Source organism: Canis lupus, chromosome 4 (assembly GCF_048164855.1).
Source record: "Canis lupus baileyi chromosome 4, mCanLup2.hap1, whole genome shotgun sequence".
Classification (NCBI taxonomy): domain Eukaryota; kingdom Metazoa; phylum Chordata; class Mammalia; order Carnivora; family Canidae; genus Canis; species Canis lupus.
Window position 1 is genome coordinate 66,147,572 of NC_132841.1, and position 144,179 is coordinate 66,291,750.

At 37.0% G+C, this 144,179-nt stretch overlaps 1 protein-coding gene, 2 long non-coding RNA genes and 1 pseudogene across 8 annotated transcripts; 2 read left to right on the top strand and 2 right to left on the bottom strand.

The window, feature by feature from the left end:
* Positions 1 to 7,545: 7,545 nt before the first annotated feature.
* On the top strand, positions 7,546 to 50,956 carry LOC140632551 (uncharacterized). 2 transcript variants are annotated; one of them, XR_012030155.1, is made up of 6 exons: positions 7,546 to 8,115; positions 19,911 to 20,027; positions 43,885 to 43,957; positions 47,785 to 47,905; positions 48,409 to 48,528; positions 48,988 to 50,956. It is a non-coding gene; the product is annotated as an uncharacterized lncRNA (long non-coding RNA). The 2 variants fall into 2 exon arrangements; XR_012030154.1 differs by lacking the exon at positions 47,785 to 47,905.
* LOC140632550 (uncharacterized) lies at positions 46,429 to 98,108 on the bottom strand. 5 transcript variants are annotated; one of them, XR_012030149.1, is made up of 6 exons: positions 97,939 to 98,108; positions 97,408 to 97,582; positions 79,307 to 79,396; positions 70,159 to 70,465; positions 53,076 to 53,318; positions 46,429 to 51,961 (listed from the first exon to the last, which is right to left on the bottom strand). It is a non-coding gene; the product is annotated as an uncharacterized lncRNA (long non-coding RNA). The 5 variants fall into 5 exon arrangements; XR_012030152.1 differs by lacking the exon at positions 97,408 to 97,582 and having other exon boundaries at positions 97,939 to 98,106; XR_012030151.1 differs by lacking the exons at positions 97,408 to 97,582; positions 97,939 to 98,108 and adding an exon at positions 86,199 to 88,376.
* LOC140632549 (non-histone chromosomal protein HMG-14 pseudogene) lies at positions 54,142 to 55,182 on the top strand (annotated as a pseudogene).
* Positions 98,109 to 128,085: 29,977 nt separating the features above from the next.
* MRPS30 (mitochondrial ribosomal protein S30) lies at positions 128,086 to 135,127 on the bottom strand. Its single transcript, XM_072824666.1, has 5 exons — positions 134,516 to 135,127; positions 133,003 to 133,148; positions 131,983 to 132,088; positions 130,439 to 130,615; positions 128,086 to 128,451 (listed from the first exon to the last, which is right to left on the bottom strand). The coding sequence occupies exons 1-5, from the start codon at positions 135,093 to 135,095 to the stop codon at positions 128,180 to 128,182; spliced, it is 1,281 nt and encodes a 426-aa protein (XP_072680767.1). The 5' UTR covers positions 135,096 to 135,127; the 3' UTR covers positions 128,086 to 128,179.
* Between the last annotated feature and the right edge of the window lie 9,052 nt (positions 135,128 to 144,179).

The following is a 144,179-nucleotide window of genomic DNA, read 5'->3' on the forward strand; positions in this document are numbered from 1 at the left end:
AAGGATGTTCATTTTCCCGACTTATGGTAATATGGTAGAGGAGAGAATTGACAGGGCTGCCTCTGGTGCCACGTCATCCCAGCCCACATCCAGACCAGAGAAAGAGTAGGAAAGGCACTGGCTAGCTGGCAGCTTTAGTGGGAATGTGTGGTTTTGCCATCAAATAGGAGGTATTACTGGATGGATTTGGAGCGTTAAGTAGACAAAACGGTGATCACTTCTTATGAAAATTAGGAAGAGATTTCCCAAATCCACAACAAATGTCCCCAGATATTTAGGATCTTGATGTCAGCAGTGAATATGCCTCAAGTCCCATTCCACAGGTAGTGGTAACCCTGTTCCTCCCAAGGTCTCCAGGGATTCAGAGGATAGAGGTAAAGAAGCAGTGCTTCAGAGGAGGAAGAGGCATCTGTTCCAGTCAACTCCGGCTCTGAACTCATGCTCCTATGAACTAGTGAAAGTTTTATGATCTCATCATCCTATGTGTGTACCTCACTTCTCAAATAATAGAACTCTACCAATTTTCTGTTTTACCAAGAAACAATTCCAGACATGTGTGTATGGCAGACTGTACTAGAAGACAAAAGGTTTATATTTGCAGTTATACACAAAACTTAAGCATGGTTGTTAGCTATATGGATGCATGAACATCTCTAGACTATTGTCTTGTACAGAAGCATCTAGCTCGTCATTCATTGTCCCCTTCTCCTCTTGGACCCTCCTCTAGGGCCTAGCTCTTTACACACAATGGTCATTCAAGATATGTTTCCCAATAAAGCCAGTTCTCTCCATAGGCGAAACACTGGATAAGTCATTTCAAAGTTGCATGAAATTTGAGGTTTGTGGAAATATTTTTATTTTTTTTATTATTAGAGAGAGTAGGGGTGAGGGACAGAGGGAGCAGGAGAGTCTCAAACAGGGCATCAGCACAATGTGGGGCTTGATGTCACAACCCTGAGATCATGACCTGAGCAGAAACCAAGTGTCAGGGCACCTGAGTGGCTCAGTGGTTGAGCATCTGCCTTTGGCTCAGGTCACTATCCCGGGGTCCTCAGATGGAGTCCCACATTGGGTTCCCTGCGGGGTCCTTGCTTCTCCCTCTGCCTGTGTGTCTGCCTCTCTTTCTGTGTCTCCCGTGAATAAATAAATAAAATCTTAAAAAAAAAAAAGATACCAAGTATTAGACACTCAACTAGCAGCGTCACCCAGATGCCCCTTGTGGAAATATTTTTAAGGTATTTTTCAAACTACAGCTGCAAAGTTTTAGACTGCACAAATATCTTTTGTAATTTGATAAATGCTGAAAATCTATTTCAACAGAGGCTTAAAGAGAATTCATTCAATCTAGAAATTCTTTATAATTGCCATTGGGACACAGAGAACAGGATGACAACTTCCTTACATCAATTCTGTAAAGGCAATCATCAAGGGGTGTTAAAAAACCAAAGCATAGGAAGAAAACATCATTTTTAACAAGAAACATTCCAGTGCAGATAAACCACTCCAAGACATAACAAATAAGTGATAATTTATCACCAACTTCATTATCAACAAATATTCACTAAACCTGTGGTGTGCAAATGCTTTGTACAAGGTTCTTTAGTTTCTGGCAGTCTAAAATCCCTGAAGACCCTAAAAGGGAGGAAAGATTTATAAATATCTTAGAAACAGAAAGAGGTTATTATTGATTCAGAAATTTAACATTTAGCACTTTAAGTAGGCCACAACTATTTCTGGCATAGACATAGTGTGATATGCAATTTTTTAATGAATAAAAATATAAAAAGCAGTAAGTTTCCTAAAGTTATTTACATAACAAGCATTAGCCAATGTCTATACATTGTTTATATTCTACTGTTCACAACAATTTATTTTGTATTTTTGGTTTTAGTTGATTTTACTTCATATTATTATCCTTCAGTGAAGAAAAACCATTTAGACAGATTAGATTAGTCAAACTTACATGTAATTTTGTCTATTCTAACAATAAAATCAGAGCAATCATTTTTAGGTTACCAGTCATTGATAGAAATGTATTAATTAATCACTCTTGTACAAATACAAGTATTTGTACATTTTTCAATATTTTTTTTATTTTTATTTTTTTATTTTTCAGTATTTGTACAATATTTTACTCACTGTAAAGTTAGTTGAACATAGGCATAATACTATCCTTGGTTAATGGTTGAAAACAGTTCAGCATTTAGGTCTCAGAATGAATTACTTTTTTGAAGTGGTAGTCATAGAGCAAAACTGGGAAGTAGTAGGAAAAAACGGAATTATAGCTGGTTAAACCTAAATTAATCACATTTTTATCAAATATTCTCTCCATGTTATATGATAAAGAACCCATCTAACTTGCTATTGACTTGAAAATTTAGTTGAAGTAATATTGAAAAAGAAAGATCACTACATTCGGAGTTAGCTCTCACTTCTAGTTCTTGTGTCTATTCATGCAGCCAGTACTAGTTTAATTGAATAAATTTCCTTAATTTCTTTGCTCCTTAGTTTTTCATCCAGAAAATGAGGGGTTGAATTGCATGAATGTTGTGTGGCTCTGCTTAGGGAAATTCCTCTTCAAAGAGACAAAAATTGATGTGAGATCTTTAACTTTTAAATGTTGTAAGTAATTTGGACTTGCTGCCTCCTACATCTGGTTACTTATTTTGTTTCTTTTGTTTGGCTTTGTCCTTGGACTTCACCCTGATCCTACTGAGATTCGAATTTTTATGTGAGGCCAGGAAGGTAATGATAGCTCCTCTCCCAAATTTTATGTTGGCAACAAGCTAAGCCCTGTTATTCAGTCATCAGAGCTCCCACATCTCTTCTGTCCTTCAGTGTAGTTACAGGTTTGCAGCTTTTCGCTTTCTCTCTCTCCTAGCTATGTCAGCTCACATTAGCACTAGCAGGTCCAGAGACAGTATAATCCGTAAGTCTCCTACTTCTCTACTTCTATTTTTCTTTTCTTCCTTTTTTTTTTTTTTAAGGTGGAGAGGTATGTTCCACAGTCCTAGAATATCTAATGCAAAATAAGAATGGAGATGACAAAATAAACACTTCACTGTTCTTGTTGACATTATACCTGTAAATCAGTCCAATCTTCAATTCTCTAAGACTCTAATGGTCAGTAGAGGTAACAAAGATTATTTCATCTCTATTCAAAGAGAGCACCCATTTTGCTTTATTTTGGATTTTTATCATGTTCTTTCTGACTTTGGATTCTTGCTTTTCTGAATTTAACACTCAGTTTTGTCTATGATTTAGAATTGGTCTCTTTCCTTTTATTGTCCTTGAACTCTTTTGAGCCTTTCTTTCTAAAATGTAAAGCCCTACACCACTATAGATAATCTTGCACAGATTAGGACTATACACCATCACACAGCACAAACACACCCAAGTGACATCCACACTGAGTCTCTCTACTCTCCAAACAAATATGTAGCTATATCTGAATGGCAGCATAGGGTCCAAGTGTAAAGACAAACACATGAAAAGTTTCTCAACACTACTAGCCATCATGGATATGAAAATAAAAACCACAATGAGATACCACCTCATACTCACTAGGACGGCTCTCATGAAAAGGCAGAGTAACAAGAATTGGTAAGATTCTGGAGAAATTGGAACTTTCACACACTGCAGGTGTATAAGGTGGTGCAACAACTTTAGAAAACACTGGGTAGTTCCTCAAAAAAGTAAAAACAGAGTTGCTATATCGTCCATTAATTCTACTCCTAGAGAAATGAAAATATATGTCAACACAAAAATGTGTATACATATGCTGATAAAAGTGTTTTTCATAACAGCCCCAAAAGGAAACACCCAAATGTCCATCAATTGGTGAATGTATAAATAAAATGTGATATATATGTACCATGACATATTACTTGCCAATAAAAAGGAAGTACTGATACATGCTCCAACATGGATGAACCACACGCTAAGTGAAAGAAACCAGTCCCCACAGACCACATATTGAGTGATTCCACTTTATATGACATGTCCAGAACAGACAAGGCAAGAGGAAATTTAGATTAATGGTTGCCTAGGGTTGGAAGGGAGTGGTTTAGAGGGAAATATAGAGTGACTGCTAGCAAGTACAAGGTTTCTTTTTGGAGTGATGCAAATGTCCTAAAATTGATGGTGGTGATGATCACCTAACTCCATGAGTATCCTGATATCCACTGAGTTGTATACTGTAATGGTTACATTGCATGGGATGTGAATTACAGCTCAATAAAGCTGTTATATATAAAAATAAAAGTGAAGACAAGTGAAAAGCTGAAAAACAAATTCTTAGTAATTCCTTTTTTGTCTTACTTGGACTTGGAGATATCGATAAAATTTATTTATTTATTTATTTATTTATTTATTTATTTATTTATTTTATTTATTTTTTTTTGTATATCGGTAAAATTTAAACCGGCACTCTTAATGCTCAATGTTTATGTGAAATGAACCTCAGATTCTTGGCGAATTCCACCAAGATGAGAGAGAATGAAATGATCCCTTACCTAATTATTGCATTGCAGAAAGGGCAACACTCACTGAAGCCTGACAGTAAAAAGTGAAATGATCCAACATGCTGTTTTTTCACAATTGCATGGAAGGAAAACAGACAACGGCTTATTTGCTCCAGACCCAGGATTGTTAGTTTAAGCACAACAAAGAAATATAATGTTCTGGCTATGTCATAAATGCAAGTAGGAAATTTGAAATTTGTACTTTAGAAAATACTGACAAGAATGCACAAAGTGAGATTATGCCTCCCAAGATTGGCTAATGAGCAATCGATGAATGATTGCTTACCAAAGGGAGAACTTATTCACACCCTGAGGTTTGTGGAGTGTTCCAAAATACCTCAGTATATCTGACAACCTCAATCAAAGCTTTTGAGGCTTACAAAAATTTACTGAATTTTTAGAACAAAATGCAAGCTAAGAGAAACTGTTATTTTTAGACTCTAAGTACCACCACAACTTAAAATCCCTATATGATTGTTTTTGCTTTATATTCCTATAGTAATCAATGACATAGATACTTTGCAATGGCTGAAATGTTTTTCATACATTTTTCATGATTTTAGCTTTGATATTTACGCTATGTGAATCAACTTTCCTATGTGCAAAATATATAATAATACATCCCAAGTTCATCATCAGGAAAGTAACAGAGATTGGTCAAGAAAGTTTGCAAATCATCAGGATGCCCGGATGGCTCAGTCAGTTTAGTGTCTGACTCCTAATTTCAGCTCAGGTCATGATCTCAGGATCATGAAATCAAGCCCCGCATTGGGCTCTGAGCTCAGCACGGTCTGCTTGTCCCTTTCCCTCTGCTCCTCCCCCTACTTTCTCTCTCTCTCTCTCTCTTTATCTATCTCTCAGGTAAATAAGTTAAGAAAATCTTTTAAAAAGTAAAATGTTTGCAAAACATTTAAAAATATCCAAGTATTTGGAAACACAAGCTAGGTTATAATAGTCAAATAAGTACCACCTAAGCCAATGATCTATATATAGGAATACCTATTATTATATTTTAACTTGATATACTATTAAAGTGATAAACTATTTATTAAAATGATAAATTTATTTGCCAAAAATAGCTAAAACCAAACAAATGAAAAAAATCATTGGCCATTTAGGGAATGTTAGCTGATATATAATTATAATCAATAAGCCTCAATATTACACAGTTATATTTTTATGTTAATGTGTGGTTTTATTCCTTGATAAGGAACTGGTATGAGTACCTGGAACCAGTCTCTCTTCCAGGCTGATGTACATAGTTCTTTCCCATATTTTGCCGATCTCCTTTTTGTCTCATGCCCAGTGGTGCCTCAACCTCATTATCTGTTTTTGATGGATTTGTCTTCAGTTGAAACTCATTATTATTTGTAGAAAATTATCAGTCTTCATAATTGATTTTTGTGGTTTATTTTTTCAATAAGCTCTGCAAATATTGGCAGTCACTTATACTTGCTGTTCCCAAGAAAACAATAGTGCAGGTTATAGCAATGTCCCTTTGGTCAAAAGATTCCCTTTCTAGGGGTATGAGGGTGGCTCTGGTGGTTAAGCATCTGCCTTTGACCCAGGGTCCTAGGGTCAAGCCCTGCATTAGACTTCCTGCTGAGCAGGAAGTCAATTTCCGCTCTTGCTCTCCCTCTGCCTCTCCCCACCACTTGTTCTCTCTCTCTCTCAAATAAATAAATAAAATATTTTAATTTAAAAAAGTATTCCCTTTCTAGACTGATGGCAAATGTTCCTATTGCCCAGTACCATGACACTACCTGTGCTAAGTTTTCAATATTCCCTTAGCAGCAACAACAGCTGACTATTTTAAGATACTTTGATTTCACTTGCAGAAGCTAAATTAATAACAAAACCCATGGTAATTTCCTGGGTTTAGTGACTCCACCTTTGCACTCAATTTCAAATTGGCCATACTGTTATGAAAGCCATAAATATACTAAAATTTCTGGGATCTAATGGCATCTCTGTTGAGATCTTCAAATTGAGAGAGAGGTAGAGTTCTGATGAAATGCAAAACATTTATTTAGAACCTACCAGGGAGCCTGGGCAAGCCATGAAGAAGCCTTCTTGGGTGTAAAGTTTTCAGCTGTTGAGAATTATATATTTCCTAATGCTTGATATCCACATTTCTGTACATTCCCAGGGCACACTGCCTTCCCAACATAGACTGTGATATTCAGGCACCTTTCATAGCATGGTTCTCCCCTGCCTCTGGGATTTAAAGCCAGTTGTATAACAATCAATGATTATAACCCATGGTTGCTAAAAAAACCACTGCTAATGACATTAATAAACATGAAAACGGCATAATAATCATCACATCGGCCATGTGTGCACTTGTGCCAAAGTTAAGCATTTATATACACTATCTCAATTATCTTCAGAAAAATTATCTTAAGAAGATATTATTATCAGTCTTATAGTTAAGAAAAATTAAATTTAGTAAAGTATAGGGCCCAAGATGACACAGCTAAAGGTAACATTAGCAGGCTTTGAGTCCATTTGAATCTAAGATCTACCATATACTTAACACTTTCTCCATCGAATCACATTAGAGGTATAGTGTGTATGTAGTGCATATATGTGTGTGTGTACATTAAATGGCTGTGACTAACAATTTACCAGGCAATGCTAAGAATAATTACTTATAAGAAAATATCTTTATTTTTAAGCTATGTTGCTTTCTTTTTTAAAGATTTTATTTATTTACTCATGAGAGACAGAGAGAGAGAGAGAAAAAGAGGCAGAGACACAGGCAGAAGGAGAAGCAGGCTCCATGCAGGGAGCCAGACGTGGGACTCCATCCTGGGACTCCAGGATCCTGCCCCGGGTGGAAGGCGGCACTAAACTGCTGAGCCACCCAGGGATCCCCAGCAATGTTGCTTAATAAGGTATTCAAGATAAAAGACTTTCTGATAACTGATATGTATCTCTTTGAGCAACAAATGATCTCTCTCTATAAGTTCTCTATAACTTCAGTAAATGTAAAAGAATTTTAATAGTCCATTACAGAGAGAGCAATGGTTTTAGACATTGTGGGAAAAGAATTGATAGGTTCAAGCTGTATAGAATAACTTCAAGCAGGATTACAAAAGGCCATGCCAGTTACTCTCGCTCTTCCATCATTTACCGCTTTTTCATAAACTAAAGTATTGGAAACGCAGCTGTGCCCTCTCTAGAGGTTTGTAACCTGGCTCTCTGCAAGTATATTTTTGATTTACCGGTTGAAGCTTTTATCTCCTTTGTGATTTCTTTAAACTACAACATATTCATCTTCAAACGAAAAGGAGGGTACCTGAGCAGACAGACAGTTATCAAGGAATAGTCGACTTCAAGTCTTTGATATTTGACATTGAATAGAACTCAGAGTTTAAACATTATAGGATGAAACTTTTTTGAGAAGAAAATGGTGAAATCTTATATGTCTTGGCTTGACTGGAACAAATACTTTGTGACTTTTTTTTGCCAAAGAGCACTCTGTCTTAAAGAGTTAAAAAAGAGTTAAAACGATGAGGAAACAAGATGGGAGTTCAGTATTACTAGGAAGTGATCCTTGTATGAGAAACTTTTGCTCTCCTGTTGACAGGTAGGATTTTACAAGAGCTTCCAATATAATCTTCCCAATTAATTATTCATGGAAAACAGGAAGACTTAAGTGTGTAGCGCATGACTGAACTTTGCAGTCACTTTGGATTCTGGTGGCATGTTCCACATTGACAAAGATATTCTTGCAGTTATTCAGGGTCTCATTTTCACTTACAATAAAGAAAGTACCTAATGATTCTTATTGTCTCTGAAAACGGAGTGGTGAATAGAAGTGTTGCAGATTTTTTCCTGTGAGTACGAGAGTATTTCTTTTAATTTTACTTTCATAAGACAACTTTCCCCTATTTTAATTACCAAATATCCATGAGTGTTATATTTCCAGTGAAAGAGGACAGTACTGTGAGTGATACTCATAAAATAATAAAACAAATTCCACGACCCAGTGCCAATCGTGTAATTATCTTACAGTTTTAAGGGAAATTTCTTAAACTTCTGTTTGCAATTATTTCAGAATGAGAGATAAGTAAAATAAACCAATGTCAGCCTAAGTAAGGAAAACCTTTTAAATGGTATTGTTATGATAATGCTATCATGATGAGAAAAGAAACAAGTTATACTATGCAGATTTTGACTTAAAACACATGCAGATAGAAAATAAATTTGTGTCAAGTCTAGCCACAAAATAATTTTAAACCTTGGGCAGCCCAGTGGCTCAGGGGTTTAGCATGCCTTCTGCCCAGGGCCTGACCCTGGAGACCCGGGATCAAGTCCCACATGGGGCTCCCTGCATGGAGCCTGCTTCTCCCTCTGGCTGTGTCTCTGCCTCTCTCTCTGTCTTTCATGAATAAATAAATAAAATCTTTTAAAAAAATAGTAAAATAAATAATTTTAATCCTTGAGTATTAGTTAAAATTTTTCCCCTTGTAAGATAAAGCAATTGAGCTAATATTAATTACTTGCACTCATCTCTGTGTCTTAAGAGAAAAGGAGCTTATGAGAAATATGTTCATATCTCCCACATAACAGTCTTGAAGGGAAGAGGTCAACAGGGTGCCTATTGCACTCTTATGTATTGAAACAAGATGGAAGAAACACTAAGAGAAAACTGATACCCTAGTGTAGTTTGGAACAGATACTGTGTATAACTTCCTTATTTCCTTAGTACTCAGAGATGGGAACTCAATTCTACTGGCTTTATCTCTGGAAAAAAGCACCAAATGGGGGCCAACTAAAGCCAAAGTGGGCTATTCAGATTACTTCCTTCATCAGTTACATGCATCCCAAGGGAGTTTCTAAGATTTTACTTGGGGATCATGGATGAAAGAATGCTAGTGTGAGGAGAATGGACAGGCATTTCACATTATTTCCTTTTATTTAAAAAGAATGTTATATCCATAAAACATAAAATAGGTGTAGAAACACACACACACACACACACACAGATCTCAGGGGATTGATTCTAAAAACCATGTAGACAGGCTAAGAAGTCATTTTGATGAGATGGTTCCCTCCCCTCAAATTTTTATAGCTAATATCATTAGTGAACAACTATCTTATCATTAGTCCACAAAAATACATAAAATAACCCTTCAGTTTTCAGAAATTCAGAGCTCTGTCCTCATTTTGCATCTATATAGTTTATCAAATCTCAAATATTTCTATGGCTTTTTTTAAACAGTCTTTAGCATCAAAGATTCATTTCCTCTTCAGTAAGCGGCAATAAAGTGATGATAAGGATCCCAAAACCAAGTGTTGGATTCTATTTCTCTTGATTAGCCAGCACAAGAGCAGAAGGAATTGTGCTTTCATTGGCTGATGAAAACTATAAGTGAGTGTAAAGATAGCTATTAAATACAGAGTCTATACTATGCTGATTGCTCTACATAGCATTTCTTCTAAATCCCCACCAAATATTATGATGATTAAAGTGAAAACTCTAGAGCTAGACTAACCCTGTGTTAATTCTGGTTTCATCCTATCAAAAATTGTGTGGCACTGAACAGGTTGCTTAACTTTCTTTGACTTAGTTTCCCCCTCTGCTAATGTACGAGTAGTATCCATCTACTGCATAGTGTTATTATGAGATCCTTAATTGGTATTTGCAAAATCAGTATCTGGCATATAGTAATACACAGAGCACAAAACCCTACAAGGCTGGAAATGCTTTCCCTATCTCACACGAAGAAACCAAGCCCTTAGAGAGGCTTACCAATCTTCTTAAATTGCATGGTTTAATCCAGGGCCTGGATTTGGTAGCAGCACTGGAAATAGAGATTTCTGTGACAGACATTGCCAAGTCCGACTTATTAGTTGTACTTGATATTCTTAGAATTTACAGGACTTAGCAACTATTTAAACTTGGGGAGTAAACCACTTCTGAATACTTCTGCACTCAACAAGAAACCTAAAACAGAAGTTCCATCTGTTATTTTTCGTTGAACTAACATGACAAGTCACTGGCCACTTTCATGACAGCTTTTATGACCAAACACTCCTGAAAAGCTTGGATTTATTTAGGTCACCATACCTCCAGCTTCAACACTCATTTGTTTTTCACTCGGTTCTTTTTACAGAATGCAACATAATTAAGGAGCGTAACTATAAACATGAGGTGGTTCACAAAGATCAGTGTGTTCTGTTCACGTCACTTGCGGGGAAAATTTTGTGTGAATTCCCCCTCCGCCCCTGAAATCACAATTGAAGCAAACATTCTTAAAAGTGAATGCTTCTGTGAAGTTAAAAAGCAATTGAAAAAGGGCTTCCCAGCAGCGTGTTCTGCAATTTGGGGAGAAGTGAATATCTTTTTACAAAATCACTTAGTGAGTCCCTTTTGTAAGCCTACACATTTTCTTCTGTTGAGGCTTGGTGTATAAGAGAAAGGTGGTGTGTTGAAGAGTTTGCCTGCTTTTGTTTACTCCTCATTTACATGGTGTAGTAACAGAACCAGCCAAAGGAATTTCAATTAATTCAAAGGCGTCTAATAATAAAGCTGTTGTTGTATAGAAGAAACTAGGCATTATGGCTGCAACTAAATGCCTTGAGCATCAAGAATATTTCAGGTTTCTGGAGAAAGCCAAAGCATCACAAGGGCTTCATTCTGCCCTGTGCCTTCACCCACAGCCCCCACTGATCTTAATGGCTCCCAGACACAGGAATCCAAGCTTTTATCCTATGTAGGGGAGGAGTAGCTGAGTAGCTTTCTGATGGGTCTCTGTGTGGCATGCATCAGAAGGAGGAGAAAGGGGATGATGACTCAGAACATGACCTACCAAAACCCCAATTTTATATAAGTTCTGTATTTTTTACAAAGCATTTCTTAAGCACACGCAGGTGGCCTAATTTATCAAGCAGCTTTGCCTTCTATTGCTAAGTCATCCTATGAATGGGAATGGCACCCAGTGGACTAAGGAGTGACTTAAATGAAGTTTAACCTGCATAATTTCCTGGAGTCTCAATAATTTAAACCACCAGAAGCTTCTCTGCCTCAAATCCTCATTTACTTTGTTCAATGGGTCTAAGCGAGCTGGAGGTGGAGCAGAGCACTAGAATACAAGGCACAGGGTCAGTATTGGAGGAGACATGGAGATATCGCTGATTGAATCTTTGATTGAATACACAAATTTTCCTAAGGATCAATCCATGGCAACCCTTTCCATGGGGGATTTCCAATACATGGCATTTGAGCATAAAAATGATGAAACAGTAAAACGCTGGAAACAGTAGCAATGGTACATTGATTGGTATGCCACTTTCATTACTTTTTTTAGATTATAAAGAAATATATATTGATTATAAAAAAATCTGGAAATTAGAAAAAGCCATTAAGAGTAAAACAGAAATCCAATTCCTTAGAAATTATTTATTGTCTTATTACAAATATAACATATATTCCTATATAAAAATAACTTTGAAGCTAGAGAAAATAATGAAAAAAGTTATTCATGATCCTCATATTAAGGACTAGGCAGTCACTCGACTATTCTATCAGCCGATGTGATTAATTTTGTTACATTAAAGACATGGAAAACTTAATAGTTAATTTTCATAAAACCAACTTAAACTATTGGATTTAATTAAGCCCAGCCTAATGCATATCAAGGTAAGATGATCATGCAATCATGAATCATTCTCTTTGTGGAGTCAGTCAAAATTAAGAAACACAGTTCAGTATCATAAATAAGTTAAAAAAAATTATCCTCTAGAGCTCTCAACACTCAATATCCATACTAACATTTTCCAGAGAACTTTTATATGCTGGTTAATTCTCCACACCCAGCAGCAGTTGATCAAACACCTCTTGAATTTGAAACAGCAAAATTATGTTCATTTTTTAAACTCTTAATATGCAATTTCAATTTAGAAACTGGCCAATTGTACTCCCAACCTCAATCCGATGCCATCTGCCTTTTTAGCCCATCTGTCTTCTTAAACGTTGAGAAATCACAAGGATCAACTTTCCTTTCTTCAGAATGGCGGGGAAGGAAAAAAGAAATCGATTGTAAATAACTCTGTGTATATGTGTGATGGGAAAAAGAAAAACTGTGAATGCTTTCCTACTCATTTATTGTTCACCTGTCATATGACCAAAATTTGGAGTTTTGTAGGATTCTATTTGCAATGTCCCATTTGAACTATAAAGTTGAGGCAGATTGTTTTTTAATATTATTATGGCCTAGATACATGAAATATCCATTGAGCCACATTAAAACATTGTAAAATAGTTGAATATAGGGATGTGTGTATGTGTGCATGTGTGTGTGTGTGTGTATGTCTGTGTAAGTTTTGGGTTAATGTGTCACTGCACATATGAGTAAATAAATAGTTATCAGTACGAGGTTAAAGAAGGAAGTTTAAATAAAATAAATGAACAAATTGACCAAAGTTCATCAAGAGCAGAGATATCCAGGACATTTCTTTGTATTTATTAGAAACCTGCCTATAAGCAGAAGACCTTTTTATAAGAAAGTCTGCATGCCTTATCCTTTAGTACTTTCTGTGACGACAAAAGTATCTATATATGTGAGTGGCTACTGAGCACTTGAAATGTGGCAGTTGTGACTAGGGAGTTGCATTTTTTAAATAAAATCTTATTAAATGTATCTAACCTCACATAACTGGTAGCAAACTATTGAACAGTACAGGATTCTATATCATATAACCCATCAGAAAGTTGTCACTTATATATGGTCTGTATGGATGCACACCATCTGCAGATACACTGTACTTCCTAAGTCTTTGTGAGAACACGGGCATACTAGCGGTGGGACAATGCACTTCAATGAATTCTATGGATGAAAAAAAAATTTTAAAGATTTTATTTACTTATTTGAGAGAGAGAAAGAGAGACAGCATGAGAGGGAAGGAGCGATTCCCGATTTGGGGGCTCAATCTCAGGACCCTGAGATCACGACCTGAGGTGAAGGCAGGCACTTAACCAACTGAGCCACCCAGTCTCCCCTTTTTGGGTGAAATTCACTATCCTGATAGTTATTCACAGAGAAAGTTCATCTGGAGTGTTCAGAATTTCACCTGCTGAAGATGGGAAAATAGAGAATGAGTCATCAAGAGATGTTGCAGATTACCAAGGATCGTTTAAGGCAAAATAAATTGTTCCTGTTTTTATTTTCTCTTTCAACTGAGTGCAAAAATCACATAAGGCATATACACAAAAGAAACAAGAGTCATACGCAATCAGAACCCAAGTTTGCCAAAATGATTCCAATTTCAGATAGGCTTTTATGTTATGATTGTTTCCAACAGGATAATGGCAACATCAAAGTCATTGCTGAGCCATGTGACAAGGGAGCTACAAATCCTGAACTTGAAGCCTAGACATTTGTCAGAAACTAAATTCTGGCTTTATCCTAATATCATTCACTCTCATCTTGGCCTTGGGCAAGGTGCTTCTCGTTGTAATAATCAGTTCACATTCCTAAACATGGAAATATAATGGCAAATGGTGATATGAATATTCATTGCTCAAATACGTATAATTATAATAATACCAGTAACAGTGATGAAAATAAGAATATGCTACCCTTGCAAATTATTTTGAAGTTTACAAAGTACTTACAAATGCTATTCTTATTGATTTGGAGTTAAGATAGTAAACAAATGCCTAAAAAGATGGCTGTTGTTGTTTCTGGGGAATTGTTGTTGTTGTTGTTGTTCTCAATATGCTACCAAAGAATATACCATTGTAATCTCAAGCTCCTTAGGAGATGTGTTTTGATGCTTCACAGCTGCCATCCTCCCCCTTTCTACTCCTACTCCTTCTCTCCCTCCTCCTGCTCCTCATCATTATCATCACCTTCATTTACATAACAATGTCCCTAAAGACTAGAGTCAAAGTATCAGTATTTTTTTCATGTCTTCCTGAAAGTCAGTGGTATTTTATGCAAGAATAAAGATACCTTTCAATCTAAAAGTGTCATTTGCCCTCTCCTAAAATCTACTCTTACAAAGCCTTTTATTGATTAGGTTAAAAATTAACTTCCAAAACCCATAAAACTGTAAGAAAAATCAATGGGAACTTTGGGTTGCTAATTAGCATCCAAAAACCAGAGTAATATTAAAATCAAACTAAAGCATATTTCATAAAACAATGTCCATATCCCCAGATAACTTTTATATTAAAAGTCCTGCCTTTGAAAATCATGAGAATTCTGACCTCTAAAAATATACTCAGCAAAAGTATATGATCTTGCTACAATTTTTAAATTAGAAACCATATTCAGCACAGTTTGATTTGATGTTCAAGGATATGATCAAAAAGGGAATCTTAAAGCTTCGTCCTTATGATGAAGAAAGCAAAGTCAAATATGTGTACATTATTTGTGCTCAAAATAGTCTAAAATGGAGTCCAGATCATTTCAGGCTGATCTTCTGCAAATTTTTGTTAACATTTATTAGACTTTTTAAAAAGTTATATTGCCCCTTAACATAAAGGAGGAAGGACTATAAAGTCAATTACAAATCCAGAAACATGCCATTTGATTCTAAAAACAGAACAGCCATGAAAGCATCTGATATCAGTGCTTTCTTACTGGCTTCTGAGAATTTCTTCCCTTAAAACACGTTACTGTTGTACATGATCTCTTCTGATTTGGATTCAGAATTTTACCAGTGTAGTTTTAAATGAGCAGATAGTCCATTTAGATTCAGTTCTAGAATGTCAACAGGTGACCTTAGTCAAGTTGTTTTGTACTAAGCATGCACAGTTCTGCATACATTTCAAATCTTATAGGACAGAGTGGAGATAGCAATATTTTTATTTCGTAGGCTCAAATATGTATAAAATTTATAAATGAATGCATTTGTCCTGGTTCTTTGCTTCCAAGACCTCAGGTGCATACTCTACTTAGTATTAAAGATGCATTATTTTTTCAATTTATTAATAAGAGCTAAATGTTGACTTTGCACAGCACTCAATTCCTGAAAGCAGGAGACATAAGAAACAATTTTTAGGTGGGTCAAAATAACTTCAGTTTCAAAGCTATTACACAATCATAATGCCATTATTACTGTGTACCCAATGAGGCTATATTATGGACAGATATTTATGAACATAGAAAAACCTTAATGAAATATTTATAAGTGTAAATTCTTCCAAACATACATTATTGGTGCTAATAGGGTTTATATTTTTATAAAGAAAAATCAAACATGAAATTAAGTGTCTGTAGAGGCATACATAGAAACTATAACAATAGTGATTCATTTGTGGAATTGTAATTGGCTTTATTTCTCCAAATACTTTTTGAAGTTTGGGATATTAAGCAGAAACTACTTTCTAACTGGAAAATATATTAATTTATGTGCACATGTATGTATGTGCAAGTTCTCTTTCTTCAAAGAAATTTTTCTCTGAAATCCACCTCCCTGGAGATTTTGCAGTGAACAAATATTTAGCCATAAATACCATTAATGGCCTCATTTTTATTATATTATAAGCTTTACTGCTAAAGGATGAACTCCATTTCTTAATTCTTATTCACACAAAAACTGACTTCAAGGTTGCTACAGACATCAAAGTTGAGAGAGCAAGGACCTTATTCTGCAATTAAGGTTCTGTAGCACAATAAAATTGCCGTGGATAAAGCTATTGCCTTTTAAATGCTTAAAGATGATTTAATGTCGGCCATAACCTATGCAAGAGCACTGCTCAAAGAGGAGGTTTATCCAATGATGGCTGAGATGAAAGAGTTTTACTGTTTGTTTACTTCTTCAAGGAAAACAAAATACCATTGAGAGAATGTATTAGGCAATTTAACAATTGACAGTTGGAAAATTAGGCAATTTAACAGTATGAATCACCCACTCCTTCTGGAGAACATTTTATCCTCCTGTATTTCATGAAATACTAAGAGCTAGTTTAGGTAGCAAAGTTGGTGATAATCATGATTATCTGTAGCACTCAACTCAATTCAATTTATTTCAGCAAATACTCATGAAAAACGACTTTGTTTTCCTGGGCTTTGAGCCTCATCTTGTACAGTGCCTGCACTGGATACAGAATTCCCATGTAAAATCTGGATCTAGCACTTCGTAACTCTGAGACACTGGGATAAATTACATTCTCTCTCTCTCTCTCTCTCTCTCTCTCCCCCCCCCCCCAGTTTCCTCAAGAGATTATAACCCTACTTTATAGGGTTAAATAAGCTAGAAACATGAGGGCCCAACTGCATTTCCCCAAACAAAATTAGAAAATGTCACCATCTCAAATGCAAATGGTATAACCCATGTGGAAAGGTAATTAATAGATGAGCTTATAAAGTATCTCAAGTTAATTTTTTTAAAAGCTCCTATATTTAATCAAGGAAGCCAGGGTATTTATCATCCTGTACTATGATATGTCTGAGATAATATTTGTATATATATTTGATAAAGAAAATTATATAACAAAATTATGTCATTGTAATCTATAATCAGTATATGGATCAGTATTGAACTGAAAGTGTTAAATCTTTCTTCAATGACCTGTTAAGAATTATTTGAGTAAATTCTATAATTCTCTGCCAGTTTTAGGTTTTAAATTCCAATCCACTCTAATCCAATTTAAAATGTCAAGCTCCTATCCAATTTGTTACTCAGGTTCTCTCCCACCAACAGTACTTGTGCATGGGTCCGAAAGGTACAGAGCGCATGGTCAGCCCTCCCATAACCTCCTTCCTTCCGTCTTCTGGGCCTATGTGCTCCACAATTGTGAAGACCAGGATTCATGTTTAGAGCAAAGGGGGAAAAAACATTTTACTTAACCAGGCTACTATAGTTCTCTTGTGCTTTCTGTGGCTTCTCTGACTAAACTCCACTGACTATGCCTTTGAGAGAAACAGTGCCAGAGACCCCCTCATGGGACACACACTTGAGGGGTGTGTATAACTTATTTGTGCAGCACCAATTTGGTCTCCATCCTTGATACATTGAGGATGTTCCAGTGTTGGACAGAAACTGCTTATTTCTGTACCTCATTATATCCCCCTAACTCCAGTTTCTCCCCTGCTAGGTCTACTTAGGGGGCCAAAGCATCAAGCTTGCTGCATAAAAGAGAGCCCATCCCAGAAATGAGTCACCAGACCCATAACTTATTTCATATACCTCCAAACTCTTCTATTGATTCTTTTGGAGCTATTTCCCCATTTGGCTTGATAAGAAAAGAGGAAAGAAAGTCAAAACGTCCTTCGTTGGGTGGAAAACTCAGAATTCCTCAAATGCATTTAATTTTTTTAAGGGTTGGGAAGAGAAATAAGGATTCAGGAAGTTGTTGAGGGTAGCCAAGCTGATGTGGATATTTTTTCATTAGCCCAGTTAGCTCTGGGCTCTGACCACCACTGTTTTTAGTTCCTTCTTGAATAAGCCTATGGTGGATAGAATAATGGTCTCCCAAAGATGTTTATGTCCTAATCTCTGGGACCTATAAATATGATGTATTGCATGGCAAAAGGGAATTAAGGCAGGAAATAAATTAAGGTTACTAATCAACTGGACTTAAGATAGAACTATTATCCTGCTAGATCATCCCAGTAGATCCAGTATAATTACAAGGGTCATTAAATATGGACAAGGGAAGCAGAAGGACCAGTGTCAGAGTGATGCAGTGTGATGTGATAGAGTTGGCCAGCCATTGTTGGCTTTGAAAGTGGAAAGGGACCATATGCATGAGGGAATGCAGGCAGCCTTCAGAAGCTGGAAGAGGCAAGGAAACAGATCATCTCTTAGAGCCTCCACTAGGAATGCAGCCCTAGAGACACCTTTATTTTAGCCTAATGAGACCCATTTCAAATTCTGACCTCTAGAACTGTAAGATAATAAATTTGTGTTGTTTTTAAGATACTAAGCTTGTAGTAATTTGTTTCACCAGCAATAGGAAGCTAATATAGAGTCTTAGTAATTAATTTTTTTACCCTCTCCCAAAAATTCCTCTCTCCTGCTTCATAACTAGGAAAGACCCACACTATGATTATCTAATGCAAATGTTTTGCTTTATTTTGAAAACACAGCCTGGTTGTATAACATGGTAATCCAGCTGCCCATTTGGATTCAACACACTTTGCTCTAAGACCATGATTGTAAAGACTTTTTTCCATTTTTTTTTCTTTAAGAGACATTATTTGGAAAGAATTTGTTAAGTCATGATCAGAGAACTATTCATTTCTTTGGCACTGAAATGGGGGGGTTGACACTAAGAAAGATTTTTCTGCCAGGCCAAGAAACTTGAAATTAATTCAGTAGCCAAACAGCAGTCATTAGATATTTTTGAGCAGAAATTAAATTTATGAAAAAGTGTTCTGGCAGTAGTGAATAAAATGGACGGAAGAAGGATAGACAAAAGAGAAACACCTAGATACATACTGTCATCATATACAGGCAAGTGTTGATAACTATCTGAAACAAAAATATGGCTCTGACAACAAAAAGGAAGAGATTAATTAAAAGTAAATTGTGTCAAAAAATTTTAGCAATTAACTGTATATGAAAGGACAGACAGGGGGATGCCTGAGAGGCTCAGTGGTTGAGCATTCCCTGCAGGGAGACTGCTTCTCCCTCTGCCTCTCTCTGTGTATCTCCCATGAATAAATAAATAAAATATTTAAAAAATAAAAGGACAGACATGAAAATGTTAAAAAGGCAAACCCTAATTTTCATAACTGACCGAGAAGACAGCAGGTATGAAACTGCTATGGAAAAATCATTTGTAGAAAGATTATGATGATGTTGAAATAAAATCTGTAGGCTCAAAACAGAGTTGCTCTCTGCCTGGGGTACTATTCAACAACAAACGAAAGCTTCAATAACTTTCATGTCCCTACAAACACTTTGCTTAACTAGAAATGCAGTATTTACAGCCAACCAATCCCAAAAGCCAAGCCAACTCTTATTCCCTTGTTTCCTTTTCATTTTCTGTTCTTTTTCCTTTCTTGTTCCTTATTCCCTATCCTACAAATGCTTCCCTCCTTCTGCCCCATTTTGCAGTTCTCTGGACGCTTGGGAATTGAGACTGCTATTTCATAAAGTGTTAAATAAAGTTTATATCACCTCAATTGTCCTCTTTAATCATTTTTAACAACAATAAAACCATTAATACTTTGCTAGACATTTCACAGCTAAAAAACTCTGGGAATTTATACCAGGGGAAATAAACTTTAGACATTATAATGTATTCCCAGGATATAAAGTCCTTCTACTCCCACTAATTCATTCCATTGAAACTTCTGCCTGCTTCTTTTGAAAGATATTCTAAGAGAAATACAAATTAATTACTTGTCCTAATCCTTTAAGACTACTATAACAAAAACAGCCTGGGCAGCTCAAACAAAAAACACTTCCTTTTCACAGTTCTGGAGTCTGGGAAATCCAAGATTGAGATTGTAGCAGATTTGCTGTCTGGTGAAGGCCAACTTCCTGATTCACAAGATGACCATCTTCCCACTGTGTCCTCACATACTGGGAGGGGTAAGGAAGCTCTCTGGGGTCTCGTACAAGGGCACTAATCCTCAATTTTCTCCATGTTAATTGGTACTTATTTTTATAGTATTTCTGCAGAGAGTATGTATCAGTTTAGATTCTATTCTATAAACAGAAACCCTCCAGTTACTTGAAGTGGGAAGAGCTTTACTACAGAAAATTGGTACCCGTAGAATTGTTTGAAGGGCTGGAGCAAAGGTGGGGAGCGTCTAATTAAGGCCTATACCACAGAAGGCCACAAAAGAGATTGCCAGAGTAACTACTACTTCTGCCACATTCCAGAAGGTTTAGAAACCCAAAGGATGCCAAAGGAAGGTTTAGGTTCAAGAACACAATTCTATACAACATGCAGAGGATCAAGAAACCAAGATGGAGAAGCTAGTGCACCACTACTGTAATGCCTCAACACCAAAGCTGGTGATTAGGCATGGAATTCTGCTACAGAACACAAAAACAAAGCAATTATTTCTCCACCCCACTGATGACAGCAGGAATCAGCCAGCAGTAGAAGGAGAAGGATGATTGTCTCATTTCTGTCTTCTAAATCTCACACAGAGCATTTAATAGGCAGAATATTATTTATACCTAGAACACTAATGACAAGAAAATAAAGTAGTTAGCTTTCTGGGCCATACAACACAAGAAGATTTCCAAGAAAAGGGTAAAAAATAAATATTGGGTGTCAATTAATCATATCCAACACAGGGTTTCATTTTAAATACTTTTTTTTAATTTCCCAAGTTGTTTCTATTTCTCATAAATTTTTGAATGTAAATGAGATATGAAATCTTATTAAGGCATAGTCTTTGCTAATTACATAAAACTTATTCTAACACTCAAAGTTCTTAAATTCTCTATTAACCAGAATCTTGGCATTTCACCACAAAAATAATAACTGATCTGGGCAGCCCAGGTGGCTCAGTGGTTTAGCACCACCTTTGGCTCAGGGTGTGTCCTGGAGACCCGGGATGGAGTCCCCGATCAGGCTCCCTGTATGGAGCCTACTTCTCCCTCTGGCTGTGTCTCTGTCTCTCTCTCTGTGTCTCTCATGAATAAATAAATAAAATCTAATAATAATAATAATAATAATAATAATAATAATAATAACTGATCCTCATTTTGATGATCCTAAAGCATGGTACTCCTTTTAAATGATGGAACTGTCTGTACACCAATGTGAAAAGTTTATTTCCTTATGTTTTCTGAGGCTTTCCATTTTATAGAAAGGATTTTGATTCAAATGGATTGTTTTATAATACAAAAAGAAATGATGACATTTCCTATATAGAGAGCCCTACATTGGGCTTCCTGCTCAGTGGGGAGTCAGCTTCTCCTTCCCCCCTCACCCCATGCATGAGCTTTTACTCTTTCTCTCAAATAAATAAATAAAATCTTTAAAAAAAGGAAAGAAAACCAAATTTTCCTTTATAAAAATACACCTTAGTAGAAAAATACAGAGATCAATGCCACCTCATCTTATTCCTTTTGCAGGTAGTCCACTCAAACCACATTGGGCCAGGCAGAAAGCTGAGGCACAGACCTGAATTCAACTCCTTTATATTTCCATGTTCTTGGAAAATAGGGCCCAATGGGAAATGCACAAAGACACCCATTCTGATTTATCTTTACTGTAGTTTTATAAGTTTTTGTTTACCAATTCCTTCAACATTTCCAGTCATGAAGTCAAAATCTACAGAGTGAAATTATATTTCCTTGACTTCTTTATTATAGATCCTGAGGTGAACTATTTAGCATCCCCAAGAAGTATTAGGTGATACTATCTCAGGCTCAGTTACCTTCCTCCAACAGTAATTTAAGTTCAAAATAATGGCTAGGGAGTGCCCTTTGTAAGGACATGAGTGATAAAATGTGAATCCTTTTTCAAAAGAGTAATTTTGGAGGTAGAAAAAAAGTGTCAAAAAGTGTGATTTATATTTCAGCATTTTTTTTTCTTAAGATTCTACCTATTTATTTGAGAGTGAGGTAGAAAGAGGATGAGCAAGGAGGAGAGGGAGAAGCAGACTGAGATGGGATTCCCTATTCCCTACTGGGGGCTATATTCCAGGACCCCAGGTTCATGACTTCAGCCGAAGGCAAATGCTTAACCAACTAAGCCACCCAGCTGCTCCATTTCAGCACATTTTATACTTAATTCCATCACATCCTCTACCCTATCCTCAATTATACAAAAAAAAAAAAAAAAAAAAAAATGCCTAAAGTATGACCATCAAAGTAAAGACAAAGAGGAATTATATCATAATTTATGGGAAAATCTGTCCAAGCAAACAGACCAAACATTGTTGCAATTAAGCACAAATTTTGATTTTTGAAGTTCATTGCTATTCAAACTGAAAATTAAGTGGCACCTGCACGGTTCAGTTGTTGATCATCTGCCTTCGGCTCAGGTCATGATCTCAGGGTCCTGGGATCAAGTCATTTTGGGCTCCCTGCTCAGCAGGAATTCTCCTTCTCCCTCTGCCTACCCCCACCCCCCACTCATGCTCTCTATCTTTCAAATAAATAAAGAAAACACTTTTTAAAAACTGAAAACTAATGTGGTAGATCATTTAAATCTTTTATTTAAAAAAGCATAAAAATAGGTGAAATTTTTTCTATTAAATTATAATAGACTGTGTTATACATGGTTTTATGAAAGATAAATAGTCCACTGACTATCTTTATAGTGAATGTAGTTAAAAGAGCAAAACATTTATTTCCAAGAGATTAATATTGATGTATTATGCCATAAATGTATAAAGAAATTCTATGGGTATAAAATAAAGTTTAATAAAAAGAGATTATAGACAGCCTTAAAAATAAGTGGAGGTTAATCTTTTCCTCACTCTCCTCTCCAATATTCAGTTAATCATCAACTCTTTATAATTTCATCTTATAAGTTTCCCTCAAATCCAGATAATTTAACCGGGAATGTGCCACGACCCCCAAAACCAGGCTACCATTTCAACCACTCACATGAGTAAAATGAATGTCTAGTACTCAGCTAGTTTTCTCAGGTGGCTCACTAATCAAAATTGTACATTTGACTGGCTGAACATATACGACATGCCTGCACCTTACCTGCAAGGGACATTAGAAATTGAAGCTTTTGAATTCTATCTTGGAGAAATAAAACTCACAATGCAGGATGTGAGAATGCTCCAAAGTTGTCAAGTATCCACTTCCAAGGCTTTGCATGATAGTACCTTTCCTTATTGCCAGTTTCATTCAAGCTCTCCTTTCTCATATGTTTTTGATGCAGCCATGAGGGATTTCTTTCATTTCCTCAAATGTTCCCGATTCTATCCTGACTCATGCCTTCGTGCACTCACAATGGTGATGGATAATGAAGACAATGAAGATGCTATAACTTGTCTTGAGCACTATACACAGGTACTCCTTTAAGGGCCAAATGGTTATGAATTCACTGGTGCAGACTCCACCGATTTCTTTTTTCTAAGTAGTGTGTTTTACTTGTACTTAGAAAGAAATAACAACTGTTTAAAACTACTTCTTGGGACACCTGGGTGGCTCAGTGGGTTAGCATTTGCCTTTGGCCCAGGGCATGATTCTGGAGTCTCAGGATCGAGTCCCACATCAGGCTTCCTGCATGGAGCCTGCTTCTCCCTCTGCTTATGTCTCTGCCTCTGTGTGTCTGTGTGTCTCTCATGAATAAATAAATAAAATATTTAAAATAAATAAATAAATAAATCTACTTCTTTAGTTATTTCTGAAGAATAGGACCATAACTTTGTTCAAATATTCAAGGTGACTGTCAAGCATTCCGCTTTAGTGACACACTGCTTTCTTTGGCCTTGTATACCTATGTACTCTAAATAACTTCTCTTGATTGAACTGAAGACAATTTGTATTTTTGGTTGTTTTTGTTCACATGAAGAATCTAAAGCACTCTTTATCCAGCTTGCTCAACTGGAATATAACTCAAATGTTAAATATCAACATTTTCAGAAGTTCCGTGACCTTTTAACTCTTTCTGATGTACTTTGGAAATGGTTATTTCCAATATCTTATCCTTGGCTATGCATGGATTCATTCTTTGTTAAAAAATAAAGTTGTGCAGCGCAGCCTCCGGAGCACAGAGCGCCGGGACACAGCCCAGGATCCGGCCTCCCCCGGGACAGGCAGAGGCCGGGAGGGCCCAGGACAGCGAGGACGCTCCTGCCCCAGCTGAGCAGATCAGCGGCCCCGCCCCGGAGCCTCCAGGCCCTGCAGACGGAGTTCCTGCCGGAGCTGAATCCAGGTTTCCAGAGCTGCCCCGCCACTGGGGCTGTTCCTCCTGCGGCCTCACGGGGTAAACAACCCCCACCGAGCCCTGCACCAGGCAGGGGCACAGCAGCTCCCCCAACTGCTAACACCTGAAAATCAGCACAGCAGGCCCCTCCCCCAGAAGACCAGCTAGACTGACTGACAAGTTCCAGGGGAAGCCAAGGGACTTAAAGTACACAGAATCAGAAGATACTCCCCCATGGTTCTTTTTTTGTTTTTTTTTTTTTTTTGTTGTTTTGTTTTTAATGCTTTTTGATTTGTTTCCTTCCCCCACCCCTTTTTTTCCTCCTTTCTTTTTCTTTCTCTTTTTCTTTTTTTTTTTTTCGTTTTTTTTCTTCCCTTTTTTTTCTCTTTCTCTTTTCTTTCCTTCTTTCTCTCCTCTCTTTTTCTCTTTTTCCCAATACAACTTGCTTTTGGCCACTCTGCACTGAGCAAAATGACTAGAAGGAAAACCTCACCTCAAAAGAAAGAATCAGAAACAGTCCTCTCTCCCACAGAGTTACAAAATCTGGATTACAATTCAATGTCAGAAAGCCAATTCAGAAGCACTATTATACAGCTACTGGTGGCTCTAGAAAAAAGTATAAAGGACTCAAGAGACTTCATGACTGCAGAATTTAGAGCTAATCAGGCAGAAATTAAAAATCAATTGAATGAGATGCAATCCAAACTAGAAGTCCTAATGACGAGGGTTAATGAGGTGGAAGAACGAGTGAGTGACATAGAAGACAAGTTGATAGCAAAGAGGGAAACTGAGGAAAAAAGAGACAAACAATTAAAAGACCATGAAGATAGATTAAGGGAAATAAACAACAGCCTGAGAAAGAAAAACCTACGTTTAATTGGGGTTCCCGAGGGCGCCGAAAGGGACAGAGGGCCAGAATATGTATTTGAACAAATTCTAGCTGAAAACTTTCCTAATCTGGGAAGGGAAACAGGCATTCAGATCCAGGAAATAGAGAGATCCCCCCCTAAAATCAATAAAAACCGTTCAACACCTCGACATTTAATAGTGAAGCTTGCAAATTCCAAAGATAAAGAGAAGATCCTTAAAGCAGCAAGAGACAAGAAATCCCTGACTTTTATGGGGAGGAGTATTAGGGTAACAGCAGACCTCTCCACAGAGACCTGGCAGGCCAGAAAGGGCTGGCAGGATATATTCAGGGTCCTAAATGAGAAGAACATGCAACCAAGAATACTTTATCCAGCAAGGCTCTCATTCAAAATGGAAGGAGAGATAAAGAGCTTCCAAGACAGGCAGCAACTAAAAGAATATGTGACCTCCAAACCAGCTCTGCAAGAAATTTTAAGGGGACTCTTAAAATTCCCCTTTAAGAAGAAGTTCAGTGGAACAGTCCACAAAAACAAGGACTGAATAGATATCATGATGACACTAAACTCATATCTCTCAATAGTAACTCTGAATGTGAACGGGCTTAATGACCCCATCAAAAGGCGCAGGGTTTCAGACTGGATAAAAAAGCAGGACCCATCTATTTGCTGTCTACAAGAGACTCATTTTGAAGGACACCTACAGCCTGAAAATAAAAGGTTGGAGAACCATTTACCATTCGAATGGTCCTCAAAAGAAAGCAGGGGTAGCCATCCTTATATCAGATAAACTAAAATTTACCCCAAAGACTGTAGTGAGAGATGGAGAGGGACACTATATCATACTTAAAGGATCTATTCAACAAGAGGACTTAACAATCCTCAATATATATGCCCCGAATGTGGGAGCTGCCAAATATATCAATCAATTATTAACCAAAGTGAAGAAATACTTAGATAATAATACACTTATACTTGGTGACTTCAATCTAGCTCTTTCTATACTCGATAGGTCTTCTAAGCACAACATCTCCAAAGAAACGAGAGCTTTAAATGATACACTGGACCAGATGGATTTCACAGATATCTACAGAACTTTACATCCAAACTCAACTGAATACACATTCTTCTCAAGTGCACATGGAACTTTCTCCAGAATAGACCACATATTGGGTCACAAATCGGGTCTGAACCGATACCAAAAGATTGGGATTGTCCCCTGCATATTCTCAGACCATAATGCCTTGAAATTAGAACTAAATCACAACAAGAAGTTTGGAAGGACCTCAAACACGTGGAGGTTAAGGACCATCCTGCTAAAAGATAAAAGGGTCAACCAGGAAATTAAGGAAGAATTAAAAAGATTCATGGAAACTAATGAGAATGAAGATACAACCGTTCAAAATCTTTGGGATGCAGCAAAAGCAGTCCTAAGGGGGAAATACATCACAATACAAGCATCCATTCAAAAACTGGAAAGAACTCAAATACAAAAGCTAACCTTACACATAAAGGAACTAGAGAAAAAACAGCAAATAGATCCTACACCCAAGAGAAGAAGGGAGTTAATAAAGATTCGAGCAGAACTCAACGAAATCGAGACCAGAAGAACTGTGGAACAGATCAACAGAACCAGGAGTTGGTTCTTTGAAAGAATTAATAAGATAGATAAACCATTAGCCAGCCTTATTAAAAAGAAGAGAGAGAAGACTCAAATTAATAAAATCATGAATGAGAAAGGAGAGATCACTACCAACACCAAGGAAATACAAACGATTTTAAAAACATATTATGAACAGCTATATGCCAATAAATTAGGCAATCTAGAAGAAATGGACGCATTCCTGGAAAGCCACAAACTACCAAAACTGGAACAGGAAGAAATAGAAAACCTGAACAGGCCAATAACCAGGGAGGAAATTGAAGCAGTCATCAAAAACCTCCCAAGACACAAGAGTCCAGGGCCAGATGGCTTCCCAGGGGAATTCTATCAAACGTTTAAAGAAGAAACCATACCTATTCTCCTAAAGCTGTTTGGAAAGATAGAAAGAGATGGAGTACTTCCAAATTCCTTCTATGAGGCCAGCATCACCTTAATTCCAAAACCAGACAAAGACCCCACCAAAAAGGAGAATTACAGACCAATATCCCTGATGAACATGGATGCAAAAATTCTCAACAAGATACTGGCCAATAGGATCCAACAGTACATTAAGAAAATTATTCACCATGACCAAGTAGGATTTATCCCTGGGACACAAGGCTGGTTCAACACCCGTAAAACAATCAATGTGATTCATCATATCAGCAAGAGAAAAACCAAGAACCATATGATCCTCTCATTGGATGCAGAGAAAGCATTTGACAAAATACAGCATCCATTCCTGATCAAAACTCTTCAGAGTGTAGGGATAGAGGGAACATTCCTCGACATCTTAAAAGCCATCTATGAAAAGCCCACAGCAAATATCATTCTCAATGGGGAAGCACTGGGAGCCTTTCCCCTAAGATCAGGAACAAGACAGGGATGTCCACTCTCACCACTGCTGTTCAACATAGTACTGGAAGTCCTAGCCTCAGCAATCAGACAACAAAAAGACATTAAAGGTATTCAAATTGGCAAAGAAGAAGTCAAACTCTCCCTCTTCGCTGATGACATGATACTCTACATAGAAAACCCAAAAGTCTTCACCCCAAGATTGCTAGAACTCATACAGCAATTCGGTAGCGTGGCAGGATACAAAATCAATGCCCAGAAGTCAGTGGCATTTCTATACACTAACAATGAGACTGAAGAAAAAGAAATTAAGGAGTCAATCCCATTTACAATTGCACCCAAAAGCATAAGATACCTAGGAATAAACCTAACCAAAGATGTAAAGGATCTATACCCTCAAAACTATAGAACACTTCTGAAAGAAATTGAGGAAGACACAAAGAGATGGAAAAATATTCCATGCTCATGGATTGGCAGAATTAATATTGTGAAAATGTCAATGTTACCCAGGGCAATATACACGTTTAATGCAATCCCTATCAAAATACCATGGACTTTCTTCAGAGAGTTAGAACAAATTATTTTAAGATTTGTGTGGAATCAGAAAAGACCCCGAATAGCCAGGGGAATTTTAAAAAAGAAAACCATATCTGGGGGCATCACAATGCCAGATTTCAGGTTGTACTACAAAGCTGTGGTCATCAAGACAGTGTGGTACTGGCACAAAAACAGACACATAGATCAGTGGAACAGAATAGAGAATCCAGAAGTGGACCCTGAACTTTATGGGCAACTAATATTCGATAAAGGAGGAAAGACTATCCATTGGAAGAAAGACAGTCTCTTCAATAAATGGTGCTGGGAAAATTGGACATCCACATGCAGAAGAATGAAACTAGACCACTCTCTTTCACCATACAAAGATAAACTCAAAATGGATGAAAGATCTAAATGTGAGACAAGATTCCATCAAAATCCTAGAGAAGAACACAGGCAACACCCTTTTTGAACTCGGCCATAGTAACTTCTTGCAAGATACATCCACGAAGGCAAAAGAAACAAAAGCAAAAATGAACTATTGGGACTTCATCAAGATAAGAAGCTTTTGCACAGCAAAGGATACAGTCAACAAAACTCAAAGACAACCTACAGAATGGGAGAAGATATTTGCAAATGACATATCAGATAAAGGGCTAGTTTCCAAGATCTATAAAGAACTTATTAAACTCAACACCAAAGAAACAAACAATCCAATCATGAAATGGGCAAAAGACATGAACAGAAATCTCACAGAGGAAGATATAGACATGGCCAACATGCATATGAGAAAATGCTCTGCATCACTTGCCATCAGGGAAATACAAATCAAAACCACAATGAGATACCACCTCACACCAGTGAGAATGGGGAAAATTAACAAGGCAGGAAACAACAAATGTTGGAGAGAATGCGGAGAAAAAGGAACCCTCATACACTGTTGGTGGGAATGTGAACTGGTGCAGCCACTCTGGAAAATTGTGTGGAGGTTCCTCAAACAGTTAAAAATATACCTGCCCTACGACCCAGCAATTGCACTGCTGGGGATTTACCCCAAAGATACAAATGCAGTGAAACGCTGGGACACCTGCACCCCGATGTTTATAGCAGCAATGGCCACGATAGCCAAACTGTGGAAGGAGCCTCGGTGTCCAACGAAAGATGAATGGATAAAGAAGATGTGGTTTATGTATACAATGGAATATTACTCAGCTATTAGAAATGACAAATGCCCACCATTTGCTTCAACGTGGATGGAACTGGAGGGTATTATGCTGAGTGAAGTAAGTCAGTCAGAGAAGGACAAACATTATATGTTCTCATTCATTTGGGGAATATAAATAATAGTGAAAGGGAATATAAGGGAAGGGAGAAGAAATGTGTGGGAAATATCAGAAAGGGAGACAGAACGTAAAGACTGCTAACTCTGGGAAACGAACTAGGGGTGGTAGAAGGGGAGGAGGGCGGGGGGTGGGAGTGAACGGGTGACGGGCACTGGGGGTTATTCTGTATGTTAGTAAATTAAACACCAATAAAAAATAAATTAAAAAAAAATAAAGTTGTGCATGCCTGAGAAATTTCGAAAACTAGTGTTACTCAACAACTTTGAAACTTTTAAAATTGTTGTCCTATTAAAGGATTATAAGGGCTTGAAACCCATGAAGCCTGCAAAAATAGTTCTAAGAAAATCTGGAGTCACCAACTAACACCATTGCCAAGTAACAGCACAAAGAGAGTAAGACCAATTAAGTACACCACTCCAAAGTGGCCTGGGGTGTGGGAAGAAGGATGGTAGTAGCAAAAATTCCATGAAATTTGGAAACAATTTGCCTGAAGGAAGCCTATTAGCACTAATTGGTTTGAAATGCAAAATATTCTCTAGATTTAATACTTTTGTTGTTTTTTTTTTAACTTCTTACCTGCCTTCTCAATTCTTCAAGTAAATGCATGCCATAGGCTTTGAACTTGATTTTAAAGAGATATAAAATCTTGAGTGAGATGTCATAAAAAATTATACTGAACAAGGTATCTACTAGCAATATGTCTTTATCTGCCATTTTCCAATTCTTTAAGTTGTGGCTATATTTCAAATCAAAGTAGTGTTAAGTCAATGAGGCATAGAGAAATTTCCAATCTTGTCAATTATGATATATTTTAAATATCCAGCTATTAGTATCATATATGTGATTTTATTTATAACCCATGTTAGATAGTTCTGGCACTGGAATTAAGATTTTAGGTGTTTCCATGCCAAATGTAGAAGCCTGACTTAAATTCCATAAACAATCAGTTGCATTCTTAGTTCTGAAACTTTTAAATATGAATTAAAGGAGAAAATATTTTTCAAAACATAACAATCCTCTCTGATGCCTGAGTGGCTCAGTCGGTTAAGCATCTGCCTTTGGCTCAGGTCATGATCTCAGGACCCTGGGATGGAGCCTGAGCCCGAATAGGTGTTTCCTGTTTAGCAGGGAGTCTGCTTCTCCCTCTGCCTCTCCTCTCCCCACCTTGTGCACTCTCTCTCTCTCTCTCTAAAATAAATAAATAAAACCTCAAAAAAAAAAAAAAGTTCTCTAACCATTGTTTGTTAGATTGAGAATTACATACAATAAATTGATCTATTCTAAACTTTTTGACTGCTTAACATTTCTTAAAATTAAAGGACAAGCTAATCACAAGGATCCTAACACCTCCCAGAAATTGCTTCAGCCCATGAAAATATAAAATTAAATCACTTAAAATTGTAATTTAAGAGTCAAGGAAAGAGGCTCAATGACAAGGCATGGGTTTAAAGCTGGCATGCTGTATATTCGGTCTCCTCCCCTTCTACTTTATTTTATGGTTCTGGAGATTAGCTGGGTGACTGCCAATAGTCAAGACTAAACACAATTTTCAGCCAGCCGCTTAGGGTAAAAGACTGGAAATGGAATATGTATAAAGACTGTGAGGGCAGTGGGTTTAGCAAGAGAATTGCTGAGATCATTATGTCTGAAATCTGAATGGTTGAATGTGTGATGCAGGCAATTTCCAAGCATGCTAATTTCACTTCCATTTTAATTTGTTTGGACAGGGTATTCAATATATAAGCAATTAGTTTTCCAACGCATGCCACGATCTAAAAAAGACAGTTAGATAATTTTATCTTTCTTTTACTTTTTTTTTTTCCATTTAGGCAGATTTATTTTTAGCCAATATGGACATTTGTGACATTTCCTGTTATTAACAATATCAATTTCTTTGATGAAGGAAGCTTTTCAAAAATGAATAGCTTATACTTGTTAAGTTCCAATTATTATTCTTTGGAAGAAAAGCTAATAATAAACTATTTGGAAACTATGATGTTGTTCAATAGTATTTTACATCAAGAATATATTCTAACTTTTTTAAAGTTGAAATGTGATAATTTTCTGATTTTTAAAAAATGTGATATATATATAGTTTATATATATTACACAAGAATATCAGATATTTATTCAAACTACTATGTGGAAACCCACAGAACTTTGATATACGAGATACAAAACTAATGTCCATTTGAGAGTTAAAGAAACAGTAGCATGCCTTGATATAGTGATCATTTGCCTATCTCAGGAACTAGATATAATTAGAAGATTTGAAGCAAAAGAGAAGTACAATCCCATTTCCCATACACACAAATAATGAATAAGTTGTTTAGATGGATAGAAGGGGCTCCAAATCTGTGTTTAAAAAGAAATTAAAAAAAAAAAAAAGAAATTATATGGGACACCTGGGTGGCTCAGTGGTTGAGCATCTTCCTCAGGCTCAGATCGTGATCCAGGGATCCTGGGATCAAGCCCCACTTGGGCTCCCCGCAGGGAGCTTGCCTCTCCCCTGTCTATGTCTCTGCCTCTCTTTCTGTGTCTCTCATGAATAAATAAATAAAATCTTTAAAAAAAGATTATTATAAGATTATTATTATTAAAAGATTATTATAAAAAAAAGAAATTATAACCAAGATTAAACTTGACATCTAATCAATAGAGATAACTTAACCAAATAGCTTTGGTAACATTTTTCAAGTCACCTCTAGTAAGATCTTGAATAAGTCATTAGCTTTTTCCACGCGTAGCATTTGTCCCATGTTGAAACTATTCCAGCCAGTGAAGGCACAAGTGGTAAAGACACGCTTTGATTATATCACCAATGACTCCCTATTAAAATAGAATGAATGATCCTCTCTTGGAACAAAGCTCAGAAACCTTTCATTGCTCGCTTTGCCCTTGTATGCATGTGAGTGTTACTTTTCTTCTAATAAGCAGTGGAAAAGTATTGTTTATACAGTCCTTCCTTTCTTGCTATTATCATACGCATCTACTTCAAGTGGTTTGTTCAATGACCTGTATCTTGCACACATGTATGCAGGAAATATAAGTGGATGAACAAACCAGTTTCACTCATATGTGGAATATAAGAAATAGTGAAAGAGACCATAAGGGAAAAGAGGGAAACTGAGTGGGAAAAAAATAGAGAGGGAGACAAACCATGAGAGACTCCTAACTCTGGGAAACAAACAGAGGGTTACAAAGGGGAGGAGAGCAGGGGATGGGATAACTGGGTGACAGGCATTAAGGAGGGCACATGATGGGATGAGCACTGGGTGTTATACTATATGTTGGGAAATTGAATTTAAATGAAATATTTAAAAAAGGATTAACTATAACATCTGATTTAAAAAAAGAAAATACTCTATATAAAATACATAAGAAACACATAAAAGATAGATATTGCCAACAGGCCATAGGCCCAATTTACCTTCATTATACAAATGACAGAAATGAGTCCTCAGAAAATTAAACACAAACACTGAAGTGGTAAAACCGAGAGTATAATTCTGAATTCCCCATTTCCAGACTGTTCAGTTCTCTAAATCTCTGTCTCTCCACTCCATTGTTTTAGTTGCCATGGGACTGAGTCTAACACATTTCTCATTAATCAAAGCTTAAAACTATTTTAGTACATTGTTTTCTTTTCATAATTAATCTGTGTTTTTCATGAGCTATATCTTGTTAGGGAAATATAATTAAACCAAAATCTTCTCCCAACCCAGAAAAGTTATCCACAAAGGTAGAAGAAAGAGAAAACAGTTCTATTATTGAATAAACATTAAACTAAAATGCAAATACACATCGCAAGCATCTGCTCAGAGATCTCACTGCCAAAAAGAAATTTTATCTTTTTATATAAGCAAGCAGATACAACCCATGTAGATGTTCTGAGATAACCAATAACTAGTCCTCAAGTATTGACTTCGTCATTGGTCACACATTCAACCTAAATTCATCTAGTAATGAGGGTGACCATCTGTTAGCTCATTGGCTTTACGCAAAGGAAAAATGAAGTCACCCTATCTTTATAACAAGAGATAGTTTTGCTTTTCAAGAGTGAGGTTGCCACTGAAGTTAGGCTCCCACTTTCCCGCAGACACTGGGAGATGATTGCATTTCAAGGAGCTGGTTCCCAAGTCATTGAGGAAGACATTCTTGGGTCAAAAATCTGGCAAGAGGCTTACTTAGTTAAAAATATATATATATAGGGATGCCTGGGTGGCTCAGCGTTTGAGCATCTATCTGCCTTTGGCTCAGGTCATGATCCCAGGTTCATGGGGTGGAGTCCGACCTCAGGCTCCCTGCATGGAGCTTGCTTCTCCCTCTGCCTGTATCTCTGCCTCTGTGTGTGTGTGTCTCTCATGAATAAGTAAATAAAATCTTTTTAAAAATTACGTACATTTCAAAGAGACATATAAACAACTTACAAGTTATCATCTAAAATATGTGCTCTAAGAAAATGGGTGGGGGTCTCTCCTTATTTTCACCAGGGAAAATTAGGCCTCTTATTTTTAATTTGTATCTGCCCTTACCAAATGTATAGAATGGTGTTACAATTCCAGGTTGAATTGAATTACTGTGATATCTATATTGATTTAGCTCTTTTAAAATATGTATTTTTGCAGATAACTTACGGTTTTATGACTTTTTTGATTTTTGTAACTGGAAAAAATTAATTCTCTCACTAAGAGGTGCATGTGTATTTTTATTTTTGCAACAGAGCTAGAAAAACAAGTATTGAAGTATCTAATTTTTATGTAAATTAAATATAGGGAAGCCAATGTGCTTTTGAAATCATATTCCTATTTCCAAGAAGGAGATATTTTCCTTACAGTCTAAACACTCAGATTCATTTTATAAAGTATTATCAAATTGTTCTCAATCACTAGTTTTAGCTCTTATTTAATTTGCTTGTCTCCATAGCACACTTTAGCATTTTCCAATGACTGTTTCTTTTAAATTATTACTTGATTGAGTGGTCTAGACTTACCTTATTTTCCTTCGATCTATTAGGTTGAATTCTCAATACTTCTTGTTAACGTTCATGTGTGCGTGTGTGTGTGTTTTAGTTTGTTGATCTCTTTCCATTTTAAGATAGGGAGAGGTAAGTGGTTTAGAAAATAAAATCTTCATTATTTTATCCACATTCTAGTCTCTGTTATAAGTTTTTTTTTTAATAAACATTTTTGGGGATGCCTGGGTGACGCAGTGGTTTGGCGCCTGCCTTTGGCCCAGGGCGTGATCCTGGAGACCTGGGATCGAATCCCACATCGGGCTCCCGGTGCATGGAGCCTGCTTCTCCCTCTGCCTGTGTCTCTGCCTCTCTCTCTCTCTCTCTGTGACTATCATAAATAAATACAAATTAAAGAAAAAAAAAACATTTTTGTTAGGTTGTTTTTTGGGTTTTTTTTTTATATATATATATATATATAAACTGAGTGCCATGGCCAATAATTCCTTCCATCTCTGTAAACTCCTGCCACTTGTTCCATTAAGAGCTGGAGTCTATTTCCTTCCTTTTGAATCCAGGCTGATGTTCTGGCTTGCTTTGACCAACAGAATACAGTGGAAGTGATTCTGTGCCAATTCTTTGCCTCAGTATCATAAGAACTGTCAATGTCTCCTTTTCACTCTCTAGGAAGCCAGTGCTATGTAAAGTTTGACAGTCTGAAGAGAAAAGACCTTGTGAATAAGATGTGGTATAGAAAGAGAGGTCACACAAAGAAAAACAACACCCTACATAATTGATCCCAGGAAATGCCATCAAAGGAGAGCAGTCCAGTCATTTTAGATAACACACAACCATTTGAGCCTCCCAAGATGAGATTCTACACATACAATAAAGGTTACTTTTTGGGACACCTGGGTGGCTCAGAAGTTAAACATCTGCCTTTGGGTTGGGGCCTGATCCTAGAGACCCAGGATCAAGCCCCATGTCAGGCTCCGAGCCTGCTTCTCCCTTTTCCTGTTTCTCTGCCTCTCTCTCTCTCTCTCTCTCTGTCTGTCTCTCATGAATAAATAAAATCTTTTAAAAATATAAAGAAATAAAAATAAAGGCCACTCTTCAATCCTTTAACTCCAGTGGAGTTATCTTTACTAATACCATGTGAAGCAGAGAAGCCATCCCCACTAAGCCCTGCATGAGTTCCTGGCCCACAGAATCACATTAACTATTATTTATCTGAATAAACTACTTCCAGCAATTACATTTGTCGATTAGATAATTTCCTGTTTATATATTGTACATACCTTATTTCAGAATTCCTAATAAAACTGAGGAAGAGATACTATTATCTTAGTCATCATACAGCTAAGAAAAATGAACATAAAGAGGTGAAATTATTTGCAGAGACACAGTAAGTCAGAGAACAGAGATTCATTTAATCTCAAGCAGTATAACCCAAAGCTGGTGAACTTAACCACTGTGTTCTTTCTAATAAAATTATTTAGTTTTAAATATCTTCCTAAGCACTGAGTTTCTTCTATTATGTAACCATCCTGGCCATATTTGCCAAATAAAGTATTTATTCATTCATTCAACAAACATTTTTGGACCAATTTTGCACAAGGCACCAAGTGATATGAAGCAAAAGAGAATAAATCCCTGCCTTATGAAATTTTTATTCTAGTGAAGATAAGCAGCAAATAAAAAAAGTATATAGTATGCCAGACAGTATTAAGTGCTATGGAGCTAGGTAAAGCAAGATAGTGAAGATAGGAATATAGGGGATAAAGATGAAAACTCAATTATAAGTAGGAAGGTCAGGAAGGTAGGCCTTTTTACTACAGTTATCTTTGAAAAGTGACCAAAAAAAATTAGAGAGTTTTGTAAATATCTAGGGGAATAATATCCTGGTCAAAGGAAGCAATATATAGAGAGATGCTAAGCTAGAATCATACTTGGAGGAAAAGAGGGAAGTTCCAAGAGATCAGAACAGAGTAATGAAAACATTAGGAGATATGGTGTGCAGAGTTCTATCATGGCTCCCAGAGTCCCAGCCCCTGGTGTCAACATCTACTACAGTCCCCCCTCCTTGGTATGGGGTGAGACATGTGACTTGCTTCTACCAAAAGAATATAGCACAGGCAATGACAGGCTACTTTCTTGATTTCATTACATTATGTGGCAAAGGCAATGAGATGTCCCTTCCATGATTAGGTGGTATAATATGAGAATCTATCAGAGGAGATCCGAGTGAGAGACTCCTCTTGCTGGCTTTGAAAAACTAAGCTATCATGTTGTGAGAGGACCACATGAAAGGGAACTGTGGACAGCCTCCAGAAGCTGAGAACGGCTCCCAGCCAACAGCCAGTAAGAAAACAGGGTACTCAGTCCTAGAACCACAGGGAGCTGAATTCTGGCACTAATCCAAGGGGATTTGGAAATGGATTTTTTTTTTCCCCAAAGAAGGCTCCAGAAGAGAATGTCGCCTGTCTGACACTCCAACTGCAGACTTGTAGGAGCCTGAGCAGGGGACCTAGTTAAGCTGTGCTCAGACTTCTGACCCACAAAAACTGACGTATTACATGTGCAGTTTTCAGCTAATAAGTTTTTAATTTGTTATGTAACAATAGAAAACTAGAGATGCCTGGGTGGCTCAGCGGTTGAGCATCTCCCTTTGGCTCAGGTCATAATCCCGAAGTCCCGGGATAGAATCCTGTTATCAGGCTCCCTGTGGGAGCCTGCTTCTCCCTCTGCCTGTGTCTCTGCCTCCCTCTGTGTGTGTGTGTGTGTCTCTCGTGAATAAATAAATAAATTTAAAACAAAACAATAGAAAACTAATACAGGAGAAAAGGAGATTCTAGGAAAGAATATGATAGGGTGAGAGCAGCAGCCAGCTCCTTTTAGATTTGTAATCAGAGTAAGATCTCTGTGATGAAATTGTTCTGTACCTTGACTGTGATATCTTAGGAAAATATCTATGAGAATATCAATGCCAAGTGCCCGGTTATGACATCGTGCTAGAATTATGTGGCATGTTACCATTGGGGGGATTGAGTGATGTGTATATGAAACTTCTCATGTTACTTCTTATACCTGCCTGTGAATCTACAGGTTTCTCAAAAGTTTTTAAAATGATAAATGTTTTCAATGGGAAAGGGGGAGAATAAGTGAGAATTTGATGAAGAAGGTTGTCAGAGGGAATATTATCCCAAGTGCAACGAGAAACCATAAAGGCATTTTTTTAGCAAGAGAGTGACCTATTCTGATATTTGTTTTGTGAAAGATCTTAGATTTAATTAGTCTCCTCTCCACTATTATTTTCTCCTGTAATGACCCTGAAGATTATTTTCCTTGATAAATTGTAATAGCTACCTAACAATCAACAATTTTAACTTGTCCTAAATCATTCCATATTTTCCTTATTCTTCCAATTGAAATATAAATCTCAAATTCCCATTTCTGGCTTTACTTCTGACACCATAATATCTTCCATTAATGTTCCTGGAATCCCTTGGGAACCAAGTCAAGACTGGTTCTGACTTCCTGTGTATCAAGAGAGGTAGGTTTGAGATGTTTAGAACATTGTTAAAGAGTCAAATTGAACAAAGCTCATCTCCCATGTCTGTCTCCAGTTTTCACTATCACTGAATATCTTAGTAATGATCCTATCACAGCTCGTAAAAGAAGTATTTTGAGAAGGCAGAAAAATTCTTGGGAGTACAACCTTTGCCCTTCCTTTACAGATGTGTATTTGAAAGTCCCCTTCTATCCTTTCCCTATGAACTTATGCCTCTTAACACACTCAGCTTGACATCTTTAATTTGGGCCATTCCATTCCTTGCATTGGGAGACTGAAAATTATTTTTTTAATCTATGAATTCTACATATGGACCAAAACAAGGCTTAGGAAAAATACTGGAAGCTAAAGGAATTTGATTTTAACATCAGGTAATGCCTCTGTTTAATAGAGAAAGAAAGAGCAGGATACAAGCAAGCAGTGGAGCAGATATATTAACCAGAGCAGTTTTGACTTTATACTCAAAATAGCCCTACCCATTTCCAATTGAAGCCAAACTCAACAGTCAGTAGCAAATTTTGCAAACCTCAGCTCATTATGGATGTTGACCTTCCTGCACTATTCTTACCAATCCATACTACTTTTCTATATTTAGAGTTATTTGTCATCCTTTTGGTTATTTGTCTTCCTTTTTATTTTTTTGCATGTATTTTTTTTACAATCTGAACAGATAATAAAGTTCTCTGCATAGTTATGATATTTTCTTCCATTATGAGTCTTCTTTTCTTCCTCATTAAAATAATTTGAGATTTGCATTGCCAGAGTTATATCATCAGCATTTTTTTGTGACCTTTCTGAGCTTTCTTCTGAGTTTTTCATGTCTGAAATTCTTGAAGTCTTCTTTCTTAAAGTCTAGAGTGCCTGACTAATGAGTAGCTCTCCCAAGGTATTCCAAATTCTAAGATGTCATGGTCAATTTTTCTAAAATCACCTGCCACAGGCACTTTATGAACTAAGTTCTCCATGCTGATCAAAATTAGGGCAAAAATATTAGTTCTTGTAATCACTTTTTTTACCCTGCAGGCCATAGAAAATGTTATTAAGACCAGGCATGAATTTGTTAGTTGTTTTGCTTATGTAGAATAGACTTTTAGAAGATGAACAGATTGTTGAAGTTTCTGGGTCACTTCTATAGTTTCCATCAGAACAGTCTTGTTTTTTTTTTTTTTTTTAAATTTTTTTATTTATTTATGATAGTCATACAGAGAGAGAGAGAGAGAGAGGGGCAGAGACACAGGCAGAGGGAGAAGCAGGCTCCATGCACCGGGAGCCCGATGTGGGATTTGATCCCGGGTCTCCAGGATCGCGCCCTGGGCCAAAGGCAGGCGCTAAACCGCTGCGCCACCCAGGGATCCCCAGAACAGTCTTGTGATTGTGAACATCACCGGCTGATTTCCTCTAACTGGACAGATAGCCATAAGTTTTTGCCACATCCAAATTACATTTGCATTCTTTCTTTTTATCTCACTCAAATACACTACCCAACCTCCATCCATATTAAGGTTTATAGATTTCTCTGCACTGTGTATAATTTCATAGTATAAAGTGATACATACCTTCACTTCTGATTTCGTAATTTTTAAGTTTGAGGCACTAGTTAAATGCATATAACCTAGAATAGTACTAGCACATGGCAGGTCCTCATAAAATATCTGTTAAAGGAATAAGCACATTATAAGAATAATTGTTTTCATCATTAGGAATTCTCTTGCATCTGTCCTGCAGCTTACCACTGCGTTTCATGTTATCAATCAGCACAGATATGCTTCTGTGACTATTTTTGAAGACTGAATTAATGTAGGAGATGGAATGACTAAAGATTCAAAGTCCCAGTAGAGATGCTGCTGGTGTCCAGGCTCAGACTCACTATTTGCACAAAGCTTTTGAAGTAGTTGAAGGAGAAAGGACACGCTCAATAGGTGGTACACAGAAAGGTGGTGCACAGAAACACCATAGCATATGGCAATGGGTAGAATAAAGGGTCATAAGAATGAGAGTCCTTGGGGATCCCTGGGTGGCGCAGTGGTTTGGCGCCTGCCTTTGGCCCAGGGCGCGATCCTGGAGACCCGGGATCGAGTCCCACGTTGGGCTCCTGGTGCATGGAGCCTGCTTCTCCCTCTGCCTATGTCTCTGCCTCTCTTTCTCTCTCTGTGTGACTATCATAAATAAATAAAAATTAAAAAAAAAAAAGAAGAATGAGAGTCCTTCACCTTTCTGTGTGTTTCACTACAAGGTAGATGGGATGATAATCCTGCCAGATATAAAAGAAGGTTGGTGAAGTAGATTTGATACAGAATGAAAAGAATAGGAATTCATTTTTTTTTAAATCATATTGCATTTCAGGTATCAAAAGGACATCTGACCAAAATATTAAAATCTGGAGATTACGAAATGCCTCCTTTAGGTACAGGGTTCTCAAATGATTCAACAATGAATAGTTTCCTTCACTTTAGAGACAGAATTCAGACTCCATTTGATGAATATATTATCATGAATGGCAATAGCAAAGAGATGAAAGAAATCTTCTGTAACAGCTTTTAACATTTCTAAAACATTTGACATCTTAAATTTTTTTAAAAGATTTAATGTATTAATCTGAGAGAGAGCACAAGCAGGGGTGGGGCAGAAAGGGAAGGAGAGGGAGAAGCAGACTCCCTGCTCCATCCCAAGAGCTGAAGTCAGATGCTTAACAGACTGAACCACCCAGTTGCCCCAGATGTTTGACAATTTTAGACTTTGGTTTTGCAGAAATGAAAGTATATGTTTCAAAGTGACCCTCAAAATATTTTTTTCTGGTCATGGAAATTAAACATACAGATGATATATTCCTTGCTACAGAAATAAAGTTGTACAAAGATCATAAGTAGTTGAATTAAAACTTTCTAGGGGTAATTTCTATGGATTCTAAGACATCAAAGACTAAGAAATAGGAAGATGCATGTGGACAAAAACTTATTTCTCTACAAAAATCACTCGTCATTCATTAGATACTTTTTCTGAAGTTAATTATTAGATCTAATAAAATTCTGCCATTGTGTTTGTTCCTATATTATCTATAATATCATTTGATACCTTCTATAAAAATTCCTTGTGAAAAGTAAATGCCTGGGGGCACCTGGGTAGCTCAGTAGTTGAGCAACTGCCTTAGGCTCAGGGTGTGATCCTGGAGTCCGGGGGTCAAGTCCCACATTGGGCTTTTGCAGAGAACCTGCTTCTTCCTCAGCCTGTGTCTCTGCCCCTCTCTGTCTCTCATGAATAAATGAATAAAATCTTATAAAAAAATAAAATTAAATGCCTAGAAAAAATGACTTTTCTTGAGAATATGGTATTTTTTCTAATGAATAATCACATTGTCCTTTTAACCTTAACCACTGCAAACCTCAGAGCTAAATGTATTACTCAAGTTGAGTAAATTTTCAGAATTCTATGGTGTATCTGCATTCCTGATTTTTCATTCTAATTTATATTTTCACAGACACTTCAATGTATTTATTCTTTATACATTTGTTTTTTGTGGAATATTCTATACTATCTCGAATCCATTCTGAAACAAGGTAAAATATAATGAAAAAAAGAAAGAGGGAAGAAAAAGTGAAGCGATAAGCATTACCCAAGCAAATTGTGGATAATTTAAGACAATCAAATAGGTGGCCTACATGGCTATGAGAGAAGGTTCAATATTACTATAATTAAACTACAAAAAAATTCAAATTTCCAACTGTTTATATCACTTTGTTCAAGGTACCCAGGAACTAAAACTACACTTAAAATAAGTAATCAAAAGAAACCACCAGCACTGGTAATAATATATTTTTACAAGTCAGAAAAAAAAATATGAATGCACTAATATAAAAGTAATATTCTAGAATGAGTAACTGCATTTTTAACATCAAGGAATAAAACGCATTGAAAGTCTACCACCTTGTTACGTTTCTTTGGAATTCTCTTTTGCAGTTTAGTAACTACTGCATTGGGAGTTTTAAAACTCTGTATATTCAAATAAAAAAATTTATTTCAGAAATCAACCCCAAGTTAAGTTTATTCCAAGTCAACTCCAAAAAAAGGCATCTATCACTTCAATAAAAGACAAGTCTATGGAAAGAAAATAAACCTAAATCCAAACATGTCTCCCCAAATCAACCAATTACTGTAAAGGTAGAAAAAAAAAAAAAGATGTAGCCTACACAACAGTAGACATAAAATGATTAATACAGAAATGCCTTTGAAGAGCTACTGCTAGAAAGATGTTTAATGGTGTTACCCAGGACATATAATGGTAATGCACAGGGCAGGAAGGGTTTTTAACATAACATTTCAGGAAGAAAAAGAATCTTCTTTATCAAGAGATAAATATAATTCTTCCGAGTAATTGGCACAACTTAGCAATAGAACAAAACTTCTGTCTTCACCACTGTACTAGAACACCTTTTATGTAGTAAATACAATTGAGACTATACCTGAAGTTCCTTTAGGAAAGCCATTTATTCACTGACTCATTATCCATCCATCTATCCATCTGTTTATGTAATAAGTGTTTACCTAACACATAGCAGGCATTGTACTAGATTTTCCTGGCCATGACCAGGAAAGATAGAATACTTTGTAATTGTTTTCAGAATGCCCAACATAGTCTATATAGTTTAGCATACATAAATATGTACAGTCAATGTAAACATTTATCACTTTAATGTAATTTTTGATAAAAATAGTATCATATTTAGATTCAATCATTCAACAAATATTTTCAACTTCTCTGCAAAACCCATGTAAAAGATTGTCTCCAACATTACTGCATATAGATACCTAAAATAAGGACATCCTACATGACTATTATAGTAAAGAATGGTTGCCAGAGGGCAGCCCCGGTGGCTCAGCGGTGATCCTGGAGACCTGGGATCGAGTCCCACGTCAGGCTCCCTGCATGGAGCCTGCTTCTTCCTCTGTCTGTGTCTCTGCCTCTCTCTCTCTCTGTCATGAATAAACAAATAAAATCTTTAAAAAAAAATGGTTGCCAGAGTTGGAAAATCAGTAAATAAGTTTGCAGTATCTTACATTATAACTAATCATTCTTGATCTTAACTTCATAAAATATAAAACTGTGACCACCACCATTCTAACTTCACTGTAACTTAACATTACCGATATTTGAATGCTTTCCCTCAGGCACATAAGGAAAAATACACAGCAGACTCCCTCTATTTATTAGACAAAATTAATTTTAAATAAATGATTTGTCACTATTAGTATCATAATTAGTCATAGAGATATATCTATCCAAATTCAAGTCATTGGTTACTTCCTATTTAGTACATCATTTCCCTAAAAAAGCAGAGAACAAAGATGAGAAGCGGACCAACATTTATTATCACAATTCTATCCAGGCACTCTGTTAGATGCTTCACATGTATTATTTTTTTATGGAGTATCCTTGTTGCAGCAAGTGTTATCATGGAGCAGAAAGAAGCATGATTAACCTTTTCAAAATGAAAAAAGATGACTAATAAATGGCACAATTTAAGATGCAGGTATGAAGGAGCCTGTAACTTGTTAGCTTGATTTGTTATTTCTTTCTTCTTAAAAGAAACCTTCTCTGTCTTATAGTAGAATTCTACCTATTACTATCAAACCATTGTAGCTGAGAGGCAACTACACAGCATAGAAATGGGAAATGGGAAAGGACAGAAAATAATATAAAGCATGAAAAATAACAAAAATTTACAAAGAACTTTTTAGTAGATATTAACCCAGTATATGAGTTTGCTAGGAGTGCTATAGCTGCTATATCACAGACTGGGTAGCTTAAACAACAGAAATCTATTTTCTTATAGTTCTGGAGGTTGGAAATCCAAGATCCAGCTATTGGCAAAATTGGTTTCTTCCAAGGCCTCTCTCCTTGAATTGGTAAGTGGCCATCTTCTCTCTGTATCTCCACATCATTTTCCCTCTGTATATGGCTGTGTCCAAACTCTCTCTTCTTATAAAGACACTCAGTCATATTGGATCAGAGCGTACCCAAATGATCTCCTTTTACTTAATTACCACTTTGAAGAGTCTGTCTTCAAATGCAGTCACTTTCTGAAGTTCAGGGGGCTAGGACTTCAATGTATGAATTGGGTTGGGGGGAAGGGCACAATTCAGTCCATAACATCCAGCAAAACACAAAAAGCCTGAGAATTTTGAAGTATGAATTACTACAATTTCAAGTTACCTCTAGCTTTCTGACTAAAAAACAATGGAGCAAATATATTGAACCAACTTGTCCAAAGCCAATCTACCAAGCAGGTTCTTCGGTCCATAACAAAAGTAAATAACTCTTTGAGAAAGTTGACTCATACTGTGATTAGCTATTGATATTAACATACACGAGGCTATACTTTCATTTTGAGTTTTTTTTTTTTTTGCTTTGTTGTTGTTTTTTTTTTTTTTTCTTTTTTGCCAACCTTATTATTCAATAGGGTCATTTCTTGCATTAGGTTAAAAAAGAGAAGAAAAAGTTGATATACCTATTGACATATAGTCATTTTCTTTATGACATTTAAAATTCATTTTTTAATGCCAAAGTTAGTCATTGTACTATCTTAGGCATTTGATTTGACCTCTTTGTAGATAGCGAAACTCATCCTAATTGTATTGAAGGGCTAGGTGAAGAATGTAAGTGACATAAAACACTCAAGGAAATATGCCATGGAGGAGTAAGTGACACACCCTTTATATCTGGAAAAGAATTGACTCATGAGGCATGGTCTGTAGGAACAGAGCAATGAGTTCATCCTTTCTATGAGGTAATTTACTGATTATTTTAAAAATGGATTGCAAGAGTACAACTTTGAATGAGTCTTCCTGTAAGCTTTGAAAGCATAAATTTACTCAAAATTATACTAAATAATGATTTCTTATTTCAAAGTATAATCACTTCTTCCCAAATCATATCAGTGCTGAAAGATTACTTATAACTTGTAACTTTCCAAGATGTATCATTAAAGAAATTAGAGACAATTACATCTATAGTGTGTCAGAACATTAAAATGTAAAATCATCTTCAGATATTCTTAAATACATGAAAAAATTAATAAAATTGAGTTTTAAAAGGCAAATGACTTTCATCTTTCATATTTTTGTAGGCTGTATGTAATTATAAAATAGTTTGTTACTTTGGTAAACATCCATAGTTATGCCTCTCAGAATTAAGTATTCTTACCACCATAATTTTGACTCAATAACATACATTCAGAGATGCTTAAAAGGAGATGTTTCATGGAACTGGGATGAGTTACATGTATACTTCACTTGAAGGCTTCAAGTCAAACCACTCTTGCCCAAATTTCTCCCTCAGCTCTTCTCATTTCCAATGGGATCCTGTCATCCTTCAAGGGGATATTTTAGACATTTTTTTCTTTTCCAAATTACCTCTTCCTCATGACATTTTAATACCACAGATATATTACAGCTAATTTACTATATGGATATCTGTGGATTATCTGCAAAAGATTTTTTTACCTCCCAAGATCAAATATTTAACCCATTGGAGGTGATCTTGCCTCCATTGGGAATGCATGCTACAGAGTAACAAACAGCACAATATCTGGCATATGGTCCCACAAGAAATACTTAATGTCAAAAACATTAAGAAAATAGTTTCTTAACATGGTGTCCCCAGAAACCTCACAGAATTCTGTGTGGGTTCACCAAAATCCCGTGGAAAAAATTAGTTTATCAAGAATTATTCTGGGGCTTCACTATATTCTCAAATTCTCTTTGAGAAAGAAATTAAGAACTACTGGTTTCAGACCAATATGCAAAGAGACATTTGTAAGCTGGAAATACTTCATTTCTTCAGGACTGGAAGTATTTTAATGCCATTAACTGAGGGGGGCCTGGGTGGCTCCATCAGTTAAGCATCTACCTTGGCTGAGGTCATGATCTCAGGGTGTGGTGTCAAGCACTGCCTTAGGCGCCCTGCTAAGCGGGGAGCCTGCTTCTGCCTCTCTCTCTGCCCCTTTCCCTCTCCCTGCTCATGCTCTCTCTCACATAAATAAACAAAATATTTAAAAAAAAAATAAAATAAAATAAAGCCATTAACTGAATTAATGCATTCTATATAATAGTCTCTGTTTTCCTTTGTGGAAATCTCCATATTCAAGTTAGGTCACCAGACTTTACAGAGCACTGACTTTGTGATAATGGCTACACATGTAAACAAAGTGGAACACTGTCCCTAAGCTTTCTTAGAACTAGAGTTTTTGTTAGATAGTTTGCACTGTTAGTCTGTGTTAGCCTCAATGTTGCTGGTGGGATTACTAGAGACCTGTATGTTCCTTTGGTTCTGTGTGGAAAACATTGGATCACAGTTATGAATTTACAAAGGCCTTTGAGGTCTCTGAGTGGAAGAGCTAGCAAAGAAGTCTTATAACTCGAGTGCTTCAGGAATGTTTAAATTTTTAGAAATGCAGTAAATAAGACAACTTATATAAAGCTAACATTGAACAAAGAGATTAACTCATATTAGTGTGCTTGCTGGTGAATTCTTTTAAGAAATCCTCCCAATTCCCCAGACCTTTGCCTGAGTTGAAAAGGCTTAGCATAAGCTGGAAATACAAAGGCAGGAAAAGTGCTTTAATAATATTTCTCAATTCAAATTTCCATGAGTCATCGAATAAATAAGCAAATGATCTTGCAGCAATGAAAATGATCTACAACTACACACAATAACATGAGCGGACCTCACAAATATAATAATCAACAAACAAAAAGCCAAAAACAATTTTCATGCTTTATAACTCCGTTTCTATAATTTCAAAACTAAGCAAAACTAACCCCTGGTGATAGAAGTCAGGATAGTAATAGCTGCATTTTGTATGGGGGGCAGTGACCGAGGGGGAAGTGAAAGGGAGTTCTAGGTTATTGAAAATAGTCTCTTTATCTAGGCAATTTGTACAGTAGTATATGCACTGTGTATATGCTTCACTTATGACAAAGGCCCATTACATGTGGATTACCCTTTAAAAATTTTACTTTAAAAAAATAAAAAGTATTCTATTGAAGTTTCCAGATATAGGCACTATATAGTTAATTGGGCCTTTTTGTGTTTTTATATTAATAAAATAATTTGTGTGTAACATGTTTATAAGAAGTATATGTTCTCTGTAAAGGGTACTATAAAAGAGAGACCAATAGAGACCACAATTATAAAAACAAAAATATCAAGCACACTGGATCCTTCTCTTACTTGAAAATTACTCCTTTGTTACTGAATTTTATCCAGAATTTTGCGTTTCAAATAGATTTTGCAACTCCTGGAATGGCTCAACAAATCACACTAAAAAAGATGAGAACTTAAAGTCTGGACCAGAACCTAAGCAAATGATTTCACACCTCTAAATTTTAGTTAGTTTATTTGTAAAATGACAATTTACCTGATGTGATTGCCACAAATATCAAATCAGATAATATATATATAAAGTAATTAAGCCAGTACCTGGCACATTCTAGGAACTTCAGAGAGATGGCTATACTGAGCAACGTTGCTAATAGATTTTAATCAAAAGATTTAAAAGCTCCTAATCTTCCTCAATTCTTCATAAAAAGTGCCTATATCTACCTCATTTTGTTCCCAGTGTAAATCACATTTTAATTAGGTTTTACCTCCAAATCATATTCAATACCATAAAAAATGGACTGCTCCTGCCAATCCAGGAAACCCCAAGGAAGTTTACCTCCTTTCTTTCTAGTGTCTTCCTGGGTCATACACTAGTGATGTCACACCGGAGAAAACAGCTCGTGCTCTTCCCAATCATCTAAGTAACTGGGCTCAACTCTATGGTGTGTTTTCCAGTAGGCATGATCACCCAGGTGATTAAATTATTATCTCAATCACCCAGTCTCTCTCTTTCCCTCCCCCTTGATGCCTCCATCCTGGCTCATGAGTTGTTTCTATTTTGTTACATTGCTTTTCTTTTACCACACTGGTCCCTGAGGCTTTTCAGGTCAACTGGAGCAAATTGGTAAATGTTTAACAACTAGCTCTCCAGAGGAGAAGATACCCTGATTTGTAACATTTACTTATTTTTGCATGTAAATACTTTCACTGTAATCTTATTTGAAGCTACCTGCATGAGATCACTGCACACAGAGTTGGGAAGAGATCCACACAATAGCTCTGAAAACCAGTATTAGCCAGCTCTAGCATACTATGTTAACTCAAATCTGGGCTGAAATATTGAATGAAAAAATTCACTTTGCTCTTCCTTTCCCTCATCCCTTCCTGCCTTTCCCCTTTGTTAATTCTCTTATCCTCTTACTCTTTCTTTCTTTTCTTTCTCCTTCGGTGGCTGGATCTTCACCTCCTTTGGAAGTCATCTTGAACTTGCTCAAGCTATGAAAATGCCCTTCCTCATTGCACCCTATGGGGACTGCATACGTCCACAACGTGGCAAAGTATCTCTGTTCCTTAACACTCAGGTCTACCATTGCAGGTCAGATCATTGAGAATACTATGGGTAATTTTCTTATAATAGATTGGTCAATTCACCAACAATTTTAAACTTTTGGTATGGAACTTGTCCTCATTAGAGACTAATGAAATAAATAGAAGCATATAACCTTCAGAAAAAAAAGGTTACATTCTGACAACATATGGTTGGCAAAACTGCCCAGTACACTGTTTCCACAGAGACAAATGCAAGGCTTTTGTTAGGAAAACTCTAGAGGACAAAGTATTTGTTTTGCTTTGTTTTTTGCTTCTCTTTCTCTCTCTCTTGCTTTCTCTTTTTACTAGAACAGTGGGCATTGTCAGAAAAATCTCAAATATTTTCCTAGTGTAAAAAACATTTATTCTATTGTTTGATATCTGAAGAGTTATTTTTAAAGTGAGACAAATTCCCTTTGTGAATTATATATCAAAAAGTTAAAATCTAAATGAAATTTCTTTGCAGTACTAACTGAATGAAGGATTTATTTTAACTACGATGGTGAAGACAAATCTGTCTTTGCTTGTCTTCATTTTCTCAAATCTTCGTAAGTATTTGTCTGTAGTCCTTAGATCTGTTGCCAACATAACAAATTAGTCAGGACATTTCTATTTTTAAAATTAGGTCCCACACCAGCCTACATTCACCAGAATTGGTCCTACCTATTTGACATCATTCTCTATAGAAAGAAAACAGCTTTTCTGAGTGGTGCTCCAAGCACACCAGTTTGCCTGTCAGTGTGGTATACATCATACGCCAATTGAAAGGTTTTCAAATTTTAAAAATTTCCTGCTTAGACATAAAATGAACTAAAAGAATGGAGACTAGTCATCTTATATTTATTACCATTGCTCAGGGGGAAAAATCCTGCTATAATAAATCAATGTTAGGCTCCCAAGGGCAATGATTATACCCTAATTATCTATCTGTCTAGTTACTCCTAGGGAGGACCCCAATCAATGTGTAAGGAAGTTGGGTAAAAATTGCAATATTTAATATGTGTAATGATGTAGACTTTATATATACCAAGTCATTTTCCACTAAAAGCAATTACCTAGGGTCAGTATTGGTAGCTTTGCCTTTTTGCATATTTGCTTGTTGAGAGACTTCATCAATGGATATGAAAGATGCTGAAGTATTTCTTTTTATCTAGGATTCTCTAGTTATAATGAACTAATGGCTATTAATTAAACAAATCCAGGACTAGGGTGGAGCAAGAAAGATACCTAGGGTGTAGAAGTCAAAGAAGCATGTACTTTCAGTTCAGGATCCTGATCGTGGCTCTGTAATTAAGTCACATTAACAGAAAAACTCAAATGATATTGGCTATTACCTCCAACACTTGTCAGTGCAGGCCATCACCACATGTCAAATGTCCCTCAATTACACTGCTGTGACTCCCAGAAGATGCATTACAAGTGGTCAAGAATAAACCTACTGCTGCAGGGACAGTCTCTCAAAATTTCACTGTGCTTTGTTGTAATGTGGGGAAGAAGTTTTGATTGATAGTGTTTTCAGCACTGCTGCTTGTGTTCAAGTTTCACTGAAGTTTAATGAAACCACTCTTACAGTCATCATTCACAGCTCCCTGATATCTTCTGGATTTGGACATGAATTCAGTGCAGCCACTTGGGATGGGAAACAAATATCAGGGACAGATCTTTTGCTCACTAGAATGCTCCACCTTCTGCTACTCCAGAAATGGATTTCATAGTCATTTCTACTCCTGTCTATCATTCGCAATAAGTGCTTTCTCTTTTATCCATACACTCATCCATCCTGCCATTAACCTATTGATTCAACAAATATCTATGGAGAAAATTCTATGAGCCAGGCACAATGCAATTGGGGGTCTCAGTGTTGGACAAGGATTTTACAGCCTTCTTGGGATGCTGTTAGACTTCTACATCCTGTCCCAGTAACCATCCAGACATGTTTGAATCTTTACACTGAATTTGGGATCTCAATTCAGTTTTACAAAAGTTAAATAAAATGGCTATGTAAAAAAAAATCCATTTTTTTATTTCAAAAATTTCCTATCAGCTCAAAATTGGGAGATAGTATATTTACTTAAAGGAAAAGTTTTCCTCAATCTAAGGAAAAAAATATTTAGCAAACAGTGTATTTAGTTGATTAATTCTGCTTTAGATAAAAAGATCATGCCACAGTTTGTTTTTTCTTGGACTACATTTGAACAAATGCCTTGAGACAGACAAAAGGAAGTAACTAAACTCTAAGCAATGGAAGAAAAAGGAAAAGAATTTATATTTGGGAGATCCTGAGGAGAAGGGAAACAATTGGATTACACTGACTCTTAGAAACAAACAAAAGCATCAAATGCAAGTTATTGAAACTTAAGCAGGAAGTGAAATGGCTATTGTTTGTTCTCTGGTATACTGTGTGCTTATTAAATATTATTATATTTGAAATGAAATATAGTGCAAGCCTTAATTTTCACTCCTATTCACATGGTCCTAAATACCACCTACCTGGTACCATTTGCAGGGAATTTGGCAAACTCATAGAGTAAAAAGTAACTTCCCCAAACCAGCCACTTCTTTTACAGCCTGTAGAATTTTTCTTCTTTATTGAAATGGTAAAGTTTATATGATCTGAAATCTCAATTTGAAAAACTCTAATTTTGACCTTATTCTTGAAAAAAAAAGTATCCCCCTTCTAGTCAAGGCTATGCACCCCTTCCCAAAATACCGTAATCTCTCCCAGCCTTTCTCTGAGATTTGTTCTGTTAATTGTCCTTTATGTTTTTATCTTCAGTCTTTATTAGTTCTTTCATACATGCTGGTATGAATCCCTCAGGCCACTACCCCAAGAGTTAAATATAAAATATTTACTAATTCTTAATTTTCATTTCAAGTGCACGTTCTGTGTACAAAAAAAAATGAATTTACTTAATTATGAGGGGGTTGTCTGGTCACTGGCTGATGGCTTTTGCCTACTTGATCAGAACTAAAATGTACAGTTCTTTCTGGTCCTAAACTGTAGTTTCTTCCAAAGTTATTTCACACAACTGTCCCATGTGGTAGCCTCTTTTCATAACTTTTAGGCCCCTTCAGTATCCAACAGCAGCTCTCTCTCTTTTTTCACTTGGCCTTCTGGGTAGGCATGGGGAAATTATTCAATTCCTCCATGGAACTTTGAAGGCACAGGAATTCCAGTAGAGCTGCCCAAGTCATCTTGGTCTTTGATATGCCAAACAACCATCCATCTTCTAACCTCTGATTCTCACAGACCTAGGGGACCCTCAGGGTTGCAGATAGGAAACAGGGCACGAGTTCCATCAGGTCCAGGGCCACGAAATTATCAGAAGAGTTCTATTGTCCACAAACCCCCTATCTGTCAAGCAGCCTACCCAGGGAAGCCAACCGCTCCTCAGACACTCATCTCTTTCACTCTTCTCTTCTCTGACTTGGATCACTTCCTGTGAGAAGAAAAAGAAATGACATTTTCATATCTGAAATTTGCATTTTGAGGCTTTTGAATTTAAAAGTTGAGTATGCTAGATATCTGCTGTCTGGTTCCTATTTCATTAGGGGAATGATTCTCTAAGGGCAAAAAGTCTGAATGAGGTCTATTAGATAATAAAAGAATTATGGCTAAAGATTATCAGTAAATACTTGAAATATTTCAATCTTGATACACAATTTCTATGTCCTTTCCCTCTCTGAAATTTATTATTTATTTATTTATTTATTTATTTATTTATTTAGAGCAAATGTGCTAGCAAGTATGCCTATGTGTAAGCTGGGGGAAGGGCAGAGGAAGAAGGATAGAAAATCTTAAGCAGTCTTCATGCCTAGTGCAGAGCCCAGGGCCCAAGGTGGGACCCAATCCCAAGACTCTGAGATCATGACCTGAGCTGAAATCAAGAGGCTTAACCAACTGAGCCACCCAGGTGCCCCTCTGAAATTTATTTTATTAATATTTCTCCACGACTACTTCAATGTTTTTTTTACAACTTCTCTTCCCTTTATTAGCTGTAAATTTATTATTCTTCATTGCTAAACCTCTCAAGTTGTGATGATTAAATAAGAGAAAGACCAAATGAGAGGATTTGTTTCAGCTGCTAATAACAGAAAACCCCATGTAACAATAGCTTAAATACAGTATTGTATTCCTTTCTCATGTAATAGAATTGAGTTGTAGGCTGTGTAGGGCAAGAATGGTGGCTCCATGTTTATCAGTCTTCTTTTAGCGTCTTCAGTGCCAAGGTCATCTCAAGCTCAAAGATTCAAAGAATCTTGACTCCAAAGCCAACTGGCCACAGGAAAGAGGAAGGGGAAAGGAGGATGACACCAGCTTTCACTACAGCTTATCTAAAGAAACTCCATCATCTTGTCACACAAAACTACCAGCCACAATCTTTTGGTCTCAAGTTCCACAGATCAGAAACCTATCCAAGATGCCTCATTACTTTTGAGGAAGAGGGTCAGTTATCCACACACACCATCCCCCTTGGGTGGGAGATGTGACTACACCAAAGAATTTTCCAAACTAGTTCTCATCAAATCCTGCTCAATCTCCAGCAAACTTACCATTTTAGATCCTTGTGTATGACTCATCCAGTAGGTTCACAGACATGTTCTTTGAAATTTCAGCTTGTTAATCTGACTCATAGCACATGGTATCTTGGAGTTCAGTCAAAGCTTCCAACTTAACATCCTGTTATACTAGTATAAAAGGAAAGCCTGAATTTTTTTGTAGCCAGCCATCTTAATAAATTTTCCTTTTAGTTCAAATAGATTTTTAAGTTCTGTTTCTTAGGTATTCAATATCACCTGAAAGCAAAACTTTACTTTATTTCTTCCACATAGTATTTTGTTTCATTACCATGTCAAATTATCACAGTGCCCATTACAATTCTTGCCATGATCTTCATTTTAAAATGTGGAGGTTTTTAACATTTTACCATATATGTTTACTTTTGTTTTTTTTAAATATATTATTTATTTATTCACAAGACACACAGAGAGAGAAACAGAGACATAGGCAGAGGGAGAAGCAGGCTCCCTGCAGGGACCCTGGGATCATGGCCTGAGCAAAAGGCAGACACGCAACCACTGAGCCACCCAGGTATCCCTACCATTCATTTCTGAAAAGTTCTCTTAAGGGTGTTTAAGACCTTTACAGGCACTAATCATGTTCTATCTCCTTTTTTTCCCCATGAAATAAATTACCTTTCCTAATGTTGAGCTATCTTTATATAACTGGAATGTGGAAATTTCCCTTCCCTCCTACAACCACTTGCCCCCTTGCTTGAAAGTATTAACACTATTCACCCCCTCTTGCAACATAACTCATACTGCTCCTTACAAAGATCCCCAAAATTCTCCTCATTTTCAAATTCCTTTCTTAGTTCTCTTTCTCTTTCACCCTATAGGCATTTTGCTTGTCGGTTCAGTTGGTTGATTGGTTGGTTTGTTCAATTTATATGTCTGCATCACTGGGTAGATCCAGCTCTTTGAAACAAAAACTGATACATTTTTGCTATCCTCAGAAATTCTCCAGTGGGTTACAGAAGCTCAGGTGATGGAAGCAGAAGCATTAGCCAGGCAGCCCAGCTTTGAGAAGGCGTTGGGCCCTCAGGGTGCCACCGCCACAATGCCCTAGAGGAAGTTTAGCTCTATCCAGGAGGTGGCAAAGGAGGAGCCCAAGAGGAAATATGCAAGGTTGTGGGCCAAACCTGTTCTTGCGAAACTGGAAATGAAGCCAGAAAAGGCAACAGGACAGGATAAATCTTTAGACAAAAAAGTGCAAACATACAGCAGAGGGGAACAAAGAGAAGACAGGCTGATGTCGCTAACCACAAAATGAAGCAACACTTACTGCAGAAATGGAGAAACTAAAAATGAGGTGAGTCCAGCTTCTGATGCAGCAGGAGAGAAAGTAGTTGTCCCCCTTCTTGTACAATCCCAAGGAATATTTTTATCAACTATTGTGTATATGCAAGTTTTTTAGTAGCTCTAGAAACATTTTTAAGAAGGAGGGAATCCTACCTCAACCCATTTTTATAAGTGTAAATGCTTTTGGTTCTTAAGAGGCAACATCTTTTGCAGGTTGTGGGTTTTCTGGTACAACTAGAAAAGAGCTGGATACTGAATATGGGAGGCTTTGATTGCCTTGGGTGTCAGCTTGACATTCCACAGATGGGGTAGTTTTTCTATCCTATAATATTAGGCATACTAAAATGGCAGTTTGAACTCAATTGTGCATTTAATAGGTCTCATACATTTTAAATTGCTTCTATTTCTGTGTTGTTTTTGGTAAATTGTTTCCTAAAGAAACACACTCCTTGATTTTGGTTCTCCCTGTCGAAATATTGTGCACTCTGTAACCTCTTGGTTGTGGTATTCCAGTTTTCCAAAAACTTTGTTAATGTGCTGTGCAAGATTGAAAATTTGAGTATGTAATGTGTATGATATTAAATTGAGAATTAATGGGGCTTAACAATGTAACAGTGTATCAACCTCTGGATATACTGGTATTTGATAGACTGTTAAGGAAAACTTGCATCCACATTTTAAGCTGGAAGGTCACTGGCATAACTTTTAGAAAATAGTCACAACTACATGATTTTTTAAAGATTTTCTGTACATATATTAAGAATTGTATACAAATTGAAATGTCCGTATTGATCCTCAGAACAACCAATAAAAACTCAATTATGAAAGAAAAGAAAGAAATTATCATAATGCCTGGAATGTAATTGATGTTCAACAAATACCACAATGACTTCTGAACTTGGTGATGTTAAACAAACAATGGAATATACAGGTCAATATCCATGATGAACATAGATGCAAAAATTCCCAACAAATTATCAGCAAACTCAATTCAACTACATATTAAAAGGATCATCTACAATGATCAAATGGGGCTTATCCCTGAGATACAAGGGTGGTTCAACATTTACAAGTCAGCAAGCATACAATACACCACATTCACATAATAAAGGATAAAAATCATATGATCATCTCCTTAAACGGGAAAGGCATTTTATAAAATTCAGTATCCTTTCATAATAAAAGCTCTCAACAAATTAAGTATAGAAGGAATGTAACTCAACATAATAAGGGCTGTGTATGACAAGCCCACAGTTAATACTATACTCAGTGGTGAAAAACTACAACCTTTTCCTTTAAGATAAGGAACAATACAAGGATACCCACTCTTCAAGAATCAACATAATATTTGAAGCCCTAACCAGAGTAATTAGGCAAAAAAAAAAAAAAAAAAAAAAAAAAGAAATAAATAAAAGTTATCCACATTGGAAGCAAAGAAGCAGAATTAATTCTATGTATATCTGATACATAGATCTATTCCTTGCTTTTTTAGTAAGTATTTATATAGAATTATTTTTACTATGTCTTAGTTTCCAAACTTTCTTTTGTAAGGCATTATCATTTGCCAATAACACACAACTATTTATTTTTAAATCAAATCTGATAGTCTTGGTCTTCTAATAAGATAATTAACTTATTTATTCTGATTACTAATATATTTGTATTTATTCCTACATTTTATTCTAAGGTTTTTAGTTTACTATCCTTTTCTTAGCGTCTTATTTAGCTGGGTCTCCTACTATATACAAAATTGATGTTTGCATTATAGATCTTCATTTTGTTATTGTCATCATTTATTATACACCAAAATCAGATAGATTGTTTCGCTAAGCAAACCATGAGGATGAGTTAATTATACAGTGAAAACAATACTGGCATTCTGAATTCACGAATATGCTAATTTGTTTAGTTCAATTTATGTAAAGAATTTACTATAATCACATCTGGTAAACTTTGATGTTTAAGAAACAATTCTAAACATTTTTATTCAAATAATTGCTCAGCACCATGAGTACATCTGTCAATTACTTGTTAATTGACTGTAATAGGACTACATAACTATGCCATCTGTCACTAACACTCATTCCAAATACCAGTTGATCCCGTGGTGTTAAATGAAAGTTGACCTGTTCATTGAACAAGTAAATTTTATGTGTTTGATTATGAATAATGCCACTTTGCCCCTTTTGTATGCCCACCACACATCTGGATTTATTTTTGCCATGGCAGTAATTATGTCAATAAACATCAAAATGTATATCATTCAACTACTATAGCCCTCTTCAATCTAAACATATCTTTAAAATAGATCAATTAGGTTTTAGTTCTATTATTTTTTTTACTATATCAATGCAATTCTTTATTATTTATAAATTTTAAAACCAGATTGATAGAAATATTTTTAAAAGCTAATATATGGTACCAACATCATTAATAATCTATTAGAAATAAAATAAAAATATGAAAAATCTTCAATGCCGTTTTGATAAAAGTTCTGAAAACAAAACAACTTAGTATTCATTTAAAGGATGAAATAAACAAAGGAAATGTTCAAAGCTTCCCATGTGGAGATGTTTTTAGTCTTTGTCTAACTCATGGGATTTTTTTTTTTTTTTAATTTTTTTTTTAAATTTTTATTTATTTATGATAGTCACAGAGAGAGAGAGAGAGAGGCAGAGACACAGGCAGAGGGAGAAGCAGGCTCCATGTACCGGGAGCCTGACGTGGGATTCGATCCCGGGTCTCCAGGATCGCGCCCTGGGCCAAAGGCAGGCGCTAAACCGCTGCGCCACCCAGGGATCCCTAACTCATGGGATTCTATACAAATTATTCTCATTAAAGCTAATGATAATCTTGATTGTAACTTCCCTAGGGTCTCAGTGGGAAATTAAAGGGGGGCATTTCTAGAGTTATCTAAAGATAAAGATAACATCCAAATTATTCTATAGCATGGTTATCCACTATTTACAAGCTATAGTTTACTTGAATGGTTTTAATGCTCCTGTATGTATAACACACAAGTAAATCATCATTCACAACTGGCATTACAAATGTCTTATCAAAAGTTAGGCATCTCATTATAGTGGATACTGTGCTGCGCTGCTCTGAAATCCTCCTCAGGACTTAAACACTCATTTCTTCCATTTCTGGAAATGTTGGTGGTCAACAGCTCTTGGATTATCTCTCTCCAGTAATTAGCCTCAGCCAAAGATGGCCCATGGTCAACCCCCTCCCCAAGGGTGGCCTGCATTCAAAGACTGGTAGTTATAGGAGATGAAATCCTGGCTTTTAGCCTCAAAACATAAAAACTCTGAAGGACCATTTCCAGATGGAGGGCTTTCTCTAGGATTGTCTGAAGCCACAGTTGCAACTGCTTCATATCTCACCTTGTTAATCTGCTCAATATTGCTCCAATAACATTTCCTAGTTATTCCTAAGAGTAATCCCCAATAAGCATCCAGCATGTAAATCTCAGAATCTCAGGGTCTGTCCACTGGAGAACCTGTTCTATGACACTTTATTTCCTTGATTTCCATGATGTTTCAGTAAAAGCAATGTAACATCTCATGTTTTATGTGAAAAAAAAAAAAAAGCTTCACAGTCAATAGAAGGAGCTAGAAAGAAAGAACTGAAAGACCTGTGTACAATAACCTGGTAAACTGGGGACATTTTGAAACACATTTTCCATTATAAGCAGGAATTTGTTTTGGAAGTATTCATGAAACTTGTTTTCTCAAAACAGCAGGTGGAATTTCTACCAAAGAAATGTAGTAATACACCAAATAAACTGGAAATGAAGTTGGTGCATTTTGTAGTAGTGTTTAATTAGCTATATCATTTGCATTTACCCTGAATACAAGTGATAATTTGTCAGAGAAATACTTCATCATTAAAAAAAAAAGAAAGGAAGGAAGAAATATCACATGTAGTATATTAATCAAAACATTTAGGGTAGGATAACTCTAACTCAGTTATATGAAAATGCACAAATACATAACAATTTGGGCCTTGGTCAGTGAAGTAGGATGAAGATAAAGAGAGTGAAATCAAATCTAAATCTACTCCATAACAATTTGATCTCCACCAAGGCTGTTGAAATGGTAGATTACTTTGCTGATATGACAGAGAAAAATAGCAGATCTATTAGAAATTCCATTTAAAGACCCCTAGATTCTGGGTCACTTCAACACCTCTCTCCTGCACAATTTGGGAATCTCTAAGGAAGTAGCTAATTTATACCAGCTAAGCATGGTTTCAGTCACAAATTATACAACTATAATTTCTTATATAAATAAGGTTGATCAAGCCCAGTATAAACATAGTTCCAGGTGTTTCAGATTTTAGTTATTGGGAAAACAAAAGCTCCCCATTAATGAATTGGAAACTGACAAATCAGCATTACATGTGTTCAAAATTTGTTTACTCAGATCACACACACACACACACACACACACACACACATCATTGCATTTTTGCTTTTCCAACAAGTAGAGAATAAACTCGCTAGCCAGTATCTGTGATGAGTCACCAACAGCTGTATATTATATAACTCTACCTGTGAACCAGAAGACACCAGTTCTAGGAACCCAGTGTCTTATTTACCATGCCTAAGGTTTGGGGGTATATTGATGAACACATTTATGTTGATGAACAAATATTACCTACTGAATTAATATTCTGCAGCTGAAGTTTGTCTTTTTCATCTTTAACAGTAGTGAAGACAAAAACACAGCTTTATAGAAAGCATTTGCCTACGAATTCATTTTATAAAGATAAGCAGTTATATTTTTGTAATAGATATATTCTATCTAGGTGTGTAGTACTATATTAAACCTTGGGTCTACCAAAATTGAAATGATACAAAGGCCTATAACTTATACTTGTCATTGACTTAATTTCTTATGTCAAGTTAGAAGGAGCAATCAGAGGCTTATTCTAGCGTCAACAGACAGCTAAATAAATGTTGCTAGCTACAATGGTAATCAGGCAAGAAATTATGATAGAGATTTATAGGTCCCCAATTACTAAAAAAGAACACAAAACCCAGACCACTGAAAATAAAGCATTAGATTCAAACTTGGTGACCAGATAACTAGTAAGGAGAGCAAATCTTGTGATAACAATCAGATCATATGATCTCATTTATAGCCCTAATTTTTAGACTTTATTTTTTTGGGTGGGGCATTGTCTTTGAATGATCATGATTTGCAAAGAAGTCATTCAAGAGGAATGTGTTTGCATCCCCCACTGTGTGACAAGCATCACGCTGTTATGTGGAACACTAGGGTGATTAGGACAGAATCTTGCGTTCAAGGAGCTTCCAGTCTAAAGGAAGAAAGATAAGAAATAATGGCAATAATATAAGGGATACCTGGGTGACTCAGTGGTTGAGCATCTGCCTTTTGGCTCAGATTATGACCACAGGATCCTGGGATCAAGTCCTGTGTCAGGCTCTCTGCAGGGAACCTGCTTCTCCCTCTGCCTATGTTGCTGCCTCTCTGTGTCTCTCATGAATAAATAAATAAAACCATAAATAAATAAATAAATAAATAAATAAATAAATAAATAAATAAATAAATAAAGTACTAACATAGGTAGTGATTTCTATAAGAGCACAGAAAGTAGGGGATTAGTTCTGCCAAGGTCAAGGGAATGCATGGATGTGGTTAAGACCTTTGAAAGGGAGAATAAACAGAAAATTTCAAGACAAGATATGGAAGGGAATTCCAGAAAAAGAAGCATGAGGGGCTAAATCACAGAGGCCTGAAGTATACACCGAGTTGTAGAATGAACCACAGAACAGTGACAGGAAAGGAGGCTAGAAAAGCCTGTATTAAAGTATAGTAATATCTACTCTCATACATCCCATGCTATCTTTTAATTTTTCATGACCTTCATATTAAAAATATCATTTCAAACAATTAATTAGTAATGACAGCTCCAAGTCAACCTGGTCACTAAATCCTCCCCTCCAAGAAATCGTCAATCAGCTTCACAATTGCTTGATCTCTGAATGTCTCATTAAGATCCATTGTACCACAGAATTCCACTGAGTTGAGAATTAGGAGACATGGGTCCCTCCCATAGTCTAGATAAATCATGTCACTTCACTGAATGTCAGTTTTTTACCCATCAGTAAAATGCTGGTTTGAAGTAAAATTTTGCCTGAAGGTCTCTTGCAGCTCCAAGAGGCCGATTACTATTGAACTGAGTTTCAACCCTAAAAGAAAATCCATTAAAGGGATATTGTTTTTCTAAAAATGAAAAAAAGGCAAGGTAAATGAAAATCCAACAGGCAAGGACTCAGAGGTCAAATGGAGAACACACTGAACGTGAGTTGGAAATGCCATACATCTTAAAAAGTTACAATTTCTGTTAAATGGCAAATCCTGCTTTTTTCCGAAGGCTACATGTAGAAAGTTCTTTGAAGGTAATTTGAAGTATATTCTTATTCTTACATTTCCTTTTCATAAAAACAAACAAACAAACAACCAAAAAAACAGAGAAAGAGGGATTAAGGGATAAACTCTCTGGGGGATTTTGATAAACAAGAGTGCTAAAAGTTGGTAACAAGTTCTTATGAAAGGCAACATGGGATGAAAAAAATAGATACACTACCATTGTCTCCTGGCTCCATGACTTCTTAGTTGTATGATCTTGGACAAATATTACACCATCTTTCTACACTGCAGTTCTTTGATATGTAACAATGGGATATCAATGCAGAACCCACTCCATTGAGTTGTAAGTGAGGAATACAAGGGACAGTCTGTGTAATCCATTAGCACCTCCGGCAAAGGGGTGGGTACTTGCTAAATACTAATTCATAATGATCCATAATGATGAATAAATTCTAATTCATAATGATTCATATGCTTCATACAATAAAGCATAAAGACTAACATGCTTTCTATCATGCTGTATTAGGCTTCATCTTAAATCAGTAATTACTGTCTTCTTTAGATGAGGCCTAATTTAGGTTCTTCAAAAATAATTTTAAAATTTGAAACTTAAAAACACTGATAAGTTTAGAGATAGGCTAAAAATATTTTCCTATTGCCCTCCCATTTTTTATTCAAAACATTATACAACTTCTAGTATTTATTACTACATTGATTTTAAACTTCTGCTTGTGAGAGATAAATATATATTGATCTGAATACTTCCTCATCTTTTCTAGCTGCAAACAGGATTTCTCTCACAGTTGAGTGTTTCCTTCAAAGGAGAAATATATTCCAACATCGCTCTAAAAAAAAAAAAAAAAAGTTACATACCAGAGTTTAGGCTAATAAGGCTCTATCACAGTGCCATAAAAATGATAGACAAAGACAGAATTACTCATAGGTTTGATATTGTACAAAACTATCTTTTGTGGAGTATTTAATTCATGAGCAATCAATCATGATTTGGAAGAGATTTCTTTTTCTAGTTCCATAAGTGATAACAATTTAGTCACCTCCTAATTACCACAACTGTCATTATAGAGAAACACGGGTATAATCTTAATCTTAAAAAGGTAACTATCCAAAAATATCATATCTTGTATGACAATGTCTTTTAGAGGCACTTGCGTGGGTCAGTTGATTAAGTGTCTACTTTCAGCTCAGGTCATGATCCTGGAGTCCCAGGAATGAGCCCAACTGGGCGGGGGGGGGGGGGGGGCTCCCCACCCAGCAGGGAGTCTGCTTTGCCCTCTGCTCCTCCCCCTGCTCATACTCTCTCTCACTCTTTCTCTCAAGTAAATAAATAAAATCTTTAGAAGGAAAGAAAGGACGACAAAAGAAAGAAAATGTCTTTTCAGTCATTTTTGAGTAAGCAGGATATGCAAGAGACCATGTAAGGAACACTAAAGTTTAAGAGTCAATCACTTTGCCTGACAGCTTATCATGCAATAGGATATATAAGACCTTTACTAAAGGGAAGGGCAATACAAGACAGTAGGATAGAAAGCCTCTGAGTGGAATTGGTAATAAATGTTATGAGAGAGCAGAGATAGAAGATACCTGTCAGGCTGTATGATCAATACAGTCTTCATCAATGTGATGGGGCTTGAACTTGATCTGAAATGATAGGTAGGATACTGATAGTGCAGAGGACAAGCGGGAAGAAAAACAGGTAAATAGTCATAAAACAGCTTCTGCTATCCAAGAGGAAAACCATAAATTAAAAAAGAGATTTGTATTAAAACCAAGGCAGCTGATTAAATCTTCTGAAGTTCTCAACACAGGAACTTCTAAAGGAATTCAGAACAGTGCTAAGCACTTATAAAACTCCAACATGCTGATATATGATTGAAACCACACATTTTAGATAGGAATCACAAGACTTAACTTACGATATTCCATCACACACCAAAACATCTTAACAGAGTATTCAGTTGCTTGGGGGGAAAACAGTTTTCTGATTATAGAATGGAGTAAACACATTGGATTATCTAAGGGATACATGCAATATACATGTGTTAACATCTTCCTACAAATTCTGCATAGACCTAAATAAGTAGATAAGTAGGCATTTGGTACTCTGCCAAAAACATGCCTTTCCATTCCAAAAACAAATGAGCATGTTGTTTTGAAACTTTCTCATCCTTTCTTTCCTCTTTAAATATTTCCTAACTGCCACATTTTAGGCAGGTCTTGCTATGGAGTACATTAACTAGAGAATTTTCAAGGGAATGTGATTTCTTTCAGTCAACCTAAAAAAAAAAAAAGCTTACTTTACAAGTAAATATGCACTTCAAAGAAACTCTTTTGAAATCTTCTCTTAAATAACAGAACCTCTTTCTTTTTTACTTTATGTCAGGTTGATATCAAAAGCATAAGATTATTGAATTGCTTTTCCTGTTTGGAGCAACTTAGCTGGCAGTCACTAATATAGTTTCTTTCAAAGACTTATGAGACTTATGAGACTTATTTAGGCTAATTTCCTCCTCCAAGGACAATCTAAGAGAGTCTTGCCTGGGGACAATGGGCAGTGCCTACGTAAGACAATGTCCATCTAACTGGAGGGCAAGACAATGAGTGTGCCCATGCCGAAATAATCCATCTGTAACCTGCTGTTTTAATTACTGGGAACTGCAGTACAAATGACACAAATAACAATGTTATAACTTAAGAAGGGGAAAATTATCTTAATTGACCTTGGTAGAATTTCTCTGTCTTAAAATAGATAAAGTACATGAATTTTTGCAGGTAGTATTAACTGTTCTGCTTAAAATGTTTTTTCCGAGAAATTGATAGTAAACAATGGCATGATAAGAAAATTTAAAAACAAGTTATTCAACATATTGATAGTTACTTATAAAAAATATTTTTATTCGTTCTGCTCATTATTTTATTTCATCTTTTGTCAATGTTCCCTTTATCCTATAAAAGATTCCTATATATTTTACCTTTTTGTCTTTAGTGCACAATTAAAATTTCCATTTCCTTTTTATTTTTTTTATTATTTTAAAGATTTTATTTAGTTATTCATGAGGGACACAGACTGAGAAAGAGAAGCAGAGACACAGGCAGAGGGAGAAGCAGGCTCCATGCAGGGAGCCTGACGTGGGACTTGATCCCAGGTCTCCAGGATCAGGCCCTGGGCTGAAGGCAGTGCTAAACCACTGAGCCACCCGAGCTGCCCTCCATTTCCTTTTTAAATGTATGTTGTAAAAGGTTTAATATGTAACATATAAGCTGTTTCGGCATTATCTAAGAATAAATGATAAATAATAACATTATATAAGCCAATAAAATTGCGCTAAGTAGCATCACTTAAAATCAGGGATTGGCGAAGTTTTTCCAGACCCAGAAAAAAAATAAATATATTAGATTTTGTAGGCTACACAGTTTCTGCTGCTACCATCCAATTCTGTTGCAGTACAAAAGCGACCACAGATAAATGGGAGTGGCTCTATTCTAATAAAATGTATTGACAAAGTCAGATGACAGGCTTGATTTGGTGGTGCCAGTAGTAGCTTGCTGATCCCAGATGTAGGTAATTAAAAATCATTCTGTAGATCTAAAAATCCCTTAGAAATAAGTCATACAAGATCTAAAGATTCCTTAAAAATAAATCTTGCCATAGGAAAGAAATTCAAATGTAAAGGTTTTCTTCAGTAACAATGAAACTCAATGCAGTACTGACTCATTTTCTTACAGCGCTCTTTTATATATTTTTTTCTTGTGAATAGAAAACCCTGACCAAGTATAAGTACTTCAACATTTTAAAATGTATTCTTAATAAATGTCAGGTTAGGTGTGAAGGAAGAACTAGAGGAGGTGGTTACTACACCAACTTCCTTTTTAGTAGAGAAAAAGGTTGCCAACGTTCAACATCAACAACCCCAGTGCAGAGTCAACTAATGAGATTCTTAAAAAAATACTGGTTAATGGGTAGAGTAATACTAAAAAGAACACAAGTCTATTTCAAGGTCCTAGTAGTGAAAGTAACCATCACAGAGCTGTGCTTTGACTCCTCTGTTGCATGTTTAGTCCACGTAATCACCCACTGCTGTACCTCAAGGAACAAAGTGGACAGAATTGGCTTCCTCTGAAAAGAGGTGCCAAGAGATCAAACATGCTCAGTCTGAATCTGTGTTTTCATGGCTTGAAGCATATCCGAAGAAACAGATACCTTCTTCTGCTTTTCATCTCAAGTGTTAACAAGACTCAAGAGCCTGCTGGAGATAGCCATTACCCTCCCTTCAATGGTGCTTAATTCAGTAATACTTTTAGTAAGGAGAAAGGTATTTCCCTTTGAAGAAAAGAGCTTTAAGTGAGAAGATGAAGATAAAAGCAATTGTCTTAAGTAAATCTAGTACAAATTTGTTCCAAACACCATTTCATGGACAACGTTTGAGGAATGAGAAATCTATTTTTTTAGATTTAGATATGAAACAAAATATAAAACATTCAGGATAATAATAAACTATTATTGCATGAATTATTTATATTAAAACACCTTAATCTGAAGTTAACCTGTCCTCCTTTAGTATAAAAAAAAAAGACCTAAATAGTCCTGACACTTATGATTATTTCAATAGATATTTCTTCCCCTGAAGCTCTTCCTCCATTCACTGAGCCAACACAAATCTATTCAATGCCAACTATTTCTGGGCACTGTCCTGGGTCCTGCATAGAAACAGAAGGGCCTTGCATTCACAGCTTAGTCGAGAGTCAGAGGTCCAAAGATATAATGGCTGTCAAAGAAATGAGTATTTTTGTTATATTGTAATTTCAAGTGTGCCAATTGTCTTGTTGTATAGACAGACACAAACCAGCACGGAGGAAGGGAATGTAACCTCAGACTGAGGGAACAGCTTGTGCAAAGGCCTGAGGTTTCCCTAAAATGCCAAGTCATGGAAAATGGGAGAAGTTTGGTATGACTGAGCCAGGAAAGAGAAGGGCTGGGGTGGTGGATGAAGATTGATCACGAGTGGTCTCCCAGACCCTGCACATGAGTTAGACCATGGACTCAGAGAGCAGTCCAATCAGGAGGAAGAAAATCAGATGGGAGGGAAGGAGACCAGTTAGAAGTTTCCAGTCTGTTTCATTTCCCATACAAATTTAAATGGAGACTCAGACTCCATCCTGCAGAGAACGGGAAACCAAAGCTCAAAATCCAGAATCTTACTTTTTCTTTCTCTAACACACGGATGCTATCAAGATGGAAGACAAGAGCAGCTGTGTTACTGGAACACTGGCAAATGTCTATGAACATAAAGGTTGACTTGTGTTAACTCTCTTTGGGCAGTACTGTAAGGGCCATAAAATATAATTAAGTGTATCATTGTATTGGTTTTTTTTTTCCCTATTTTTAATAGTTTTGTAATACTCCCTTGTTTCCTGCCTTACAAAAGCACCAAACACACAAACATTTCATTGAATACACCCATATTATTCAGTGTTCCTCTTCCTCCAACTAAGACATGCCTCATTCTCTACTGTCCCTTCTCACTAGTTTAAAAAAAAAAAATTCAATGTGCCAAGCTACTGCAAGAGGAAAGGGGAAACAAACAAAACAACAACAAAAACAATAAAGAAGGAAAGAGAGGGGACAAGAAGTTTGCGAGAAAATATGAGATTTTTATTTTTATAATCCACTCCCATTTTTAATTGTTTTTCAGATCATTGCATGGTTTGTTTGTTTTTTTTTTTTAATGTGGTTTGGACACCAGTTAGGGAAACTCTATTTTCATATGGTTAAGTATTAAAACAACTGATAACAAGAATATTTCAACCTTACCTTTTTCCTCACCTCAATATAAAATAATCAAGGCTGTATTTACTGATTTCATTTCATGTATAGCAAGCAAAACTCTTAGCTTATGTTAGCGGTCCAGGCAAATTCCCCCATCCACTTGTGATCATTCCTGATAGGGTGTATCCCCTTCTGGCTCAGGGCTTTTCTTTGCTCCCTTCACATTCCTTCTCTTTCATAAAACATTGCCCTCCTCTCTGCACCTTTCACTATATACCTGCCTTTCTGTCCTCCACACCTAGTTCACATGTCTGCTCTTAGGTGAATCTTCTCTGATTCTTTCTTAGTTACCACTTCTGGGGCCTCCTAGCCCTTACTATTAATCATCTTTCAAATGTCGCATTTATAAAGTTGATTATAATTCTTTGCCTTCTTTCTTGCAGTAAATCATAAATTCCTTGAGAACAGTGATCATGTGTGATTGCAATTTTTATGTATGCTATCTTTTAGTAAAACTACAGGCATATAACAGGCTTTCAGTAATATTCAATTAAATAAGTCACATGAAAAAATACAAGGACCTATGAAATTAGACAATTGTTACTCAAATTATGTAGGCAAGTTGTTTTTTTCTAAATTGATGCAAAACTTTTGCTTGGTTTTGCTTTCCAATGATTTTGAATAAGCCAAGGAATTAACATACATTGTCTCTTAACCTTAAAATTTAAAGGCAAAAATCAGAATTTTTACATATTTATAATATATGCATAACATATGCATAAATATATGTCAACAATGTAAATGATAGTGAATTTTTCTTTTATGTAATATTGATAAGAAGTTTTTAATCCTTGCAATTAGCATCAGAAGCTCCCTAACAAACTAAAATGATTAAACAATGAATCAATACTAAATATAAAATTATATATATTTTAACTATTCTGCATTTGAAGGTTTGGTTTTTTTTTTTCATTAGGTTTTCTTTGCCTGAATTTTATCTAGGAGAAGTGGTAAGCCATAAGGCTACAGAACACTCCTCTGTGGAGATGCAGCCATTATAGGTCCTTTGAAGACCTCTGGTGGTAAAAAGGCAGCACTGTTCACCTCCCACATCACTATTTATGAAGTTGAATTTCTCCTAATCCACTTTCTTTCTAATGTTTCATTTCTATTTTGCATAGGAAAAGTTCACAAACTAATAAAGCTTCCCAAGATTTGTACTCCTATTCTAATAATTACTTGAATCGTAACCTTTCCAACTATAAACTGAACAAACAAAAACATCAGCAGCAACAACAAAAACCCAAGCAATTAAAGCATAGTGAGGTCACTCTACTAATTGAGACATCTTCAGAATATGGAGATACAACCTTTCAAAAGAGGCAAATTTATTCAATATTGCTCTGGAGTAGCAGTTGGACCAGAAAGAGGGAAAGTTTTCTGGTTCCACATGATAATGCTTACCACCAAACATGGAAGGGAATATTCCCTAGGTTGAATTTTTAAGCTCTAGCTGAATAACCATTTGTCAAGCAAGCTATAGAAGGGAGCTTTACGTGTGATAAAGTGACCTCTGAATTTTCCATCTATAATTCAGCCCACTTTGGCAAACAGAGTCATATCAATAACTTTGCATTTATATGAGCTGTATACTATTACAAACTGTTTTACATGTAAATTTAGGTAAGTTCCCTTCTCAATCTGAGACTCAGTTTTCTCCTATGCAGAGATGTAGGGGTGGTGGTTGATTAAAATTCTGAGCATCATAAGGTGGGTACAATGCCATACTCATTGGCCTTGACATAGACTTGGTTTTGAGTACTAGCTCTGATTCAATTTGTATAGCTATTCAAATTCCCTGAGGTTCACATACATCGTCCTTCTACATTAACACCTGAAGTTATGGTAAACACTCAAAATGATTGCTATAAAGTTATTCTTAGTATACTCCTGAAATTCACCTTCCTGCAATTTTTATCCATCATCATATGTAACTCTGACAAGACAGATGTCTACTCTTCTTTTGTTTCATATCTCTCCGAAACCACTTATGCTTCTCCCAGTTAGCTAAAATTCCTTCCACTCTCCTCATAGGATATTTTTTCAAGTTTTCTTGCTGCTCTCACTCACCTATGAGCTTCCTGCAATAGAGAGCTAATATAAATTTAGAAGAGAGCAAACAGCAAGGTGAGAGGTTGATGGAGTTAGTAAAAGACTGTGAACTTTCTTTAATAGCCTTTAAACTCCATCCACCTTGAATGGTCCAACCAAAGTGAGAAGAAGGAATAAGAATAGATAACCTTTTATAATTTATTTTAGCCTCACATTACAATCACATGAATCTTCCATATAGAGTCCCCACTATTACAGTCTGAATTAGAAGAAACAATTTGGGTCATAAATGCAAAATAGATGTGCAGATTCACCTCACACATTGTCAGTGGCCTGGAAAAATTCTTGTGAAATCATTTTTAGAGAAAACTCAATTTCCCAAGGTTTTACTGATTTCATAGTTTCCAGTAAGTGAAATAAAAATGATCATATTTTTTATCCCTCTGCACACAGAGGATCTCTTTTGTATTCCTTTCTTTTTTTTTTCTTTTGTATTCCAATATTTTACTACAGGCAATATTCAGTTTGGAATTTTTTATTCCACTACTACTTATACATAAAATCTCTATCAAACTAAAAATTAGATGTTAATTTCATATTTCTAAGTTTATCATACAGACAATATTATTAGTGGATGGATAATTACAGAACACAAGCTGAAACTGGATTATGAGATTCTAGAGAAAATGTGACATAGTCAAGAAAAGGCCATTGGTTACTTCAACAAGGAATATTTATACCTTCTGGGCAAGATTCACTCTCAATACAGGGTTTCCCAGAAATAGTTGTCTGGTACCATATTAATAAGGCATATAAAATAAGTCTCCAAAAGGGCTGATTTAAAAACTCAATCAATGTAAACATTAAAAACCTTTATTCTGGGGTAAAACCAAGCTAACCAGCATTATAGCTAGGGCTTTGTCTTGAGCACTCATTATAAGAAAGACAACAGATATAGAGTATAGCTTGAACTGAAGAGTCAGTATGGGAAAAATAACATTTTTGCACTTTAGCCACCCTATTATTACCTTGAAGATTTTCTGTGAGGGTTAAAAGAGATATCATAAGTAAGATGCCCATCACATCGTAATTATTATTCTTTATTCCTTCCACCACCTCCCCCAGATAGAAAACACCCTGTGGAACTTTACCTTTTTCCTTTGGGTTGTTTCAAAATCTGGACTAGTAACCACCAGATAAGTTTGGTTTTCTCAGACCAGAGAGAGCATACCTGTGCTCCTTCTGGCTTCCTGGGTTAAGCAGGGTTAGGTGTTCTGCTTTCCAGGGCCTTCGGTTTCTTCTTTGACAATTGGCTCTGGCACTTGGGTCCTGTGGTTATTCTTCTGGAGGGCTGGGCATCCAGGAGGGATTTTTATGTATTGCAGGGGCTCCACCATATGGCTTATCAGCTGTTCCTACTTTGAGGCTGCTGGGCTAGCCTTGGTTGTGCAGCTTCCCGGCCCCAGGTGCAACTTACCTCTGAGAGTGGTAAGTGAGCCTTCCGGTACTGGAGAGGTTTCAGCTGAGCTTCTCTGCCCCAGTCTACAGGATCTACTGTTTGCACACAGCCTCCGGGGCAAGGTTTCCCAAGTGTCATTGATTGTTAGGATCTTCTGGGGATCCAAGTAAACATGAAGATTCCCAGGATCATCTCCTAGACCTTTGTCTGCAGTAGGTCAAGGGTAACATCTGGATCTGATTTGATTAACCATCATCACCAATGAGACTCATGATTAGCAAGTTGAAGAATCATCACTCTAGAAAAATATCTGTCAGAGTAGGGTCTGTGGAACAAATACAGAAATATCAGCCAGGGAGCTTGTTAAAAATCTAAATATCTGGACTCCATCCTGTGCTTATAACTGTAAAAATCACACTAGTCTTGCTAAGATGACACTCAGTACCTAGAAGAGCACCCTTCACCTTACTAGAAGGAGGGAGAAGATCTAGGTAAAAGCCCAGAGATAATGGTGACCAGCAGTGTAATGGTAAGATAGCAGTAGAAATGGTAAGAAGGAAATGGGTTTTGCTATCCCTCTTGAAAATATGCACAAAACACTTGACTTGGGTTTAAACATGTAAAATATGGGGTTTTTCTTCCTTTATATTAACATCATTGTTAGAGGCCATCTTTCTTTCCTTTTTACAATTGTAGGATATGTTTTACAAGTAAAATTTTATTTAACTCTTTGTTTTTCAAAATAAAGTTACACTCAGAATCATAAATAACAAAAAAATGCTAATAATGAAAAGAAACTGTTGTCATTATAATGTGTAATATATACAAAAATCATTCCTATAAACAAACATTATAAATATTAGGATTTGGGTAAATGCTGTAAAAAATAGACTGCAAACAATAAATCTTAGACTAATGCACATCTCAATTTCTTATTTCTCATTTATGAGAAATAAACATTGTTTACTGTTCATAAAATAGTAAGAGTAGATAAATTTATTTAAATTGAATATATAGCATCATCCAAAAATTGCCATCACCTAACAACTTATATCCCCTCAAAATTGGCATCTGTTATACAATTAGATTGTCTTTCCTGCAAGCAAATGTAACAATTCAGGAATGAATATAGAAATTTTCCTATTATACAGATCACAATGTTCAAAAGCTGTTATTTTAAAACTTAAAGGCCTTGATAAAAAAAAATGTTTGTGTTAAAAGGGCACCTGGGTGGTTCAGTCAGTTAAGTGGCTGACTTTGACTCAGGTCATGATCTCAGGGTCCTGGGATCAAGACCCAGGTTGGGCTTCCCACTCAGTGGGGAGTGCTTATCCCTCTGCCCTCATCCTGTTCATTCTCTCTCTCTCTCTCTCTCTCTCTTTCTAATAAATAAACAAAATATTTTTTAAAAAATGTTTGGGTTAAGATGTTCTACCAAAACAATAAAGCAAAACAAAACACCTGACTAAGCTGCACATATATAAAGATTACTCTTTGGGTTATAGAGATGGATGCACGTATTATAGCTAAATCTTATTTATGGCTTTGGCTGTTAGCTTCATGGTTTGTCTGATTATGCCTAATAAAATGAGTCATGTTGTGTAATGGGTGCTAACACTGCTGAAACACTACAGATTTAAATATATTAGACTAAGATTTAGAAATGTGTATGCTTCATCCACTAGGCCTGCAATTGTGAGATTATGTAGTAGAATGCCACTATGATTACCTTCATTAGTTCCCTTAAATTCAAGTGACCTGCTTGGGAAGCACACTTTTTCCCATTTACTCAAACCTGAGTCTCTATTGAAATAATTAGACATGGGGGTACCTGGCTGGCCCAGTCAGTAGAGCATCTGACTCCTGATCTCAGGATCATGAGTGTTGGCCCCACATTGGGTGTAGAGGTTACTTTTAATAAGTAGACATGGATATTTCTGATTTCCAAATGGAATTAAAATGAATATTTAGCTACTTGAGAAGACACAAAGAAAAGCAAAATTTAAAGAAACATAAAACTTTTAATATGAAAGGGTTACCTTTATACTGAGTAATGTATAAAGGAAAAAAGGTTGCCTTTTAAATAATCCTTAAATATACATTAATAAAACATAATACATTTTCAAAGATCACACAAAATTGGCAAAATAACTATTATCCCAAATTTCAAGTGAGAAAATGGGAGTTCAGAGAAGTTAGTATCTAGTCATAAGTCACATTCTTAGTGAGGGGCAGGGTTGGAATTGGCACCCAGGTCTCCTGGCTCCAAAATCATAAGATGATTCTTCAGGGAAAAATTTATAGTAGGCTACTACAGACATGTTGTTAAAAATAAAGCCCATAGAATTCTATTATTCAATATTCCACTTGTGTCCTTTAACAATTTAGTGAATTTCAGGGCTTCCAGCAACCTCACAAAAGATTCAAACATCTACAACTTTGTTTCTCTCTTTTCAATATTTAGCTTCATAGTACAGACCAGAGCCATCCAAGAGAACTGTCTAAAATGATAGAAATATTCTATACCTGCACTATCCATGATGGTAGCTAAAGCCTCATGGAACTATTGAGAAGTGAAAATATGGCTAGTATGACTGAGGAAAATTCAGCAATTTTCATTTTTTAGTTAATTTTAATGGATTTCTACTTAAATTGTCAAATGCAGTTAATGGCCACCATTTTGAATAATGTTGCTATAGACAGTATAGTGTTATAGTTCTGTTTCAAGACCCATTTCTTCTAAGTACAATCATCAGAAATAAAATTTAATAAACAATTTTTAATTACAAGAAATAGTTGAAATCTAAATAAGACAACCATCTCTGTAGCACAAGAATGGAGTCAAAACACAACACCATGGCAGAACTACAACCATGCGCCAGCCAAACTTGTAGTCTTTAAGAAAGCAGGTCAGCTGGGAATTCCCAACTCAGGAAGTAAGAGAAACTAAAGAGATCCATGCCCGCTTGGGCCATGAAATAAATTATATCATAAAATAAATTTCTAAGACAGTCAATTGTCCCAAACTGTGACCAAACTCCAAACTCTGTCTGAGCTAAAGCTTAGACTAAATAAGAAAAACAGATGGAAACACAGCCTAGAGGTCAGGACATAGGCCAATTATCAGTGGGCTCAGTAACTGGACTTTCCACGTTGCCAATATCTCTGAGGAACAAGAGCCTTGAGTTACAAATACAAGATCTAGTTCTGGTCTGGAAATCCTGAAGAGTTTGTAAAACTGCCAAATAAGAAGAGATAAAAGCAGAGGAGATAGAAAAACAAAAGGTCCTCTTAATATAAGCCAATAAATAATGAATAGGAAGATAGTTTACAAAAAAAAAAAAAAAAAAAAAAAAAAAAAAAAAACCTGATTTACTACTGATAAAATGAAAACAAAGCAATCTGAAAATAGTTTTTAAATAAATATGTTTAGCATCCTTAAAGAGCACAGGAGAGATAGCATTCATCAAAGTGTAACAAGAATTTATGAAAAAAAAACTTGAAGAAATATTGCAAGAATGGGAGAATTTAGACAACAAATTAGAGATCCTAAGAAACAAATAATTTCACTGAACTTGAAAACTTAAAAATGAGGCAAACCCCAATCCAAAGTATCATGAAGAGAAAATTAATAAATTCAAAGCTGATACAGAAAAATGCAACCAAATGTAGACTAAAAGGATAACAAAATGCAAACTTGAAAAAGCACGTCAACGACAATAACTTGCGAGGCTCCAACATACACATAACAGTCATTCCAGAACAGAAGGAATTAAGTAAAACATAAAATGATGTATATGTTTGTTTGTTTTAATCAGTATACAACAAATAATGGTGTGTGCTCCAATAGATATGCCTTAAAAATGATGTGAGCAATTTGATGGGGAAGATTGAAAAATATTCTTCAAGAATATAATAATCAACAACTACCTTAATAAAAATGGAATGGAATTAGAGGCAAAGATTATTAATAATGAAGGAATTCATGTAATGAAATAATAAAAGAACATGAGAAAAATAATTTACATGGAAGTTCATAAATTACAAGAATAATTTACAAGAAATTGATAGAATTCACAAATTTAATTGAAGATTTAAATGTATTTCTTTAATCAGTGATTAGACTAGAAGTCAATTACTAACAAAGAGAATTTAAAGAACACAATTAATAAGCTCAATTACACATACCATGGAGACTCTTATAACCCAAAAATAATCTTTTTCAAGCTTGCATGAAATATTTTCAATATTTAGCTGCATTATCAAAAGATGATTTATATTCACTCATAAATTATCAAAACGAGATACCCTAAATTAATCTTTTCTCTGCTCAGCTAATAATAAAACAAAAACTATTCTGCCAAATAACACTGCTCTTTTCTGTGGATACTGATAATTTTAGTTTTCCTCTACTACAAAATACTGACTTTTGAATGTTAACAGAAATTTGCTTCTCTTTGGAAGATGGGGAAGGGGAAAAAATATCTTGCAGGCGGAAAATTCTCATCCCAAACTAGGAACTCTTCTGACAAAATCCTTGGTCTAAAATATCAGTAACATTTCATTTCTATTCTCATTTCTATTCTGAAAAATAAAGAATTTAGGTAAATTCTGATGGTAAGAAATATCCAGCCTCTTCTTGCCATCCACACACTTATCCCAGTTTCCCTAAGGATATTTAAGATTCTTCCCTACTGTCAGCATATTATTGACTAAAATAAAGAAAGTTTATGGCCAAAGTAACCAAGAGTTTTCAGTGCTACTTAAAATTGTATTAGCATCATCAATATCCATCTTCTTTTAGAAATGACTCATTGGGATGAGAGATGCAGAGCCTTGACTGTGATGAGTTGGTACTTGGCTAGTTGGTTGGTTGGTTGGTTGGTATTTTTATCTTTGTATAAAGACAACAACTTATGTTGAGGACATAATCTACTTACATATTAGGCTGGTACTAAAGTACATTTTCAGTACACCGTTCCTGTATTGTACCTTTCACAATCCATTCTTGTATAACCAAAAGATGTATAACTACACTTAGCCTAATCACTGTATGATGTTTTTTTTCCAGTAGCAGATGTAATCACATTTTGAAATTAATTGATGATGTAGCAATATGAAAAAATATATATCTGAAGCTTGCTACCTTCTTCACTTACTGTTTTACTTATTACTCTGATACAGAGGGACACATATTTATCCTAAACTAATTGTGCCTTGCTCATTACATTTATACCAAAATATATGCCAAGTCAGTGTGCACAAATTTTTTCTAATTAGATTTTCATTTTAATCATATTGAGGTCCCAATCAATTCAAAATCTGCTGAAAATCCTAAACAGACACTAGAACCTTATGCCGTTATACCACAAATAGCATAACAAAATTGAGAAATAAATATATCCATAAATGTACTTTTATGGAAGGATTTTCTTCCAGATTTGGACTTGCCTTGTTCTTCACTCCATTTTTCTGTGTGCTGGAGTCTTGTGGCTGCACCTCAGTCCCTGTGGGTTGGCTCTCTCTACTTCTTAAATTCCCTCACTACCTGCCTTGCTAATATGTCAAAATGTATGATCTATCATGTGTGAAATCATAAGACCCTGGCAATGGTCAGTTACTGTTGCCTGAATCACCTCTGGCAGCTAGTGAGGAGGCTGATCTCCTGAGCAGCCTTCAATACCACCCACCCTCCCCTTGTCCTTTCATCAGCTGCCCCTAAAACCTGTCCCGGATTCTTGACCTGTTACGGTTCTTCTGTGCTACTTGCCAGGCCTAGCAACCCACCAGGCCTCTTCATGAATCCCAGTATGGACAAAAGTCTATTCAATCTGCTTTGTCATAGAAAACAGCATGGGAGGAGTTGTTTTGTTTTGTTGGTCTTCTAAGAACAGGTTTTTATTTTCAGAATGCTCTCCTTTTCTCCCAAAACAAAGCGAGTTGTGTTTAATAAAGAAGAGGGAAGAGGAAGAGGAAAAGGAGGAATTGGGGAAGCAGAAATTAAAAGAAAGTTATGTTAAAGGCTGTTTGTCATTGGAGGTGAACTTACAGAATATTCTCTGAAAAAGATGAATTAAAACTTCTAGTTTGCATATTTAGTGAATGATCCTGCCCTCCTTGAGGAGGCAAACGGGAAATGAGATATCATAATTTTTCCCTAGCAATTCAAGGAGCTTGCATTGTTTACTCGTGATTTATTGATGAAAAGATCAATAGCACTTTCTCTGTTTCCAGCTATTATTTCAACTAATAACAGTGTAACCTTGCTTGGATTCAGTGCTCCAGACACAAAAGAAAATGCAATTCATCAGTCTACTTTTCATTGACATTGTGTCCCAGACTGGTCCTTTTGTGGACAGATTGCAGAGTAAGTAAGATACAGAATTGGTTCCCACTATTCTTTTTCCTGGAATTTACTTTATACCTCACATGAAAATATTCAATCTCATGCATTTACCAAAATATAATCACATAATTCAAATTAGGAAAACTACTATTTTCATATAACATTTACCATTTAGTTATAAAACTTTTCAGATAATTTTGAAATTGGTCATTAATAAATATCAATTTTTAAAGTATCAAATCAATTATATCTAGTATTATTTCTCCAAATCATATAGCAATATAAGCTACAATAAGAATATCAATTTCCATTACCTAATCTAGATAACTACACCTAGCTTCATTTGAGAAAAATTTTGTTCTAAAGTTTGTTTATAGGCTCTATTTCCCTAAGGATTGAACTGTCTTGGCTAACACATAGAGTCATAGAGAAATGCAACATGTCTGTGTCAGAAATAGCTAAAGCTGTGCAAAAGCTAATGAAAGATCAGGCATTGTTTAACTGTCCAATCATAGAGGAATTATGGGGTGAATTATGGGGCATCAGCCCAACGAAATATTTTGCAGATCTTTAAAGAATTATGTTTGTGAGAAATTTATAATAATAGAGGAAAAATGTGATGTGTGCTGATTAAAAAAACAGTTAAATATTGTTTATTCACAATTGAAAATTTCTAGGGTAGGTATAGATAAAACCCCAGAAGGAGATTATTGAAAGCTAAAAGACATTGCCTAAAAATGGTAAAATTTAGAGTGTTTTTTTCCTCCTATTTTTCCTTTTTTGTATTTACTTTTTTAAATTTTCTGTTATAAAAAAGTAAAATATGTTTTAAAGATGAGAACCTATACAGCTCTTCTTCCTTTCAGCCAGATCTCTCAAGAGGGCTTTCCTATTTTATAACAATGGCATTCTCTAACATACAAAAAAAGGCAAAACTTGGAAGTCATATGACTTTTTATATAAATCCAACATAGAGTGCTCAGTGGGTAGCATGAAGAGTGTTATTTTGAAATCATGTTGTTTATTTTAAATTATGTTGCTGTTTTTAAAGGGCCAAACCACCAAATGAAAATAAAGAAATGTCCCAGAAAAAAAGCCATTACTAATATTGCTACATGGGAAAATAGCAGATTTTGCTCTGCAAAGACTAGACAAGTGATTTATATGTTTAATGAATTTACACAGGGAACAAGTTATTTATAGAACTATAGTTTAGCTGAATATGCTAAATTTTACTTCTATTAAAATTATTGTAACATAGTTATCATTTTCATTTTTTAAATTTATTATCCCTTTAATAATAATCACTTTTTGAGAAACTACCCTTCAGAATATATCTTATAATCTTCTTCCATGTAAAACATACGACACCTAATATCATGTGAGCTCTTAATTTGATCATATGAGAAATAATACAGTGTAATTACCTGCCATTTTCAATCTAAGTCATTTCCAAATATTCATGACCATAACTTACAATTTAAAAACAACAACAATTTAAAAAGGACTGACAAACCATATATCAGTTCTTAATAGAATATAAGGATAACAAAGAATAGAGTGAATTTTCCAAATAGTTTACACAGCTGGTGGCCCATCCCCAAGGTACTAGACAGATTAAATGCAAATCATTGTTATTTGGTACAACAAAACCGAAGTAGCTCTTTCAAAATAAAGCAAATCTCCCATGAACTGAATGTGAAACATCTTGGCCTCTATCTATGATAGAGATTACCATGAAAAGAGAATGTAATATATAGCACATTCTTGTTCAAGGACCTAGAGTTCATACTTGTTTATGTATATATTTGTTTGATTTATTTAAAGTAATAGACTTAAAACAAGAGGTGTACTGTCAAATACATACTACGTGGCCTAAGACAATTCATGTGTTGATATCCTGGATAATAATTGAAAGCAAAATATGATTTATCATAACCATGTTTGGAGAGACTTCTAATTTGTACCTAATTTAATTTCCTATAATGCGCTGACATCTCATTTTCTAATCAAAGGTTCAATTATCTTCGTCCATGTTCTACAACTTTTGAAGTCAAAAGCAGTCTCAGAAATATATAGATACTTGTTCAGAGAAACACTGATGCACTCTAAGGCAAACAGTTTAGAGTGTACATTGGGGTGGAGGTGGGAGTGAGAGCAACAGGAAGAAAAGTAGGAGAAAAAAATAGATATCTAGATGGATTTAAACTACATGGAAAAATATGCATACACAAATAAAAGACCACAGGAAATATTCCAAAAATCCTTGAAAAATCTCTTAGCATTATCTGGGGGTGAAGTAATCAACTAAATTCTATATGGTTAGCTTGCTTTCTTTGATGGTTAAGAGTTTAAAGTCTAGTGATCTTCATTTTGAACATGAACATTCCTCCTTTAGGGTGTAGAAATTGAAGGAGACTGAGCATTTAGACTTCTGACTACAAGATGCCTTCCAGAAGTGATTTTACTACATGCACATCTTCTCTACATACATTCATTTTCAGATGATTTGCCTCTTACCTTCAAAGAGGAATACAGAAAATAAAATCACTTTTGAAATAGTTTTATTGAACTTGTATGATAACACATATAGAGCTAAATCTAAATATCCTACTAACTGGCTTATATTAGGAATTCCAAAATGTGAATTTTTTGTTCCTCAGGACAAATCAGATGCCTTTAAAATGAGAAATTAAGATGCTGAATAAAGAAAAGTTAGAAGTAGTGAAGTAACAATAAATCCAATGTTATGGTTGGCTATGTAGTAAAATGAAGTTACTCCCACTCCCCTAGAGAGTTGGCAGTCAATTGAAAGATTACCTGAGGTCATTTTTATCACCAGGCAAATTTGGCAAATGCTATATTAAAGGAAATTGGATCCCAAGTCTGAAGCTCAGAGGAGTCTTCTTCCTAAAGGTGAAAGGCAAAAATGAGAGATCTCTTTCACTCCATAGCCCCTAATATTTTACTACACCAAACAGAACCCCATTACTGCCCACCTCCAACTCCTTCCAGTGCCAAAATCATCTAACTAAATTCAGTTAAGGATACCACACAGAATAGTAGTGGTTATTTACATTATAATGAAATGATGCCCTTGTCTGTGGAATTACAATTTGCAATTCTATCTCCATTTTCATTATAGTGACTTTTCTTAGACTAAATGGAAACTGTCTTGCCTCTGAAAATGCAGTTAATAAGCTATACTATTTGAATTTTAGGATGCCTTTGAAAAAGTATGCAGGCAATAGAGAACATATTTAAATTTGATATTGCTTTTAAAAAGCAAAAAAACCAGAAAAATTTTTGCCCTAATGTGCAATTGGACCCTTCAACATGAATCACAACAAAGAAATAATTTCCTCTTTTTCTCAAAGCTAAGTTGCTCTGAAGCCATGCTTCTGAGTCTTAGCTTAAGGCTTTTAAAAGACTTGGAAAAGATGTCATTACATAGATCCATTTTAAATATCATAAGACTTTATGGCTTATTCACTATAGTTACTCACAGGTTCCTTTTTTTTTTTTTTTTTTTTTTTTTTTAAAGATTTTATTTATTTATTCATGATAGTCACACAGAGAGAGACAGAGAGGCAGAGACACAGGTAGAGGGAGAAGCAGGCTCCATGCAGGGAGCCTGACGTGGGATTCGATCCCGGGTCTCCAGGATCACGCCCCAGGCCAAAGGCAGGCGCCAAACCGCTGCGCCACCCAGGGATCCCTACTCACAGGTTCCTAATCAACAGTCTAAAGGCCAATGGAGTTCACTAATCCCCCATGACAATTTTAAACAGATTGCAGATTTCAGTACTCAGTAGAAATTTAATGATATACCTTGAAAAGATCAGGAAGTGTTTCTTTTGGGGTCTCTAATCTGACCAACATAAAGCATAAAGAAACTTCCCACTTACTTTTTTATATTCACTCAGGCAGTGAGGAAAGTATATGGACAACTTCCATCTTCTGGCTTTATCTCAGCTGGACAATCTTACCTCACAGCAATTTCTTTTTAGCCTATCCTGTTCCAGACATGCTGTTCCTTTTTGTTTCTGAATCCTTCTTACCCTTAAGATTCCAACCCCAGTGATATATCCATGGAGAGGACTTCTCTGATAACTATAAAATACCCACTTCTGTTTATTTTCTATCATAGCACACATTTTTCTCCCATAGGACAGAGGATTTGTCTGTCTTGTGTACATCTAAATACCCAGAACATTTAACAGTCCCTGGATCACCGAAGATGCTAATAGAAAGTGAATGAATGGATAAATGAGTGAATTAGTAAATCTATCCTATATCCAGCATTCACCTAGACGTTAGAGATACAAAGTTGAATCAAACATGGTAAACTCGTGGAACTTACTGTACCAAAAGAATGCTAGACAAATTTAAAACCCAATGTTTATGCTTTAGAAAGATCACTGTGGATGGATAAAGTACAAAAAAATTGATCGGAAAAAAAGCCAGACTGGAGGTGGGCTGAATATTTTGGAGACTATTGCAGTAAAATAAACAAAATATTAAGAGGCCCTGAAGCAAGGCAGTGATATAGGGAAAGAAAGAAGGACTGATCCTAAAGACGTTAATGAGAGTGAATTAATTATTTGTAAGATATAAAGAAGTTGGAGTTTTGATTTAGATTATAGTCTTAGGTAGCTACATAAAGATGACATTGACTGAAATAAGGATACGGTAAAAGGCCATGTTGTGAAAACATAAAAAGAGGGAAGATATTATGTGTTAAGATTCTAATATATTGTGTTTTGAGCTCTGCAGTATGTGTGTTTTTTCCACACCATCAAGCAATTAATTCAATTCTCCATGGACACTGACAAAGAGTCCCACAGATTTAACTCCATTCTGACACTGTGGATCTGGAGTTAGCCATCCAATCCCACAGGTTAAGGACTCACGCTCAGAAGGCTGCCCTCCCCCCACCCACTTCAGACATCAATTCCCATGTACAGATTGTCAACTAGTTCTCTGACCAACAGGCTGTACGTTGGAGGTTGCAACTGTTGCCAGGTAAACTGGGGAAGCCTCATCTAACCCATCAAAAAGATATCACTGGAGGCTTTTGGTCTCATCCTCACAAGAAAGAATTCAAGGACATACACAGCATAGCGAGGAAGCAATGCAAGCAAGAAAGTTTATTAAAGGGAGAGTACACTTCCAAGATGTGAGAGCAGGTGAGTTCAAGGGAGAAGTGTACCCCCTGGGGTTTCCATTTCTATCTTTTATTGACAGCTGTTAATAAAGTGGATGCAATATTCATTACTTGAGGAGGGGAGTTTTTGGAAGAAGGATAGTCTCTTCAGGAATGGGGGTTATACATTTTTTTTCATTATTTGGTCAGAGGTTTCCCACCATGGCACTCTTAGAGAGGAGATTTTAGCATGATAATACAGTATAATGAAGGAATAATGTGAACTTTGGTCTACTTTGTCAGCTATCTTGGGCCTGCCAGGTTCAATCCAGTTTCTGGTGGTTTTGTTTTGGAGTGCTGCCAGGACAGGCTCTGACTTTCCCATGTTGGCCATGGTTGCCTCTTTGCTGGCCTCCATGCCTCCTGTTTTACAACCTAACTAACTGCCTACTCTAACACAGCAACCCCCACGTGGTGTTCAATTTGTTAGAGCAGCTCACAGAACTTGGAAAAACATTTACTTACTAGACCACTGGTTTATTATAAAGGATACCGATGAACGGCCAGAAGGAAAAGATAAGTCAAGGATGGAGAAAGGGATGTGGAGCTTCCATTTTCTCAAGTTGTAGCATTTTATCCAAATCTCCACATGCTCACCAGCCTGGAAACTCTCTGAAGCCAGTCCGTTGGGTTTTTATGGAGGCTTTGTTTCTCAAGATTACTGATTAAATCATTTGCCATATGTGATTGAACTTAACCTCCAGGGCCCTCCCCTCCCTGAAAGTACAGGTTTGGGGTGGAGACTGAAAGTTCAAACCCTCTAATCAGATGGAGGTTGGTTCCCCTGGCAACCAGCACCCATCATCTGGTAAGCCAGACTGGTTTCCCAAAGTCACCTCATTAACATAACAAAAGACACGCAAGCATTGCTAACAGCGTTTAGGAAACCCCAAGGGTATATATAAACTCTGTGCCAAGAATGAAGACAGACAAAATACTGTTTCTTTTTGTAAACCTTGATAACACAGCTGTCGGTTGGATATAGAAGTTGAGATATTCAAGAAACATTTAGGTATACGTATCTGAGTATTCAGGACAGAGATATGGGTTAGAAATTTAAATTAAGTATCTTTGGTACATAGAGAGCTAGAACTAGAAACCACAGGAAGAAAAATGTATTGATGCAAAAAGCATCAATAGAACAGGAAGGTCAAGGACAAAATCTAAAACTGTACGTGTAAACTGGCACTCAGAAACACATGCAACCTATGCGTGTGGGAGTAGCTATCTTAGCATTCATGAAAGGAGTAAAAAAATCCCATAGCACCTGGCTAATGCAGTTGCACATAACAGCATAATTATAAAGTAGAACAGTCCCCTTGGGAAAGCCATGCACTGAATGGAGTGTTGGAATAAAGCCAGAAACTATCTTCTGAGTAGAACAGTACCAATATATCATAGCCTTTGGTAACTGTTGGCCTTTAAGAAAGTGAAACAAAACAAACCTGACATTTACCCCAAATGTAAAATATTTTCCTTAGGAAAGTCAGAATTGTCAATATAGTTTGGTGGACTAGAAAAATAGAAAATGAGGTGACACAAGTTTTCATTCCGTGTGCTAATGTGTATCTGATCCTCCTCCTCCCAAAGGAGTCTTCTTACTCTATAACACTGTACAACTGAGCTACAAAATTATAAGGGTAACATGTTTACCATGTATGTGCAAATTTAAAAGCCCCATGATTAAACATTATGGTTTTTAATATCCAATAAAGGCTTAGTTTCACACCCATCACCTTGCTGTATTCTAAATCACCACATAAGAGACATGGATAGTCATAATGATGGTTTGAAATGATACCTGGAATAATTTCCTAAATGCAGAATTGTGAGTGAAAGCAAAAAAAATTAAAACTTAATTAAAATTTAAAAGCAGCAGCCTGTTTTACTTTATATAGAACTACTTATTTAATGACATTTTATTTTAGTGAATATAGTTTAGCATAGACTTTTGAACTTCCATACGACTTAGCTTTGCATATTCCCCTTCATTCTTTCATCTGTTCAAATCAAATAACCAAGTCAATTAGTAAACAACTCAGTAGCCCTGAGTTAGGCGGTGGGGTCATAGCAGTGAGCTAGATTGTGTGTCTGCCCATGTATAGCTCATTGTCAAGTTTTATAGCCCAGCTCCTGTGCGATTTCTGTGCTGCTTCACTCCATTATGGTTTACTTTGGCAGATCCTTGCTTTGCTTAGGGCTCTCACCTCTCCTACCTTCTAACAAAAGAGCACTATCCTGACCCAGGATGCTATACCACCTGATCCACCCATCCCTGAGAGTAGGCAAACTCACAAATCCACTGGCCTCTTCTGGTTCTATAACTAGGTCTGCTTAGCATTTGTGTTTTTCCTCATTACTGTTGGCTCCAGAGCAGGAGAAAGTCTTTTCAGGGGAGGTAACATTTGAGCTGGGACTTGGAAAAAAAGTATAGGGAAAAGAGCACGAAGAAAGGCATAGAGGCCCCAGAATTACATGGATAATTTTTCGACATTACCAATGTCCAGGCTCCCAAAAGGAATGGGATATAATAATGACATCATAAATACATTGAGAATCTATTTTGCTAGAATTTATTACAGTGGTAGATAACAATGTCTTCTTTTCTATTGAGCAATATTTGCTTAGAGGCATGCACTATACTTAATAATCTATTATCCCCATTTAATCCACACGGACTCAGTGAAGTGAGGCCTGTAATTAGCACCATTTTATAGAGGAGGAAACTAACATTTAGAGAACTGGAATTTGAATCTTGCTCTTTCTTACCCCAGAGCACTTGCTTTTGCATTAAATTTATTGGGCAAGCCATGACACCTTTTAGCACCCTGGGAATCTAAGTCCTATTTCTCACGTTGCTTCCAGAGGAAAATAGGTTAAAACTCCAAAAAATTAACTTTCAAATGAACTTCTAGAACACAACCTATTAATAACTAAATGGAATTGTCTATATAATTTAAAATTTCCTGTCTCCTTATGCAAGATATTTCCTACAAGTATAGCAAAATTGCTAGATATGTGAAGTCTTAAGGGAGAACATGTGAACTCAATATTTACTAATCCTAACCTTTTTGGAAGATGTAATTAAGCATTGTTTACTTATTGAGCACTGCTTGCTACTTGTTTACTTTTTCTTTTCCAGTAATTCATATTTATCTAAGGCATCTTGTGGTAACAGTAGACTTCTACAAATAAATTTTCCCAAAGAAGGTATTAAATGATAGTTAACACTGCGTGGACTTATTAACCATTCACACCCAAGTTTGAGTTCTGAATTCCTAATAACCTTTTCCTTCAAAGCCTTTGCCACTTAACACTTCATTTACAAACTTTTCTCTACTTGATAATGCATGAATGAGTCTCTCCCATCTAAAAACCATACCACCACCACCACCCCACATACAAAAATCACATTTATAATACTTACGTTAATCAGTCAGAGCTCACTCATCTAATAAATATTGAGATCATCTTATGTGTTAGACATTGTTCGGGTCCAGTGCTCTGTGCAGGATGCAGGATGTAGTTAATACATATGTGCTTCAATAGAATCACAAGTCCTCTTTAAGTTAAGGATTGAGACAATTGTGATTGAGACAATTGTCTCCTAAGGCGCAGAACTTACCAGGTTACAGTACACTGCTTAAAACGTAAGGGACTTCACGTTTCTCCTTTTTCCTGTGGGTACTTTACAGTTACTGATTTCAATACACACTCCAAAACAGTAAATGTTGGGAATGTAGAATTAGAAATTGTGAACCCCCAACTACTTCTAAAAACAAATAATATTGCCAGATATTGTCAAAAGAACTGTGAAGCATAAATCTTCACATTTCAAAGGGAAAAATATGCAAATCCAATATTGTCCCTTAATTTATTATCATTATAATATTTTGTCTGACTATAATTTATATAAGAGCTTTAGTGGGGATCCCTGGGTGGCGCAGCGGTTTGGCGCCTGCCTTTGGCCCAGGGCGCGATCCTGGAGACCTGGGATCGAATCCCACGTCGGGCTCCAGGTGCATGGAGCCTGCTTCTCCCTCTGCCTGTGTCTCTGCCTCTCTCTCTCTCTCTCTATCTCTGTGACTATCATAAATAAATAAAAATTAAAAAAAAAGAGCTTTAGTGAAATTTTAACCATAATTCTTTTATGATGGCTGTTTCTCTAGCACTAGGGATAAGTATTAAATTTTGAGACATGTGTATTAATAAAATCAAAGGGATTCTGGTTTTTCCATTCAAAACATTCATAACTTTGTGAAGTTGTCCATCAGACCAAGATTTTTTATTGCAACAATAAAGGGAAAAAAAGAGTAATTGATTTCTATATTGTTAAATAAGAAAGCTTTTAGTATACCAGAAAATTCTGTTGAAAACATGGCAGAAATATGTTTGGAAGGAAAGAAGACCAAGTCACTGAGAAGCATTATGTCCAAACTGAGAAATAGTATGGCTAACAATTGGGAAACTAGAACAAAACTAGTGAAGGTCAAATACTGTCATTACCATTTACTAGCTCTATGACCACAGCACCACCTTTAAAATGAGAATTCTTGGGATCCCTGGGTGATGCAGCGGTTTGGCGCCTGCCTTTGGTCCAGGGCATGATCCTGGAGACCTGGGATCGAATCCCACGTCGGGCTCCCGGTGCATGGAGCCTGCTTCTCCCTCTGCCTATGTCTCTGCCTCTCTCTCTCTCTCTGTGACTATCATAAATAAATAAAAATTTGAAAAAAAATAAAAAAATTAAAAAAAATAAAATGAGAATTCTTGTTAAGATATCTTGGCCAGTCTCTGGCAAAAACAAGTGCTAAATAGAAACAAATAACTCATCACAAGATAGACTGGCATATTTGACAGCATGCTGAGTCCCTGATACAGTTATCTCATTTAATCTTCTCAACAACACCCAAAGGTAGATTCTATTATTATCTTCATCCTACATATAGCCAGTATTATGTTAAAGGAAGAAAGAGGGAAAAGAGAGACAAAAAGATTAAGCTTCCTTAAAAAAAAAAAAAAAAAAAAAAGATTTATTTATTTTAGACAAAAGACGGGGAGGAGGCAGGAAGGAGCAGAGGGAGAGGGACAAGCAGACTCCACCTGAGCCCGAAGTGAGCTTCTATTCCAAGACTTTGGGATCATGACCTGAGTTGAAATCAAGAGCCATATACTTAACCAACTGAGCCACACAGGTGTCCCAAAAGATTAAGCTTCTTAAAATGAAAAGATGATAACATGGAGAACTTATGTTACCTGTATTTAAGAATTCTGGATATTATAAAAATATGTTAACTAATTAGCTAGATATTTAGAAGCAACTCTATTTAATTTCTCAATTATCCAGTGCCTAAAATGAGATATATTTATTATCTGAGAATTTTATTGCTTTTTCCCTTTTCCATCCATTTCATGACACCTAGAGTTATTGCCAGGAAAATAAATCTAAGTCAAACTTTAGGTCAATAGCACATATTTAATGAGTAGTTCATACAAGCATGGCACTGTGAGGGTCCCTGTTTGGGAGGGGAGGGATAATTGAACTAAGAAATAATATTGTTAAGGATGTTAGAGAGACTGAGCCAACAAAGTCTGGTGGGGGAAATTAAGGATTCATACCCCATAATTATGAATAATCAAGAGATTTTTAAACAATAATAGTTAAAGCTTAAAAGTAAATGAAAACTTCCATTTAAATAACCATTCCCAGATTAAATACGTTTTTTCAATTATGACTTTTGTGAGCATTTTTTTTCCTCACGATTCCTCTGACGTCCTTAAAATTTGCCTGAAATTTTTGTTTCTTAAAATTGCTCCTTAGGCAAATTTCCTGTGCTACATCTCCAAAGACAAATAGAGGTGAAGAATATGTCTCCTGGTAAAATAATAATTTCACCAGCATTGCTAGGTAATCTCTGCTCACGTTGATTGTATTTAACATTGTGGATTGCCTTGGCTCATTCATGCATTTGACCGATTTAGCAATATAATTGTAAAAGAGAATTAGTATATTTGTATAGTGCACACATGATTCTTTTGCTATTCAGATGGACCCCATTTAGTATATTTCCAAAGTTGGAAGCCATTTTTCAGTCCAGGACCAAAAGTTCTCATTTCAGAATTTCCCAAGATACATTGTTCTAAAAACTTATTGAAAATTCTTTATTTTTGTTTTTTGATATTCCATTTAGCAGCAAAATGTGTTTTGTAATTTTAAGTAGCTAGGTATAGGGAGCTTATTAATTATGGTTCCATTTTATTTGTATAAACTGGAAAGTGTTAATTTATTCCTAGAATCCTCCCTCAGTAAGGAAGATATAATGGGCTGCCATAATTTCTTTTTGTAACAGGAGGAAAAATGTTAGTGAGTGAATGTTCACAGCCTCCTTCACTTCCCTACCCTTGCTTGGTGTCTGAGCTCTTTATTATATTGGTCTTTATGTCAGCAGGATTATAGTCAGGTCTAGACATAGTAAAAAACAAAAACAGGAAAACATTACTTATATATGACAGTTAAAATCCATTCTTTGGAGAAAATGATGAATTTGGAAAAGAAGCAGTTTTGAAAAAGAAACACAGAAGACAAAAAGTGGTTTGAATATTCAAGGACAGTTTGGGGGGAGAGAGAGAGAATGAAAGAGGAAGTTTGGGATAAAAGCAAATAAATGAAGAGCATGTGACAGCAACTTTACTGTGATGAGTGACTATTTGCATGTAGCAGGTTTTTAGGATATTTTGCAGGGCTTCATGTGATAATCACTTTTGGCATTTTTCAAGAATACATACAAAAATAATTGAAATTGATTTTCAATTTTTAGATTAAATTCCTCAAGCATGCCATCCCCTGTGGGACATCATCCTGTTGAAATGGACCGTGTGGTAGCTCAGCTTTATTCAGGTTACCCACTATGATACATACCATTATTGTAATTATGTCTTTAGTGGCCTGTCTCTCTTATTAACTATTACCCCAAGAAGACAGGAATTCTGTCTTAATCATTTTTGTAACCCTACCATCTATAGCAATATCTGGTAAGTACTAGGTGTTCAATGAACATTAATTAATCAATAAGAGGCTGGAAGTTTTGTGCCAACTTTAGGCACTAAACATGGAGAAAAAATGTCTTAAAATAGAAAAGTTCTTCAAGGGGTGCCTGGGTTGCTCAGTTGGTTAAAGTGTCTGCCTTCTGCTCAGGTCAATATAGTTGCAACTCTGAAGTTTGTAAGTCAAATTTTATTGTAAGATAAATTATATTTTAATTGCCACCATCAAGAATTTTAATTAAGGAAATTCATTCATTCATTAGCCAGATATTTATGGAGCATTACTATGTACCAGGCACTGCTCAATGCACTAGAGATTGAAAAAGGGACAGTTACAATTCATACACTAAAAAGCCTATGAACAATAAGATACAATACAATGACAATATAATGGAAATGCACATGGGGTAAATGAAAGAGCCTCAGTTTGTGGAAGAGCCAGGGAAGTCTTCACGGATAAAGACAAATCTGAAGCTATTCCATGAACCAATTCTCTATGCAGGTGAAAACAAACAAAGAAATATAAAGACAAGGAGCTGAGGGCCATCTTGGTGTATTTTGTGAAACACAACTTTTCCAGTATTGTGAACCCTTAGGAAATGAAAAATGAGGGGACTTGAGGCTAGAAGGAAAACCAGAGACGTGGATTAGAGAGTGACTCTGCAGGCAGGGGGAATTAGAGAACCCATGGAACTGTCCAGGGAAGGAGTGATGAGGATCTGACACAGGTCAGAATTGGTAGGGGAAGAAATGAATGATGAATAGGAAATGCCTTTAGGAATTTGCAAGACTTGGTATCTGATAGTCTGGGGAGAGGAATAAATGTAAAAAAAATGACTCCAAGCTTTCCAAATGTGAGACTGTGTAAACAACAATGCCAAGGCCGGGATTTGAGAATACTGAAAAGGACAGGAAGCTAATGAGTCCAGTTCAGGAGATATTGAATTTGAGCGTATTTGGGAATCCAGATGGTGATGTCTAGAAATGTGCTCAGGAGCAAACTTATGGCTGAACAAAGAGATTTGAGGGTTTTTAGGGTCCAAATGGCCATTGAAGATAAGAGAACACCACAGGTGTTTTGAATATCCTAGCAAAGCTGTTACCTCCAATTTGTCTACAGTCTAAATCTAGATTTTCACATATGAAAGTTTGTTGAAAACAGTGGTTCACAGACTTTTGTTTTCTGCTGCAAAACATTCAGGAAATGTGAAGCACTCTTTTTAAATTTAATTTTATTTATTTTAGAGAGAGCATAAGCATAACAGTGAAGGAAGAGGGAGAAGCAGGCTCTCTGCTGAGCAGGACCAATGTGGAACTTGATCCCCAGACCCTGGGATCATGACCCTAAAGGAAGATGCTAAACCAACTGAACCAACCAGGCACCCCAGTGTGAAACACTCTTAATAGTACTGGAAGCTTAGTACAGCAGGATTTTCCCAAACAAAAGCCCTAGAAGAAATGGTGAAGTATACTCTGAATAGAAATGAAAGACTATGAAGAGTAAGGAAACTAGGAAGCACAAAAACAGAAGAAAAAAATATGTCTGTAAAAATCAGTCAAGGGACTCACAAAATAAAAGAATATAAAGTATGACACTATATACCTAAAACATGGAGAGGAAAGGAGTAAAGAATGGGTTCAAATTTAAGCGACTGTCAACTTAATATAGACTGCTATACAAAGAAGATGTTATACACAAACTGAAGGGTAATTACAAATAAAAAAACAGTAATAAATACGCAAAAAAGGAGAGAGTGAGATGGGAACCCAAGTATACCACTAAAGAAACCCAACTTATCATGAGAGAAGAGAGCAAAGAAAGGAGTGAACAGAAAAGAACTATAAAACAACCACAAGACAATACGATTGCAATAAAGACAAACCTATCAACAATAACTTTGATGTAAATGGACTAAATCAAAAGGCACAGGGTGACAGTATGGATTAAAAACAAAATCCATCTATATATACTGCTTACAAGATCCACATGTCAGAACTAAAGACACATGCAGATTGAAAGGGATGGATAAGCATTTATCATGCAAATGGATATAAAACAAAACTGTAAAAAGAGAAAAAAGAAGGACACTATATAATCATTCAGGGAACAATCCAACAAGAAGATATAACAGTTGTAAATATTTATTCACCAAACACAGGAGCACACAAATACTTAAAGCAGTTAATATCAAATATAAAGGAAATAAATGATAGTAAAACAATAATAGTAGGGGACTTTAACACCCTACTTACAACAAGGGATAGATCTTCCCAACAGAAAGTCAACATGGAAACAGTGGCTTTAAATGACACATTGGACAGATATATTCAGAAAACTCCATCATATAATAGCAGAACACACATTCATTTCAAGTGTATATGGAACATTTTCCAGAATAGATTATATTTGAGGACACAAAACAAGTCTAACAAATCCAAAAAGATCAGAGTCATTCCATGCATCTTTTCTGACAACAACTCTATAAAGCTAGAAATCAACCACACACAGACACACACACACACACACACACACACACACACACACAAACTGGAAAGAGCATAAATACATGGAAGTTAAATAATATGCTACTAAACAATGAATGAGCCAACCAAGAAAACAATGAGTAAATAAAAAATTACATGGAGATATGGGGTACCTGGCTGGCTCAATAGCTTGACATGGGGCTCCATCCCAGGACCCTGGGATCATGACCTAAGCCAAAGGCAGACACTGAGCCACCCAGGGACCCAAGCCTCTTTTTAAAAAGAAAAATGTTTGGAGACAAATGAAAATAAAAACACAATGATGCAAAATCTTTGGGATGCAGCAAAAGTAGTTCAGAGGAGGAAGTTCATAGCAACACAGGCCTATCTCAAGAACAAGAAAAATAGCAAATAAATAATCTTACACCTAAAAGAAATATAAAAAGAAAAAAAAAACAAAGCCATTGGAAGAAAGGAAATAATAAAGATTAAAGCAGAAATAAGATAGAAATTAGGGGTGCCTGAGTGGCTCAGTTAGTTAAGCACATGCCTTCAGCTCAGGTATGATCTCAGAGTCCTGGGATCGAGCTCTGCATCAGGCTCCCTGCTCAGGAGGGACTCTGCTTCTCCCTCTCCCTCTGCCCCTCCCCTGGCTTGTGTGCTCTCTCATGCTCTCTCTTTCTCTCTTGCTCTCTCTCTCAAGTAAATAAAAAGTAAATAAAATCTTAAAAAAAAAAAAGAAGATAGAAGCTAAAAAAACAATAGAGCATTTCAGTGAAACCAGGAGCTGGTTCTTTAAAAGGATCAAAAAAATTGATAAACCTTAAGGCAGACTCATCAAAAAAAAAAAAAAAAAAAAAAGCAGGACTCAAATAAACAGAAACAGAAATGAAAGAGGAGAAATAACAACTGATACCACAGAAATGCAAAGGATTGTAAGAAAATATAAAAAATTATATGCCAATAAATTGGACATCCTAGGAAAAAAATGGATAAATTACTAGAAACATATTACCTCCTAAAATTGAATTTATAGAAAACCCTAGAGACCCTACCAAAAACTACTAGAATTGATAAATGAATTCAGTAAGGTCATAGGATACAAAATCTATGTACAGAAATTTTTTGCATATCTATACACTAATAATGAAGCAACAGAAGGAGAAATTAAGAAAGCAATTCCATGTACAATTTAACCAAGAAAATAAAATATCTAGGAATAAGCCTACCCAAGGAGGTAAAAGACATACTCTGTAAACTAAAACACATTGATCGGGCAGCCCAGGTGGCTCAGTGGTTTAGTGCCACCTTCAGCCCAGGGTATGACCCTGGAGACCTGGGATCGAGTCCCACATCGGGCTCCTGGTGAGGAGCCTGCTTCTCCCTCTGCTTGTGTCTCTGCCTCTCTTTCTCTCTGTGTCTCTCATGATTAAATAAATTAAATCTTTATTAAAAATAAAATAAAAACACATTGATGGAAGAAATTGAAGGCGACACAAACAAATGGAAAGATATTCCATGCTCATGGATTGGAAGAACAAATATTGTTTAAATGTCAATACTACCCAAAGCAATCTACAGATCTAATACAATCCTTATCAAAATACCAACAGCATTTTTCACAGAACTAAAACAAATAATCCTAAAGTTTATATGAAACCACAAAAGACCTCAAATAGCCAAAGCAATCTTGAAAAAGAAAAGCAGGGGATCCCTGGGTGGCTCAGCAGTTTAGCACCTGCCTTTGGCCCAGGGCCCGATCCTGGAGTCCAGGGATCGAGTCCCACCTCGGGCTCCTGGCTTTGGAGCCTACTTCCCCTTCCTCCTGTGTCTCTGCCTCTCTCTCTCTCTCTCATTCTGTGACTATCATAAAATAAATAAATAAATGATAGTCACAGAGAGAGAGAGAGAGAGGCAGAGACACAGGCAGAGGGAGAAGCAGGCTCCATGCACTGGGAGCCCAACGTGGGATTCCATCCCGGGTCTCCAGGATCGCGCCCTGGGCCAAAGGCAGGCACTAAACCGCTGTGCCACCCAGGGATCCCTAAATAAATATTAAAAAAAAAAAAAGAAAAAGAAAAGCAAAACTGGACATATTACAATTCGATTTCAAGTTATATCACAAAGCTATAGTAATCAAAACAGTATGGTACTGGCACAAAAACAGACACATAAATCAATAGAACAAGACAGAAAGTCTAGAAACAAACCCATGATTATGTGGCCAATTAATCTTTGACAAAAAGAGGCAAGAATATACAATGGGAAAAAGATAGTCTCTTCAATAAATGCTGTCGGGAAAACTGAAGCACTACATGCAAAAGAACAAAATTGGATCACTTTCTTACACCATACACATAAATAAACTCAAAATGGGTTGAAGACCTAAATGTGAGACCTGAAGCCACAAAATCCTGGAAGAAAATATAGGCTGTAATTTTTTTGACACCAACTATAGCAATATTTTTCTAAATATGCCCCCTAAGGCAAAGGAAATACAAATAAACTACTGGGACTACATCAAAACAAAAAGCTGCTGCACAGCAAAGGAAGCAATCTAAAAGCAAACTGAAAGATGACCTACTGAATGAGAGAAGACATTTGCAAATGGCATATCTGGTAAAAGATTAATATCCAAAATACATAAAGAACTTACACAATTCAATGCCAACCCCCTCCCCAAATAATCCAATTAAAAATAGGCAGAAAACCTGAACAGATATTTCTTCAAAGAAGACACACATATGGCCAACAGACACATGTAAATATGGTCAATATTACTCATCATCAGGGAAATGCAAGTCAAAATTACAATGAGATATCACCTCACACCTGTCAGAATGTTAAAATCAATAACACAAGAAACAACAGGCATTGGAAAGGATGAGGAGAAAAGGGAACATTTCTGCACTATTGGTGGCAATGAAAACTGGTGCAGCCAATATGGAAGACAGTGTGGAGGTTCCTCAAAAACTTAAAAATAGATCTACCCTATGATCTAGCAATTGTACTACTGAGCGTTTACCCAAAGAATACAAAAACACTAATTTGAAAGGTTATATGCACCCCTATGTTAATTACAGCATTATTTACAACAGTCAAATTATGGAAATGTACATAGTGTGCACTCATAGATGAATGGATAAAGATATAACATGCACACAATGGAATATTATTCAGCCATAAACAATGAAATCTTGCAATTTGTAACAAAATAGATAGATCTAGGGAGTATAACGCTAAGCAAACTAAGCCAGTCAGAGAAAGACAGATATCATACGATTTCACTCATATGCGGAATTTAAGAAACAAAACAAAGGGAAAAAGAGAGAGAGAGAGACAAACCGAAACAGTCTCTTAGCTATGTAGAACAAACTGATGGTTACCAGAGCGGAGATGGGGGGTGAGGGCGAAATAGATGATGGAGATTAAAGAGCACACTTCTAATGATGAGAATTGAGTAATATATAGAATTGTTAAATGACTATATTGTATATCTGAAACTATTATAACATTGCATGCTAACTCTACTGGAATTAAAATTAAAAAACTTAAAAAAATTTAGACATGATTACAAAGTTCATGTAATTTAACTAAAAGCATTTTAAGAATATTATTTCTAAGACTAGAAGAATTTTGTGGCCTTGTTTCTATTATATGAATTCTCATTTTACACACACACACACGGCCTTGTTTCTATTATATGAATTCCCATTTTACACACACACACACACACACACATGCATGCACACATGCACACATGCACACACACGTAGTTTGCATTAACAAAACATTTCCCTCTTTCTTTTTACACTCTAATTCGTATTTTGTATCAAATGCTAGAAGTATCAATTATAGCTCCCTGGCTATAATTTGTTTTAAATTACTTTGCTGGAAGGGTGATTATTTTGGTGTTTTTGTTTTTAAGACATTTGTGCTTAATGTGTTATGGCAAAAATAATAACACTATCTTATGTTTAATTTTAATTATATTTGCTTCATATAAATAATAATAAGATCTCAGAAATAGGGATCCCTGGGTGGCGCAGCGGTTTGGCGCTTGCCTTTGGCCCAGGGCACGATCCTGGAGACCCGGGATCGAATCCCACATCGGGCTCCCGGTGCTTGGAGCCTGCTTCTCCCTCTGCCTATGTCTCTGCCTCTCTCTCTTTCTCTCTCTGTGACTATCATAAATAATAAATAAAAGAAAAAAAAATTTTAAAAAAAGATCTCAGAAATAAACAAGGAGGCATTGGACTGATATTCTCAAAATCGATATCTTTCTAAAAATATTTTAATCCTTTACTATTTTTTTAATTAGGAAAAGTAGAGGTGAGCGGGGGGTTGAAAGCTACAGGTAGCAGCCGTGGAAGCTGGAATATTCCGATGCTGGTTATTTTTACTGACCTACAGCAACTCTGCGGCCCAAGCATCACCGGCGAGGGAAACTCAACATGCGCCGAAATCCGAGAGGAGGTTGAGCCCTTGCCCGGCACAGAGGCTCCCTCCTCCTCCTACGGACCTCAACCCCGCCGCCCGCCTCGAGGAGGCTTCCTTAGGGACCCGTCGTGGTTGGATAGAAGCTTATCCCACGCCCTGAGACGGCGGACGTCGTGGCCACGGTCCTTAGGGACACATCACTCCCGGTTTGGGGCTGCCGCGAACCCTCCAGGCGGACAACGCGCCCGCCTTCACATCCAGCATAACCCGGCAAGTGGCTGAGAGTCTGCGCATCTCCTGGCAACTACGCATCCGTTACCATCCGCGGCATCGCGCCCTCCGGAGAGCTCACGCTGACTCAGTCACCCCGGCCCCGAACGACCTGGAGGACCAGGAGATTCCTCCCCAGAAACTGCTCCCGGGTGACCAGGTTCTCCTCAGGAGTCGCAGCCCCGGCCCCTTGCAAACGCGGTGGACGGGACCCCACACCGTCATCCTCCCTACCCCAACTGCGGCTAAATTCCTGGGCCACCAGCCACGGGGACACATCAACAAGCTTAAAGGGCCCCCGCCGACAGCAAACGGGCCTCCCAGATGGTGGGCGCCACCAAGCTCCGCTCGGTTAAGTCTCCTCCTAATACTCCTCCTGAGCCCCCCCCCCATCCAGGCGGAGTCACGTGACTGCCTGAGGGGCTCGGGTACCTCTAGCTACTTCTCGGCTTATACCTCTATGCCAGAATCTTGCTACCAGGGAAAAACGCCAACCCTCTGCACGTCGCCCTATGCCCCGGGAAGGACCTCTTGGACCTCTGAGCTGTCTCAAACCTTTCGATCCCCCTGCACTAAGTACCCCAAATCTGGAAAGGTCTGCTGGACCTATTTGGCCCAAATAGGACTCTCTGATGGGGGAGGGGTCCAGGACCAGGCCTCCCGCAACCACGCCCCCAAGAGAGTACAACACCTGTACAAGCACAACCCGGATATAAAGGGATCCATCTCGACTCCTCACGGGGAGCGCCCTCCACTAAACCTCTCACCCTAACCCTCCTAAATTCCAGTTACAACCTCTGGAAAAATGCTTCTGGAGGACAAGATTGCTGGATCTGCTTTCCTTTTTCTTCCCTCACTAACATCATCGGGATCCCAATTCCTAATCCTGGCCTATACCCAATTTCTCCAATAAAACGGTCCACATTGGATCTATCGGTGCTCCCATACCGATCCTGAACCTCATCTCCTCCACCCCTCATATCACCAGCAACATCTCCACTCTCCCCTACTGCGCCCCCTCGGGAATCTTTCTCTCCTGCCTCACAGGCCTCTTGTTGCTTAACCGCCAATGAATGACTCTTTAAGCTGCGCTCTGATCCTTCTGCCTCTGACCACAAGCATCGATTCCTCTGAACAACTCTCGTCTCAAGTATTCCCTACCCCTACCCCTCGGAGAAAAACGGCTGTTTTCCTCCCCTTCTTAATAGGGGCAGGACTAACAACTGGGGTGGCAACTGGGGGGGGCGGGACTGGGAACCTCCATTAACTTCTATTACGAGCTCTCCCAGGCACTCAAGGAAGACATGGAATGTATAGCCGACTCCCTCACCGCCCTACAGACTCAAGTCACCAGCTTAGCTGCCGTCACCCTGCGGAACTGACGGGCCCTGGACCTCCTCACCGCCGAGAAAGGGGGAACATGCCTCTACCTGAACAAGGAGTGCTGCTATTTTGTCAACCAGTCAGGCATAGTCACCTCCAAAGACAAGGAGCTCAGAGATCGGATCCGAGCAAGGTGTCCAGATGACTCTATTTGGGGCTTAACCCCTCAAGCCTGGGTGACCTAGGCTCTCCCCTTGGCAGGGCCCCTCTGTATACTCCTCCTGTTAATCTTAATCGGTCCCTGCCTTATACGTTATGTACAAGAGCACCTGCAAGAAAGCAGAATGTCAGTTAACCAACTCCTCCTACAGCCCTATTCCCGCCTGCCCACCTCCGATGGCCTCTACGACGGTGCCCCACTGCCTGCAGGAAGTAGCCAGAGAAAAGTCAACGCCCCCTGACACCAGTATATAAAAGAGGCCGGAATGATGGGCCGGCAGGGAAGTCAGGGCACTGAAATGGTGGACCTCCCACCAACCGTCTCTAAGATGACAGACTTTCCCGCCACCCTCACAACGGGCCTTCTGGGCACCATTGGGAGACCGACACTCTCCACCCAGGAACTTCCCATTTGGGAAGTGCCAATCACCTACTCCTCGCCCCGTGTGCCCTGAGCACTACGTACCTTACAGATATGAACTCGGACCCATACCTTGGCGATAATCCGACACACTTCCCCCGCCCCATGCTCACTAACCACCACATACCTCGCCTTTTTTGGGCACAAGCCAGGGCCCTACCCCGACCCAATAAAAGAACATCACCAATTCCTTCCCAGTGTGACTTCCCTGACTCACTTCTCCCCCCCCCCCCCACCACGCGAGTCGTGGAACCTCGCCCGAGGGTGCTTGCAATAAAGTTCATCTGGGATCCAAAAAAAAAAAAAAAAAAAAAGGAAAAGTAAACCCAAATATCAAGAATTATGAACTTATCCTCTGAAAGCCCATTATGTCTGAGCTGTTTCCAAACAGGCCTACCACTTTCACTAAATTTGATCTTCATAGATTTAATTTAAGAACCAATCAAAACATCTCCACATCTTCCTTTACTATGATCCTTTAGCTTCCCACTTTCCCTTCCCCTTTCTTGGCCCCCACATCCAAGCTTGAAGACATTGGAGTATAAGGAAGAGAGGGAGAGTGGGTGGTACACAGAGTTTTCAGTGTCTGGAGAGGCAGAATGGTGACAGAGGTGGGGTACTCAAGAGAACAGTTACCATAGACACCGCAAGTGGCCATAAGAATCAGCGGATGGTGGTGGTGGCCAGAATGGATGAGGGGAAAAGGTGGAGGAGTCAGCTGTAGTGGTTGGAGAAACAGTTGTCTCCTTGAGTAAATAAAGTGATTTATAGAATAAAGAAGTGCATATAAGAAAAGCCAGTTTTCTCACCATTCAGAAAGGATTTACAAAGAAGAGGGGAAGACTAGTGTAGAAAAAAATCTGTGAAAGACTTTGAAATGGATCAAAAATACAATGGATGTTTTTGGAGGAAAATTACCACACTAAATACACTCTTCTGAGAGTACTTGGTTTCTAAGGGGTCTTTGTGCCTTTCATTTCCTTTGAGCTACTTTACAGCTCTATAAGCTGTAGATAACAGATGTCAGTGCAAATTTTCTTGCTTATAAACATGCAAAGGAGTTTTGTCAAATGGAAACAATTGATCTACCCCCTACCCTCACCCAGTCATTACCCATGGAATAAGCCAGTTTTGCATCTACCTTTAAAGTTGTTTAAGCATTCCTTATCTGCCTATATGTATGTGTGGTTCTTTGACTTCTCTTTTTAGCCAGTTGCAATATCTTGTTATTCACTCATTAATTTGAGTTAAATAAAATATTTGGGTAGTGTTCATCTTATATCTGTTTGAGACTTCCAATTTTACTCTTAAAATCTTTTTTTTTTCTTAAAATCTTTTAACACTATTAAACCATCCTGAAGGGTTGAATTAGAATTCAAAGTATTTGCATGTACTCATTGAGTTTGAAAAATATTCACATAGGTTTAGAAATAGTGATGAAAGTAGGTACTTAATGTCTCTCTCTCTCTTGCTCGCATTCTCCACTGAATGGAACCTGGGCTTTCTGGAGACATGGCTGACTCAAGGGAGAAACAGGGAAAGAAGATAAACTTGGGACATTTTTTATACAATAAAATAAAAATATTTTGAAAAGAGTCAGCCTGAAGGCTCTCTTGCAGGTCAAAACTTCTATAATTTGAACATCAAAATAAATAATGAGTATATAGAATTTCAACCTCCTGAATAAAATAAGAACCTATTGTTCTATACTGATATAAACAAATGAACAAACATTTCTTTCTTATTTCTACTAAATAAAAAATAATACAAATGAATAATCAGTTTTGTACAACTGTTTTAGTGCTAACTGATAAAGACAGAAGCTATCAATAAACCCTAAAATTGATATTTGAGGTAGACAGTGTATTAGGGTAGTATCAGAATAAATTGACACAACGTATGAATCAAATTCAGAGGGAAAATGATGGCTTTACATTGACAAAATTTGGCAAATGACAAATTGACCAGTGATGGAAATTAGCTGAAATTGTGGGTGCTCTGATGTGGTACATGGAGAATGAGAACATTTGTTTGTCCTTGTTTTTTTTTTTTTTTTTTTTTTTTTTAATCTTCTTGCCAAGAATGCAGGAATACATTCTTGGATAGAGTTAGGTCATGAGAAAATAGCAATCAGACTCAGGATAAGAGTCACCCCATAAAAGGAAAGGCCTGTACTCTTTAAGACTGTCAAGGGAAGGGGAGACAGGAGAAATGAGGAACTATTTTCAGTTGCAGGAGACTGAGGACACCTAGAAACTAAATGCAGTCTGTTTGTGGATTGGATCCCAACCCAGAAAGGAAAAAGATGTTGATATGATGTGTGGTAAAATTTGAATGGGATTCCTAGATTGTATGATAGGATCATATTACTGTTGATTTGCTCATTTGAAAGCCTGTATAGTGATAATGTAGAAGAGGTTTTATGTCTTAGGACATTATGTCCTGGAATTTAAATATAAACTACATGCCAAAGAAAAGCCTTACATAAATATGAAAAAATAACAAGAAGACCATGTTACCTGGTGAATACTCTATGCATGAACTGATCCGGGTCTAGGAGGAAACAAATTTTCAATTGGCCAATTTATAATTTAATAAAGGAATTATTCTAAGTGATGTGGGCATTGTGTGGAGAGACCACAAGTAAGGGTGTGCAGTATTCTCAGACAGGGAATAGCAGGATTCCCTGTGGAGAGGTTCATTAGCAATTCAGGTGACATGAAGTGAATCAATAGCTTTTCTCATATTATTTCACTCCAGTGATTTCAGTTATATCCCACATTTCCCTGGTGCTGGTTAACTCCAAAATGTTCACTGCAGCATTCACTCTGAAGCCACAATGACAAATGATAGAACACTCTCTTTAGAACCCAAATCCTTGCTCTCTTTTGGTTGGCCAAGTCACCAGATAGTAAGACATTTTACTTCTTCCCTTTTCCTTGAGGCTGAGTATGCTATCCTTGATTAACCACTCAGTTTAGCCTGCCCAAATCAAACTGGTCTCGCATTGTTTCTGGCACTAAGCAACTTGGTTGACAAAAGATGATTTGAGTGACCACGCAGAAGCTTAAGAGATTCTAACTGTTGGCATCATTAACTTGTAATGCAGAAGCCAACATCTGTTCTGATAATCTGCATACAATTGCTGCTGAACTTTTCTGGCTGGAAGTGCTTAGTGATTGTGCAACCAACTCCGTCCATTGTTATTGCTGCAACAATCAACAGATAATACTACGATTTTTACCTTTGGGTTCGTGGATAATAATTTAAATTATGTCTCTTTTAGGAACATAATTGAATTTGAAGAAACTGGCCAGTGATATCAACACAATTGTTATGTATGGCTGTTGTCCAAACAACCCTCCAAGCAAGGGCTGTCGCTAACACATCAGCCTTCCTTTATTTCTATCATGTATTGCTCCTTATTACTTGTTAGGATTGGCCTCCAATTCTGATAAATGCCAAAATTCAAAAGTGGAGAACATGGCAAAGATACTGTAAATAAAATCAAGTCACCATTTTGCTGTAGTTTTCAACACTTGGTTCCCAACCTCAAGTATTTGAACGAACCTATGCTTCAAAGCAGGACTTTGAAGCTCATTATAATATAAATACTTGTCTTGGTTTAGATGAATCACCAAGGCATTTTGTTTCATTGCACTAATATTGCCTCATTTTTTATTTCTGAATGCACATACACATGATGTGTGGTTGGTGGGGGGGTGATGTGTGTAATAGGATTAGGGGTAAGGAAGGGAAGTAAAGAGAGGAGAGAAAAAGAACAATGTTTAGGGATAGACATAGTATAAATAGATATATCCAAATATAACTTATGGTAGTCATCAAAAAATTAAGAACAAGACTATATTCACATCTTAAACTATATTAGTTTCATGTGGCCATTGTAACAAATTATCACTAACTTTGTGCCTTACAACATGGATATTTTTTCTGACAGCATTGGAGGCCAAAAGTCCAAAATCTGTTTCCCTGGGCCCAAATCATTGTGTCAGCAAAGGTTCTTTTTTTCCAACTAATGTAACATTCACAGGTTCCAGGAGATGTGCCCCTTGGGGGCTATTTTTCAGCCTACCACACCCACTAACACACTGTTGCACCCACTCCTCTTCCACTATTACCAGTTGGTAAAGCTTGGAAACAGTTTTTTGGACGCAAAGAACTAGATCATCCTGGGAAAAAGACTGAGCCTGAAATGATGAAACAAATCTTTATTAACTATTTGTAGTAAATGAGCCATAACTGGAAATAGTCTTTCCTTTTCACTGCAGTCCAAGAGCCCCTTGAAAGTAGAGTCTGTCTTATTATCTCAGGATCTTCCATGATCAGCTCAGTATTTCCCACACAGTAGTATACAATAAGTGTCCATGCAGTACATAAGCAAATGCATGAATTATGGTCATCTATGATCTCGTAGTGATCATGCTTCCTTCTACATTAACGAGATCAATGATAGAGGTCTCAGTTACAGTAAGGTTAACCGGTTGGTTCTTTTGTCCTGGGGCATTGCCCCTCTGATCCTTAGGGCCTGTCTTGGTCCTTTTCCCAGTCCAGTGTCATCTGGCTTTTTCTTTCTGTGTCTTCCTCACTCTTCCAACCATGGCAGCCAGCAACTGGCTCTTTTCCCAGTGCTGTCGCCTCCAGCAATGTAGCTCTTGAGTAGTGACCCAGCATGTGGCAATCCTTCAAGGGTAGACCACGAAAGGCCCTGCAGAGAGACACTGCTGTCGGCCAAGACACACCGTCAAAGCCCATGCTCTGTCATCATCTGTGCCCTGGTTTCTTTCTATTACATCCTTTTTGAAACTGAAGAAAAAGTCTTTTCTTCTATAAAACAGCAAATCACACTGAGTATATTTAGTCAGAGAGGTTTTTTTCACTTTCTTTTCCCCCTACAATGAAAGCTTTTGCTCTGCTTTGAATGCTGTATTCAGAGAATTCCTCTGTTTTCTGCCATCATTCCACCCACTGACCATGACCCCCACACTCACCATGACCCCCACACTGGCATCCATACTCAGCCACATCATTCTTTCTCATACCTTATTTTTTATTCCTTTACTCTAAGAACTTCATCTTCAGACTTTGGTTTTTGATTTCTCATCTCTATTCACCCAGAAGAAATGTATTCAGCTATAGGACTGGGGGAAAGATAACCAAAGTGGAAATCATATCATGTTTGGGTCACACATGTTTGCACAAAAGGAAAGTTTCTCTCAGTCTTCCTTCCCAGAACATCATTGTACTGAAAGTGTTTGTGAATTTATTATAGGATTTGGGGTGCTAGCTGAGCCACTGCAGTCTTTTTACTTAGGTTCTGATTTCAACCCATGAAACTGTTCTAAACAGCTGTTGTTTCTTTCAACAATGGCTGCCAAACTGCATTTTCTTGTAGAAATTACAAGACAGACAAAATAGAAATCACCTAAATCCTCACTCAGAATATACAGGCATCTTGTAGGCAAGAAGAGACTGTCTATTAGATGATCTGCTTTGTTGATAGAAAAAGGACACCAAGGTCAGGATAATTAATGAAAAATATGAAAAACTATTTCATAGGGAGAAGAATGGCAGAGGAATAAGTGAGTAAATGGAGGAGAAGTGAGACCAAAGGAAGCACTAAATAATGAGGGCAACTGATTTGCCCAAGATCACATGACCAATGGTCGTAAAGATGGGGTTGGAATTCCAATCTCCAGAGCCCTAGTCCAGAGTTATTTCCTCTACCCAAGGTTTCTGAGTCAGCCTGTCAAGAGTGAGCTATAAGTACAGGAAATATTGATTCATTTTGTACAGCCAGATGGAGCTGGGATGGGAGGACTCCATAAGCCAGTTGCCACGGCCAAAAATAGCCCTGTTCTATTTACAACCGTGTGCTACGTAAATATAAATTTACTTGTATTGTATGATATAAAAAATGTTTAGAAGCACTGTTGAGTCTCAGCAAGACTTGCAAGGTATTGGGACACCTGGAGGGAAAGTTCTTGACTGAGATGGTAGGTAGGCATCTTCGCGAAAATGCCGTGTCTCATGAACCTGAGAATACACAGGATCTGGGTCAGGCAGGTGTCCTGAAGCCAAGTACCCCCAAGGTTCTGTGGTAGGAATAAGGGCAGGTAGTACTCCTGGAAGACAGTATTATATTGAGAAGACCTACACTAAGGAAGGAGATTACTTGAAATTGCACTAAAAAACAGACTGGACACATGACATCTTTTCACACATCTGTAATTGAGTCTTCTAATGTAGAATAAGTAGGCTGATGTGAAGACCAGGAAGTAAGCTTGTGGGAAGCTCCCATTTTTGGCTTCTCCCTTCTAGCAAGTAACAGAGACCACTTAATGTGACTGATATGAGGGGTTCTTACTCTCGTGCTATTGTAATGTTAGTGATAAGGGCTTCCTGAAACAAGAGAACCTCACCTCAGAAAAGACTCTAAAGGAACACATGGATAACCAGTACCAGCCACAGTTTAATTAGAGCCATTCCATCCACAGCAGCCTGAATGGGGCAAAGAGGGTAAAGTTTCTCATCATTATTTTTCTTTTGTGGGCATCTTTTCTGCTTTCAGCAGCCTTTAATTCACAAGGCCAATGTCAATCTCAAAACAGGAATCCAACTTACATTCAATGCCTCTCTTGAATGTTGGTAGACTTAGAACTGCTTTGACCAATTGATTATAGTCAAATGATGCTATTGGACCTGAAACTAAGTCAAAAAAGGCCACACAACCCCCATTCATTCTTTTAAGGAACTTGCTATGGAGCCCTGAGCCATCACATAAAAAGTCCAAGTACCCTAAAACCTCTGTGCTGTGAGGTGGCCACATAGAGTCCACATGGAGGCCAAGTGCATGTGTTCAGGTCAACCAGCACCAGCTGGGACCCCAGGCAACAGCTAGCATTAATTACCAGGCAAGTAAGTGAAGATGGCTCCAGATGATCCCAACATCTAGGTGTTAAGTCACTCCCAGTGGCTAAGTCTTACCAGGTGAATACCAGACACCCAAATCATTCCTGACATAGGCCTTTGTAACTTCCAAAATATATTATGTAAACTATAGTACTGCTCCATGTGTAAGGCCAATACTGATTCCAACTCCCTGCTGAAGCCAGCCCCAGTACAAATATTTTATTACTTTCTCAATGTCCAATGCCCCTCTGTTACAGATCTTTCACTATTTTCAAATGGTCAAACATTAATACTGAAGATTTGTAATAACTATATTTTATAGGTATTTATTATTAAGTTCTCATTCTGTCAATTATTTAGCATTAAAATCCATTTTCCTAGCAAAGAAATGACCTCTGGCAAATATCTGACTCAAGTGGAATTATCAGAATAACAAGAATCTACTTCCTAATACCCAACTCTGTTCCATGCCTAGGAAATGTTTTGTGACTACAAATATAGGCCAAAGAGGATGCATGCAATAAATGGACTCCATCTCTTGTTACTCATTTTAATGCTTCCATTTTCAGTATTTTCCTAGAGAAAATAATTCCTTTACTAAAAATACAACCCTTTCTCCACAGAATCTATGTGTTTCTATGAAGTATTTGACAACACTGAAGATATTCCATTTTGCTAGTCACAGGTTCATTTATCTAGGTTATCAAAGAAAAATAAGACAGTCTAAGTTCTAATATACTCATTGAACATTTGATTTTCTTTCTTTTCTTTTCTTTCTTTTCTTTTCTTTTTTTTTTTTTTTTTTTTTTTTTTTTTTACTAACTATAGTTAGAAAGAAACAATACATTAATCCAAAAGGTCGGGTAGCCAAACTCTTAGCTTACCTTTTCGTGTGACATGTTCATAAGTACTACTCTATGCTGGCTTGAAAAAACAGGAATAGGTCAATAACTAATTGATTTTACATTGTGAAAATTACCAAAAACTAATATCAGTTGAGTCTCAAGCTTAATTCTATCTAACTAGAAAATTCCTAAATGGAAGTAAATGGTACCATCAAAGAATTTTTCTGGCCACCCTGGCATTTTTTTTTAAAGATCTTATTTATTTATTCATGAGAGACACAGAGAGAAAGAGGCAGAGACATAGGCAGAGGGAGTAGCAGGCTCCATGAAAGGAGCTCGATGTGGGACTCGATTCCAGGACCCTAGGATCACGACCTGAGCTGAAGGCAGACGCTCAACCGCTGAGCCACCCAGGCACCCCGCCACCCTAGTATTAATACCACATCAAACATATATAAACATTTGACCTTGAGCAAATCTCTTAATCTCTCTTGTTTCTATTACTTTAAAACCAGAAAATTGTACTAGATTATCTTGTGGGAATGTGGATTCTCCGGTAAGTTTTTACATTTAGGTCAACTTATTCCTAGGATTGCTCCATGTTTATGCTACCCAGAAGTTTGTCCTGCCTATGTTTGCCTGTTTTGCACACACATACACATATACACAGAGCCTTTGCTATATACAACATGTTATTTATTTAGTTATATTTGTATAAATGTAATATAAACTCTGTTTTTTCTTTTTTTGTACTATGAGTGCCTTACTTATGCTTTGATTGCCTAGGCATCCACTTCAAAGACAGCTGTCTCTAATAAATGCCTTGTCAACTGCACAACTAGATAAAGAGCCAGGCTTCTTCCCCCTGGACCTAAGTCTCTTTTGATTTAGAGATCTTTTTTGGCCAATTGTCTTGTTTTTTTTTAAGAATTTTATTTATTATTTTTTTAATTTTTATTTATTTATGATAGGCACACAGAGAGAGAGAGAGAGGCAGAGACACAGGCAGAGGGAGAAGCAGGCTCCATGCACCGGGAGCCCGACATGGGACTCGATACCGGATCTCCAGGATCACACCCTGGGCCAAAGGCAGGCGCCAAACCACTGCGCCACCCAAGGATCCCTGCTCTTATGTTTTAAATTTGCTAATAAAGAGTGAGCCTGGAACACCTGGCTGGCTCAGGTGGTAGAGCAAGTGACTCTTGATCTCAGGGTTGAGTTCAAGCCCCATGTCCTGCAGGCAGAGCCTACTTTAAAAAGAGAGAGAGAGAGAAAGTGGGCCCCTGAAACCCTAGGCCCCTACTCTCCACCCCAATAAAAGCAGAACCCCAGGCTCACACTTCCCTCCCCTTCAACCTCTCTGTGCGGTCCCAGGTATGCTGAGTAATTTCCATGACTTGCAGGTAATAAACCTTTTTTCCCCTAAAGTTTCCTGATGGTTATTGCTGAGGGTACCTTGCAATCATAAGAACCACACAGCACTGGTTATCCTATCCCTATTTCCAAATAAGATTACATACTGAGATACTAGGAATTAGGACATGTCTTTTTGAGGACACAATTCAACATATACCACTATACAATTTTGATAATTTGCAAGAACGAGTGTTGTGGTGATAAACTTCTTAAAATAGGATTTTCCCAAACCATCAATGGGAACTAGTTCCTACAAGACATTATATGACCAAATGAGTATTTACACATTCATCATTTTAAGTTGTTTTATATAAATATTTGTCATGGGTTGAATGGTATCAATCTGAAATTCATGTCTATCTGGAACATCAGAATATTTCTTATTTGGAAATAGGGTCTTTGCAGGTATAATTAGTTAAAAACCTTGAGAGGAAATCATTCTAGATTAAGTGCTGACCTTAAATCCAATCACTGGCACACTTCTAGGAAACAGAGAGAGCACACACAGACACGAGGAAGGAGGCTGTGTGAAGACAAAGCAAAAATTGGAGTTACATTGACACAAACCAAGTGACGCCAGGAGCCACCAGATACTTGAAGAGACAGGGGAATATTCTTCCCTAGAATCGTCAGAAGGAGCATGACTCTGTCAGAACTATGATTTTAGACTTCTGGCCTCCAGAATTGTGCAAGAATAAATGTATGTCATTTGAAGCCACTGAGCATGTGGTAATTTGTCATGTCAACTCTAGGAAACGAATGCAGTATTCTTTTTATGTAGATTGAGGGAAGTTTAGTTCACCAACCACTTACCAGTGAACAATCAGGTTGTTACCAATTAGAAAATAACAGTTTTTATTTTTTTTGTGTAGGTTTTTCATTTTCATGCTTATAAACAATGAATACTGTACATACTTCTTTATGCTGGTATCCAGAACTTTCACTGAGGACAAATTTCTGCACATGGAATTGCTGTTCAAAGGATTTTCAGACTCCTACATTTAGCGAAGGAGGTCTCCACAAAAGCCTCCAGCAATGTAGATTTCTAGAATATTCGAAAGTACCTCTTTTGTCATTCCCATGATATGGATATTCCTATTTTTCATCTTTGCAGAAGGTGAAAATTCTTTAATCATTGTTTTAATGATTATATTATAGTATATTCCTTCTCTTCAAAAATATTTAATATTTTTTATACATTCCTTCACCATTTGTAGTCCTCCCTAGGTGAAGGACCTATTTATACATTTAAGTCATTTTTCTATTCACTTAAAAGTCATATGTGTTGTAAAAATTATTTTCCAATTTTCTTGATTACCTTTAAATTTTGCTTATGAGGTTTTTCTAAATCCTCTGGATAGTTTTGATTTGTTTATGGTATCAGATTTCTTTATCTTTATCTACCTCAAACTTTTATAAATTATATCACTTTTTCATTCTCGTGTTATTATATATATTTTTTACATTTTAATCAAGGTATTTTATTCTGCCGTGACTTGTGAGTTATATATCAAATTTTACTTTTTAATCTAAGTAGCTGGCCAATGTGACAGTATCATTTGCAGTGATTCTTTTCCCATTATTTTGAAATGATCCTTTATTATATACTATATTCATATATATAATCAGATCTTGTTTTGGACTTTCTTCTATATTCTATAGAATATCTATTCTCATGTCACTGAAATGTCTTTTTTTAACTTGTAGTTTTATATTATGTTGGGAGAATGGGTCAAAGGGAAGAAATTCAAGAGACAAGAGGAACAGTTGGGAATATTTTGCAATGGTTTATACGATGAAGGCCTAAATTAGCAAAGTAGTCACAGGACAGAAAAAAAAAAGATAGATTTTGAAAATATTTATGGAGTAAAATCAGCAAGACGTCTTGCTTAATTGGATGAGTGGGAGGTGAATAAAGAAAGGGAAACATCTAAGATGAACATGAAGTTTTCCACTTTGTTTTTGCCTTTTTTTAATATAAGTTGAATAAATGGTAATGTTATTAACTATTAAAATGAGTTTTAGAGAAGAAAGATAAGATTTCATTGTGAATATAATTATCTTGAAGTGCCTATAAGAAAAAATACTCATTAGGCATCAAAGCATATGATTGTGACTTGCTGGGTTAAGTACAGGGCTGGCAATCAGAATTCAACGGTCTTGATTAAGATTTTGATTATGAAGATCATGACAATGGACATAATTTCCCAAGGAAAAGACATAAAGCAGGAGTTCTCAAGCTTCATTGTCCATAATAGTCATTTGGAGATCTAGATAAAAATACAGGCTCTGTTCACAGAGATTCTCATTCACTGGGTCAAGGGTGAGGGCCAGAAATCTTCATTTTCATCAAGTGATCCAGGAGGTGCTGATGGAGGGTTGTGGTTCTTTTTTGAGATATACTTTTATAGAGTAAGTGAAACTATGGGCCAGAATAAAACACCGAAGAGCTAACAACACTTAATATAGTCCAGGAAAAATAGTCTAGGAGGGAGTGTATGAGGAATAATCAAAAAGGCAGAAAGGTGGTCAGAAAGAGGTAGAAAAGAGGAGGAAAAGGAGCACAGACTTTCGGGTACAAGGAGCGAGACCCAGCAGTGGTAAATGAAGCACAGGGGCCGAAGAGTTTAAGGAGAAGGAAGAAAAGTGCTGTTGAGTAAGTGACAGGTGGGGCTAGGTAGGAAGAGTTAGGTAGGGAGCCATGGGATCATGCTCACAGAAATCCCCAAAATGCAGAGGTGTAACCAGAGATAAGGGAACACATCAGATCCCCCTACCCTGGGGTAGGGGTAGATTTTTTTTTTTTTTTAAATAACAGTCACCTGTGAACAACAAAGAATAACCAGACCCAAAGGAAGCCAGTAAAGATGTTATCACCAGTCCTTACTCAAACCAAGACATTACAAGAATGATAAGGCCACAAGCTCCCCAGTCAGCTCTAAATAAAAAACTGTCAGTGAAGGCCCACATTGGCAACCCTGTCAGGACCCCTCTCACTCCGGAGAGCTTTTTCTGTATTTTCAATTAATAAAACTCTATCGTTTTACTCTCCTCTCGTGAGAGTCATTCTTCAACTCCATGAGACAAGAACCTCACTCTCCCACTTCACTGTATTTAAGAAGACTTTCAAGACTTGAAGGGGAATGGGGTTTCATCAGAAGAAAAACCACTGTGGAAATTGTGGTATTTTATTCTCAGCATGATAGAACTCATATTCCATGCAAACCTGATGCAGGCAGGCCAGCTCCAGGGCCCCCCCTCTAGGTCCAGCCAAGAGGGTTCCTGATGGCATTTAGGATGGAAATAAAATGCCAGCCAGTGGGAAGTGAAAGCAGAGTTTATTGAAGATAGAGAGAGAGCAGATACAGACAATACAGAGTGTCCAGAAGACTCAAAAAGAAAAGGAGGGAGTCTCACCTTTGTTCATGGTTAAGGACTTTGTTTGAGGACAGTGGTCTGGTGTATGTATCCTCTCAGGCAACCAGGAACTAGTCAGAGTAAAGATGAGGGCCTGGATGTTATTCCTTGGAGCCAGGAGGTCTTGGTGTGGAGACATCTAGTGAGCGCCAGCGGTTGGAATGCGCATATAATGGCTTGGTCCAGGAGTTCTCTTCTGAGGTAGTTATCACATGTTAGTGAGGTCTGGAGCTGAGGACCAACAAAGTATTCTGGAGAAGTCTTTGGTGCAAAAAGGTGATTTTATTATATAGCACAGTGACCCGTGGGCAGAAAGAGCTGTTGACCCCGGGGTTGTGAGGGGTGGCTGATTATATACCTGGGAGTTGGGCAGGTTAAGGGAGAGGTCCAAAAGGACTTTGATATGCTAAAGAAGACTCTAAGGATCCTGGAGGTCTTGCTATTGACAAGCTAAGGTTGTTTTTCTTTCTAGCAAAGCACTAACGTTGACAGTTGGGAGGTGGGGCCCTTGGGTGGCCCAGTGGTTGAGCGTCCACATTTGCCTCAGGTCATGATCCTGGGGTCCTGGGATCAAGTCTCCCATCGGGCTCCCTGCAAGGAGTCTGCTTCTCCCTCTGCCTATGTCTCTGCCTCTATCTGTGTGTCTCTTCAATTAAAAAAAAAAAAAAAAGACACTTGAGTTTCCTGGAGGAATGTTATACTATGCCTAACTCAAGTATTTGTTGATGGGCTACTGGTTAGAAGAAATTTATCTACATTTCCTTCTGCCTTTGTTTCCCACATTTCTCTGAAGGAGAAGGTGATGTTGTTAGGGCTCCAGAAAACTAAGTTATGTTCTCTGAAAGTTAGGCTTTGAGGAGAATGCTTTTCCTTCATAAATCATTAAGACAGGGAAGGTCAGCAGTTGAGCATCTGCCTTTGGCTCAGGGCATGATCCCGGGGTCCAGGATCGAGTCCCACATCGGGCTCCCTGTGAGGAGCCTGCTTCTCCCTCTGCCTGTGTCTCTGCCGCTCTCTCTCTCTCTCTCTCTCTCTCTGTATCTCTCAAGAATAAATAAAATCTTTAAAAATCAATCAATCAATCAATCACAAAGATATTGGTAAACTGATGGAGACTTTTGTTTTGTTGGACTGTGATCTCTGTCAGTTAACCATTTGTTTTTCCCTTCCCTTAGTTTTAGGGTGGCCAGAAGAGCCTGAGGAATGCCACACGTATTCCATCTGGTTGGGGCACAGGGTTGAGGGGTGTCAGCTTGTGCTTTGTGCTCCCCACTTCTGCTTTTGGGCCTTCTCATCACTTCCTTAAATGTAACCTATTCTGTAGAAATAATTAACTCCTTGTCCTTTACAAGGAGGACATGTGCTATTTGCATTACAAGGCCTGTGTAAAGTAGGTGTAAAGTAGGGTAGGTGCAGGTCCTAGCAAAGAAGAGAAGCAGGAAAAGGTTTAAAAAGCAGATTATTAGGGACACCTGGGAAGCTCAGTCAGTTAAGGAACTGCCTTTGTCTCAGGTCATGATTTCAGGTTCCTGGGATGGACCTCTGCTCTCTGCTCAGTAGAGAGTCTGCTTCTCCCTCTCCTTCCTGCCCTTCCCCTCATTCCCCCCTCTTCTTGCTCTGCTCCACCCAAAATAAATAAATAAAATCTTAAAAAAAAAAAAGAAAGAAAACAGACTTTCATGGAGTCCTTCAGTTTCCCTGTCTCAGACAATGGGTTGTTTGTTTGGGTTCATATTCTATTTTTTTTTTTTTTTTTTTTTTTTTGCATCTTTAGAAAACACGGTGACCTCTTTGAGATGTGGAACACAGTTTGAAGAAATCTTCGTTTATCAAAAGTGTTTCGGTAGTTTTCAAGTTAGTAGATCAAATGTAGAATAAGAGAGTAAGAGCCATTCAGTTTTCTATTTCAACATGAGTTTGACACAAATGTGTACAAAACCAAGAAGTAGAAGTTTGATTTGAAATTAAGCTACAAGAATAATAATGAAGACTTTTCTTCCATATCAACAATTTAAAACTTATGCCAATCCTACTCTCCACAGACAGAAAAAAAAATTCATTTTTTTGCTAAGTAACAAATGAATTTTTGCATGTAGAATAATAAAACAGATGCATTCATACAAATAACTAATTCATAAGAATATAGTAAAAAAGGAGAAGAATAAGCAGCAAGATTTTCTTTAATAACTTACTATAAAACAAATCAATAAAAATATTCACCTTACTTCTTTTTGTTTATTGGAGTTCAATTTGCCAACATATAGCATAACACCCAGTGCTCATCCCGCCAAGTGCCTCCCTCAGTGCCCATCACCCAGTCACCCCAACCCCCTGCCCACCTCCCCTTCCACTACCCCTTGTTCATTTCCCAGAGTTATCACCTTACTTCTTGAAAAGTATTTTTACCTTCATTCGATTGAATGTACATACCAAGTACTTAGTATTGCTTGAGATCTGACAGATATTATTATTGATACAAACAACTCTGCAGTTGAGAAGCAAAAACAGGGACAGTGACATTTCCTCTGAAGAACTGCTTGGAAGAGTAAATAGCATTACTGCATGTGATTAAGTACCATGCACATAGTAGTTACTCAGTGACATTAGTGGCTCTCCTTTTTCATAAGGTAGAGGAAATAAGGGAAGAGCTGGAAAGAATGGAGGAGTTACCCAAATAACCATGAGTTAAAGCTAAGATGAATAGGAAGAAGCTACAAGAAAACAATTTCAATTCAAAGTAACTGAAGTTGTTTAGTAATCCGTAGACCATTCAAACCAGGAAAATGGCAGCCTTGGGAGAGATAATGAGTCTCCATCCTTTAGGCCCCGAGAGGGCTGAGTATTTGATGTGAGTGTTTAGAGGCTACTCAGGCATTGAATAGTGAGTTGAACTTGCTGACCATTAAGTTTCCTTTTATTCTAAAAGTTTGAGTCTAGCCTCTAGATTCTCCCTAGTGCCATAGGGAAGAAAAGTAGGCAAGAGTAATATCACAATGAAGGAACTCCATTGAAAGAATAAGCCAAACCCCACGCAACTCTCAAGCACATAAGCACATTACCACTTTGTCATTTAGAAAGAGGAGGTTTAAAAAAGAAATTTAAAAAAATAATGTTAATGGTAAATTACATCCGCCATGACAGGCTTAGAAAGACTGATTCATCATGCATCATGCTGGGGGGATTTGGCAGACCATCTCATCCAATCCCTTCAACGTATGAGATGCAGAAATGGAATTCAAAAAACAGTGACTGAGGGGCACCTGAGTGGCTCAGCTGGATAAGCATTCTACTCAACTTTGGCTCAGGTCATGATCAGGGTCCCAGGATGGAACAGGGTGTGGGCTCTGTGTGCAGCAGGGAGTCTGTCTCTCTGCCTCTCTCTCTGTCTCTCAACTTCCACCCCGCCGTGCTCCTTCACATGCACACACTCTCTAAAATGAATAAATAAATCTTAAAAGAAAAAAAAAAAAAAGAGAGAAAAGAAAGAGTGATTGGTCCTAAACGACTTGGCTAGTTAATGACAGAAACAAGACTTCAATCTAGGATCCAACTGCCAAACTGATTTCATTTTATTTATTTGTTTGTTTGTTTTTGCCAAACTGATTTTAAAACTTCTTTACATTTTCAGGTGACAGAATTAGCCTGAAAGAATTTTTTTGGCATTGTTCTTCAACTGACATTTAAAACTCTAGGTTCCAAAGGTTATAACAAATTACACTCTACCAATATAACTGTATAGATATTTTCACTTCTTTTAAGGCTTTCCAAATACACAGAACCTTTATTTTCCAATTATGAATCACACCCAGGTGGTGAGATATGGAAATCTTGCAAATATGTGGAAAGTCAGAATTTAATCATCTGCGTGCTTGTGAACTATTCCAACATTATATTTACACCCACATTAGCTAATCTTATATAATTATCATGTTGAAGTTTTTATAATAAAAAAATGTGTGATTCTTTTTCCCCTTGTAAATGAATGTGAACGAATATTATGGAAATGTCATGTTTGTGCATTTCTCTTTTAGTGTATATTACCGCTATTACTCAACCACCTTCAAAGTACCCCAAAAACTATTTATATAATACAGAAATTCATAGTAATTGGGAAAGTGATTATGAAATAAGAATCTAAAAACATGTATGATCTCAAAACCATAAAATATAAACAAAAATGCATGGATATAAGACAATAGATCAAAATGCTAACAGCATGAGATTTTCTACTCTGTTTTTCAAATTTTCTGTAATGATCATGCATTTCACAGCAATAATAAAAATATGTTCTACAGATTAAAATGAACTTAAAATGAAAACACAATGAAAATCTGATTTTGAAACTAAATCAAAAGCTCATCTATTCTCTACCTAAAGGGATAAAATTCCTTAATATGTAAAATATGATCTAATACATTCAAATACATTTCTAAATCTTATTGAATGCTTCTGTAGAGGGTTATTGTAAATAAGTATTTACCTATATGAACCCGTGAATAGTTCATGATAAATAATTGAACAATCTTATTAAGTTTTAAATGAATATGAATACTGAATGTGGAATGCTTTAATGTTAATGTAGTACCTGGCATTAAAAAATTTGTTCACCATATGCCTTCCTTTTCCTCCCTAGCTTCCTGTGCATTTATTCAGATTATGAAGAAAGTTTCTGGATCTTATTCAGCATGAATCCAGCTGGATATCATTTTCAAATTAATATGCAACTGATATGAACATTAAATTTATAAATTCTTTAAAAAAATAATTATAATGACTTAGTTTAGAGGTCTTTGTCTGTCAATGGTTATAGGTAACGTGGTTTTCTATATCATTGTTTCCCATCCAATTTTATTAATTGTAATTGGTCTTTCAGACATAGTAATGGTTTATTCTAAAGAAATTTAGAATTTTAGCTCTCAAATATTTGACTCTTTTGCAAGTCTTCAGTAACATTTTTAAAAATAATTTCCAGTTTTTTACTGAAATTTTCAATCTTGTATCTCCTTGAACATAGAAGCCGTATTAATTTTAAAGTCTATCTCACAATCCAAGTATTTGGTGCCACTTTTGGCCTGTTTCTATTATCTACTGTTTTCATTCCTGCTGTCTTTCTCCTCCTGTGATCAGTTATTATATGGAGCTATAACTCCATATAATATGTAGATACAACTTTGAAAAGTTATTTGTAAAAATAATTTGAGGCCTAGGAAGATGTTCTCTTTCTCCAGATTTGTATCTTTCAGATTCCTAGGGACATTAGAAATCACAGGTCACATTAAACTACTTTCAAAAGTTCAGATTTTTCTGAACTGTCTGGATGACTCGATTGTAAACTATATTCCATGTGGATGGTTTAATTCTGGCTCACCCTTACTGCTAGGACGTGGTTCTTCAGATCTCACACCAAAGAATTCTTTCAGAGTCTCACATTTAGGGGTCCTATATTCTAACTTTTGTCCTTCTGGCCTCAGAAAGCTATTAAAATGTTAATCCTCCCCTCAGCTTCCTCTTCTTGGTCAACAAATCCCCCTCCCCAAAGCAAAAGTATTCTCAATGCGAGGTTCATCTTTCTGGATTTCCATTTTCTTCCAGATATCAGCCTGAAAATTGCTCACTACCTTGTTAGCTCTCTAATGCCTCAAGAGGGTGTTATATCCAATTAGATGTTACAGCAGAAAGATCGGAATAATCTAGTGCACCAATTCTGGAAGTAGAATTTGAAGTTTTGTGCTTTTTCTTTTCTTTAATGTGTTACCTCACAGCTTTCTAGCCAGTCTGTGTTTGAAGCACCATTTGGGCACCCTCTCTAGACTGGTAAGTGCTCAACTCTAAGAGCATCCTAAATATTCTACAGCAGGGGAGGTCAGTGCTAGAGACAACCCAATTTAGGTTAGAAAAGGAAACTAAACAATCAGTATAGTGTCCGAATATTCCTTGGCTCCCAATTTTGATTCTATGAAAATGGACAAAATTTCTCTCAATTTTGTGATAACTGTCAAAACAAAACAAATCCGGATTCATTTGCCATTCATTTAGCAGAGAGTAATGTTATATATCATCCTCCAACTTGAAGACCAGGTTTTGTTTAATTACCTCAAATGAAATTGAATACCCCTGAATTTATCATTAATATTACATTTGTTGTTTAAAAACTGAGATTTCTGGGGACCCCTGGGTGGCTCAGCGGTTTAGCACCTGCCTTTGGCCCAGGGTGCGATCCTGGGGTCCCAGGATCGAGTCCCGCTTCGGGCTCCCTGTGAGGAGCCTGCTTCTCTTCTGCCTGTGTCTCTGCCTCTCTCTCTCTCTCTGTGTCTATCGTGAATAAATAAATAAAATCTTAAAAACAAAAACCAAAAACCCCCTGAGATTTCTAAAGTCTGAAATGTAATTTTAAAGGTTGACTTTTGCCACCAGTAACCCAAATTGGTGCAATTTGTACTATTAATAGCAGTCTGGACCTCAGAGGTCATAAACTCCATGCCTTAGGGACAAAACATTTAACATAAATTATGGTCTGAGAATACACAGGGGACGATCCCAATCTTTTGGTATCAGTTCAGGCCTGATTTGTGACCCAGTATGTAGTCTATTCTGGAGAAAGTTCCATGTGCACTTGAGAAGAATGTGTATTCAGTTGCATTTGGGCGTAAAGTTCTGTAGATATCTGTGAAATCCATCTGGTCCAGTGTATCCTTTAAAGCTCTTGTTTCTTTGGAGATGTTGTGCTTAGAAGACCTATCCAGTGTAGAAAATGCTTGATTGAAGTCACCAAGTATAAATGTATTATTATCAGTATGTCTTAACTTTGGTTATTAATTGATTGATATATTTGGCAGCTCCCACATTCGGGGCATATATATTGATGATTGTTAAGTCCTCTTGTTGGATAGATCCTTTAAGTATGAGATAGTGTCCCTCTTCATCTCTCACTACAGTCTTCGGGATAAATTTTAGTTTATCTGATATAAGGATGGCTACCCCTGCTTTCTTTTGAGGACCATTTGAATGGTAAATGGTTCTCCAACCTTTTATTTTCAGGCTGTAGGTATCCTTATGTCTAAAATGAGTCTCTTGTAGACAGCAAATAGATGGGTCCTGCTTTTTTATCCAGTCTGAAACCCTGTGCCTTTTGATGGGGTCATTAAGCCCATTCACGTTCAGAGTTACTATTGAAAGATATGAGTTTAGTGTCATCATGATCCCCATTCAGTCCCTGTTTTTGTGGATTGTTCCATTGGACTTCTTAAAGAGGAATTTTAAGAGTCCTCCTTAAAATTTCTTGCAGAGCTGGTTTGGAGGTCACATATTCTTTCAGTTCCTGCCTGTCTTGGAAGCTCTTTATCTCTCCTTCTATTCTGAATGAGAGCCTTGCTGGATAAAGTATTCTTGGTTGCATGTTCTTCTCATTTAGGACCCTGAATATATCCTGCCAGCCCTTTCTGGCCTGCCAGGTCTCTGTGGAGAGGTCTGCTGTTAATCTGATATTTCTCCCCATATAAGTTAGGGATCTCTTGTCTCTTGCTGCTTTAAGGATCTTCTCTTTGGAATTTGCAAGCTTCACTATAAATGTCGAGGTGTTGAACGGTTTTTATTGATTTTAGGGGCGGGGATCTCTCTATTTCCTGGATCTGAATGCCTGTTTCCCTTCCCAGATTAGGAAAGTTTTCAGCTATAATTTGTTCAAATACATATTCTGGACCTCTGTCCCTTTCGGCGCCCTTGGGGACCCCAATTAAATGTAGATTTTTCTTCCTCAGGCTGTCAATTACTTCCCTTAATCTATCCTCATGATCTTTTAATTGTCTCTTTTTTCCTCAGTTTCCCTCTTTGCCATCAACTTGTCTTCTATGTCACTCACTTGTTCTTCCACCTCGTTAACCCTCGTCGTAAATTAGTGAGGTATGCTCAATGATGCCAGCTAAGTAAAGAGAAAAAATAAGGAGTTGGGGGGACGGTGATACATCTGAGAGCATATGTCCCCTCTAAAGGGACCCAGAGCAGATAACTTTCAGCTCCTGTCTATTGTTAACACACAGGCTGAATGCAGACCCGGAGTCGAATGGGAACCTGCAGCCACCAGATCTTACAATTTTTCAAAAGAATCTGAAACCTGGATGTTTTATAACCCCAGTCTATTTTAGTATTGACAATTAAAACAAAAAACCCATACTGTGTGAGGCAGAGATAAATAGCATAAACAAAACTCAATTGCTAAACTAAATTATCCCTGATGCCTATTTCAGCTTTAAATCCTGCCAACCGTCTTTATTAGTACTATTAGTGACTGAGAGAGAACACTTCATGACAGACTTCAGGAAATGCAAATAAAGTGCTTATAACATAAATATTGTTAGTTTACAAACAAAAGCAAAGTTTTACATGGACTGAAGACTCCAAGAAATACTTATCAAGTGGCTAAGTACCATGCAAGCTTTCATTTTCCTAAGATTAGGAGAGTTTTTAGTAATTCAAACCTGGAATTAAAATGATAATTAAAAAGTACAGCTAGTTCATTTATAAAGCTGTTTGGAGTACATATTGCTGCATTATGAAATATCTTTACAATATGAGAAAAGCCATAAGGCCATAGCAATAATGAATATGATGATTCTCATTTTGCATATATGTATCACACCTAAAAGATGTTAAATTTGCATCTTTATATCACATGCAATTATCATAAAAACATCCTGAGGGTGTATTGTTTTATTTTGTCTTTATATATATATTTTTTTAATTTTTTTTATTTATTTATGATAGTCACAGAGAGAGAGAGGCACAGAGACACAGGCAGAGGGAGAAGCAGGCTCCATGCACCGGGAGCCTGATGTGGGATTCGATCCCGGGTCTCCAGGATCGCGCCCTGGGCCAAAGGCAGGCGCCAAACCGCTGCGCCACCCAGGGATCCCTGTCTTTATATTTTGAATTAAAATATTAAAGCATTGGGGTACTGGGGTGGCTCAGGTCATGATCCCAGGGCACTGGGATTGAGCCCCTCCTGGCCCCTGTTCAGTGCAGAGCCTGCTTCTCCCTCTCTCTCTGCTTGTGTTCTATCTCCCTCTCTCAAATAAGTAAATAAAATCTTTTTAAAAATAAAATAAAATATTAAAGCATCAAGTTTATAATCATTTACATGGTTATCTAATTCAAAAATAAAGATGGTTCGTTTCTTCTGTCTTCAGAATTTTTTCTAAACCAGCTGAAGTACTGGCTTTTAAGTACATATGTCACCAAGTGAGCACTAAGGCAAAAGTTCATTTATTTTGTCCCCAAACTAAAAAGGTAAAAAAAAAAAAAAAAAACCCTCCCCCAAAAAACTGAGATCCCATTTGCATTTATCAACTTGGAATTCCCATCAATTTAATTCACTTCTAGAGAATATTGAAATTTAAGTCCAATAACAGTCCCTTTACATAATTTTAGAAACAAATCAAATTACTATAACCATAAATGCAGAAAGTCAAAATCATAATCTATACATTAAACTTGGGACAAATGTACAATTATACAAGTTTCAAAAGCCAGTTTCAGGAGTCAAATGCAATTTACAATTTTACAAAGTGACATACAGAATTCTGTAGGATGACAACTAACACAAAATGCAATCAAGATCTGAGATAGAATTCAGTATTTTTTACACAGAGGAAAAGAACAAACAAAAATGTGAGAAATGGAGATTAATTTGTACTAAAAAGAACAGCTTACAGAAACATTATTTAAAAAGCTAATTATGGGGATCCCTGAGTGGCTGGGGATCCCTGGGTGGCTCAGCGGTTTGGCACCTGCCTTTGGCCCAGGGCGCGATCCTGGAGTCCCGGGATTGAGTCCCACGTCGGGCTCCCGGGATGGTGCCTGCTTCTCTCTCCTCCTGTGTCTCTGCCTCTCTCTCTCTCTCTCTCTCTCTATGTCTATCATAAATAAATAAATAAATAAATAAATAAATAAATAAATAAATAAATAAATAAATAAATCTAATTATGAGAGCACTCTTAAAGTTATCTACTCCTATAAGGTACATTTAATTCAGAGATAAGCTTATTTAGATAGTAACTATTGCCAAATTTAGGCTACAATGCACTTATTATTTCAAGACAGTAACCATGTCTATATATTTGGAATATAATTACTTATACATTCTCATTCTTTGTGGAATTACTTATTCTTCTGTGATTTGGGTATTTTTTTAATTTGCTATTGTTTGTTTTATAGTTTCCACATAAACTTTGGACAACTAAGAAGGCCTTTTTATGACAAATTCAACCTATTCCAATTCAATATTGGCCATTTCAATGTTTTACACTGGCAGACTTTTTTTTTTCTTTTCTCAATATTCTCTAGCAATTTTTCCACATTTATTTTGCTTTAGGTATGTTCTCCTGCCTCTATCCAATCCCATTTTCCTGAGGCACCTGGGTGGCTCAATGGTTGAGCACCTGCCTTCAGCCCAGGGCATGATCCTGGAGACCCGGGATAGAGTCTCACATCAGGCTGCGTGGAGCCTGCTTCTTCCTCTGCCTGTATCTCTGCCTCTCTTTCTGTGTCTCTCATGAATAAATAAATAAAATCTTTACAAAAAAAAAAAAAAAAAACACACCATTTTCCTGATTTTTGTAATAGTAAATGAGTAAATTTTAGAAATTATTTTGCCTAACATTTTATCTGAATTAATCTTACCTTATATTTAATTCAAGCATTATCCAAAATGGGCTAGAATCTAATATAAAATGTAAAATGCATCCTAGCTTGTCTATTAAGGTATCTCATGAAAAAATCTAAAGCCTTCATGTCTAGTATCTAAGTTTTCACTGTCCAAAGGCCAACAACATAAAATAAGTTAAAAAAAATAAGCATTTTAACTTGTGTGATAAAACTTATGTGAATCTTGTTATATTATATATATATATAATATAAACATTTTCTCAATATAAATCAAGAAATGCTTTTTCAAATACAATTTCACAATGAAGTTGTTTATGATGGAGTGGAATTAGACATAGGATGGTTGTTCCATATTACAGTTCACTTAAGAAAGATAACAATTTCAATTAAAATGAAATTATTTTTTCTGATTATAAAAATAATATGTATTTTCTGGGAATTTAGAAAATTTAAAAATTATGGAAAAAAATCACCAGAAATCTTAATCAGTCATACTTGTTCAGTTACAATGGTAATGCATGCAGTATGAAACAAAATCAAAATCAAATTGTAATTTTGAATATGTTTATAAATATATTTAAATCATGGGACTTGATAAGTTATTTAAGGAAAGACTGTGGATAAAGAAAAGACGGAGCCTGGACAGAACCTGGAGGTATACCAACATTTGAATGAAGATTATAGGAAGGACATCAAAGGGGAGTTTGAAAGAATGGTCAGTGAGAAAGGAGGTAAACCAAGAGTATTTTTCATTGAAGGCAACAGGAGACACTATAACACTACGTGAAGAATGAAGAAGTGGTTAACCATGCCACATCAGTCGGATCAACAGAGTAAAATAAGGTCCTAGAACTGTCTAGTGGATTTTGCTACATGGAGGCTAGTGACTGTCTATGCTAGTAAGTAGTTTTAGAGAAACTCAGATCAGATCGGACCTATATACCTCTTGAGAATCAACTAAAAAAAAATTTTTTTTTTTTTTTTTAGTTTTTAGATTTTTTTTTAAAACAAAATTCGTTTATTTTAGAGAGACAGAGCCCACGCGAGCAAGGGGGTAAACAGAGGGAGAGAATCTTCACATGGACTCCCCACCGAGTACAGAGCCAGACTCAGGGCTGGATCCCATGACCCTGAGGTCATGGCTTGAGCCAAAACTATGAGTCAGCAGCTCAACCAACTGAGCCACTCAGGTGTTCCTCAACATTCTTGATTTAGTGAGCTAAATTGCCTTTTACTAAATAGATGTATATCAATCAATAGTAGCCCATAAAGCTATTTTAAAAGCTATAAATAATATAATTGGAAAGAAAATATTCATTCACAACTACAAAAAAATCTAGTCATAAGTGAATGTGTGTTGATCTTTAAAGAGAAACCTAAATTTTGCTGAGATATAAAAGGTGCAAATAAGGAGATATACCAAATCTCAAACTAGAAAGACTACCTTGAGTTCATTGGTTTATAGCCCTTCAATAAACTATCAGTGAGTGCCTACTTCTATGATTCTAGCCCTTGGACTGGGTCAGCAAACAAGACACATAAAGGTGAAAGCTGGCAGTTTTATTTGACTTCAGTGGGAATAACACTTCTTTTCATCATTAAACATAAGTTGGGGGGCAGCCCTGGTGGCTCAGCGGTTTAGCACCACCTTCAGCCCAGGGTGTGATCCTGGAGACCCAGGATCGAGTCCCATGTCGGGTTCCCTGCATGGAGCCTTCTTCTCCCTCTGCCTGTGTCTCTGCCTCTTTCTGTGTGTCTCTTATTAATAAACAAATAAAATCTTAAAAAAAATAAAAAAATAAAAAAACATAAGTTGGATATTAACTAATATAAGGCTCTCATTAAAGTATATTTCTATTAATACTTACCTATTTCTTTTTTTAAAGATTTTATTTATTTATTTATTTATTATTTATTTATTTATTTATTTATTTGAAAGAGAGAGTGGGAGAGAGCAAGCATGAGAGAGGGGAGGATCAGAGGGAGAAGCAAACTTCCCACTAGGCAGAGAGACCAATGCAGGACTCAATTCCAGGACCCCGGAATCATGACCTGAACTGAGCGTAGATGCCTAACTGAGCCACACAGGTGTCCCTGTTCCTTTCTTTTTTAAATACAAGAAAGAATTTTATCAAAAACATTATTTTTCTCCTTTGACCCACCAATGTTCTCTATTAGCTTATTTCCTAACATCATAACTTCCATCCACTACTGAACTTCCATTATTAAATCTACCTTATTAGGATGGATTCTTTTAATAACTGTAGGATTTGGTATGTTAGCATTTTATTTGGAAATTCATCATTTATATTGAAATGTGTACTTAACATATATTTCTTAGTGATTTTTTAATTGAGAAAATGAACATTTAATAAAACAAATTGAGTAGTGTTCCAAAATTTAGGTTGTTTCCTGGAAATTTGTAAGAATCCATGGGTAAACTGTTGCTCTGGACCCTTGCAGGGAGTTTCTTGGAAACATTTTCAGTTCTTTCCACAGCCAATTTAAGTTTTCTATCTTTACTTGATTTAATTTTATTTTTATTTCTCAGGGGAAAATGTCCAAATTTTTTATAGATGGTATTTTCTTATCCAGAGTCTCCACTATGTATATTACATCACTTTTTCCAATTTTAAGTGTTTTCTTTTCCTTCTGATTTTTTTTAAGATTTTATTTATTAATGAGAGACACAGAGAGAGGCAGAGACATAGGGAGAGGGAGGAGCAGGCTCCCTGTGGGTAGGGGGATCCTGATGTGGGACTCTATCCGAGGACCCCTGGGATCACGACCTGAGCCCAAGGCAGACACTCAACCATGGAGCCACCCAGGTGCCCCTTTTTCTTAATTACCCAGAATACCATCTTTTACTGACAAAAGAGTAGAATACAGAACTAGTTATTATATCTATTTGCCAATTCTGTTTTCTTTTTCATGTCATCATCTCCTACATTTATATTTTTGTTCTAATTTTCCTTACTTTTTTAACTCTGACAAATGCTGATTTTCTTTTCTTTTCTTATTTTACATAAACACAAAGCATTATAAATGTGCCATTAAGTAAACTGGCAAATGGGTCTCAAATCTAAGACTACAGAGCCAAAGATTTGAAGCTCTTTCAGAGTTCTAAGATTAGTGAAAATCTCTTTGAACTTCATGTTTTATCTCTTTAAAAAAATGTGGCTTTTTATATTCTACTCCATGTGTTTTAATAGAAATATCATTTTTTCTTAGGGTATTAAAGCAAAGTTGGTTGACAACTGCAGAGGGAAGATGGATTATATTTAGTCAGTGGTTACATCCTGCAACATGTGCACATATCCCTAAGAGTAAACGTGTTCTGAATAGCTTTGGCTATACCCCACTAGCTTTATGTAATTTATTACATTTTAGTCTAAGGTTTTATTTTTACATTAATAAATGCTTTCTTGGTCAAAGAAATCAATTTGTCAAGCGTAAGAAAGGTACTACTGTCTAATTTATATAAAAATATATCTGACTAAAAATGAAAAGGCAAGGAAGATAGCTTTCATTTTTAGATTGTGATATAGCTCTGAGTGTTTAATTGTATATTGTCCAGGTAAATTAATAGCAACTCTATAGTTCTTTAGAAAAACATTTTTATTTTCAAACAATTGTTTCTGATTAAAAACTGTATTAATAACGTTCAGATCTACTGTGGTATGGATAGATTTCATGATCTATATAATTCTGGCTTTTAAGAATTTTCTGAGACTTTCTATAGTCTAATCAATGATTTTGTATACAAGTTCTATCACATTTTTAAAACTTTTTTCTAAGGTACCAAATTTTATTAACTAAATTTTCCTAATTATTCCTTATTTTTAGTTATTCCAACTTAAGATTTACATTAACATTTCACATACTGATTAACAATTTAAAACATATTAATGACTTTTTAACACTGGAATTTAGTTTTTGCCTTGAATTGCTTAAATTCATTTTTTTTTAAAGATTTTATTTATTTATTCATGAGAGACAGAGAGAGAGAGAGAGAGAGAGAAAGAGAGAGAGAGAGAGAGGGAGAGAGGCAGAGCCAGCAAGAAGTAGGCTCCATGCAGGGAGCCAGATGTGGGACTCTTATCTCCAGGATCACACCTTGGGCCTGGACCCATAGCAGGCGCTAAACTGCTGAGCCACCCAGGGATCCCGGCTTAAATTCATATTGCTAACCCTGCTTTATACTTAATTTTGCCTGATATGACTGTGTACTCATTATATTCATTTTGATTCTCCATTCATTGCTTCCTAATATCATTTGCTAATCAACTGTAGTACATTTTCATAAACTTGTAAGTGACATATGTTCTGACTTTTTTTTTTTTTTTAATTGTTCTACATGGTCTATTATCTTGGCCGGTCCTAGATTTGTTTTAACTTTTCCTCTGGAAGTCTATGACACTGCTACACTGCTTCCTAATGTTCAGGGTTAATGCAGATGTCTGAGACCAGTTAGACTTATTTCTTGGTAAATTTTTGCTTTCCCAACTGCTTTTAGGCCACATCCAACCTGCATAAGTGAAGTTACTGCCTATTTCCCAGGTATGTCCTGTAGCTTTCCACCTTCAGTTTCACCTACTTATCGTCCTTTTCTTTTTGGAAAATACCATCTATCAGGAACCAATTCAAATGCCATTGCTCCAAGACACATTTCCAGGATTCATTAGTCAGAATTAATCTATCTTTTATCTAAATTTATGAACTGCTATCTAGTGTATTATTGAACAATATATACCAGAGTGGTTATAAGTAGGTTCTGGAGTTAGATCACCAGGGCTCAAATTCCAACCCTGCAACATTCTAGTTATATGTATGATCTTCAATAAGGTATTGGTTTTTCTGTGCCCTGTTAACTCATCTGCAAAATGGGAATAGTACCTAGATTCTGGAATGTTTGTGATTAACTGAGGTAATCTATGTAAAACATCTAGACCAGGGTCTAGAATACAGTAAGTGCTATATGAGGTCCTGACATGTTTGTACAGGTATGTATGTATGTGGTATGTGTTCTCCATTTGGAATTAGAAAAATTATTACAAGAGAATGAGAAAATGAAACAGGTGCTACCAGAAGTGTTAAGTATTCAAAGGATGGGATAATTAAACACAATTAAATATAATCAGCTTAGGGAAAGCAATGGCATTTCAACTGAATCCTAAACATTTTAATTACATAGAATTTTAAATCACTTTTGAATGCATTAGTTCATTTAATCCTTAAACTCCATAAGATAATTTTGTTTTATGGGGGCAGAAAATAAAGGATGGTAACTCAAAATGCCCAAGGTGCAAAGAGTTAGGAAGTGAAAGCTAAGATTAAGAGAGGTATCACTGTGCTTGGAGCTCAGTAGAGTTGCTCTCTATACATCTGCATTTTTCCATTAGAGACAAATGGGAACGCAATACATGGATTGAACACACAGGACCAAAGGTAGAAAGCAATATTGCAAGCTCTTGAAACTGCTTAAACAAAAAATGGTGGTGTGAAATTACATGGCTTTCTGGGTAAACTGACAATATGTGCTAAAGATGGAACATAACACAGTACCTTGCAAAGGAAGTCTTTGGCTGAATGGCATCTTTCAGATGCTATTCCTTCAGTTTAGCAATCATTTATGGCAATAATCCCTAGGCTTCCAGTTGAGGAAGCCAATATAACTGTGGCCTCTGTCTTGAAAGAGAGAAAGGGGAGAGGAGGGGAGGGGAGGAGAGGGGAAAGGAAGGTAGGAGGGAAGAAGGAAGGAAGGAAGGAAGGAAGGAAGGGAGGGAGGGAGGGAGGGAGGGAGGGAGGGAATAAGGTTGGTTATCTGTCATATGACTGCAGTACCTAATGGGGTGTTGTTTTAAATATTCACAACAGGAGGTCATGTAAAATAACGAGCATGATTATACTAAGGTAATTCTTCTCACTATAAATGTTCTGAATGAATCTTAATTCTCAACAAAATTAACAATTTTACTGACAACTGATTTTGAAACATAGCAAACCCAGTTTCCTAATCTTGGTGATAGAGCAAAACACAAAATATGTTAATATTACTTTTTTTAAAGATTGCATTTATTTTATAGAGAGAATGAGCATGAGCAGGGGAGAGTAAGAGGGAGAAGCAGACTCCCTACTGTACAAGGAGCTGACGCAGGACTCAATCCAAGGACCGAGATGATGATCTAAGCAGAAGGCAGACGTTTTACTGTCGGAGCCACCCAGGCACCTTCCCCCCTTATTTTTTTTTAAAGATTTTAAGTAATTTCTACACCCAACATGCGGCTCAAACTTAAAACCCTGAAATTGTGTCACATACTCTACTGAGCGAGCCAATCTGGTGCCCCTGGGTCAAGTATCTCCTAAGTACCATGTGCCATGTGTTAGGTGCTGGCATTACACAAAAATTCTGTGCTTGTTAATGTTACTTCTGAGTGCTAAGAACCTAAGTTTCAAGTTGCATATAATTCATCAGTGTATTATTAGTTATCTGTGAAATTGTAGAAGAGTCTCACTCAACTCCTCCAGGCCTCAGTTTCCTCTACTTGCAAAATATTGTTGATGGAACAGTTTTAAAGCAGTTTGAGTAGGACTTGATGGAACAGTTTTAAAGCAGTTTGAGTAGGACTCTGAAAGTGCATCGTCTTATCAATGAAGAAATTAGAAAGAAATATCTAACACATCTACATATTCTCAAACTTTTGAATTACTGTCCTTATATTAGTTTCAAAACCACATGCAACAACTACCAGGTATTGCAGACAGCTCAACCGATCTGATCAGTCATATAGGAATAAAATTACCTGAAAATCAACATACTCTATCTAAAATTAAGTCTTTCAGTGTGTACTCTGAACAGGATGAGAGGCCTAATCACAGGTTAACATAAGAAATATTTGTCTCAAAATAATGCATTTGACAAGTCTCATCATTAAAATTCCTTTTATTTTTCCTTCAGAGAAAATGAAATATTCCTGAAGTCCTGAATCAATTATTTCTTCTTAGTTTTCCAGCAGCTGTCATTTGTCTTCTTTTGGTCTGTTCAGTAGAAAGTGAACTATCTGAAGTAGGACATCGTCATTAAAACCTTTCACATTATTATCCTCAATTGTTTCATAGAGAGGTTTACTTTGTGTCCCCCAACATATATTTTTACGAGGGTTATTTTGATCAGCTTGTGTAGTCAGTGCCAAAGTATTTAACTGGTAGCAGAAAAAGGAAAAGTACTTTCCATCTGTGATCACGCCCTGAGAGACAAAAGGCCGAGTAACATCTGCTTCACTCCAAAATCCTACAGAAAAAAGTTATATTGAAATTTACATACAGAATACACTTTACCAAAACAAAACATTTGCACATTAGAGGGTATCAAATATTCCCTATAACCTAGATATTTTACCTACCAAATTCCTGAAGATCTCAAAGTTTTCCTCATCTTCTCCAATCTAATCCTATATTCTATTTCTGCATCAAAAATTATTCTCTCCCTTCTAATATCCCCAAACTTACAACACATTCTCAGAAACTTCAGTCTTCAACAGCTTTCTACCTCAAGTCACTTTATTTAAAAAAAAAAAAAAAAAAAAAAAAAAAAAGGCAGCAAGATCTTTCAGTGCAGATCTCCCCTACATCTGGTACTAACTACCTTCAAATACACTCATTTTTCTGGTACGGTATCATCTAGCACCTAATAACCATTATGGCCATTTACTTCACCAAATCTATAAAAAAAAAAAAAAAATACCATCAGAAAAAAAAAAGGACTTTTTAAGGACTTCAATCACATCCTCAAATTGTTCTTCCTTCACATATTCTGAAATTGGTTTTATGCCTTGGTGTCGTGTCATTGGTTGCAGGATGCTTTTAAATACCTTTACTACTCAAATTTTCTGGCTGCTTCTTCTTCTAGATTGACTGGCTTTAACACTTTTAAATCCCACTGCCAGGCCAAGCAGTTTTTTTTTCCTTCTACATATTTTCTATCAGCCTTAATGAAGACAGTCAATGAATAATATGGTTAGCACCTGTAATTAATTATAGGAAAAAAGCACTTTACGTTAGACATTCTAACTAACGTCTTTGAGAAATATTCCTCCATTTCTGCTTCATTCTTAATCCTATTCTTATTCTCTCCATTTAATTCAACAATTTTGAGTAAAGGATTAATAGAAATTATATACATATATATGAAGAAAAAAAGGTGAGCCTAGAAATAATTAAATCTGTATTAAATTCCTCCTGGGAACTCATATAGGATTAATCTGGTTACACATTACAGTTTATTACTTCAGGTTTTGTAATAAAATCCAAATGCCTCCCAGCAGGCTCTCAAAGTCCTCTTGATATGGCCTCTGGCTTCCTTTATCTCATCCTGCATCACTCTCCTCTTTCCCTTTCTTCATTGTTCTTTAAATACTTCAAGTCCGTTCCTACCTCAGAGACTTTTACTTGTATTCCTTTTGCCTGGAAGTGTCTTTCCTCCAAGTTTATGCTTAGGCAGCTATTCAACAGTCAGGTCTTTGTTCAAATACCACTTTTTAGAGACCTCCCCTCAATTACTCCATTTATTTTTGTTTTTGAAAATATTTTATTTAAATTCAATTTGCCAACATATAGTGTAACATGAATTACTCCAGTTAAATACATTCAGCCCCTTATCTCATTTATACCTATACCTTGTAAGTCATTCTATCCCTTACACAGTATATTTCCTCCACACTACTACCACTAACTAAAAATACTACATGTTTATTATCTTTTACTCTCCTCACTGTAAGTTCAGTGACAGCAGGATCTGCCTGCTTCATTCAACACTACATCTCCAAGGCCAACACTGCTTGGTTCCAAAAAGCATTCACTATTTACTGAATGAATAAACAATCTCTTAATCCACATCCTGCATAAAGCCTTCAAAGATATTATACAGAAGAGTTGTGATTTAATATAAAATTAAATCCACCAAAGCACTTCTCTTTCCAGCATCAGAGAGCTGCTATGATTTCCAGAGTTGACTTAGTTGGCTATAGTCATTCACATGCCTAAGGGCATCAGAAAAAATATTTACACAAAAGCGGTCAAAGTAAAAGATTAAAAAAACTAAACACCACTTGCCAATTGCAAATGTAAAATATTTAATTACAAATTTTAAAACTACTGTATTTTGTCATTGAAAGTTTTCAAAATGTTAAGATTCAACTTACACTTAACCCAGAGAAACCACTAAATTCTTAAAATGTCACAGGTATCTTCCAAGAATAATGCCATAAAATTAGTTTTACCTTGATACATAGCTTGTGCTCCAGTCCACGCAAAGAGGCTTGCAATAGCATTAGCTCTAAAAACAACTTCTATCTGATCAGCACAGTTCCTTTTCAAAAGCCTTTCCCTTTTTAATTTGTCAGGTAATAGATGAAACTGTGTGTGACCATAACAATATGGATCTGCTGTCTTTGAGCCTGAAGAGCAAAAAAAAAAAAAAAAAAAAAAAAAAAAAAAAATTTCAGATGAAATGTGCATGTGAACATCTGGAGCATACGTCCTTAGTTTTTGCTTCAAACTCATCTTTCTCCTCTACACGTTGTGTGATCAGTATTCAAAATACACAAGTGGCAAAGTTGATTTACTTCATTGGTTATAGAATGAAGTTAAACTTCACGTGAAAGTACAACCTGCTAGCTATCATCAAGCCCACTATGATGACACAGGATAAATCAAAAGAATGTATGTAAATTTATTTAAAATTCCCTGTTCTGGGACGACTGGGTGGCTCATCGATTTACCGCCTCCTTCCAGCCCAGGGCGTGATCCTGGAGTCTCAGGATCGAATCTCACATCAGGCTCACTGCATGGAGCCTGCTTCTCCCTCTGCCTGTGTCTCCACCTCTCTCTCTGTGTCCTCTCATGAATAAATATAATCTTATAAATAAATAAATAAATAAATAAATAAATAAATAAATAAATAAATAAATAAATAAAATGAAATTCCGTTAGTTTTTTCAAATCTTTTATTCATCTTTGGGAGCTACGTTATTTTCCTTGTCTTATTCTCCAAATGATAAAAACATTTCATTAGTCTCCACCTTGTTCCTAACGTTTTTTGGAAAATTATTTTTATACTATATTTCCACGTAAGGAAAATGAGAGCCAATACTTCATGAAATGCTGATATTCTTGACTTTAATAGTAAAATCTTTTCAATCAAAATTTCCCATAATTCACACTCTAAGACCACGATGACACAGAAGGGGCTGATAAAATACATCTGGAAGACTAGTATAAAGCTAGTTTCTTAAAATTTTCAAGTTAACTATAAATTAATAGACAAAAAGACAGCAAAAATATAAGCTACACAAGGACAGACACCAGGCCTTATTAATTTTTATATTCTTAATGGTTCTCACAGTGTGTGGCATAAACAGATTTTATCTATCTATCTATCTATCTATCTATCTATCTATCTATCTATCTATTTTCAAACAGAAGGTTTTAATAAAAAAGCCAATCACTGCCTCAAGTCTGGTCCTTTACTGGTTTACTTTTGAAAAAAGACAAATTACTTTTTCTGCATAATATATCAACAAAACCTAACATGTAAAACTATTTTTTAAAGTTAAATGCTGCTAACTCAGTAGAAACAAAATTTTAAATGGTGAGCTGAAAGAGTATTTTTCCCCAATTTTCGTGCATATTGCAATAACCTGAGATTATGAATTACATTGCTTGTAAACTACCTGAACCTCTTCGTCATCAAGAATTATATGGTACATCTGCACAGGAGCCTCTGTACACAATGATGGCACAATATTTCAAAAGAAAAACTTACCAATAAATACTGTATTTTCAAATTGTCGTTTGAATAATGGAAGTTTGTCTGGCTTACAAGTCATAACAGGGATTTCGATGGGTATAGAATAATCCAGTGGCACAAACTTAAAGAAAAAGAAGAGTCATAAATAAATTCACAACAACAATAGTATAGTGTACATATTTTACTCACATTCTTTATAGATTTAAGAATCTTAAAATAAGATATTTTTCACAAAATGATTTGGTAACACCACCATCTATCGGGCCAAATCCAGCCAGTCACCTGATTATACAAATAGTTTTATTGCAACACAGTCATGCACATTCATTTACAAATGGTATGTAACTGCTTTTACACTATTTAAGAACTAAGATGAACAGCTGCAACACAGACTTATGGTCCCAAAGCCTAAGATATTCACTGCCTGGACCTTTACAGAATAAACGTGAGAGAGAGAGAGAGTGTGTGTGTGCATGTGTATGTACAGACACACAGACATCACTCAAATATACTTATTTTCTCCAGAAGAACCATAAATATAAAAAATGACCAGCTTACAATGATAAAAATGCCTTGATTTATGATTAGTGTAGTGTATTATAAATTACAAACATAAACTACTATCAATTATTTATATATATTTTTAAAGATTCTATTTATTTCAAGAGTGAGTCTGTGAGAGGACACAATGGGGGGAGGGGCAGAGAGAGAGGGAGAAGCAGACTACTTTGCTGAGTAGGGAGCCCAGGACCAAGGGCAAGATCCCAGGATCAAGGGATCACGGTCTGAGCCAATGGCAGACGCTTAAGCGAATGAGCCACCCAGGTACCCCATGTTTTTATCGTAAGAAAAGATTTGTATGGTCCTCAAAACTGATGCCTTAACCCTGCTTAAAAATGATTGACATTTGAGAACTATACATACCATAATAGGTTAAAAAGTGAAAAAGCGTTTATCCTACGAAGCCCATTACTTAAGTTACCTATGACATTTCCTCACCAGATGTCAGTAGATATACATGCAGTAATTCCTTACCTCTGGCAGTTGTTTGGATATTCGAATCTGGTTGTGTGGTTTATCATTTATTTGGTATCGTAAAGCATCAACTCGACCTTTCCGATGACCCTTAGAAATAATTTCTTCACCTCGCAACCAGTAAAAGTGAACTGGGCGCTTATGATCTGTCAAAAGATAATTCAAAATTTTCTTATTTAATAATTTAGATAAACTTGGTTATTATTTGAATACCAACAATATAGAACTTAAGAATAATTGTTCAAATTAAAAATTATCAAAAATTACATTTGATGGAAGATGGAGTCTGGGTTATATGATGATTTACCTTAAGATGACTGTGACTTAATGCTCAAACATTTATTGTCTAGTTGTGCCATCCATCATACACAAAACACTGTAATGGAAGAGGTGTCTCAGTTAAGAATAAACTGTAAAGGAAATAAGACCAACAGGAATATCGCTCGCCAGAAATAAAAAGTTTTTATAGGAGTCACAATTACTAAATCAATCTTCACAATAACTCTCAAAGGAATGTACAGTTGTCATCACCTCCATTTTTTTTTTGTAGAGGGATCTGAGTCTTGACAAAGTCAAGTAAGTTTTCCTAGGCCAACAATCAAGAGTAGTCAACATCCACCAGGCTTCTCTCAAGACCACTTCCTTCCCAACTGAGACAGAAATAACATGCACACTACAAGACTCAGTTGAGCACACACCTACAGTTATCACATTAATTCAACAAATATTTATTAAGACACCTACCAGGCGGTAGATCTAAAATAATCAATACCTTGGAAACACGTATTTTTAAAACTGTCCGTTAATGTTTCATGACCGCACGTAACAGTTAATAGAAGTTGCTGATTGTTTCCTGGGAACCCAAAATGGCTAGGTTTGAATCCTGAACTCCCATCTACCAGCTACAGGTTCTCTGACGAAGTTCATTTTACCTTTCTGTACCTCAGGTTGGTTCTTCCCCCATTTATAAAACAGTGCTACCTCCTCTAAACGGTTACTGTGAGGTTTAAATTGGTTGGCACATACAAGATTTAGAACGGGGCCTGGTACATAGTAAGTACTGGGTAAACGCCAGGTATTTTAATCAGCATCACCTTCAATGTCCACAATCCTACAATAAAGTACTACTACTGTAAATCTCCTCTTGGAAATGAGCAAAAGTAGGCTAAAAGAGGTTCATGAGCTGCCATACAGTCATGTAACCTTTTGGTGGAAGGGCCAAAGCCAACAGCGCCAGGCCTGTCCCTTCTGCGGAGCAACACTGCTCTTCCATTTGGCTGGACCTTCACGAAGCAGAAGGACTGGAGTCGTGGAAGGTTGCACGGCTAGTAAGTAGGGTAGCAGCACAGGCCCCAGAACCCAGGCTCCAGATTCTTGGCGCAGGGACTGCATTAAACCCGGGGGGCGGGGGCGCCCAGCAAGGCGCGAGGACTAGGGGAAAATGAACAATGCATAGAAAGGAAGAGGCGCAGTCCCCACCTCCCCGGGCCGGCGTGGCTGCCGCAAGGCTCACCGAGGGCGGCGGTGGCCAGGACGGGGTTCTGCGCGCTGAGCAGGCCCACGAGGGCGGCCACCAGCTGATCCAGGAAGGGCGAGGCCAGAGCCTCGCGGTCCCCGTAGACGGGCGGGCGCCGCTTGCGCCGCAGGTAGAAGTGCTCCTGCAGGAGGCCGTCACACGCCGCGGCGCGCAGGGCCTCGAGGTCCAGGGCGGGCGCGGGCGCGGGCTCGGCGGGCGGCGGCAGGCCCGACAGGAAGGCGGTCTTGGTGAAGCCCTGGTACCAGCGGTCGGCGTTCAGGGCGAAAGTCTGCGGATAAACCACGTACTTCGTGAACTGCATCTTGGTGAGAATTCGCAGCTTCTCGTCCACCGACTCGGCCGCGTGCACCGACGCCTGCCACCGCTCCACTCGCCGCTGGCGTGCCGCCTTGCTCTTGGCGGTCAGGGAGGCCACAATCGGCGGGTAGCGCGCCACCGGGGCCGCCGTGACATCGGGGGCGGTCACTTCTGGAGCCGAGACGGCGGCCTGGGCCACAGTGTGCAGCGAGGACCCCCGCCCGCGGAGCGCGAGCCTGGAGCACCTGGCCGCCGCCATCTTTGCCCGGGGGTGGGGGTTCGGGCCCGGAAGTTAACCTCAGCCCTCGGCGCGGCGCTCTGGCCGTAAGAACCAATCGGAAGCGGCATTTGAGCCGGGCTTGGGGAGGCCGATTCTCAGTGGGCCTGAGGGGTGTTGCGTCATTCACTTCTTAACCAATCAGATCACTTCTTCGACTTCGTTTCCTGCGCGCCGGGGCGTTTGTAGGCCGACGGCGGAACCTGCGCGCGCAGGTAGGTTTCCCTCGGGCCTAGCGGGGAAGGGGGAAACTTTCGCGGTGGAGTTGCGGCCGCCCGGGTGGGCCTCTTGTCAGATTTCGCTTGGAACGTTCTGCACCGGGACCTTTAGCCCTTGGTTAAATTTACCGGTTTCATTTGTGTGAGGCGCAGCCCACCTCGTGAGTGTGTTGGTTCTTAGGGTTGGAATTTATTGAAAATAGTGTTTTAACATGTTTTATTGATAATACATGCTCCTTTTTTTTTTTTTTTTTTAAAATGATGGAAGCATCGTTTACAGGTGACCACTGCTAATCTTTGGGGAAAGAAATTCCATGTTTCTCTGTGCTAAATGATACATAATTTGTTTAATTTACTTTAATTCCTTTAATTCACAAAAGGGGGAATATACGCTCACTTGGATTTAACGGGGGGGGGGTGCAAAAGAAAATAACAATAAAAATAATCTAAAGAATTGTGTTCGTATTTTGCTCTGTATTAAAACTCACTATTGATCGCACATGAGTCAGTTCCTGCTAATCTGTCAGCAATTTGGGGAAAGGAACTGTTTTACTTTTAATCCTTAGCAATCAATCAATACCTATGCATAGTGGGTAGTCACTAAAAACCTGCTGAAAAAGGTCCCCTAAATAAAAATGTAAGCTCATTTCAGGTCATCTAATTTATTGACTCTATCTTTTATAGCCAAGACCTGGAAAAATACTTATTTGGATTTATTGCAGTAATTTTTGAGGGTATTGAAGACCACACATTTTGTCGCTAAAAGGAAGTTATGCCTTTGCGTTAGAAGTGATGGTGCAATTTAACTATGAAGTTGCAGGTCTGTTAAACTGACATTTAGAAATACATACTTGAAATTCATTACAATAATACCTTCTGTGAGAAGTTGCTAGCAGAATCTCAAATATCCTTTCGACATTAACACAACAAAAGGAGGACATAAAAGAGTTAAGATCCTTAAACCTTATTCAGTATTTGAAAGATGAAAGTGAGGTGCTCAGCATTATCTAAATTGAAGTGACACTTATTTGTGTGAAAAAAATAAATATATCTCATATGCTTTTATACTTATTTTGGTCAGTGAATCAAAATAATTTCAATTTATCCAATATTTGCTGATTATCAACATTATGAACCATGGAGGGAGGCTCTGGGAAAGGAAAGAACATGCGTAGTGAAGGTTGGGGCAGGACCATATAGTATAAACACAAGAGTATACGGGTGAGAAAGAATCAAGCCTGGGCCATGGAAGTAAGTAGGCTTTCTTTTTAGTATGATCCAAAGCTTTTATATTAACACACAAAGAAAGTCATATAGCATGGTAAGAGCAGTATTGGGACTGAAATCCAGTTACCTGCCTCTGTCAGTTTTATTCAATGAACAGTTGTGTTAGGCGGTGAACTAAGTGCTCAGGGTACTGTAAACCAAACAGACGAAAGCTTCACTCTAACAGAAGGAAACATACAGTGCAATATAAAAAATTAAGTAAATGATATGATTTGTTAAAAGTAGGTAAATGCTATGGGAAAAATAGGGCAAGGGAAGTAAGGAGCATCAAAGCAGTCTCCAGAGAGAGGGTTTGCTTGAAATTTAAAGGGTGTGGTCAGCATCACACTCATGGCAAAGATGACACTAAAGGCCTGAAGAAAGTGAGGAAGGGACTGAGGCCAATATCTAGGGAAGGAGGATTCCAGCAGGAAGAACAGCTGGTGCGGAGATGCTGAGATGGGAACCTGCCTGCTGGGCTCAGGAACCAGGAAGGAGGCCAGTGACACTGAAGGAAAAGATAGATGGTGGAGCGTAGAAGGAAATGGGTTAGGAGGAAAAGGAGCCAGAATTTGGAGGTTCCCAGAGGCAATTGCTAGGATTGTTAAGGCTCTTAATAGTCTGAGAGGAATGGGAAAGCATTGGATATTTCTACTCAGAGGAAGGTCCACAGTATGATTTAGGTTTTAAAATAATTACTCCATGTATTAGGCAGTGATGTGCTTAAACAACAGAAATTTATTCCCTCCTAGTTCTAAAGACTGGAAATCTGAGATCCGGGTGACAGCATAGTTTGGCTCTGGTGAGAGCTCTCTTCCTGGCTTGAAGACAGTTGCCTTCAGAATGCCTGGGTGGCTCAGTTGGTTAAGCATCTGCCTTCTGCTCAGGTCACGATCGCACGGTCCTGGGATCGATCCCCACATCAGGCTCCTTGCTCAGTGGGGAGCCTGCTTCTCCTTCTGCTGCTCCCCTTGCTTGTGCTCTCTCTCTCTGACGAATAAATAAAATCTTAAAAAAAAATGGAAAAGATAGCTGTCTATAATATCCTCACATGGCAGCAAAAGTCTGAGTTCGCTGGTATCTTTTTCTATAAGTAGAGGCCTATCAGATTAGTGTCCTAAGCTTAGGACTTCATTTAACCTTAATGACTTCCATAAAGGCTCTGTCTCCATATACAGTCACATTGGGGGGTACAGTTTAAACATGAATTTTAGGACATAATTCAGTCCAGAATACTATGGCTGATTAGGAAATAAAGATTGTGGAGGGTCAAATTTGGAAGCAGGGAAACCAAGTTAGGAGATAATTTGCCATGTTTCAGGAAAGAGCTGATTGTGGCCAGCAGGGACAATAGCAACAATACTGAGAGTGGTTACAGATTCTCAACTGAATGTAGGTAGGAGAAAGCCTCCAAAATTTGGAGACTGGAGAGTCAAATAAGAGAAGGCCTGTGAACAAAAGATGCATTTTTCCTTTAATCTCTTACCTTTTTACTGGGGTGGGCATTGGAGAGAGGGAGTTGATTTGGGAAGGAAATAAAATTTGTGAAACCTGAAATTATCTGTATGTGTTTATTTAATTGACATTCTCCTAGAAGAAAATAGATATTAAGATCTTCCCTATTAAGGTTGCCACTGGTCTTAGGTTTAAATTTAAATGTAAAATTATTAGAAAAAAATAAAATAAAATAAAATAATTAGAAAAAAATAAGAGAAAAAAACCTGTAGGTTCTGGGACTAGACAAAAGTTCTTGGAGTTGACCAAAAGCATGATCTATAAAATGAAAAGTTAAGAAATGGGGCATCATCAAATTAAAACTTTTGCTTTGCCAAATACCCTATTAATATTAATATGAGCACTGGGTAAGTATGTAAGTGATACTTTATGTAAGTGATAAACCATTGAATTCTACTCCTGAAACCAATATTGCACTATATGTTAACTACTTAGAATTTAAATAGAAATTTGAAAAAAATAAGTGAATAAAAACACCCTGTTAAAGGATAGAAAAGATAAGCTATAGAGTGAGTGAAAATATATACATATAATAAGCTAGAGTGAGCAAACCATATATCTGATCAACAACTAGTATCTGGCTCTGTCACTTTCACGTTCCTTATTTAGACCAGATTAATAGTACCCACTTTACAAATTTGTTACAGGGATATATGAGGTGACATACGTAAAATGATGCAAAACAACATTTGTTGAGTACCAAATACTTTATATATGTCAATGGTTTTAATTCCCTCAGCAACATATTTTAAATCAGAACTGATTTTCCTGAGAGGTAAGACGTTTGCTCAAGCTCACAAGGGCCAGAACCAGCCTTAAGCCATGATCTCTGACCATGAAGACCATGGTTTTGTACATTAGAATGATACGCTGGAAGAGATCCAGGAATTCTTAAAAGGTAGTAATTCAACTTCCTAAGGCTGTATGTACAATTTAGTAATAATAGGAAATTGGGATAATATGAAAGTCACCTATAATACTAAGTATGAAAGAAAATATTTCAAAATATTGACCAGTTCATGATTCTTCCTATCCAAGAAGTAAGCAACACGAGAGAAACTGAAATATTTTCTCTTGGCCTAAAAATCTTATCGGAAATATAGGGATAATAGGACAGCATAGCAATGGTCAAGCCGAGTTTTAATTTTGCTAAGCTACTCAACATAGGAGATCACGGTGGAATATTTATAAATAATGTTAACATTATACCAGAGGAAAAACTAAATCAACTCAATTACATAGATTGTGGGGATAAGTGTCAGAAAGTTGACTACCACAGCAAATAATTATATTTCTAATTTTGCTACCATGAAATTTCAACTTTTATTATAATCAGGATAGAGTCCTCCACTGTGGGAGAAATACTCGGGGCTTTATTATCCTGCAAATCTAACAACAAGAAAAATATGATCAGGTTGGGGATCCCTGGGTGGCTCAGCGGTTTAGCGCCTGCCCTCTGCCCAGGGTGTCATTGATACTGGAGTCCCGGGATTGAGTTCCGCATCAGGCTCCCTACATGGAGCCTACTTCTCCCTCTGCCTATGTCTCTGCCTCTCTCTCTCTGTCTGTGTTTCTCGTGAATAAATAAATAAAATATTTTTAAAAAAGAAAAAATATGATCAGGCAAAGGATGATTTACTAAACGAAAAATAGAATTGGGATCAATTTTTATAGTACATATCAATAGCATAATGTTGCAGACAATTTCCCACAGAAAGTAAGGTTAGTACGTCAATCGAAAAAAATCACAAAGTTTATCGAATTCCAGAGCAAATTTTTTACCCTAGGCACAGACAAAGATTATAGGAATAAACTGAGGTGCTTTTCTTACTGATATTTCAGATCATGATTATAACATAGCACTAAGCTGTGGGATCCAGGAAATTTAACAAAAATCCCCTACCCCTGGACAAGCAGAGCAGGACTGATTCCATTTTGTGCTACACCTGCCACCTGCTGTATGACCCCCACAAAACCTGCTTATTGCTTAAAGCCCTGCCGCACCCTAGTCAAGCCGCTGGGCACACCCTAATCGGAAATCGACGCATAACAATGTAACCCTGCTTTGTGCCTGCCAAAACTGCGCACCAATGCTGACCAAAGTAATAGGCCAGCTCAAATGGATAGATACTATAGGGTTAGGTGTAATTCAATTGGCCACCTGCGTGTGGACCGACATGACTGTGCAACTTTCTGTGTATCCCATTGGCCACGGGCCCCTATAAAGCTGCTACACCTCTTAGTCTCGGGGTCCAAGTCCCTGCTCCACTGTGTCGGGTATACTTGGACCCAAGCTCGAGCTTGTAAATAAACCCTCGTGTGTTTGCATCGGTGTCGGCTCCTTGGCGGTTTCTCGGATTCGCAATCTTGGGCACAACAAGCTTTCATGTTATAATGATTTGTTCTTAGAAGGGTGAGTTGAAAAATAATCTGCAAAGTACCTTCCTGAGAACTTGAATAGTCTAAGTATGTATTTATCATTGGTGGTGGTGGCAGTGGTGATGGTGTGGTAGTTGAGCAGTACACAGATAGAGGATAGCTCTTGTCTTGACAAAGTATATATGTTGGCCATATTGATAACTGAAAATTTCAATTTCAAAATAACTAAAATGAGAACACGTGTGATTTTCACTTAAGATAAGTTTGATTAGCGAGTAGATAACACTTCAGATTTATAAGAGACTACTAATTCAAGATTCTCAATCTTCTTGGTTAGCTGCTTCTATTGGTGTTCTATCGATCAAAACTTGCTGCTTTTCAACATGTTTATGTAATTAATAATCAATGTTTACAAAGGTAAATCATAGCCACTGCAGAGGTTCAGTGGCTTTCTTGAAATCAATTTTTCTAAAATAATAAATGCCCAAGGTAAACAATTCAGAATCCAAATACAAATACAAATCCAAAGTGGGCAGTGAAAATCTCTTCCTTCCTCACTCCCGGTCCTTCCTTTTCCTTCTCCTGAGGCAATTACTGTTAGCAGCCTCCTGCACATTCTTCTAAGAAAGTATATTCCTATATAAGAATATCTACGTATACACACACACACACACACACACACGCACTCAAAAGAACATGTGAGATGCTATTTATTCTTGTTACTGATTGCCTATTCAAACCTGCTCCGAAAAGCTACTTCTTTCCTGCATCTTGGGGAAAATGTAAAGCAAGTTCTACTATTTTTTCTAGTTGATCTTAGGCAAGTCCTCCAGTTGCTTTTAGGAACAAAAATATCTTAATCCTGTAATTACATGCTCAGCTCAGTGCAATAAGAAACAGAAAAAAAAATGCTGTCAACTTTATTTAAAATTCTATGTTTTCTTCATCCTTATCTCAGTCTGCCTAGGCTGTCTGCTTGCTGTAGGAGGAGGCTAGGGTAGGCTTCCTCTGTTTCCCCACAGAAGCTTCTCCCCCAGCTCACTAGGGTGCCAAGTTGTGAATCAGACACCAGCCCACTATGTTCCCAAATGCCAGAACCACCAGTACTAATCACCAAAGGGTCCCATTAGAGGGTCATTTTCTAGCTAAGCTGGAGATAAGGAAAAATCATCTCTCCTGCCCCCTCAATGATGAGGTCGGTGGGGGAGACTCTCATTATATCTTCTCAGTCCTGTGTTTTGGGTTGAGGGGAGGGAGTCAAAAAATACAAAATCATGTTTCATAAACTTCTTTGCAATTCCTGCGTGGGTAGCCTAGCAACTTACCTAATATGGAATTAGTTGGTACCTCATGTTTTGGGGCTTCAGCTGAAAATAAGACAGAAAGAGTTATATATACACACAAATACATACATATGTATATATAATATTATTATTATTATTATATACAATATACAAATAGTATAGTATATGTTATAATGTTATGTATGTCTGTGTGTATATATGAGAAAATGAGAGAGAAATGGGGTGGAGGGGAAAGAGATACCCTCTTTTTTGAAATCTTTTTGGGTGTATCATCAAGGAATCAAATATTCTCATCATAATTTTTGAGTTTTATTATATTCTAATACAAGCATTGATCACCCACAAGTATGTATGGTCATATTATAAGAATAAACACATTGGATTAATCAAATCACCCATTTCCCCAACTGTTGCCTCATTAAGAAAGTCACTGGGGAAAGTAATCTTTCCAGAACATAAAGGTAATCTTCAAAAAGGGAAACTCTTGACCCCCTACTCTTTTTTTTTTTTTTTTTCCTTCCTGGACTGAAGATGCAGGAAGACATTAACTGTCAGGATAAAAGCCTCATTCTAAGAGTGGATAAAAAGCAGAAAGAGGTGTTTGTGGGACATTAATATCTTCTTTAAGTCATGCACTAGCTCAGATGCTTGCCTCCAGACTTCTTGTTATGGGAGGGCAAAAAATGAGCAATACTGGTTTATTGCTATGCTACAGATAATGTTTATCTGCAATCTGTTTTTTTTTTTTTTTTTTTTTTTTTACTTTTGGCTTCAGAGCAGCAGACCTGATCATTGCCTCCCACAAAGCTCATAAAGCTATAAATATTTTAATATTGATGCTTATATAGAGAGAAAACGTATGATGATTTTTTTTTCTGTTTGAGGAGGATTTGTTTTAAATAAAAAGAATTAATCTCATACATACCATGAACAGTCCTCTAGGGCAATAGATAAAATTGTAACACTTTTTTCCATAGCTTCATGGTATGCATTTGCCATAATTTATTTAGGCCATTTCTTGGATGAACATTCAGGTTAATTCATTTTTTCTAATTTCTTTTTCTTTTTTTTTTTTTTTACATTACAAGCAATAGTGTAATAATATATACTTTTTTAAGGGTTTTATTTATTCATGAGAGACAGAGAGAGAGAGAGAGAGGCAGAGACACAGAGGGAGAAGCAGGCTCCTTGTAGGGAGCCCGACGCGGGACTCGATCCCAGGTCTCCAGGATCACACCCTGGGCTGAAGGCGGCACCAAACCGCTGGGCCACCAGGGCTGCCTGGTAATAAATATTTTTAAGTACTGATGCTTTTATTTTTGTGAGCTGGACTCTGAAAAGTGGAGTTTCTGTGACACAGGTAATAATGCATTTTTATTTTTAGACATCTTACCAACAAGTTATGCTCCTACTATATTGTGCATAAACTGCACGTTTTCTCATATTCTCACCATATTTGCCAAGGTATACAAAATGTCACCATTCTTTAGCATATCCACATATATCTCCCATAATGTAAATTCCACGAGAGCCAAAATCTAGATTTTTTTCACAGCTATTTCCCTAGCGCCAGGAGAATATGTATTTCCGTAGTAAACAAATAGGAAGGGATCTTATCTCTAGGTGTATTCTTTTTAAACACATACATATACCCTAAGAATAATAATTAAATGACCCTTCAACATTCATGTGCCATATAGATTATCTATTATGTTGTCTACAACTAGCTAAGAGAAGATCTAGGCATAGAATGTCTTTACGACATATTTGGTGGTGGTGAGGTAAGCAAGATGGAAACCTTTGGAGACATGAAAAACAGCCCAAGGAAAAAAGGTCTGTCTGGTTGGAGAATACGGCAGGAGCTTCTGATTCTTTCGGTGGCCACATGAATATGCTGCCCTCCTTGGCAGAGATGAGGCTAAAAGGGGAGAAAAGTGGGATGCCTGGGTGGCTCAGTGGTTGAGTGTCCACCGTTGGCTCTGGTTGTGATCCTGGGGCCCTGGAATCGAGTTCCCCTTGGGCTCCCCATAGGGAGCCTGCTTTTCCCTCTGTCTATGTCTCTGCTTCTCTCTGTGTCTCTCATGAATAAATGAATAAATAAATAAATAAATAAATAAATAATAATAAAACCTGGGAAATACAAATAAAAACCACAATGAGATACCACCTCACACCAGTGAGAATGGGGAAAATTAACAAGGCAAGAAACCACAAATGTTGGAGAGGATGTGGAGAAAGGGGAACCCTCTTGCACTGTTGGTGGGAAAGTGACCTGGTGCAGCCACTCTGGAAAACTGTGTGGAGGTTCCTCAAAGAGTTAAAAATAGACCTGCCCTACGACCCAGCAATTGCACTGCTGGGGATTTACCCCAAAGATTCAGATG

What these genes read in the sequence shown, in the direction of transcription:
- MRPS30 (XM_072824666.1), bottom strand. Translation starts at nt 135,095, where the DNA reads ATGGCGGCGGCCAGGTGCTCCAGGCTCGCGCTCCGCGGGCGGGGGTCC. An exon ending in TATCCAAACAACTGCCAGAG is followed by an intron (nt 132,089 to 133,002) that starts GTAAGGAATTAC and finishes TTTTTCTTTAAG; the next exon opens with TTTGTGCCACTGGATTATTC. An exon ending in TGAAAATACAGTATTTATTG is followed by an intron (nt 130,616 to 131,982) that starts GTAAGTTTTTCT and finishes TTTGCTCTTCAG; the next exon opens with GCTCAAAGACAGCAGATCCA.